The sequence below is a fragment of the Podarcis gaigeae genome (genome assembly GCF_964106915.1).
Source record: "Podarcis gaigeae genome assembly, chromosome: 1".
Taxonomy (NCBI): Eukaryota; Metazoa; Chordata; class Lepidosauria; order Squamata; family Lacertidae; genus Podarcis; species Podarcis gaigeae.
In genome coordinates, this window is record NC_139678.1 from 109618122 (window position 1) to 109762300 (window position 144179).

Below are 144179 nucleotides of genomic sequence, written 5' to 3' on the forward strand. Positions count from 1 at the left end.
TCATTGTTAGGAATGCTCTTAATTTCAAGTAATTGTTTCCAGTCTGCTGAAACAGCAGGTACTCTTTCAGCAATTAATGGCAATATGGTTTCACTTCTTTTCACACCTTGTAAGAGTTCCTCATCAGTCGCCTGATTTAGAACTTGTCTTTGATCATTATCAATAGGCTGCATATATTGCAGATTAAAATCTATGGCTTGTAAAGATGGAACTTCTGTACAGTGGTACCTCGGGTTAAGTACTTAATTCGTTCCGGAGGTCCGTTCTTAACCTGAAACTGTTCTTAACCTGAAGCACCACTTTAGCAAATGGGGCCTCCTGTAACCTGAAGTGTATGTAACCCAAGGTACCACTGTACTGTAAAGCTTAGAATAAAAAACTATCTTGTTAGGAGGGGGGGAGGGACTTCTCTATCCACCCTTCTCCATGCCATACATAATTTTAAAAAACTTCAACATTGCTTCCTCAAAATTAAAAAGCCCCAAATTCTGCAACCATTCTTCAATCCCTTTGATCATTTTGATTGCCCTTTTCTGCAGGTGGAGCAGAGGCTCAGTGGCGCAAAAAGGGGTTTCCTCACACTAGAATTGGACTTAAAGACACCTTAAAAAGAAGGAATTTAGGGGAGAACCTCAGCACAAAGGAGCGAGACCGCCCTCTGGTGCCTTCGCCAGTGTGGTGTAGTGGTTAAGAGCAGTGGACTCGTAATCTGGTGAAACGGGTTCGCGTCTCTGCTCCTCCACATGCAGCTGCTGGGTGACCTTGGGCCAGTCACACTTCTCTGAAGTCTCTCAGCCCCATTCACCTCACAGAGTGTTTGTTGTGGGGGAGGAAGGGAAAGGAGAATGTTAGCCGCTTTGAGACTCCTTCGGGTAGTGATAAAGCGGGATATCAAATCCAAACTCCTCTTCTTCTTCGCCTCCAAACCCCATGAGCTAGCGCTGGACTCTCCAGTAAGATATTGACACACTCAAGAAGCGTTCCACCCTCCAAATGTATATATACAGTGATAAGCCCCAACAATACATCGGAAACAAAAAAGGGGGGGGGAACTAACAAACAGACAAAATTAAGAAGTTGCAAATGGAATGCTAAAAGGGGGTCATCCCTCACAACAGAAATTAAGCTGCAGAACCAGCATTGCGGCAGAGGTTTTGAGGGGCTTCTCCGCGCTCCCTAAACAACACAAACAACCCAAGAAGTGTTACTGGAGTTTGGAGTGGGGGAGTAGTTTAGGCGGGCTAAACAGACGACAGAAATAAGGAGAGCTCTTTACCCAGAGGTTTGCAGGGATCTGGAGAGGTGACGAGAAGGCTGGCGAAGACAGAGTGGAGTGGAGCTGAGGGTGGAAAGGGTGGTGAGTCAGCAGACTGAATGGAGTGGGCGGCGGCCATTACTGAAAGACTATACAGGAAAAGACACCAAAAAGCCGCTTTAGCACCAGAGAAAGAAAGCTTCTTATCTGGTGAAAACAAGCCAGAAATCTTTGTTTTATGACGTCCAACGCTGCAAGTGGTTCGAAACATAGTGAATAGTGATCCTGGATATACCCACTGTTTTGTGAAATTCTTCTTCAGCACAGCAACAGGATACAGAAATGCTTCATAAACCCATCTATATGGTGAATAGAATTGTATAACACAATTGCTATGGAGCAGTGGTCATGAAGTTATGTAACCACTGCTCTTTGGGATGGAGACAGAACATCCAGAGTGGTTACAGTAAGGTTTTTTTGTTGAACTTCAGTGATTTGCTTCATGCTTAAGTTAATGGCTTCACTGGCCGTCTTAGACATGTCCGAGATGTGGTTCTGTGCTCCATCAATCTGAGAGCTCAGCAGCATGATGGTACGTTTCCATTCAGAAATGATATCTTGGCAAAGCTTGTCAAACCGTGCTACCATCTCTTTGTCCAAAGAATTTCAACAATTGCTTCATCTTTTTTTGGTTGCTGCTTTTGTTGTCACTGTGAGGCCCTCAGCATCCTTTGATAGCCTGGAGTTTGTAGTAGTATTTTTTGATTCAAAGTACAATTGATAGTTATTTTCTCAATGGCTTTGAGTTCTTTGCTGCATGCTTAATCCAATACTGATAATATATTGGATCAGAGATGTTTTTAAGATTTTGTGGTGGTGAACAGAGCCTCCATCTTTAGTTGAAAGCTTCCCAAGGAATTTGTGAATAATCGAGATGATGATCAATGTGTATTTTCATAGAAATACTTCACTGTGAGGTAGTTTATTTTTAATCAATAAAATATTTCAGACCTTTAAAATTGAGAGTCCTGTTTAATTACCCTCCCCACACCTTTTTCCCCCCCTGTTGCCTATCAATTACAGGCATTACTTGAGATACATATGTCGTGCTTCCTGACTTACTTTTGGATAGATATTGAGGCAGATTGGCAAAAGAAGTTAATGAATTCGAAATAAATGGTAGTCCAGATGTTAACATGGATAAGAGCTGTTTTGGCTGGCATAAAATGCAATAGCTTGTTTTTGTTAAAAAGATTTAGGAAACCGCTTGTGTAGGAAGACCTAGCAGAAACAACAATCTGCTGTCACTCTGTGGACATATGTGGCATTGCAGATTTTTAAAAAAATTAAAAACCCCATACGTACGTAATTTTATTTGTATGCCACCTTTACATAGTTCAGTCCATGCACAAGGCAGCTTACAACATTAAACAATACATAACCACAATATAACAAAAGTAGCCATAAACAATAAACAAAACGCTAAAAAAGAAAGCCTCAACCAACCAAATTGAGCAATTTTCACATAAAACACGACGAGATCCAAAATAGATTCAAAAAACTTAACAGCAACAACCCCACCCAAAAGTCCCTAAGCAACACCCCAGCCCTCAAAGAATCCCGCTTCTTTTATTCTTAGGCCATTTATCCCCGCTCTGCAGTTTTCCTCTTTCTACAGTGGTTCCACCCAGCTGTCACCGTTTGCACATGCACAGTCCTCCCACAATTTCAAAAAGTGGAGAAGGGCTGAAACACACCCACCCACCCCTCTTCTTTTCTCCTGCTTACACATGCCTGCTGCCCGGCTCTTGCACCTTTCCTTCCTCTGAGGAAGGGCTGCGTCAGAAGGTCACGGGGCACCTTCTGTCCTTAGGTTGGGACCCAGGTAGTTGTCACGTGGGCAGTGGTCTACTTGGGCAAATGGAGCACTGCCTCACCAACTTCCATCCTCCATGTTGCCCTCCTCCTTGCAAGCAGCCCAGGAGATGGCACTGTCTTGCCCTTGGGCAACTCAATAGGGAGGAGAAGGAGGATGGAGATGAAACATTAGTTGATTCTGGCATTGACTATTGCTGCGCCTACGGTTGGTTTCCTTACCTTCTGCCTTACCAGTTCCAGTTGGCAGCAGTCACACCTGGGTGTGGATGATGTATAAACAAATACCCCGGCTTTTTTAAGGCTTAAAAGCCATCATGGGCCTGGCAGTGGGGGAGAGGATGAATAATTTCCTCCTTCCCATGTATAAATCGTCCCTTGAAACTCTTATTAACATGGAGTGGAGGGAGAAGTCAGCTACAGTAGAGATACCTGCACTGTGGCATTAGAGCCAGGACTGTGGGAGTCTTCTTGAGAGTGAGCTCTTTGAAGCTCTCCAGTAGAGTCTTCTAGAACAACATCAGAGTTTTCTTGCTTTTCAGCAGTCGGCCTTTTCCCAGAGATCCCAGTTAAGATAACACCTTTCCCACTCAGTTCACTTTAGAGCATAAAGTGTTCGTTGTCTCGTGGCACAAGAGAAGCCTAAACACACTAGCTACATAAACTACATAGCTACATGAACTTTTAAGAGGTTCTAGTACATCATGAACTAATCTACTATAATGCAGTTCTCCTGGTCTTTGACACAAAATAGAAATATAGAGAGATCCACTAGCACCTAGTACTTGGCTTTCCCTAGGATTGGGGAGAAAGGACCTGCCAAGACAGCACGAAGCAATTCCAGGAGAATTTGCTATCTTGGGCTTAGCTACTATCTGACTGGCAGCATCAGCACACAAGGAAGACTCTGTCACATGCAGTGAATCCATGTTGGTGTGTGTTAATGTGAGTGTACGCACAATCTTTTTTTTTTAAAAAATAATTTTTATTAAGATTTTCCAAATTAAAACAAATTAAATCCAATTTATACACTTCTTCCAATAACCAGGACTTCCCCCTCCCCCCCTCTTGTGTTCCAAATCTTCTAAATAAACAATTAAATTCAACAAGTTCTTATCCCCAAATTACACTCATCGTCAATAACCCAATTTTTTCAAATTCCCATCCCCTAAGATCTGTCTTCCCTTCCACGAGTTCCCCCCTTTCAGATATAGTGCAGATGAAAAGAAAATACAAAAAGAAAGAAAAAATAATTTTACAGCCTTTGGATTCCAAATTTCCCTCCCCTCTTTCCCTGTTGCGTTCCTTATATCCCTCCAATTCTAATATCTTCCTGGTGTTCCCACATTTCACTAAACCCATATCTCTCTGATTCTTTACCAGTCATTTTTAATCACAAGTGTCCAATCTTAGAAGGAGTCTATCTCAAAAAGGGGCTCATTTCTTCTATCCAGATTTTTGTATCCAGGAGTAAAAACTCCAATTTTATTTCCATAAGCTTGTCAAATCTGGATATCCCAAATGTCCCCACTTCCAGTTCTGTCCAGTTCTTGTTGTTTCCTTTTGTCGGTCACTCTCCTCCTTTTTGTTTCCCTGTTCTCCCGCAGAAAGGTTCTTTTTCCAAAAGCTTCTAATTCCTCTGCAGAGGCTTGTTATTCAGGAGCAAAACATTACGTCATGTCCCTTTCATTTTCCAACAGATAAATCCATTGTTTCTTGTAGTATGTAGACCTCTGTAGACAAAATAATGTTCCATTTCTGCAGTTTCCCAGGAGGTTGAAAGTTCTGTTCAACTGTTCAAGTTTCCTAGCAAAAACACATGCAATATCCCTCAGCTCCTCTAGATGGATTACAGTAACTGAGTTCCCTTCCAGATCACATCCACCAGTCCAAATAGCTTGTTAATCCTTATTTGAAACAATTTGTATCCAATTTATATCCAAATGTAACTGGCAAAGTCCTCAAAACACCGTCTCTATTTTGTTCTTCCATTTTGACAGCTCTTTGACAGCTGTCAAAACCTCCATTACTCTTCTCCAGGTATTCTCGCAGATCGCTCCAGGGATTCCGGGGGGGGGGGGTTGCTTTTTAATGCAAATTCTCCTTTTCTCCTCCAGCTCAAACTTATAATTTTCCCTCGCGAAGTTGTTAGTTCATCAAGATAGGGTTACACTCGATCTTAGCTGTCAAGTCCTTTGTTTTGTCTTTTCTACAATAAAGGGGGGGCTGACTTCCTTTTTCCACCTCCCCCGTTCGCATCAAATTTTAAAAATTTATCCCTCTTTTTAATCCATAGTCCAATTACTCACGGGTTTTTCTTTTGGATCCAAATTTTCAATAGAAGAAGCTAGCGCTCTCCACCGAATGGCATGCGGCTTCGCTCGGCAGGGGAAGCGGCGGACTCAAAGCACCACCCCCCCCCAGGCGCCCGTTCCTTAGCCTTTAAAAAGGCTCTTTCGCGGGCCGGGGAGGGGCGCAAAGGTGCCAGCCGAGTCACCATGTCCATGGGGCTCCGTGCCCATGGCTTTTGAGGGTCCCCGCGTCGCCGGCGCGGTAGAACCCAACCCCTGCCGAGCCGGCTCCCTCCGGAGCACGGAGGGAGCCCGCCATTCGGCGATGGCGCCAACCCGGAAGTGAGTGTACGCACAATCTATATCAATGCTGTCCTTTGTTCTTCTAACAATATTTGACCAAGTGTAGTGGGGTAGTAGAGGGACAGACTTAGGACCAGGGGGACCTGAATGCAAGTCTGTATTGGGTGACCTTAGGCCAGTTATTCCTCACAGGGTTTATTTCTTTATAAAAATGTATACTGCTGGGTCATTTTTTTAAAAAATTACCAACATGGTTTACAGTCATAAAACCATACAATAAAAAACATAAAAGTTAAAAACAGAAGTTAACCATTTAGGAAGGATGGCTTCTTAATTTGCCTGCACAGGCCTGGCGGAATAGAAGTTTCCTTTCCCCCCCCCTCCATATAAATTTTTATTGGTTTTCCATTGATTATACATATATACAGTCTAGATTACATAAGTTGCATATAACATAGCTGTTACAAAGAATCATATATATAGTACAGTCATTTTGGGCTCCGCCGAGCCTCGGACTTCCCTTCACTTCATTGGTAAGTATCAGATAATTTCTAAAGTTACGTGTTTTATCTCCTTTACATATTTGCCAAACACTGTTAGAGTTGTTCCAACCCTACCAGAGTCATCAAAGTTCTATACTTATCTCTTATATACGCCAGATATTTGTTCCAATTTTCATGAAACTTCTGGTCATCCTGGTCTCTTAGTCTTCCTGTTATTCTAGCTAGTTCAGCATAATATGCTGAACTAGCGGAATAGAAGTTTCCAGCAGGCATTCAACAGTTGGCAAAGATGGTGTATTTCTGTTGTCAGAGTATTGTGGACTGATTACACTGAAGGCTTAGTTTCTTCTTGTTGTCAAATGAGCCTCACCAACTTGGGGAACAACCAGTGACATTCCTGCATATGATCTCAGTGATCTTCCTGGTATATAAGGATTCACACCTGGACCTAAGTTGTGAACAATAAAAGACAGAGGAGCATCATGCATGTCCCCGCCCCAGTTTTTATTTTTATATTTTAGAAGAAAGGTAGAATATAAACATATTGATTAAGTAATGGTATAAGTTGAGTGCTTGGTCAGAAGGAGTTTGTGTGCAAAAGCTGTGCTACACATTTTCAATGTAATTCAGTACTGAGAAGAGGGATAGGAGAGAATTTCAGTTTGGTTTGCACTTAATGTGACCCCCCCACCTGATTTTGCACGTCCCTAACCCAATGTGCAAACCAGAATGTATCATTTGAAATTCTAACTTGAGGTGCTATTCTCCTGCCCAAAAATGGGGTGAGTGGGTGAAAATTCAATATATTAGGAAAGGTTGTCATTAACAATGCATTATATATGGGGGAATTGCTTGCAAACTAGTAGAGAAACCCATGAAAATGCATCTATGGGAAACTTCCACAAGAGGGTGCCCATGCATTTGGCAAGAAAGCTGCAAAACCAACCTATTCTAACCTGGTAACAACTCTTCTCTTAATGCCTCTAAAACCACAATTGTCATTCTACTGGGGTATAAACTGTACTATGGACAGTGTTTTTGGAAAACACTGTCATTTATAGATTCCCCCCCCCCCCCGGTTGAGATGCCATTTTACGTAAACATGTCAGCTGTGAAGATTAATAATATTTTCTTTGCAATAATGTTTATATCCTGCCTGTGCACAAGTGCAGATATGCTTGCTGGTTTAACCCAAATGCCCCTGTTGTCAGACCATCCCCTCGAAAAAAGTGATGGAAATAAAATATGCATATAAACATGCCATTTCTATGCTCTCTTCTTGACAAGGTCAGTCGTTTCAGTTCTGAGGCATGAGACGTGTATTGACAAGATCATTAGATACGATGTGTAGGACAATTACTGCTGATATATCTGTAACTGATGACAACATTAACAAGATCTGCAATGGTAGGATAAATTGTCAGATATTATAAATCTGCATCATTGTGAAGACGTTTATCCATTTAGTAAATGTTTCAGAGTGAATGAGTGCATCATTTAATATTGTCAGCCTAGCAATTGCTACACATTTTATATCATGAAGTAAGTAATGAATTATTCACTAGGCATTTTTTTAAATAAACTCCCCCCAACCCCGTCTTGTTCCCAAGTATTGTTAACACAATGAGCTTGTGTTGCAATTAATTGCGTTTCTCTTATCTTTGTCAAGAAAGTCTGTGAACTGCATGCTTCCAGTTTTCCTGTCCTGTTACTGCAATTGCAGTTTAGCTTCTAAATAAGGTGGCGTGTGTACACATGTGTGTTTCTTACACATACAGAAAGATAATAACCAGCTAGTTCTAAAAACCTATCAGGTGCACAGAAAAACAGATCTGGGCGCTACCTAAGGTTGCAATTTACACTGCAAATTTTACATTGCACCTCTTATCTGAAGCACACAGGAGAAATATAGTCAGAATCATATTCTGTATTGGAATTACTTGCATTTCTGATGAATCCACTGTTTTTGTATTTTTGCAGGAAATGGTGAGTGACAAGCGAAACACTTTTGTGTGGCTGGGAAGCAAATCACTGGAAGGGGTTGGTGGGGCCTTGGGTCTGATTGTTAGGTTCCCCTTTGCTTGCCAAATGCACGGCACCAAGTTCGAAAGTCACTTTTTGCAACCCATTGCATCAGCACAGTGCTAGCCCAAGGCATTTTGCTGCCTGAGGCCAAGGACAAGATGGCATCCCCTCCCAATAAGTTAACTAGGCTGACAGATGAACCTTATTTCCACACTGGCAACTGGACGGCATCCACTATTGCATTTGAGGGCTAGCTTAGGGAGTGTTGCGTAGTCTGTGTATGGTGCATAAAGCTCTGTCTTCCAGCATCTCATCAGTACCACCGACCAACTGCCTGACGCAGCCACTTCATTGCCAAATGGCCCCGCATTCATAATCGGATCATATTTACATTTTATTCCAGTTTATCTGCTCTCTTTCCCATCCTTTCAGTCAAACTTTTTGAGGGAGCTGCTTGTTGAAAACATTATTTTGTTTACCCAGTGATATTACAGAAGGGGATTTAAGGGGATGGTCAGCAAAATGCATAAGGAGAAATGGAAAGCCTCTACAAAACCAAGCAAGGTTATTCTCATTCTCAGTCTCTCTCTGGCAATACACTCATCGTCCCATCTTTAACTATATCATTGTCAAGATTTGTTTCTGTTAGGATTTTCGAGAAACTAAGCCGAGGAGGTGACAGAAGGAGAAATAAAGTATGAATGAATCTGTCCTCCTGAGTTCAGCTGTCATCTTTCAATACTTTTGGATACTTGTAATTGTCTTTAGTGGGACTACTTCAAAGGAGCTGGCACACGGATTGCAGGGTCAATGCAGTTTTATTGAAATTGTCATGCCTAAAGTGAACAAAATTGGATAGTGGTTCTTTATTAAAGTTGTTCTGATCTAAAATTATAATTGCTACCTAAGTCATGCAGGTGTTGCGAGAAAAAAAATCAATGCCTTTATAATGGCATGATTAAAAATCCTTTCCTTTCCTATTTGTCCAGCTTTCACTCTCTCCAAGCCATCTCGCCAGTTTGTCATCGCTAGTTCTCACTTAGGGAAACAAGATTGGAATATAGAATGCTGTAGAACTGGTAAGAGATTAAAACACACTACTTTTCTTTTTAAGAGACGGGTTGTATCTTGTCCAAAGCACTGGGTCACAAAATGATTAGTACAATAAAAAGCTGCAGGAAGGCACTTTTCAGATGAATCCCAATGCTTGATAAATGACTCTGGTGAATTCAGAATAAATGATTGTGGTTTTTACTTAATAAGATAAGGAGAGTGTCCACTTTAGTATCTAAAAGTGGCAAGGGGAATACAAATACTTGGCCGGAGGAGATAACATATTTCATTCTTTATCTATTATAAGAAAGGTGTTAGGCCCCTTTCTGACAATGAAATGCTTTCTGTAAGGTTGAGCTTTATTGCTATGTATTTGAACCGGTTTGAGATGTGCTGGATTTCTTCGGTCATAGCTGTGAGGTCGCAGACAAGAATCTGAGGACTGATAATTCAGAAATTTCAGAACAACGTTCAGTTTATCACCTGCTCTTGGCCAGCAGGTCCCAGAGTGGTTTAGAACCATTTAAAATTCAATATTGAAAACTGTTAAAACAAGTTAGTCATTAGAATAGAGTGCATTTTGAAAATAAGCACCTCAAAGGCCAGAGTATATAGGTGTGTCTTCAGTACGGTATATACATTGGAAACACTATAATGTATCTTTTGTCTCTCTTCCCTGTTTTCCTTTTGTGCTATCTTTGTTTAAACGGTAGATTTGAGGGCAGGGGTGGTTAACTTGTTGTGATCCATAAACTGCTCTGGGAGCCTTTTTGGGGTGGGGATAGGGGCAAAGAACAGAGTAAAAATGATTTGGATGGATGGATGCTTAGCTTACTGGAAATCTAATGGGAAACAAAGTCAGAGGCATCCTCCAGAAAGCTGGTCATGCTTTCTGACTGTCCATTATAAACATTTAGTAGAAAACTGCCCCAAAGAAATGCTTGCTGTATACTACCACTCCATCTCTTACCAACATGCATGCTCTGATCCACTTTTGAACAGTTCAATGAAACTGCTGATAAATATAAAGAGGCACTTGAATAAGCATAAATTAATATATTGGGCTTCCGTGGGTAAAGGTATTTGAAAAGGGCCAGTGCCTATGTACCTACTCCTGCTTTTTCTGTGCACAAATAGCCACAACCATTGGATTGTTGAGGGGATGGAGGGGCGGTCCCTGGTGTCCCCTGCCCCTTGCTTCTGTCAGTTTCTTGGGGCTTGTTAATGGTGAATGAAATTTCACAAAGTGTTTCATATATGAGCCCAGCCATACAAGAAGAGCCCTGCAAAAAGATTGAGCCCTGAAAGTGCTGGTTCACAGCTTAAGCTACAAATTTAAGTACACTTGGCATGGAGAAAGACCCTTTGTTTTGTTTTTTTCAAAAAAAAATTATTGATTTTCCAAAATTGTAAACAAACGAACATAAATCATAACTGATCTTAATCCAATCTTCGTAACGTTGTTAGGTGACTTCCTCAAATCCCCCTAGCTGAATTTCAGTGTATATCATTGTAACAGTTTTCCAAAACCAATTTTTCTCGTAATATTAACTTATTCACTTAACATCTTTCTTTCTTTTCATTTTAACTTTAAACTTATTATTCTCTAACATTGCATATTTAAATCCTAGGCCTATCTGGTATTTGCAAGTTTTTCCAATTATCTTTGCATATTTAACTAAATAGTCTTTAAATTTCATCCATTCCTCCTGGTACTCCTCCTCTTTCTGGTTGCAGACTCTTCCAGTTAGGTCAGCTAGCTCCGAAAAGTCCATCATCTTCATCTGCCATTCTTCCACTGTTGGGACTTATTGTGATTTCCAATTATTGGCTAACAAAATTCTAGCTGCTATTGTGGCATACAAAAACAATCTAACATCTTTCTTGGGCAATTCCAAACCTGTTATTCCAAGAAGAAAGGCTTCTGGTTTCTGAATAAATGTATATTTCAACATTTTTTTCCAATTCATTATAAATCTTCCCCAGAAATTTTTCACCTTGGGGCAAGTCCACCACATATGATAAAAGGTACCCTCTTTTTCTTTACATTTCCAACATAGATTATCACTGTTATGATAGATCTTTGCTAGTTTTACAGGAGTTAAATACCATCTTTACATCGTTTTGGAGAAAGGCTCTTTGAGCTGAGTAGAAGTTAACATCTGATTAAACATGGTTAGGATTCCATTAACCATGGGAGGAACTGGTTTTGCAGATTCTCGAGTTGTGGATAAATAGGTTATATTTATTAAATATAACATTTGGTTGTCTTGACTCTTCTTCCTTGTGTCCTGGCAAAGACCCATTGAGCTCAGTGGGCCTTAACATCTGATTAAACATGGCTAGGATTCCACTAATTATGGGAGGAAGTCCTGTTGAACTGAACGGGGCATACTTCTGAGTAAACAGGTATAGGATTGCACTGTTTAGTTGCTCAGCTGCTATACAACACTAGTTCTCAATGCAGCAGTTGATTCATCACTTTCACCATCATCATGAGTGGTTGAGCATGTTCTGAATACTAATGGGATACATTGCTTGACCTGGCAAAGCATGGGAATCTTATTTTGGCAAGCTACCCCTTCTGCCACTGATATTTTCTTAATGCTCATTGTTTTCATATATTTATTGTCGACTGCATCATTGTTGGGGCTTTTCAGGCTAAGCCGTCAAATGAACTTGGCCAACTTTTTAAACTTTTCCTTGTTGCCCTTCAACATTTATTTTTCAATGTGTGCACATCTAACCAATGCTATCCCAAAGTAACCATTAAAGCAAATTTTTGTCATATCATTTGTACTAAGTGTTTCAGGTTGGAGCCATTGTTAAAAAGCCGTCAGAACCCACTTCTGAAAGGCTGCAGAATTTTCTTATGAGCAGCCACAGTTCAAAGAAAAACACCCTTGATTTTGAAAGAAGTGATAAAATAACCATTTTCCCCAGGCCTGTGGACACAGACATAATTCACAAGAGATAAAGCTTTAAATGACTTATGTAAATGGAATGACAAGTGGATTCAACATTATATTGAAATCAGATGGAAGCTAAAGCTGGATGATTTGACCTTGGTTGGGGAAGGTTTTTTTTTTTTAAAGTTTTAAGGTATTGCAAATGATTTATTTGTTCTTCAGAGGATGCAGAGTCTATCTGATAGCATTTATATGTGCACACAAAGATGTTAGGTCCCAGGAGAAATATTTTTGATTCCAGAGAACACTTTAGTTATGGTTTATTAATTCCCCTAAGCTGCAATTTATTGCTAGGGAAATTATTGTTTGAAGAGTTCATCCATTCTGGCTCCCTGGCTCACTTTTCTTACCCCTTTGCAGAGTGCTAACAAGAGTTCCCTCTTGCTTTTGCCCATCTCACAGGATTTGCATTTTCTACCTCCACTTCTCAAATCTACGGCTTCAAATTTTGTTGTATGAAAAAGCCCCTCATTATGGCTTTGCTCATGTCCTAGACTACCTTTATATCTGTTTCCTGATTTAATATGAGTTCAAAAAAAAAAACCTTTAATGGTTTTCCTGCTTTCTGTAAGATCACCTTATCGTTAAGAATTCCTTCGTTCAATCTCCATCACTGCGGTGTTTTTCCTTCCCCTCTCAGGAGCAAGAGGACTGGGCTATGGTCACACAAGGTCTTTGGCCGAATCTCTGTTTTTTCTCCTCAGTGATAATTCTCTTGATACCAAAAATGTCTTATCTTCTCCCTAAAAAAGAGAGTCTCAGTCTATTCCAAATATCTGTCTTTCTTAATTTCTCTCCATGTGGTCTCATAGTTATCTTTATATAGATTTATATTTTTTGCTGTCAACCATATTCCAAGATATTTGACTTTCTTAGCCGCTGTGATTCCTGTCTCTTGTTGCAGTTCTTCTGTCTCTTTTTTGCTTATGTTTTTCACTAACATTTTAGTCTTATTTTTATGGAGTTTAAACCCCGCTACTTTGCCAAATTCTTCTATTTTTTGTAATGCCTCTTTTAAGCTTCTCTTTGGATCTTCCAAAGTTAATACTATATCGTCCGCAAACGCTTTTATTTTAAATTCTTTATGTCCAACCTTAATCCCTTTAATTTCTGGATTTTCTCTCATGGTCTTGTTAAGTACCTTTAGTACGGTTATAAACAACAGGGGGGGATAGAGGACACCCCTGTCTCGTCCCTTTTGAGATATCAAAGATCTCCGAAACATTATTATTTATAATAAGTTTGGCTGTTTGATTGTGATATATGGCTTCTACACCCTTTATAAATTCCTCTCCTATTCCCATCATCATCAGCTCCCTTCTTTTTGCGACCTGGGCTAGACATAGTCCCGAGAAGTTGCATTTATCATCTTTAGAAAGTCGTGAAACGCCTGCTTCGGTTGGACTTTCAGGGTCCTGAATCTGATTATATTGGCTGTATAGATTGTTATCATCAATTCCCATACGGGCGTTGAAATCCCCCCCGATTATAATCGGTGTGGAAGGGTGGGAAGATTCTATGGACTCTAGGAATGCCTCTAACTCTGCCCAGTTAGCTTTCACTATAGATTTTTTTTGGCAGGGGGGCAGATAGACATTGACCACTACCAGTGCATCTCTCTTAAATTTGAGTAGGACTGCCGTGGCTAGTGAATTGCAGTTTGGGAGGGCTTTTAAGGAATGTTCAAGCTCTGTGGAGATAAGGCTAGCTAAACCTCCACTAGGCCTACCTCCCCTCACAGATGGAGTACCAAATAGGGAGTGACAAGAATACCCATTGAACAAAATGGGGTCGCTGTGCCAGGTACCCTGCAGGAGGATGATATCAAATCGCTTAAGAAACATTGCAAGTTGTTGATTGTTTTTCTTAGCGCGCCATCCTGCAATGTTCCAGGACAGCAGCTTTTATTCTTTGTCCCTCCATGGTGTAGATTTGTTGGGTCCACGGTGTCCAGTGACCCCTTTACATCTAAAAAAACACTCCCATTAAGTTTGTCAATAGGCATCTGCTGCATAAGGGAATGATTATCCATAACTCTTGGGGACTTAAGGGGGTGGTTTGGACTTGGGGGAGTAGCTATTTCATTTGGGGAGAGTTTTAGATAGTTGAACCAGGTACTCAGGGATGTGACAGTCTGTTTTAGTTTTGCCTTACCATACACCAGCGGGGGCTGCGATTGGTCTTCAGAATCTACACATTTAAAGGCGCCTCCCACCGTCCTCTTGTCCACTAGGCACTTGGGGGATATAGGCCGTGTGTGTGGGCCTTCCGTAGTCTCAACATGGGCCTCCTTTTTGGTCAGTCTGCTTCTCAGGGTGTCCAGTCTAACCAAGATTTCCTTTTGGGCTGGCATCTGCAGTGACCAGAACCAATTTATTAGGGTATGTTCTTCTATGGAGAAAAAGTCCTCTCTGTCATTCAAATGAAGTTGAGTCTCAATAGGGGCTATGTTTTCCTGCTGGTGCACCAGGCTCTGGTTTTGTTGCATATGCACTCTATCGTTTTGTTCCTGGTCTCCCTTCCCCCTTGGCCGCCAGTAGGGAGGTTAGCGGAGCTCTGTTTTCAAAGATTCTTAATAAATCTATTCCTTTCTTTAAAAATTGATTTCTTGTTCTAAAGATGAAGTTGACCAGATTATGATCTGTGAAAGTGATCAGGGCACGGACTGAATGTCCATCTTGATATAGGTAGTCTATACTGTCTATGTCGGTTGCTTTAACTGCCCCAGGTAGAATGTTGTTTATAATAATCAGCAGGGGCCTCACGCGGTCTGTCCCTGTGCGAGGACCCAGTGGTTTTGGATTGTTCGTGAATACCATCTTTTCCGGGCTTAGGACCAGGATCCATTCTTTCTTTCTACTGGGGGCTTGGAGTTCCCGCGGGTTCCCGTCTATATTGGAGATCCCTGGCTTACTTCTGTTTGCAGTTGCTACAGGGATCCTAGGTGGGTTCAAGACAGGAGCATCCAGCTGTAGTTTGGTTGCTTTTATTTTTAGATTCTTTTTCATAAATCACCAGGAGACATTATCAAATGCTTTCTTGGCGTCGATAAAAATCAACGCTACTTGTTTATCAATTCTATTTTCTAAATATTCAATAATATCTACTACAATTTTTACATTATCTTTCATCTGTCTCCCCAGTAAAAGGCCAGCTTGATATTTATGGATTACTTTGTTTAGGAGCCTTTTCAGTCTTTCCGCCAAGACATCTGCAAATAATTTATAGACATTATGCAGTAATGAAATGAGTCTATAATGCCTAACCTCTAGGCCGTCAGTATCTTTTTTTGGAATTAGGGTTATATAGGCTTCTTTCCACATATTTGGGATTTTGCCTTTTTTCAAGATATTATTCATAATCTCACATAATACTGCTGTTATTTGATCACATAATGTTTTGTAGTATTTAGCTGATATTCCGTCTGTGCCTGGAGATTTCCCAATCTTCATCTTCTTTATTGCCTTTCTGACTTTTTGTTCTGTGATTAACTGGTTCAGTTGTTCTCTTTCTTCTTTTGTAATTTGTTGTATTTGATGTTTTTGTAGATAGCCCTTCTTATCTCTTTGGGATCTTGTATTATCTTTTCTCCCTCTCTTATTTTACATATTATATTTTGTTTTTGTCTTGCCTTTAATGGCCATGTCAGATATTTTCCTATTTTGTTAGCAGACTCGAAGTTCTTTTGTCTCATCATTTTAATTCTCCACTCTATTTCCTGATTCACCACCATGGAAAACTGAGCTTGCAACATCTTTATATTTTGTTTTATTTTTTCATCTTTTGGTTAATTGTTAGCAGTCTCTGATTCTCCACAAGGTGGGCTAAGATTTCCTCCTTTTTATTTTCTTTCCCCCTTCTTTGCTGACTGTTTTTTTGAATCAAAAAGCCTCTCATAATGGCTTTGCTTGCATCCCATACTATTTCTATGGGTGTTTCTTTATTTAGGTTGCAGTTAAAATATTCTGTAATTGTTTCTTTCGCTTTATCTATTATCTTCTGGTCATTAAACAGGCTTTCATTCATTTTCCATCCAAATAATGAAGGGTCTTTATTTTTGTCAGAGACAATAAAGTCTTTCCCCAGTCTTTTGTTACTTAAAATCATCTTATGTTTTCTTGCAACATGGGTTTCTTGCAGGCAGATTATGTCAAGATTACGTTTAATCGGCACATGTTCAATTTGTTTCTCCTATTTTTATTATTAAGTCCATTCACATTCCATGACAATATTTTTAAAGCCATTTTTATTTAATTACCAACCAAAAATTAAGTCTTGTTTTAACCTTGGTGTTCTTTGCTGTCTGTTTCTTCTCCCTCCCCTCCTCCTCCTCCTCCTCCTCCTCCTCCTCCTCCTCTCCCTCCCCTCTCTGTTTCTCCTGTTGTTCTTCCTCTTGTTTTTTTCTTTTCCACCTTCCAAAACTCCTTTTCATATCTTCTGGCAAATTTCTCGAGGTCCTGGGGGTTAGATAGCTTAAATCTCTTATCTTTATAGTAAAATGAGATCCCCTCCGGGAATTCCCACCTGTATTGAATTCCATTTTTTTTAAAAACTGACCCACTAGTTGTTTATAGATGTCTCTACGTCAAAGAAATCTGGCTGGAACCTCCTTGAATACAATAATTGCCTTCCCGTCAATGCATAAGTTTTCATTATAATTTAATCTCAATATTTTATTCCTCACGTCCATAGAATTAAACATAACCAGTACGTCCCCCAGCAATTTCTTCCCTCTCCCTCTAGCAGATTTTACCTTTATTCGAAATGCATTTGCTATTGTATAACCTCTTCCCTCATGTCCAGCCAGTTTGCTAATTCTTTAATTAATTTAGCTCTTATAGTTTCGTTTATCCCCTCAGGAATCCCTCTGAATTTCAAATTCAATTCTTTCTGCCTCATCTCTAACATTGACATATTATCCAATAGTTCTTCTTGTGTTTTACTTATCTCCTTTATTTCTCCTCCAATATTCTCTTCTGATATCTCTGATACTCCCCTAAAGCATAATATCAGCTCTCTCTGTTTCATCTCAAGAATTGCAATCGAGTCCCAGGTTGCCGCTTGTATCTCTCTTAATTCTGTACTTTCCTCCTCTAATCTTTCCTCTCTTCTCAGCTTCCAGATTTGAGAGGTTTTATTTGGGAGAAGAAGAAGAAAAAAGCTTTGCAAAGTAGTTGCAAGAGATCTTGGAGTTCTTACTAGACCCTGATGGCAAAGGTGGTTCTGTTAGACTATGGACCACCAGAAAGAGTCTCCTGGCAGGTTGCATTGGCACAATGGAATGGTCTCAGAGGTGTGGTGCACATGTTTATTCTTATTTATTTATGATTACTACATTTATTTATGATTACTACTTTGTCAAATTAAAATTAATGAATTAATTTAATGAATTATTATTATTAATAAAGAGTCTCCTGGTACTGTTTTCCTCAGATACAATGGAGGCGGCAAAGTATTGCTAGTATTTGTGCACTTCTTAAATACTGCAGCTCTGAAATGGAATCTGAAGCCCTCCCATTTTCTCTGAGTTCTCCCCTCCCCCAGCAGAGGGAAGAAAAAAAAGCCCTGTTCGTATTGGAGAGACCCTGGTGGAGTTTGGTCTCTCCGAAACAAGGCAGCCATGCATCTGGGACTCTCCTTGGAAATCCCTACTCAGAAAATGGAGGGTGAGAGCACAGCTGTGGGGGCAAGGCCTGACTGGGGAAGGAGGGAGGTGGTTGCAGGGTGTTTTATCTACAACGGCAAAATGTTATGGGTCAGCCCTTCTGGGAGGTGATTGACACTCTGCCTGTGGATGGAACCAGTCTAGTGGTCCTGCAAGAGCCTTGTCGTTTCTGCCAGACAGTGAATCTTCGATAGAACGATTCCACTGCGGGAAAGTCAGCAGGATTGATCATTGCTCTGGTACCCACCTGGTGACTGTATTCCAGAGGGACAGGACTTCCTTACACTCTTGCTGTGGGTGTTGAGAAACAACGTCTTCTTAGACTCCCCCATCCAGATTCAAATAGCAAGTCAAGGCAAAAGGGTTCTTACAAAAACTTTTTATTTCCCTTACAAAACTAAAACACCAAACAGCTACAGAGCAAGATTCCAGCAGGTGAAGAGATATGGCGTTCATTCCCAGTAGGTGGGACCAACTGGATCTTTACAGCAACTGCAGGAGCCTGGCAACCAGCCAGCCAAGTCATGAGTTTGCACTTAAAAGAGCCTAGTTGTGTTGTTTTTTAATTTATTTAATCATTTTTTTCAATACAAACAACCACAAAAACCACAACAAAAACCACAATAACACTAATAACACAATTTAACAATTCAGATTTGAGTACTGATTTACTTTGACTACACCTTTTTAAAAGTATTTTCCCACCTCTCCTCCGCCTACTTCCCACCCCGTCCACCTTATCGCTTAAATATTCCTTCCTGATTTCTTCATATTTATCCATTCTTAATTTGCATTGACATACAATTCGTTCGTATGTAGCTAGTCTGTCCATATTATGTGATCAATGGAATCTTTTTGCGACTCTTCCAATTCATCAAAACTAGTTTTTTTGCTTCTAATATGGCACGGTACATCCATTTTTTTTTTACCCCTTGTAATCTCCCACATTTCCAGTATATAATTTAGAATTAAATTCAATTTCCCTATATAACAATTCCTTTTTATTACTCTTGCTATATATATCCTCACCTTGCACAAAAATGATCTTATTATTGGGCAGTTAATCATCATATGTACTAAGTTCGCATTTTTACTCCCACATCTCCAGCAGTTGTCTGCATTTGTTATTTTCTTCTGGTAAAGTTTTGCTGGAGTCCAGTGTGTCCAGTGAATATTATTTTCTGCTGACTAAGTCTTAGTCTTAGATCCATAGAGGTTATTTCTGTTGATTTTATACTTGACTCCCATATATCATTTGTTATCTATGCCCCTAACTCTTCACTCTGGGGAAGGAGGGAGGTGGTGGCAAGGTGTTTTATCTACAGCAGCAAAATGTTATGGGTCAGCCCTTCTGGGAGGTGATTGACACTCTGCCTGTGGGTGGAACCAGTCTAGTGGTCCTGCAAGAGCCTTGTCGTTTCTGCCAGACAGTGAATCTTCGATAGAACGATTCCACTGCGGGAAAGTCAGCAGGATTGATCATTGCTCACCCACCTGGTGACTGTATTCCAGAGGGACAGGACTTCCTTACACTCTTGCTGTGGGTGTTGAGAAACAACGTCTTCTTAGACTCCCCCATCCAGATTCAAATAGCAAGTCAAGGCAAAAGGCTTCTTACAAAAACTTTTTATTTTCCTTACAAAACTAAAACATCAAACAGCTACAGAGCAAGATTCCAGCAGGTGAAGAGATACGGCGTTCACTCCCAGTAGGTGGGACCAACTGGATCTTTACAGTAACTGCAGGAGCCTGGCAACCAGCCAGCCAAGTCGTGAGTTTGCACTTAAAAGAGCCTAGTTAGTAGCACCCAGATCTGCTCATTTGGCAGTTTATGACAGTGGGTAGAATTCCTGTTTGTTCAGCACTTCCGCGTACATTTTCCTGTTAGTTGGTAGCAGCTTCAGCCTCTTCTTTACTGGGTATTTGCTTTTAAGTTTGCTGCAATTGGACAATTTGGCCAAATTGGGCCCCCTGCTCCTAAGGCACCCCTCCACACCAGGGCAATGTATTTTTAAAAATAATAATTTTTTAATTAGTTTTTACACATATTTTCCAGCATAACATCCTTTTAAACATCATTTCGGATTTTTTTTTTAATTATCCTTTATTATTTTATTCACATAATATACATTCTTTACAACAAACAACTCCAAAATAAACAGACAACTCCAAAATAAAATCATATGTAACTGTCAGCTTCGCCTTTGAGCCAGTGCCACCGAATGTGCTCAACCACTTCAGCCCCGACTGGGCCAGGCGAGCTGGGGTAGGACTTCCAGAGACCTTCTTCTGCAGAAACAGGTCTAAGTGCTGTGGACTCACAACTCAGAGCTGTGAGCACCGAACTCACTTCCAGAAGTCAGCAGTGCACAGCAGAGCATAAATCACTCGGACGACAGTGCTGAAGAATATCTTCCTTTATTCACTACAGCTACTGTACTATACAAACTATATACAAGGCTTTATGGAGACGCTGGACTGCACTGAGTGTTACAGCTGCTTTCTGCAGCGAAATAATAATAATAATAATAATAATAATAATAATAATAATAATAATAATAATAATAAATTTTATTTATATCCCACCCTCCCCAGCCGAAGCTGGGCCCAGGGCGGCTAACAAAAATCTAATAATCAAACATTCTAAAAACATTTCATTATAAAAATTAATTAAAATCAAATTGATGGCAACCGTTAAGCAAAATTCTGTGCAGATTGCCAGAGGAGGGAGTCAGGCTGTGGCCTGACCAAAGGCCTGGTGGAACAGTCTGTCTTGCAGGCCCTGCGGAAAGATGTCAGGGCCCTAGTCTCTTGTGACAGAGCGTTCCACCAGATTGGAGCCGCGGCCGAGAAAGCCCTGGCTCTAGTTGAGGCCAGCCTAACCTCTCTGTGGCCTGGGACCTTCAGGATGTTTTTATTTGCAGACCGTAAGTTCCTCTGTGGGACATACCAGGAGAGGCGGTCCGGTAGGTACGAGGGTCCTAGGCCGTATAGGGTTTTAAAGGTTAAAACCAGCACCTTAAACCTGATCCTGTACTCCACCGGGAGCCAGTGCAGCTGGTATAGTACCGGATGAATTTGGTCTCGCCGCGGCATTCTGCACCCGCTGGAGTTTCTGGGTCAGTCTCAAGGGCAGCCCCACGTAGAGCGAGTTACAATAATCCAGTCTGGAGGAGACCGTCACGTGGATCACAGTGGCTACTCAGCGTGAGAGAGATAAGGAGCCAACATCAGTAGATTCTGGAACATCAGCAGATTCTTGCAATGGGCTTTGAAGGTTAAAGCCAGCACCTTAAACCTGATCCTGTACTCCACCGGGAGCCAGTGAAGCTGGTATAGCACCGGATGAATGTGATCTCGCAGCGAAGACCCCATAAGGAGTCTCGCCGCGACATTCTGCACCCGCTGGAGTTTCTGGGTCAGTCTCAAGGGCAGCCCCACGTAGAGCGAGTTACAATAATCCAGTCTGGAGGAGACCGTCACGTGGATCACAGTGGCTAGTCAGCGTGAGAGAGATAAGGAGCCAACTGCTTAGCTTGGCGGAGATGAAAAAATGCCGCCTTTGTTATAGCTGTAATCTGCGCCTCCATAGAGAGCGAGGTATCGAAGATTATACCCAAACTCTTAACAGACGGTGCTGGCACTAATTGCACCCCCGCAAGTGATGGGAGCTGCCCCCTCAATCCCATATCATCCCGTCCCAGCCAGAGGACCTCTGTCTTCGAAGGATTTAACTTCAACCGGCCCCCACATAACCATCCAGCCACAGCTTCCAGACATCTGGTCAGTGTGTCTGGGGTCGAGTCAGGATGGCCATCCATCAACAGATAGAGTTGGGTGTCATCGGCATACTGATGGCAACCCAGCCCCAAACTCTGGCAAGCTGGGCGAGGGGGCGCATAAAGATGTTAAAAAGCATCAGGGAGAGTATCGCACCCTGGGGCACTCCACACACCAAGGAGTGGCGGGATGACAATTCCCCCCCCAAGCGCCACCCTCTGTCCCCGACCAGAGAGAAACGAGTGCAGCCATTGAAGGACTGTGCCCTGGATCCCCACGTCGGCAAGGCGGTGGTCCAGGAGTTCGTGATCGACCATGTCAAAGGCTGCTGACAGGTCTAGAAGAATCAGCAGCCCCGACCCGCCTCGATCCAGCTGCCTGCGGAGATCATCTGTTAGGGCGACCAGAGCTGTCTCGGTCCCATGACCAGCGCGGAAGCCAGACTGGAATGGATCCAGAGCCAATGTTTCATCCAGAAACCTACCAAGCTGTTCAGCAACCGCTCTCTCAATCACCTTACCCAGGAATGGAAGATTTGAAACCGGGCGGTAATTGGATAGATCTAAGGGATCTAATAATGTTTTCTTTAAAAGCGGGCGCACCACTGCCTTCTTCAGTTCCCCTGGGAATGTCCCGGTGTCAAGGGACAAATTGATGATCTCCCCTAGGGGGGCCCACACCTCGTCTGGGCACGCTCTAATCAGCCAGGACGGGCACGGGTTGAGAGGACAAGTGGTGGGCTTTCCAGCTCCCAGGAGTCTGTCCACATGAGCTGGGGATATCTGGTCAAAGTGGTCCAATACTGGACCCGAGGACAGTCGAGGGGCCTCCAGTTCCTTTATTGTATCCAAATTGGCAGGGAGGTCATGGCGGAGCAACAGGACCTTCTCCGCAAAAAAGCTTGCAAATGCCTCACAGCTGTGTGTCAAATTGTTATTTAAATTTGGCTGTCCTTCGAGGGACGTTAAAGACCGAATTATACTAAATAATTGCGCCGGGCGAGTGCTAGCGGATGCAATGGAGGCCGAGAAGTAGGACTTCTTAGCGGCCTTCACTGCCATCTCGTAGGTTTTCATAAAAACCCTATAAGATGTTCTTGAAGCTCCGTCACGGACACCCTGCCATACTCACTCTAGCCGTCTGAGGTCCCGCTTCATTTTCTGAAGCTCCTCGGTAAACCAGGGAGCCCGGTTTCTGCGGGGTTGTAGAGGGCGCTTAGGTGCGATCTCATTGATGGCTGCCAGGAGCCCTCAACAAGCTTAGTCAATGAGTCGCCAGGGGGAGCAAGGTCCCGCAAGGCCTGATGGAATCTATCAGGGTCCATCAGCCTCTGCTGGCGAGCCCAAATCAGCTCGCCACCTAAGCAGGGTGGGGGTGGAACGTCAATCCTGGCTTTCAGAGCGTAGTGATCAGACCATGGCACCTTCATCGAAGGAAACATCACATCTATACCGATGCCAAAGATCAAATCCAGCGTGTGGCCTGCTTGATGTGTGGGGCCCGAAACAAATTGGGAGACCCTAGTGTCACCATGGAAGACACCAGGTCCAGAGCCTGTGAGGAGGGAGTGGCATCAGCGTGGATGTTGAAGTCCCCCAATACCAATAGGTTAGGGAATTCCAAGGCCCAGCCGGCCACCGCCTCCAGCAGGCCTGACAGGGTGGCTGCTGGTGCGCTAGGTGGCTGGTACACCAGCCAGACAGCCAAGCTCACCTTGGAGCCCCACACTTGGCCAACACATTCAATGCCGGGGATCGATGGTGATGGTAGAGCCCTGAAAGAACAATCTTCCCGGATTAATGATGCCACCCCTCCCCCCCGGCCCACAGTCCGCGACTGGTGGAGGACGGAGAAACCCAGGGGAGCCATCTCTCGTAAGGTAACAGTATCCCCTTCGCGCACCCAGGTCTCTGTCACACAAGCCAGGTCGACCCCCTGCGAGATGAAGAAATCTCGCAGGGTGGCGGTTTTGTTGCCTATAGACCTGGCATTGCACAACACCAGTGACAGAGGTGAGTAATCCTTGCTCACCCTACCCTCGTCTCTCGGGATGGGGTGCAGATTGGAAGGGGTACGAGCATATCCATATCTCGATCCCCTTCGCCTATGACATCTGCCCCCACCGCCATACCTCCCTCACCCCTCCACAGTAGGAATCCCAAGCCTCATACTCGCCTCCATTTACAAAATATAAAAGCAAACAAACAAAAAACAATTATACCAAAACAAAACCAATCCCCACCCCCCTCAACAACCAGCCCACCCCAACCCAAAATAAAACAAAACAAAACAAAAATACATGGATAAAACCCACAGTTTATGGTGGTACAACAAAGTAAAAAGTAAAAACACTTTTAAAACACTTTAAAATATATAAAAACATTTTAAACATTTGCTTCAGCAGCACCAGTGTCCTTAAAGTTGTGGTGGTGGTGAGTGTGGGCCCCGCCCCCTGGGCCTGGTGGAGAATGGGCTTGCAGGGGGAAGAGCCCTCCCCACAAACTCACGGCAGAGTGGCAGCAGCAATGTCCCGAGGCCTCCTTGGAGCCTTATATGCTGAGGTGGAGTATGGGGCCCGCCCCCAGGCCCAAGGTGGAGAATGGGCTTGCAGGGGAGCGGTCCTCCCCAGAAACTCATGGCAGAGCGGCAGCAGTGGTAGGTGCTTCAACGTAGGGAAAATATATTCAAACTGCCGTAGAATGCAGCAATAAACAGCAAATAAAACGGGAACAGAACAGTGTTTCCGGGATAAGTCAACAGTTTCAAGGATGATTCTTCACCAGCAGATAAATTCCAAATAAACTGTCCACTCAGGTACATATAACAACTAAGGATCAGTGCTCACTTGCAAGTGTAGCCAACTAATGCACTCATGTTAGGTACTTCGTATGGAGATCCCTGTTCACACACTTTGAGCTTTCTCATTGCAAGCCAGGCAAATGTTGTGGCCATATTGGCCTCTGTAAGGGATTGCATGGGGACCAAATCTCTGGGGAAGCTTTTCATCTCCAATTTGTAGGAAAGGGGGTTTCATATCTAGAGTGATCTGCTGATGGTGGGGGAAGGGTGGCTTCTGAGCCCATAAATTCAACTCACGGTGGTGTATCTGGTGGGTTGGATCTGGAATACAAAGGGTCAAGTTTTGTTTTCACAATCCCTTCTGATCCTTCTTCAAACTTATTGGGCACGAACAGAAGAAGTCAAATCTAATATTTCATTCTGGGCTTCTTGTCGCAAAGCACAGAAGGAGTGCAATAAATTCTTTTCAGTATTCTCAAGGTTATTCCCCAGATTTCTTAAGTGCAAGGGCCCAGGGGTGTCTTGAGTTGCTTGGGGTCCAGATCAGCTGAATAGTCAGGATTGTCATCTGCAGAATCTATGTCAACTAAAGTATGATAGCCTGCCTTGTATTGAGGCCTTTTTGCAGGTGTTGCTGTATCCGGAAGCAGAGGAGCTGATGATGCCACATTTTTGAAAAATATTAAGACTGATACACCATCTCCTCCTTAGATATTTTCTGTGCTTGAACACCATCTTTGCAAGTATCTTTTTTCCAAAATAGAATATTTGATTACTTCTCCCCAGTCAAATTGCATACTTAGCGCCTGTATTTTACTGCAACTTATAAAGACTTATAAACATCAGTGATATAAACAACAATGTCCCCAAGTAATACAAAAGAAAAAGGTGAAATAATTAAAGAGTTGCAGCTGAGGTTACAACCGTGTATTGACTAGTAATTTATCGATTGCCATTACAAGTAAGAATAAGAGACTGCATGAAGCTTCATACCGGCTAAACGGAGGACCTGCTGAGAAAAGAAGTGGAAAATCAAGACAGCCAAATTATCTCATTTCAGGATAGCGGGTGTCAGAAGATGTCTAGGAAATAGAAGGGCAGCATAGTGTTTCATAGGTTAAGATTTGCTTCTTGCCATTCTTACATTTTTCTTTAACAGGGCCATGTCCCAAACCTGCCCTATCCTTTAAAAAGCCGCTCACATGATACAATCCTTTAATATATATATCATTTCCAACATTAAATTTATACATCTTACAATTACCTTTGATTGTCTCATGTCTCCAGACTCCCCAGTCCATCCCTCAATGGCATCCTACTTAATCCTAAATTTGCTGCATATCCATCCAGTTTCATTCTATACTGCTTCTAGTTTGTTTTTGTATTTTACTGCTGTTCACAATTCCAACCCTACTTGGAGGTTTATTTGACTATTATACCTATTTAGATACACTTCCAAATGTTCCCACTCCTCTCTCATTTGTGTCTCATCTTTGCTGTCATAGTAGTTAACTCTGTATATTCTATCATCTTATTTTGCTACTGTTCTATTGTTGTGTTTTTGTCACCCTTCCATTTTTGTGCTTATAATATTCTAGCCACTGTGGTTGCATAGAGGAAGAGTGAGAGTACCCTTGTTAAACCTAATAAAGAGGCATCTGGTTTTTTGGGGAATGTAAACCTGAACATCTTTTTTAATTCTACATAAATCATTACCCAATATTATTTAGCCTTCCTATATGACCACCACATATTAAGGTCCCCTTTGTCTCTTGGCATTTCCAACATAATTAAGGTCTGGAACTGCAAATCCGCATCTGTCTCCAATTTCCATTAATAATTTGGATTTTATTCTTGGTTTATTGCCTTGCCAAATAAATTTTGAAACATTTTACTCCGCTAATTATTGGTATTGTTTGGAATAGAAACAACATCTTTGGTAGCATGGTCATTTTAATTATGGACATCCTGCCCCAAAGTGACAAATTTAATCTTCTCCCTATTTCCAAATCTTTTTTTATTTATTTCCATATTTTTACATAGTTATCATTATAGAGATTTATAATTTTTGACGTGATACAGATACCTAGATATTTCACTTTATTGGTTATCTTTAACCCTGTTTTAATTTCTAATTCTCTTTTTTTTCTTCATTTATATTTTTCACTAATAATTTTGTTTTATATTTGTTTAATTTAAAGCCTGAGACTTTCCCGAATTCATTCATTTTTGTCAGTGTTTCTAATATGCATTCCGTTGGATTCTCAGTAGTTATAATGAAGTAATTCGCAAAGGCTTTGCGTTTATAATATCTGTTACCCAAATTGATACCTTTTCTTTTTGGTTCTTTCCTTATTGCTATTAGTAATGTTTCTAGAATAGTAATAAATAGAAGTGGCGACAGTGGACAGCCTTGTCTAGTACCTTTCTTGATGTTAAATGTTTCTGTTAATTCATTATTTATGATTAATTTGGCTTTCTGGTTATTGTATATTGCATTAATTCCATGATTTATTTTACTTCCTAATTTCATTGCCTCCATGGTTTTCAGCATGAAATCCCATTTTGGAAGGTGCTGTGCAGCTTGCACTAACTTAGCATACATGATTGTTTGATTATTTGATTATTGTTAGCCTCCCTGAGCCCGGCTTCGGCTGGGGAGGGTGGGATATAAATAAAATTTATTATTATTATTATTATTATTATTATTATTATTATTATTATTATGGAGCTCTCTTGGGGCAAAATAATAATAATAATAATAAGAGTTTGGATTTGATATCCCACCTTTCACTACTTTAAGGAGTCTCAAAGCGGCTAACATTCTCCTTTCCCTTCCTCCCCCACAGCAAACACTCTGTGAGGTGAGAGGGGCTGAGAGACTTCAAAGAAGTGTGACTGGCCCAAGGTCACCCAGCAGCTGCATGTGGAGGAGCAGAGACGCGAACCCGGTTCACCAGATTACGAGTCTATTGCTCTTAACCACTACACCACACTGGCTCTTTCCCTGAGATCACTTTCCCTGGCCAATGTGACCCCCTCAACATACCTCACTCAAGGAGAAGCACTTCCCCATTGCTAGTTGCAGGCCAGTCCCCCCCCCCCATGTATTTTTCATTTCTTCAGTGCATTTTTCATTTCTTCTGTGCATTTTGGCTCAGTATAGATGCTGAAAGCATTATATTCCCAGCATACAGAATATAAGAAACAGCAGTGAAGAGAATGCTCCACTAGCTACTCTTTATGAAGGTGATATTAATTTAATAGGCACTCCCCTCAATTTACTCAAGTTTAGAGGTGAAAGACGACAAGTGAAAGTGAGTCCGGTGTTTTCTAAAATGTATTTTTGAGTAATGCAGCTTGGATGATGCAGTCTCGTAAACCCGACTGTAATATTGATTCTTGTTAGGATGCTTCAATAGATGACACTTAATAATAGCAGTGACATATTAGTATTACCAAACCCATTTTCTGAAGCATTCACCATGGGAGCTTTGTCCATGGAAGATAACAAGATGAGGCTAAGAATATCCTGTTTACCAGAGGAAGAAAAACACGCAAGCTCTTTTTTGTTTCTCCGTCTCCCTCTGGCTTATGGCTATTAGCCTCCTAGGATTTTCTTTAAATAATTTTTGATAGAGAGAGAGAAAAAAGTTTTTCTAAAAAAACAGCAAATAGTTGGGTGTTCATTTGCATTACTTTTGTTGCAGGTATGCACAAACTGCATTCATGCTATGGGCTGTTTCACCCTGCAAATAAGTGATTGCCCACTGGCGGCAGCTTTGGAAACTGACCCTCCAGGAAGGCTGCACCAGGAAAGCAGCTCCAGAAGGGGTGGGGGGAAGGAGGGGTGCTACCAATGCCTATCCAGGAACCCATTTCCTGGGGGGCTGCCACCCCCCTTGCCTGCTCATCATTGCCAGATTGGGAGAGTGGTACAACTCATGCAACACGTTGGTGACTAATATACACACAATAATTACCAAAATAATTATACATTCTTCATCAATCTTCTGAGAAAAATACAAAGTCTTGCGCAAAGCCACAGAAACTTGCAAACTACTCAGTCTAAGATGAACTTATAATGTCTGTTTTTTCAAATTCTTCTTTTTGCACCTGTTTTGCTCTGGCAGTCGAAGTAAGCAAAAGGCCGCTGTTCACCCGTGATGGGGCCCTTTTACTGGGGCTTTCAGGTAGCACACTCCCAAAGTAGTTTTCCAGGCTTCTTCAGTGGTCTAAACTCAAAGCCTTGATATGTATATTGATATTCAGTTTCATAGAGAATACTATTTCTTGGCTCAAGCTTAGGATTTGCTTAGCCAAGATTGGAAGAGTGGGCAGATCAGTCAGCTCGGGAACCTCCTTTTACTGGGTGAGCAGAAATTAATTTTTTTGGTGTGGCACCAGCTTCCAGAAGTATGTCAAGGGCCTTACTGGACCTCGACGGAGAACTTGCAGCAGTGGCAACAAACCTTGCAGCAGTGGTGGGCCTTGTCAGGGCTCACAACTGCACCAGGATAGCTTGGTGGAGTGTGCAGTGGAGTTGAGGAGGGTAACATCTCTTAGGCTTCCACCGCTCGAGGTGGATGGGTTACCTTGCTTCATCAGTGGGCTGGGCCTGCTTAGAGAGCAAACTAGCCATTGAACAGATTATGCCAGGACAGCTTATCCCGCTGTTCTCCCTCTAGGAAACAATATACTGGTTGCTGGTGTTTTTTTTTAATGGTTATTTATTTATTTTGTTTTTCCATTTACTGTATTTTTCGCCCTATAGGACGCACTTTCCCCCCTCCAAAAATGAAGGGGAAATGTGTGTGCATCCTATGGGGCGAATGCAGGCTTTCGCTGAAGCCTGGAGAGCGAGAGGGGTTGGTGCGCCTGTCGCTCTCCAGGCTTCAGGAAGTTCTCAGCATGCCTTGGGAGCCCGCGGGAGTTCCCGTCGGGCTCTCTAGGCTTGCGGATAGCAGCCTGCATCTTGAAGCCCGGGGCGCGCTGCACAGCGCTCCCCGGGCTTCGGTTACCCGATCTAGTCTGAAGGCTGGTGGCGGGGAGAAGCGCGCTTCTCCCCGCCGCCAGCCCCACAAGCTCAGGAGACAGCGGGGAGGTGAAACGCCGCCATCCCGCTGTCCCCTGACCTGGTCTGAAGGCTGGTGGTGGGGAGAAGCGCGCTTCTCCCCGCCGCCAGCCCCACAAGCTCTGGGAACAGCAAGGAGGCGCAGCGCGCCTTCCCGCTGTGCCCCGACCTGGTTTGAAGGCTTCAGGCAGATTTCCGCAAGCTGTGGGAGCCCGGCGGGAAGTTGCGCCGGTCTCCCAAGGCTTGCGGAGAGCTGCCTGTTCTGGGGGCTGGGGTCGGGGGAAGCTCCGGCTTCCCCCGCCCTAGCCCTGTGCCTGGGGGTGAAATAATTTTTCCCCTTCATTTCCCCCTCCCCAAAAAAACCTAGGTGCATCCTATGGGCCGCTGCGTCCTATGGGGCGAAAAATACTGTACATATATGTTTCTGTCAAATATTCTTCCCATATAGATTTCCCAGCCTATCCTTCCATGACATTTGTAATATATGTGGTATTACTGCATATATTAATCCCCCCTACTTTTTCCTTTCTAATCCTTCTTTGTATTTAACTGTTGTTCGGAGAATTATCCCTACTTGTAATTTCATTTTAGTATTTTTTTTTAAGTACTTCCTCAAAGTTTCCCATTCACCCTTTGTTTTCCATCCGGATTCCTTAGTTTGGCTGTCATGTTCCTGAGTTCGGCATATTCTGTCAATCTATACAGCCGCTGTTCTTTCGTTGGCATTTCTTTTTCTTTCCAACTTTTAGAATACACTATTCTGGCCACTGCTGTAGCATAAAAAAATAAATTACATAGCCTTTGGGGGAGCTCATCACCAATTATCGCTAATAGAAAGGGTTCTGGTTTCTTTGGAAATATAAACATAATATTTTTAAAGCTCATTGTAAACCATCTCCCAATATTTTTGGGCATATTTACACTGCCACCACATATGTCTGAAAGATTCCTAAAACTTCACATTCCAACACAGTTTGGGCCCTCCCTTGTACACTTTAAGCAATTTACTGGGCGTCAGATACCACCTATAGAAGGACTCTGATATTAACATTTCTCTCCCCCCCCCCCATTTTTTATTGATTTTCCAAAATTTATGAACAAACAAACAAACATAAATCCTAACTGTAATTATTCTACTCTTAGTAACATTGTTAAGTGACTTTCTCGAATCCCCCTGGTTGAGTTTCAATGTATATCATTGTAACAGCTTTTCAAAACAAATTTCTCATAAAATCTACTTAATCAATTAACATCTTTCTTTCTTTTCATTTTAAATTTAAACATATTATTCTATAATGTCACATATTTAAATCCTAAGCCTGTCTGGTATTTGCAAGTTTTTCCAGTTAAGTTATCTTAGCATATTTAACTAAATAGTCTTTGAATTTCATCCATTCCTCCTGGTACTCCTCCTCCTTCTGGTCACGGACTCTTCTAGTCAGGTCGGCTCTCCAAAAAGTCCATCATCTTCATCTGCCATTCCTCCACTGTTGGCACTTACTGTGTTTTCCAATTCTTGGCTAACAAAATTCTAGCTGCTGTTGTGGCATACAAAAACAATCTAACATCTTTCTTGGGCAATTCCAAACCTGTCATTCCAAGAAGAAAGGCCTCTGGTTTCTTAATAAATGTATATTTCAACATTTTTTTCAATTCATTATAAATCTTTTCCCAGAAGTCTTTCCCCTTGGGGCAGGTCCACCACATATGATAAAAGGCACCTTCTTTTTCTTTACATTTCCAACAAAAATTATATGATTATTGTGATAGATCTTTGCTAATTTTACAGGAGTTAAGTACCATCTATACATCATTTTCACAATATTTTCCTTTAACACCGTACATGCAGTGAACCTGACCCCTTTCCTCCACAACCTTTCCCAGTCTTCAAACATTGTTATGTCCCACATCTCTTGACCAATCTGATATTAGCATTTCTAAGCTTGGTGTGTTTCGTGCATTTGTGTGATCATCACATGTGTACATGTTTTATTTTCTGCAAAGTTTTTAGTTCTCATAATTGCATGCAGAATCCTGAGATACAAGGATGGGCTATGTTTGTGGGCATTTGAGACACCGGAGGTCTGCCAGATGTCAAGCAATAGAATTACAGCACCCTGCATTTGTCTTTATTCACCTTATAATCGCTATATATCTTTATAACCCATGAAAGAGACATTCATGTCCAGATGTCACACACTCTAGATATCTCACTCCCAAAAGAGCAAGGACCATATTCAGGTAAATAGTTGCACTAGCAAAAGCCAGTGCAATGATTCCTGCTAGCAGAATGGGCTTCATCCCTTTTCCCCAGATCCCAGATCTGCTTGGGAAGGTTGGGAGAACTTTCAGAACAGCACACAGAACAGCAGGAGCCAAGAGGAGATCATTCTGTTGGGCAAGCAGAAATGATTGTGCTGGTTGAACAATCTCCTTAGGGCCATGTTGAATAAATGCTCAAGTTTTGAAACTCTGAAATAAAGTTAGCAGAACATAGAGTCCTAGTCAATGTGACATCTTTGGGGTACTAATGAAAATCTGGGTACCTGAGACAAATTATGCCTGGATGTATTAATCTTTATTTTCTGAAGTATGTGTCTAGATATAATGAATGCAAAGAAAATAATGGAAATATGATGGATGGCAGTGCTGGTGGACTAACATAAAAACATTTTCTCGGCTGGAAATTTATCACACCTGGAGATGGTTATAGCACATGAACACAGATCACAGTGCACTTCAAGCTATCATAAATTTGACAATATGTTTGAGGGCTCATTTTTTAATCTTTGATTGGGTGTGTGTGTTATAAACTGATGCCTAAGCTGGTTAATCATTGTTTGGAAAGCATCTGAAGATCTTTCTGTTTCCCACGGGCCTCCTATCCTTACTTCAAGGAGCTCAAAGCAGTGCCTACCAGTGTTGCCCGTTGCAAATTGGGACTGGGAGGAGGGAAGGAAGATAAGGTGAGAGGCAAAGGACAGGGAACATGTTTCAGTCCAGGAGTCACATTTCCTCATAGGCAGGGCCGGTGCCTCAGGTGGCAAACCAGGAGAAGCAGCACCATGTGTGGCAGATGGAGGAGGAGAAGTCCTTTACCAGCATGAGAACTTGCTGCTGTCCTCCCAACCCCTAAGGGTTGCACACACAAACTTCCTTTCTTAGGAGGAAGGAGCTGGTAAGGGAGGCAGGGAAGACCCCCCACACTATCTACCACATAACCCTTCTCCCAAAACTCCAGGATAGAGGAAGGGAAGGAGGTGAGGCAGCCTCCAATGCTACTCTCCTTTCCTTTCCAGGTGGCTGTAAGATGGTCCACGTAATTAACACTGTAACGGTACAACAGCCAGCAGTTTATTTAGGGAACACGTGGCGTGTTTAGTCCTTAAATGTAAATAGAGCCTTACACTGCAAATCTCTACATGTCTACTCAGAAGTAAGTTCCACTTGAGTTCAATAGGACTTACCTTCCAGTATGTGCCTAGGATTGCAGCCTGACCATTCTCACAGCTTCCCATTTTAGGAAGCTTAAACTGAAAAGAGCGGTCACTGAAGTTTCCAAAACCAAATAAGAAATAGAAACATTTAGGAATCCAGTTGTTAAGATGGTAAGTTCTGCAACCTATTTCATAACAGCTGGTGCTTGGTTTTAAACAGAAATCATGCAACATTTCTCTACATCGTCACCTCCATCACTAAACTGGCAGGAGGAGGGGCACCATCCTGTGGGTGCTGAAATGTCTTGGGCTAGCCCTGCTCATAGGCAACTTTCTCATGTCAGAGATGAGCAAGGCCCAGCCTACAGTGGACAGGACAACAGAGGTGACTCTTACATGTGGAAGGTAGGGTACGTTCTAGCCACACAAAACTAAGAGGTTTCTACATGCCCCCTTCCACCCTCCATCCAGGAAAGCAGGAGGCCACCTTCCTCTATGTAAAGGGCTTGCACATAGAAGATGGAACTAACTTGTTTTCTCCTGCTCTGGAGGTTAGGACCTGAACCAATGGACTCAAGCTACAAGAAAGATTTTGACTAAACAGCAGGAAAAACTTTCTGATGGCAAGAGCTGTTTGACTGTGGAATAGTCTCCCTTGGCAGGTGGTGGACTCTCCTTCCTTGGAGGTTTCTACACAGAGGTTGGGTGGTCATCTGTCCTGGATTGCAGGGAGTTGGACGTAGATGACCCTTGGGGTCCCTTCCATCTCTGTACTTCTGTGATTCTATTACTGCAGCCAGGAGAAGCATCTGAGAAGAGCACAGAGCAGGGCCAATGAGGGGAAGTAGTTCAGGGATAGGTGTGACCTGGCAAGAGTTGTGAGGTCTGCATACAGAGACCTGCCCCCCCCCCAGGTCTTCGAACAAGGGAGAGCCATGCAAGGAAGCAGCCTTCTGTACACATATCCATCTGCACCCAGGAGCTCTTAAAGTAGCTAGATGCATCCCCACCTGGGGCTCCCAAGCTAGGACAGGATGTGATTATTATTTCCAAAACTTGCTAAATAGAAGAGCATTCCTAACTGGGATATGTAACAAATGAAAATCTGAATATATATATATGCAAGATGCAAACTGGAAGCACCTGCCGGAAACATTCTCCACTCCCTCCAATTAATTGCACAAAAAGATTTGAAGTCCTTTGCTCTCCTGGCTAATGTTACTTGCTTGGCAGTAGCTTCTTCTTTTTTCAGAAAAGAAAGCGGGGCTCTTCAATCCCACTCAAAAAGGACAAATGAATTGCACGGCTTCCTGCTTCCAGCATTTGGTCTGGCTGTGCTTGCCTCGCTTATTCTCTTAGACACCCTCCCCCTCTTTGCTACTTCACTGAAGAAACCCTAAGTGCGCGTTGCCTCTGTGCACTCAGCGCTACTCTTTTGTTGACGGATGGAGCCAAAGACCTCCGTAGCCTGGAGTGATGTCCACTAGCCCCTCATTAATTAGCTGCTGGGGGAAGGCAGGCTCCTAGAGCAACGAGCAGCAACCTCTGCTGTTAAAAAGGCCACCGCTGCTTGAAACCAGTGCTTTATACAGGCACGGACAGATGGAAATGCCAGGGGGTATATAAAATCCTTTTATTCATCTGGTAGTTGGTAATGCATTGTAACTTGAGAAATGCAATATGGTGCTTATGGAGGATCTGGAATACTAAAATCCATAATGAAAATAGCATCCATTTATACCCCTTACAAGTACTGGCCTCATTATAAATTGTCAGAGGGATACATTTAACATGGTCCTGTTGCTTTCTCATCTCGCAGCCTCCGTGAAGATAATGAGTCCCCCGAAATGTTTAATGTATGGTATGGTGTGAGGAGTGTTCTGTACTACCGTGACCTTTACAATTCTCCACACTTGGACTGATTCCCCCCATTTAGAATCTCAAAGGCTGTTCAGGGAAATCTTTGTAAAAGAAGAGTTTTGGTGTATGGTTCCTAAGTTGTATTCCCCGCCCCCCCTTTTGTTGGGAGTGCTCCGAATAGCAAGATGTTGCAGCTTGTCTAGTAATGATTTTGGGTCTGGGCATGCAACTCCACAGAATGAGGACTGATGCAAACTCCTCAACAACAACTTTGAGATGCAGACTCAGTCAATGGTTGGTTTAGGAACCTCATGTCTTCCTCTTCTCTGGCAGCCTCGTTTGACCAGCTATGAAGTAGGTGGAAGTGAGTAGCACCATAAGAGGGAAGGTGGACACTGGTGTGCAAGTGGTGCACTAAGTCTTTTGAAAGGTGGCAGGCAACCTTACTACCCCTAAGAGCCATATTGTGGCTGGAGCACACGGTGAGTTGAGCCTTTCATGCACACTTACTCACAGACACCTCTCTCTCTCTCTCTCTCTCTCTCTGCGTTCGTGTGTGACTCAGGCACTTATCACAAAATTGTGATAGGGAGGAAGGCAGGTGGGGAGAATAATCTCTAAATTCTCCTCCAAACAGCAGGAGGAGACCCATGTGGCAAGTGTATGCTCACTGCGACCTCAAGGGTAGGGATGGCTGACCTGTGACCCTTCAGATGCTGGACTCCAACTCCCATCAGCCCCAGCTAGCATGGCTCAATGGTCAGGAATAATGGGAGTTGGAATCTAAGAGCATCTGGAGGGCCACAAATCTGATACCCTATGATAGTGAAAAGATGCCACTGTCAGAAGATGAATGAGGAAAATGGTGGGGCAGGCTGGGTTCACGTGGTACGAGCACCATCACAGAGTGGCTTTGTGGTCTCTGATGGCTTTTAATGTTGTTGGTTCATCCCACCACCACAATAGTTGAATTATTTGTACCCAACCCATCTGACTGGGTTGCCCCAGGCACTTTGGGGGGCTTTCCAACATACATAAAAACATGTTAAAACACTACACATGAAAAGGGTTCCCTATCCAGGACTCCCTTCACATTTCTAAAAGTTATATCTACTCATCTCTTTGACATCTGATGGGAGGGTGTTCCACAGGGAAGGTGCCAATGCCAAGAAGGCCCCTTGCCTGGTTCCATGTAGCGTCACTTCTCTTCTCCCAATCAGGGAGCCACCAGAAGGCCCTCAGAGCTGGATCTCCGTGTCCGGGCTGAACAATGGGGAGGGATTCGCTCTTTTAGCATGGCTCCATAGTCAGTTTAGGCCACAGCTATATTCTGTGTTCCTTAGAGTCCTGTTTCAAGGACCTAAGAAGCCTGAGAACATGAAGTTGTTTGTTTCCTTGACTCCTAGTGCCATTACTAGGACTGCCCACTTAGGAGCTGAGAGTGAGGGTCAGCAGTTCTGTTTTCAGGCCACGCCTCAAAACGGGGTTAGGTGAAATGCCAGGAAGGACCAGAGCTCTCCTCCAAAAGGCCTCTTTGTTGTGTATACGATTGTTAGCTTCTTTGGAATACCCTTCTGCCAACTGGACCTAATCTAATTTATTAACATGACCTAGAATTTCTGACCGTGTGTTAGTTTCAGTATCTCTTACACAGTGTGGTCCATCAGATGTTGGACTTCAACTTCCATAAGCAATTGTCAGGGATCGTGTTAATCATCCTAGTGAGTATATCAGACTGGGAGGCGTTGGCAGTGGCGTAGCGTGGGTTGTCAGCACCCGGGGCAAGGCAAGTAATTTGCGCCCCCTAACCCGTGGATTTGCGCCCCTAACCCTAACCCCCAGATGTTGCACCCTGTGCGGCCGGCCCCCCTGCACCCCCCACGCTACGCCACGGGGCATTGGTGTTAGGCATTTCCCTGTAAATCACTCCTTTGGCCACGGTTTGGTGGTGGTGCATTGACTGTCTGACATCCCAATTTCAGAAGCTCTGCTATGGTCTTATGTCCTATCATTAGGATGGAGAAGGATAATGAGATTGTCCATTTTCTAGACAGTCAAATGGATGACTTGGCAAACATCCTCTGAATAAAGTACGGCTGAAGCTGAAAATAGACTCATGTTCCAGGCTTCCTGCTAAGAACCAATTCCCTTTTACCATTTTTTTTCCACATTTAGGTATAATAAACAATTACAGAAACAAAGTCTGAAATTTCCGTCTTGCAGCTCAAGTCTTGCTAATTGGCATAAGTTGAATGAGAGGGTGCTTTTTTCTAGATATTGTGCAATATGGTGAAAGTAGAAACCCCTCCAGGAATCGTTACTTGCACAGAATGAATAGTGTATTCTGAACTCAGTGCTGTAAACTGGGCAGATGGCAGCAGATGGTCACACATTTGTGACATGTAAATAGAATTTCAGAACTATGATCCTTTGAACTAGCAGTGCGACCACCCACAAAAATTATGTATGACTATGGCAATGCATATTCACCCCTTGTTTGATGACCTACTTCAAACACACAGAGAGAAACAACTATTCTCTTCACTTGAACCTTTTAGGATCAAAAAGCAGGGCAGCACATCAAGACAGTAGCATACTTTTTGCAGTAGCGGCGCAACAGCAATAAAGCTGCTAGCACAGTTGCAAAGCTAAGTAGGGACCAGTACGGTTTCAAATTTGATGAGGGACCATGTGTTGATGTTTCCTGCAACGCAGGGGGTTGGACTAGATGACCCTCAGGTTCCCATCCAACTCTATGATTCTATGTTCTCAGAATGACCAGAAGGCATCTTCATCTGTCTCCATCTATCAAAAATTTTGTGGAGCAAGCTGCACACTTTGTGAGCCTCTAGACAGGACATATTGGTGTTATTTGAGGATTTTTGTGGGAGGGGGCGTTGTTGCTGCTGGTTGTTTGCATCTTTATTAAAAATCTTTATGATTTATGTGAAAATAGTTCAGTTTGGTTGTGCACTTTTAACGTTTTCTTTATTGTTTATGACTACTTTTGGTATGTTGTAGTTATGTGGGTTGTTTTCATGTTGTAAGTTGCCATGGTTGGAACTGTGGAAAGCTGGGATACTACTACTACTAATTTTATTATTTGTACCCCACCCATCTGACTGGGTTGCCCCAACCACTCTGGGCAGTTTCCAACATATACCGTATTTTTCGCTCTATAACATGCACTCAACCATAACACGCACGTAGTTTTTAGAGGAGGAAAATCCGTAGGCATGCCACCCGTAGGCATTCCCTCCATAACACGCACAGACATTTCCCCTTACTTTTTAGGAGGAAAAAAGTGAGTGTTATGGTGCAAAAAATACGGTATATAAGGACGCAATAAAACATTAGGGAAACTTTTAATATTTGATGAATTGTTGTACTTTAATAATTTGCTGAAAGCTGCCCAGAGTAGCTGGGGAAACCCAGGCAGATGGGTGGGGTATAAATAAATTATTGTTGTTGTTGTTGTTGTTGTTGTTGTTGTTGTTGTTGTTGTTGTTATTTATTATACAGCTTCCCTAAATAAAATTATGCATGTATATACACAAATAAAAAAAATCTATTAAAATCATGCAAATAGTTACAATACAAACAGCACAGCACCATCCCTTTCATTAAAAGCCGTCAGTTCCCCAAAGCCTGTTGGAATGAGGAGGACTTCACTTGCCAGCAGAAGGACAACAGGGAGGGAGCCAGTCTACCTTCTCTAGGGCCTTCTCAGCAGCCAGGGAGAAGGCCCTCAAATTCAAAAACATTCCACAGTATTGAAAACCATACATATCTGCAATCTTGCTAAAAAGGCGAAGTCCACTCCCCACAAAAATGTTAAGAGAAAACAAGACTATTGCTTAGGAAAAAACTAAGTTGGAAACGGAGTTATTGGACTCTAAAGTTTAAAATTTGTCTAAAATGTATGATCTATTGTTGGAATCGCATACAAAGGATGAGCAAGTTAAATCTGTGATGATAGATTGGGCAAGAGATGTGGGACATAACATAATGTTTGAAGATTGGGAGAGGTTGTGGAGGAAAGGGGTCAGGTTCACTGTTTGTACGGTGCTAAAGGAAAATATTATGAAAATGATGTATAGATGGTACTTAACCCCTGTAAAATTGGTAAAGATATATCATAATAGTGATAATTTATACTGGAAATGTAAAGAAAAAAAAGGTACCTTTTATCATAAGTGGTGGACCTGCCCCAAGATGAAAGACTTCTGGGAGAAGATTTATAATGAATTGAAAAAAAATATTGAAATATACATTTATTAAGAAACCAGAGGCTTTTCTCCTTGGAATGACAGGCTTGGAATTGCCCAAGAAAGATGTTAGACTCTTTTTGTATGCCACAACTGCAGCTAGAATTTTGTTAGCTAAGAAACACAAGAAGTCCCAACAGCGGAGGAATGGCAGATGAAGATGATGGACTTTTCAGAGCTAGCCGACCTGACTAGAAGAGTCCACGACCAGAAGGAGGAGGAGTACCAGGAGGAATGGATGAAATTCAAAGACTATTTACCATAGTTAAATATGCTAAGATAACTTAATTGGAAAAACCTGCAAATACCAGATAGGCTTAGGATTTAAATATCTAATGTTAGAGAATAATATGTATAAAGTTAAAATGAAAATAATGAAAGATGTTAAGTGATTAAGTTAATTTTATGAGAAAATTGGTTTTGGAAAACTGTTACAATGATATACAGTGAAACTCAGCCAGAGGAATTCGAGGAAGTCACTCAACAATGTTACTAAGATTGGATTAAGTACAGTTAAGATGTATGTTTGTTTGTGAATTATTTTTTTTTTTTTTGGGGGGGGAAATCAATTTAAAAATTGAAAACAAAAAAGAGAAAACAAGACTATTGAAGCAACGTGTTCCCAGGCAGGGGAACTGGGGCAAGGCAGATGGAAAATCTGGTCAATGATGGTTCCAGCATTGTCTCCCAGGCAGGGGTGCTGGAGGATAGGAAACACACCATCGATAGCAGTTGTCTCTCTTTTGTTGGTTATTTCTAAGCAGAAGGTGGATGGTCACCTGTTGGAGATGCTAGGGTAGTGGATCTCCTGAATCAGCAGGAAGTTGGAACAGAAGCGGAGAAAGCTGCTCCGGTACCTAGAGCAGTGCCCGTGGGGGCGGGGCTAGCCATCTGCAGGGGCGGGGCTAGCTGCCCATGGTGAGCGTCCTGGGGTTGCACTGGCTGCGGCGAGCGTCCAGGGGGCACCGGCCGTAGCGAGCGCCGGGGTGTGTGTGGTGCAGCAATGTCACCCATCAGGATGGCACCCAGGGCGTGCCGCCTTCACCACACCCACCTCCAGACGCCACTGAGTTGGACTAAGTGACCTTTGAGTTGCCTGCCAACTCCTGGAGCAGTGCCTTCCAGATGTTGCTGCTGCTTTAAATGTATAGTGCACATGGGGCCTGTGCGAATGCGTTCCCATGCCAGTTTCGTGGCACCCTTCCTCTCCTGACTGCCCTTTATCAAGCAGGAGAACCAGGCCTCTGCATGACCAGGTCTGTGCGTCGTACACTGGTCATATACTGCAGGCTATCTGCATGGTGAAGGAGAGAAGCTCACGCCACCCCTTTGTTACGCTACTTCAGGATTTGCCTTCAGCTGGTTATATGTGCCACAAAGGTATATTAATCAACAGGTAGTGTTCCAAAGAAAGTTGAGCAGCAAGTCTAGGAGGGAGCATTCTAAAAAGTGCAGCAACTGTGCCAGGCAGTTTTATGAACAGGATATTTATAGTTACTGGGGGAGGTGGGGAGGTTTGGCAACCCACCAGGCGAGTCACACCCTCCTGCTCTGGAGGTCCAGTTAACAACATCTGCCTCTACTGGACAATCAAATACTAAAAATAACCCCAAAACCCAACAACACCCAATCAGGGACACCTTCCTCTGCTAAAAATCCATTTCATGACAATATGGAATGGGGGGATGTGATGGCAGCCATCACGAGAAATGCACTTTGTGTGAGTACCACAAACGTTAATTCCTTTTAATGTTTCGCATATGTTTGTGTGTGTATTTCTGTAACATTAAAGGGGAATAAAATGATGTGGCGTATGATGTATATGTGCTGGATCATGGACCAGTGAGACATGGATTTAGTTAACTTACCATACAGGGGGAAGCGGGTGGCACTGTGGGTTAAACCACAGAGCCTAGGACTTGCCGATCAGAAGGTTGGTGGTTCGAATCCCCACGACAGGGTGAGCTCCTGTTCCTCGGTCCCTGCTCCTGCCCACCTAGCAGTTTAAAAGCATGTCAAAGTGCAAGTATATAAATAGGTACTGCTCTGGCAGGAAGGTAAACGACGTTTCCGTGCGCTGCTCTGGTTCACCAGAAACTGCTTAGTCATGCTGGCCACATGACCCGGAAGCTGTATGCTAGCTCCCTTGGCCAATAAAGCGAGATGAGCACCGCAACCCCAGAGTCAGCCACAACTGGACCTAATGGTCAGGGGTCCCTTTACCTTTACCTTACAATACAGGGCTATAACGAGGAAAGGGGGAGAGGATTTGTATACCATTTTGAGTTCCTTGGACTTTTCAGGTGAGATAAAATGTAAAAAATAAGGACGTCTACCTTTTGTTTTTTATATGCCTGTTGTCTGTGTCCATGGTGTTTTCTTGGCAGGGATACTGGAGTGGCTTGCCGGTTCCTGCTCCAGGTGGATCATGTTTAGTCAAAACTCTCCACCATGACCTGTCCATCTTGGGTGGCCCTGCACAGCATAGCTCATAGCTTCTCTGGTTGTTCAAGCCCCTTTGCCATGACAAGGCTGTGATCTGTGCAGTGGAAGACAGGAGTGCCTGGCGTGCTCTGGTCCATGGGGTCACAAAGAGTCAGGCACAACTAAACGACTAAACAACAACAAACACCTTTTGTTTTGTAGTGCAGCATCTTTGGAAAAGAATTGCAAAGCCTGAAATATATTGGGGAAAGGCTGGGCTTTTTTTATTTAAAAAATGCCCCTTTGAATGTTTACTCCTTGTTTCTGTTAGGGATATAGTCTAACCTTTCTAGACGGTTAAAGCATTTCCTTTGTCTAGCCTGATTTTGAATGGGGAGAGATTTAACATTACCCATGAGAGCACTAGTTTATTTAGGACTTACTGCACTCAGGCATCCCGTACATACATAATTTACTTCAATGGGCTCTGGAAAGACATTGTTACATCTATATTGGTGGCTGTGGATGTCTTGCATAATGAACTGCCTTTCTGTGAGACCTCCCACTGCTAAACCATATGGGAAAGCCATGCTGGTTATGATTCCTTGACATCTGTGCTGTCTCTGTGACTCACAAGTTTCATAACTCCTGGTGTATATATCAAGAAAGGAGAGGCTGGTATTGCGTGCAGTGAGGAAGGAAGTGAAGAGGACTTCCGCCAACCCATCCCCATCTGTAGGATACAAATTAAAGTGGATGGGAATTTTGTCACAGGGACATAAATATGGGGAGAATGGCCAGATGAAGTGGCTGGTGAAATGTAATTCTGATAAGCATATAAGCATGCATGTTGGGAAACATAAATTTGTTACAAACTGGTTTGCCGGTGGCTGTTCCTCAGAGAATTAAATCCATCAATTAGAGGCAACATCTGGGTCCAGAAGGAGAAGAAAACCCCAGAACCAAGCAAAACTCTTGAGGAAAGTTGTATGCCACTTACCATAGGATGTAGCCAAATACTTGAAGATTCAAGTGAGATCCAGACAAGTTTTGAAGTAAGTAAACCAACCTACTTTCTGATTTTGGCGAGATTTTTTACTCAGTTTGCTGTGCCCAGTTTTGGAGTGAGTTGCAGAAAGGGTGTGTTGCTCATAGGTATTTAAAGGTGAACCCACATATTTTGTTTGCACTTCCTGAAATATTTTGCAAACCAAAATGCAGGCACCTTTCAAAATTCACACTTATCTCGATTTTGCAATGGAGTTATTCAGCCAAGTGATGTGTACAAAGAATGCATGTGAATAGGGTAAAGTGTACATAGAAATGCATTTATTAGTGAAAACAACATACAGAAACGTAGTATAAATTAGGGGAAATTGCTTGCAAAAACATGCATTTTAGGCAAGATTGCATGCAAAGTTGTGTATGTTAGGAGAAATTCACATTAAAATGCTGGTGAATTTTCATGAGGACTTTTTTTTTTAATGCAGGCTGATGTAGAAATCTGGAGAATTGAACTTGAGGCTGGAATAATGAGAACTAGAATGAAACTGAATTTGACAGATTTTGCCATCTCTAGTTGCCCACCACTACTCACCTGTGCCTCTAAGTATGGCATATTTCTCTGTCAGCCCTGTAAACAGACATCCAACTCCCTTCCTGGTCCTAACTAAATGATCAGTAAAACAAGTATGTGGATACGCTCGGGACTAGATGCAAGGAAGAAAATAGCAGGTTTACTCTTAGGGCGATGGCTCGGTTCATTTGCCAAAGGTCCCATGTAAATGCCTCTGCAGACCGTGAGTCTGGCTGCCTTGCCCATGGCGTGACAACATTTGAGAAGGTGAGCTCCTCTGTCAGTATCAGGGATGAGGAACCTGTGGCCCTCCAGATGTTCTTGAACTATAGCCAGTGGAGGATGATCCATCAGGGCAACCAGGGTTCAGTCCTACCAAGTGAAATGGCTGGCAATTTGCTTAAAAGCCTCCCCCTACCAAATCTCAAAACCACACCCTTTCCTTTTCCACATCCTTCCACAATTCATTTTCATGTCCTCCAACATTTCTCTGATGAAAATGGGGATGTCCTATTCAACAATAATGATAATAATTCATACCCCACCCATCTGATTGTGTTGTCCCAGCTGCTCTGGGAGGCACCAAACATTAAAAACTTCCCTATGCAGAATTGCCGTCAGATGTCTTCTAAAGGTTGTATCATTACTTATCCCCTTGGCTCAGGGGTTGCATAACTCCATACCCTCCAACATTTCTCTGATAAAAAAGGACATCCTAACGAAAAGCAGGGGATTCTGGGATCAATTCAGAAACTGGGACAACTTCTGTAAATCCCTGGAAAATAAGGATACTTGGAGGGTCTGCATTTCAATGTAGTCCTGGATACTTTTCTGTCAGTCTTCCATCCCCTGACCAACCACCTGTCTTCACCACTCAGCCAATCACAATCCCAAACTATTAATGTGGTCCAGAGGTCTCACTCATATGTCTCCAGGCAGAACAGCCAATTTTAAACATAACAGGGCAAATAGTCATTTGCCTTGGTTGTGCAGTTTTGCCCCCCTTCCTCTTTTCATTACCTCAAGCCAGCCAATAAATGGGCTATCTTTTGGGAAAACCTAGGAACTTTCTGAGCATGCTCAGAGATGTTTCCTCCAAACAGCTTGAAGCACACTCTTTGTAGGCTGTCAGGGGAAGGGAGTAGTTGTTAGTTTGAGCAGGTCCCCCCCCCCCCCCCATTAATGTTTGCTAACACACACACACACAGAGGAAGAGCAATAGTGAATCTCTTTCTATAATAAACATGCATCTATGTTTTACTTCTTGAACTATTTGCATTTGTTATTGTGAATGGGCTGGGAGATGCAGATGCTATAGGAGGATTGGAATGAGAAATGATGGGCTGTGGATCAGTGGTGTAGCATGGGCTGCCAGTGTTCGGGACCACAAGGCAGAGTGGGTGGGAGGGAAACGGTTCTGCCCTCTACCCCAGAGACAATCTGGAGGGTTGTGTGTGAGGAGAGGGAGGAAAAGACCCCTTTCAGTAGCAGAAGTCCTTATGTAGGCTTTCGCTGGCAAGACCAGTAAGGTGAATCTGGCCCCAAGAATTAAATGTACTTGATACAATTCCTGGGACACAAACAGCTATCCTGGCAGCCAAATAACTTTTCAGACAATGAATGCATTCGGCTGCATTACTAATCCTTATTTATGCAGTTAGATTTCATTTCCTCAGACATAACTGCCATTTGAATTAATCTCATTTAAGTCCCTGTTTTAACTGCATATCTCACAGATGCCTGTTTAGTATTAAAGATAGCAAGCTAAAATGGAAACAATTTGAAACACAGCTCCAAAGAGGGAATTTTATTAGAAAATAGTCTGAAACATACTAACAGGGAAAGTAACCAAAAGCATAGTCTCTCAAGCTGTTGTTATAAGCTTTGGGTCTTAGCACAACTAGGCAGAGGGAAACCGCATCTCTCATGTTAAGCTAATTCTAATTTGTGTATGTATGAGTGTGTTTTGTGAAGACTAATCCCATACCTTCATCCAATATGAATAGACCCCAGTATGCTATTCACAGGCTGACTGTCAAACGGCAGTCGGATCCACCAAGTTATCCTTGCTGTTTAACCTTTGCGGAGGAGCAGGGCAAACTCAGTTATCTTCAATCCAATATCCTGAAAGTGCAGGCGGAGGAGAAGCCACCTTCTGCAACAAAGGATCATTGGTCCTTTGGCTTCATCTCCAGCAGTGGGGTACCTCTGGACTGCAGACCCAACTAGTGACTCATCTGTCACATCAGGTATGGGAAAAGGTAAAGGCGTGGTTGGGATCATCTGCACTAGGGAACTCCACATTGAAAACTCTGTAGTGTAGCCAGTGGGGTGTTGCTTTCAGTGCTGATCAGCTGATGGGGCTGAGAGCGACCCCCTTTGAAATCCAGTTGCTGCCACAGTTAGACTCCATCTGTCTGCCAACACACATTTTCCGCCTGCCAGCATGCAGAGGGAAAAATCATACCATCATAGAATCGTAGAGTTGGAAGGGATCCCAAGGATCATCAAGTCCAACCCTCTGCATTGCAGGAATCTCAGCTAAAGCAGCCATGACAGATCGCAAATGTGTTTTCAGGTGCAGTTTTAACTCCATACTGCACCTACAAATGGACTTCAAAGCAGTTCTGTCACAGTAATCATCAGCTGATGGATGCCAAGAATGAGCCCCTTTGAAATGGTCATCTGGTGTCCTAATGGTGATTGACAGGTGGGTGGCCTCACCCACAATATCACTGTTGATATTGGGCAATGGAAGGATCCAGATCCAGTTCTGCATCCCTGATTTACACAGACTGGCTCTCCAGGGTCCCAGGAAAAGGTCTTTCCCACTCCAACCTGAAGGTGTTTGTGTGTGATGGCCTGGGAATCTGATTCAGAGGCTGAACTGCAGGAATCCCAGCCTGCACAGGAGTCCCCACCTCCAGGGCCGGCTGAGCCGGGGCAGGGGCTTGAATCTGAAGGCCCTCACCTGTGCCGGATGCTCAGAAGCAGACACCAGATGAATCCACTCTAGCTCCGGAGGTGATTGAGGACCTATTGCCTGCAGGTGCTCCTCTCCCAGCTTTGTCAGGAGAAGGTGAGGCTGCCTCTGGGTCCAGTAACCCTCCAGCCTCTCCTGAGCTGCAGAGGCTCAGGGCAGAGAGGCAGAGGGAACTAGGTTCTCTCAGGAGGAGTGCTCGCCTTAAGGCCAGGAGAAGCGAGTCACCTGTGGGCCGGGACCGCCCTAGGCCCCAGAGGAGTCAGCCCAGTCCCAGGTTGCTGGAGCAACGACATTGGAAACCTGTTTTTGCCAGCACCCAGACCTGTTTTTCCCGGAGTCCCTGACCATGCCTGGCTTCTTGCTTTGGACCCCGCTTCGCCCTTGGTGGACAGTCTCCAGACCCTCGGCCCAGGACTGGACTCTGACCACGCCTCACAGTAACCCCCCCCCCCCCGGGACCAGCACATTGTGTCTGAACCCAGGATTTTTTGTATGCATTCTGCTTCTGAGCTATGATACAGCCCACCCCATATGGGCAGTCACCTTTGAAACAGAGGCAGGCTGGCTCTTTGCAGAGGGGAGGGGACATGATAGGGGCTACTTAAAGAGGATAAATTGCATTCAAGCATGGTTCATAGCTGAAATATTTCACTGTGGAGATGCTTCAGGAACGGTCCATCCTTGATTCTGACTCTTTAGTTCTCGGGAAGGGATTCACCGTGCCCATTTCTGCACACATCTCCACTTGTCTGTGTCAAATTAAAAAAATTCTCTTCGTGTTCTTTCCCTTGATGTGGGATTTAGGGACTGGATTACCCTCAAGTACTGATATTCGCATTGCACCAACGAGAGAAAAAGATGAGTCTGCTTTTCTTTCCAATCCCTTGGCCAAAGAGTATGTAAGAAGGTCAGAATCAGTGAGAATCGCAACAGCATTGCCTTCCAGGCACAGGAGCTATTTCAGATGTCATGTTTGTACTTAGAAACATATTTCTGAGCACCAAATGCATGTACACACTGTTGTTTATGCACTTGTGTGTAATTCGCGAGTTTTGCTTACAATATATACCTGCCAGAAAAATGCAACCTGTGCTGCTGATAGACTCATGCAACACATTGGCAACTAATATACACACAATAATTACCAAAATAATTATACATTCTTCATCAATCTTCTGAGAAAAATGTAAAGTCTTGCGCAAAGCCACAGAAACTTGCAAACTACCCAGTCTAAGATGAACTTATAATGTCTGATTTCAATGGATTTTTCAAATGCTTAACTCAGTCTTTTGTTTTCTTTATCTTTTTATGTAAGTTCATGAAGATACCAACAAGAGGTAAGTTCGTTGTTGTTCACAATACCGAGAGATGCTAGTGATGTTGTAGTTGGATCTTAATGAAGTTGCAGACAGGGTGCCGGCTTTTTGCACCTGTTTTGCCCTGGCAGTTGAAGTAAGCAAGTGGCCGCTGTTCACACCTGATGGGGCCCTTTTACTGGGGCTTTCAGGTAGCACACTCCCAAAGTAGTTTTCCAGGCTTCTTCAGTGGTCTAAACTCAAAGCCTTGATATGTATATTGATATTCAGTTTCATAGAGGATACTATTTCTTGGCTTAAGCTTAAGAGACTGATTTGTTTGTGTGTATATTAGTCACCAACGTATTGCATGAGTCGTACTACAATATATACCTAGGCAGGTGCACAGAAGGGACTTTTTTTAAAAAAAGCACAATAAATATTAGCAAAAGAGGTTCAGTGGAAGAGGTTGATCGGCATGCTTACTTTTTTCTCTATGTGTGGGATGTTGAACTCTGTGGGTGAGGGTGAATGCTGATGCCAGCTGTTTTGGAGCTGAGTAGATTATGAGGTTTTGCTGCATAATTTTAATAACTTAAATGCAAGCAATGCCTCTTGTTGCATTTCAAGGTGATGCAAGAGTGGACCAGTGGTTTTAAGAGTGAAACGTGACTGTCCAAATCAATAGGGCCATCTCAAGACATTTTGCTACCTGAGGCTGAATAGCAAATGAACCTTCTACTTCGGATCAAGGCGCATTGTACCCAAATCTGACTAATTTATTCTGGTGCCCAAGGCAGAAAATTCCACAAGTGCCTCTCTGGGGAGTAATAAATAAATAAAAACAAGTGAAATAACAAGCAAGTTGCTGCCCTTTCAAATCCAGCTGCTTGAGGCAGTTGCCTCATTCTGCCTAATGGCTCAGCCAGCCCTGCAAATCAATTTGATTGGCTCAGAATAAGCCGAGCAGTTTCCTCATTGGGGATGGGAAATAGCTTAGTCTGTTGTGAGCCTATTCAAATGAAGTTTGGAGATCATATTCGTTAGTACAGATCACCCTGATATTCAGTTTTTAAAATGAGTGCTAGCACTGAATGTGCATTTTATTACCTCAGTGGTGTCCCAGGAAACAGGACAGGTCTACAGTACCATATTTCTCTGTCTAGAAGACACCCCCATGTATGAGATGCCCCCTATTTTCGGGGACTCCGATTTAACAAATTAGGGGGATATCTATCCATGTATAAGACGCCCCCAAATTTTGGACATTATTTTTTAAGGGAAAAAATCTAGTCTTATACACGGAAAAATACGGTATTTTGGAGCATAAGGTAGAATCTCCAAATGCCCTCTCCAAACATGCTCATGTAGCAATTAAGTAACAATTTCTTGCCCCTTAATGATGTTCAGAAAAGGCTCCCAAAAAGGTTGCCAAAAAGAACAGAATCAAAGATGATACAACGACAATTCACAAAATGGTGTGGTTGTGGCCAGGGGCAGTTCTTACTAATGATGCCATAGGTATGGAGGGAGGAATATGACAATTTCAGTTTCTATCAGTTTCTCATTTTTTCATTCTTGCATTCCTGTCTCCATGTACCATTTTTTTTTGCAAGCAATTATCCCTAATATACATGTTTTTAATAGACATCATTTGGTTGGAGAAAAGTGCAAATTTTGAAAGAGAGTTGGGTTTCAGCTTGCATTTTTATAGAAGGTACATTTCCATCAATAATGCTCAAACTGAATTGAATTCACCACATCCCCTGGTTACAGGTAGTATTTGGATACCTGCGACAGTTGGCACCAGGAATACCAACTAGATTGGGTCCATTTCTCTGTATGTAGATTGAACCCCCTGCTTCCCCTACCGGCCTGCTGCTCACATACATATGTTTACTTTACCTAACCTACGTCACAGAGCTGTTGTATATTTACTCTGCCCCCTCCCATTTCATCTTCACAACAGCAAGCAACACATTTTGCCATCCTGGATAAATGAAAAGTATCCTTGTGTTAAAGCACCGTCTATAGGAATCTTACATTGACAAAGCATCTTACAAAGAATCTTACATTGTCTTTTCGCCAGTTCATTTTGTATTTTATATTGTTCTCTTACAGTTACAGTATAGTAATAAACAACAGCCCAGAGATGACAAGCCAACGAGTTGTGGCTGTGTAGGGGGTCATGGAAAATCAGAGGAGGGTGACTGCAGTAAGAAGGAAGCCTAGTTTATTTCAAGGGAGTTACTTCCAGGTCAAACATACCAGAGGCAGCCAATTCTGTTTTATGTTGTAAAGCAGTGGCGTAGCGTGGGGGGTGCAGGGGGGGCCGGCCGCACCGGGCGCAACATCTGGGGGGCGCGCGCTCGTACTCGCAGCTCTCTGCCCCTACTAAAATCCACGGGTTAGGGGCTGCAAATTACTTACCTTGCCCCGGGTGCTGACAACCCACGCCACACCACTGTTGTAAAGACTTTTACTCCCTTGGGGAGCGAATGAAATAATGTAGGTGGAATGTGCCTATACAAATATACCTGTCAGTGCACAGCTTGGACTATCCTCCATAATCCAGGGTCAGGCTAGGAGCAAGAATGAGTTTCCCCCTGTCCCCCCCACCCCCCGCTGCTATGGGAGCTCTCCCCCTGCACCCCAAATCCCAGCTTGCAGTTGTCCGCATTGCTTATTCTGATTGCTTAGCAGCAGTGATTAAGTGGGTTTTTTTTTTTTAATCAGCAGAGGTTTCTCTGTATCTGCAGCCTTCACATTGTTGCCCCAGTCTTTACTTCCCAATTTTCTTTAAAAATGGCCCAATTGGCCTACTTAAAAAGAAAGCAAGAAAGCCGAGAGTCTGGGGGCCTTTCTGGTTTGGGGTTAACCCCTGTATCCTGCTTGGCACTTTCCATACAATGGAGACACTAACTGGAGAAAGAACCACTTTTTGCTCTGAGACAAAATGTTTCTGAGTAAATGCCCGGCTAATGTGTTATCCACAACACAGAAGCTGTGCTTGAGGGACGACATCTGAAATCTCCATAATAACAGAGTGAAACCAGCCCATTTATTGCATGGCAAAGGGATTGTTTGTAAAAGCTATAGCTTTATCTAAACCTTCCTGACTCTTGAACCTCTTTAGCTACAAAACCATTTCTCCTTTTGACTTCTGCTGCTCTTTGTTATGCTAGGCTACCTTGGCTTTTTTGGTGACGAAAAGAGTTTTATAATAGTAGAGCGGAATAACCTGTTTCAGGCAGTATCATGAGACGGAAGCAGATGGAAGCAGGCTTTGGTGTCTGAATGGTGCTACAAGATTTTAAGTGATGGGGTGTGTGTGTGTGTGTGTGTGTGTGTGTGTGAAAGAGAGAGAGAGAGAAAGAGAGAGAGAGAGAGAGAGAGAGAGAGAGAGTTGGGGAGATAGTGATCATATCTGGGCTCCATTTGAAGTGACAAAATGTCTTGAGTTGGGCCTGTGGCTATTTCTAGATGGAAGAAAATATTTAAAATAGTCCATTCTGTTGTTGGGACAAAGCCCTCAGTTGTCAAACATCAGCATGGCTGCTTTAGTGACTTTTACTGCAAAGCTCATTCTGTTTGAACGGTAAGAAATTAGGTTTCATCACTTGTGATGGCTCGAAAGCTTTTATATCTCATTTAATTGAGGAGAGATTGAGTGATGAGGACTGCAGACGGATCTGAAAACAACCTAATTGCAAAATCCATTGTCCCTGACTTTCATCAGAGAGCTGCAATATTTGGCAGTATCTCACTTTAAATCTGCAAGAAATGGAGCTTGTGCTGGTGCCCCCTCCCCCCTCCAATATTCTACAGGAATGTTTTGTATTCTTCTTGACTATGTACTTGGAACACACAGTATTTCATGGAACTGGTCCAAAGTAATCAGAGAACTGACAATTTGAGACGTAAATTGAATTTTGCCTATCTTAATTTCTTATGTAATTTGGCGTCAGTAACAACTAGGATGGCAGAGAGGCACAAGGCTTGTGAAATTAAAATATATAATGTTTCTTCTGGAATGGAAGATGGAACATATTTTCGTTTTCTACCTCCACCCAAGACAACACTTAATTTATGCTTTCTCTCCGTCCTATTTCCATAGCAGGTAGCTGAATATCTCCTAGAGCGTATAATTTTCTGCTTCTCAGGAATGTATAATTCATGCTGTTTCTTCTCAACTGTTTTCTTATTTTATAAGAGTTTTGAAAACACACACAAAACCCCAGAAGGCTGGAAGGAAGCAATCCTGTGTAAGCAGTGGCGTAGCGTGGGTTGTCAGCACCCGGGGCAAGGCAAGTAATTTGTGCCCCCTAACCCGTGGAATTGCGCCCCCTAACCCTAACCCCCAGATGTTGCGCCCGGTGCGGCCGGCCCCCCCTGCACCCCCCACGCTACGCCACTGTGTGTAAGCTTGCTTTCCATGCCACTGAGCCTTTTTGTTCAGGGAGTGCGACGCAGGCCCAGCTCATTTAGCCCTTCCAGAGGCTGCATCACATAAATACTCCCCCCCGCAACGTATACTCAAGGTTGTTTTGCCCCAGCATTTTTGATGACCCTACAATAAATTTTGGGGGGCAAATCTTTCAGCTTGTGTGCTCAGTTATGAAATTGCTCACGTGACACACTGACCTCAGGAACAGCAGAGCAACAGAAACCAGATACCAACAAAATTGGAAATGAGAAATTCACCAGAAAACTGAAGCTTGCAGTAATTATCCTGTTTGCTATACACATCTCAGACAAAAAGACCCAACTATCATGGACTATATGCTGATAAGATTTTGTTTTAAAAAAAAAACCACAAGATTAGGAGCTGTGATATTTTTCTAAAAAAAGAGAGAGGTGCCAGAACTCACCATGAATGCCACACTTGTTCTCTTATGATGACAATGGCGCCCAGCTGAAAGGGGCCGGACAAAATATATTATTTACTTATTATGACAGTACATTTATGTATCCCCCAAGGAGTGCAAGGTAGCAAACAGGGCTACTCCCCCTCTCTGTTCCTAATGTCATAGCAACCCTCACGGTGAGGTGAAGTAATTTATTATTTTATTATTTTTTCAACTTATACACCGCCCTATACCCAGAGGTCTCAGGGCGGTTCACAACAAGACCACAACATATAAAATCAAACCAAAAGCAATAACCCAATTACCTGCCCCCCAAGCCACATTCTAAAAGGGTGTTGGGTGTCAATAAGATCAACCAAAGGCCTGGTTAGAAAGTATTTTGCCTGGCACCTAAAGGTATATAAGGAAGGTGCCAGGCAAACCTCCCTGGGGAGAGCATTCCATAGATGTTTAGACACTGCAGAGAAGGCCCGTTTAGATGAAGAAAGGGTATGACTAGCCCAGGGTCACCCAGTAGAGCTGGGGGTTTGAATCCTGGCCACCCAGCATCTCTCCCACCACTCGTAACAACCAAACAATACTGGTGTAATGAAAATAGGAGCAAAGAAAGGGTCTTAGATTCATAGAATTGAAAGGGACCATGAGGATCATTTAGCTCAACTCCCTGCAATGCAGGAATCGTTTGCCCAATATGGAACTCACAACCCTTAGGTTAAGAGTCTCACACTCTGCTGACTGGGCTCAATAAAAACGATACGATAATCTTTATTGTCGTTGTCCCATACAGAACAACAAAATTGAAAACATCTACATCAGACATTCAAAAACCAACAAGCCTGCTATCGCAGCTATCCCAGCCTGGTTAGCCCCCTAAAAACTCTGATACCCCATGATTAAGTACAATATACTCCCACAGAGTCTACCTTACACTGTGTTTAAAGCCAAAATCGTATTTGGATAGAAACTGTTTTCCAGATGGCTAGTCCTAGTCTTTATAACCCTGTACCTTCTTCCAGAAGGCAGAAGCTGAGAGATCATTTCCGGGGTGTGCACTATCCTGCACTATCTCTGCACTGCAGCTTTCTTATGGCACCTGGTAGCATAGATTTGACCCAAGGTGGGAAGTGTGCACCCAATTATTCTCTCCGCAGTCTTTACAACTCTGGACAGCATTTTTTTTCCCCAGACTGTGCAGCTCCCAAACCACACACAGAGACCATAAGTTAATACACTCTCAACAGTACTATGGTAAAATGCCATCAACAGGTCCTTTGAGGGATTATTTTTCCAGAGGCTTCTCAGAAAATATAACTTCTGCTGTGCTCTCTTCATCAGGTCTTTGCTGTTTTCTCCCCAGGTTAGGTTATCTCTCAACACCATTCCCAAAAATCGAAACACTGTTCCACGCACTTCCCCTCAATAATGTGACTGAATATTCAATTTACATTTCCTAAAGTCCACAATAATCTCTTTTGTTTTCTTTAAGTTAAGGAGTAAGTTGTTTTTCCGGCACCACTCCCCCAACATTGAGATGACCAGATTTCAAAACATTTTTAAGGCCATGATTTATATTTTACAATAGCCATTTTTTCTTGCTGTACAGTGGTACCTTGGGTTACAGATGTTTCAGGTTACAGATGCTTCAGGTTACAGACTCCGCTAACCCAGAAATAGTACCTCGGGTTAAGAACTTTGCTTCAGGATGAGAACAGAAATCACGCAGCGGCTGGAGGCCCCATTAGCTAAAGTTAAGGTTAAGCTAAAGTTTCAGGTTAAGAACGAATTAAGTTCTTAACCCAAGGTACCACTGTATTTGGTAAAAGGGTCCAGTTTGCTACAAAGTGATTTCTTTCCATGACCTCAGTTTAATCTAATCTGATTACTGTGTGCTCTTTCAACCAGGCTGGAAGGAAAGAGAAAGCAGGAGGTTTTTAGGTAAAGGCTGTAGAGCTAAGCTCACTTTCCATATCTGTTTGTTTCCATTCTGAATCAACTTTCTTCCCAAGGGAGCCCCTTATGATGCACACTAGAGAGTAAAACAAAGTGCATGCCATAAAGTAAACATAATAAATATTAACAAATAGAGCTATAAAATACCGGAACCCTTAGAAACAAACAAGAGGAAACACTTGCATGTGATATGAAAGCAACTGAACCTCAATGTGTAAAACATCTTCAGCTGACCTGATATCAAAATATAGAAAGCAGTGCAGATAGTCATAGCTCTAGGGCAGGGGGAGTATTCCAAAGTCAGGGTGCCACTGCAGAGAAGCCACTGTTGCATGTTTCCGCATCAATTACAGTCATACCTTGGGTTGAAGTAGCTTCGGGATGAATATTTTCGGGTTGTGCTCCGCAGCGACCCAGAAGTAATGGAGCGCGTTACTTCCAGGTTTCACCGCTCGCGCATACGCTCAAAATAACGTCACGCGCATGCGCGGAAGCGGTGAAACACAACCCGCACATGCACAGCCGCTCAGTTGTGTGTTATGTTTGCTTCAGGATGCGAACAGGGCTCTGGAACGGATCCCATTCACATCCAGAGGTACCACTGTATCCCCAAGGGAATTTTGCTTAATATACCCAGTTTTGCAAAGCAATTCTCCCTGATATGACACATTTTAGTATGTTGCTTTCAGAAATATATGCATGTCCATGCACACTTTACCCTAATATATGCATTTTGGTACATGTTAATTAGCTAAAGAATTGCAAAATTCAGAGGCGTGCAAATTTGGGCAGATGGCTGTGTTTGGGTTTGTGATTTGTTTCAGAAAGTGCAAACTGGGTAGGTTTGCCTTTAAATGTTCACCATTCCACTAGTGGGAGAGAAAGCAGGAAAATGATCACTAATAAGAGAATAGATGCCTACAACGAAGCAGCAATCACTACCCTGAGCATCAGCTCAAAAAACTCAAAAGCTACATTTTTCAGTGTATCAACGTTGAAAGATGAAAAAAAGTTTTAAGTCAGTCTTTGGATGGTATATATACATCTTCCTGAACCAAGCAGAGAAATATATTTTTAGAAAACAGCTCTTATAGTCTATACTGCAGAAAGATTGGAAGTCTTAGTGTAATATAAGTATATAGTATATAAGGATAAAATCCTTTGTTACTTTTTATTTGATATTACTTCCTGTCATTGTAAGTTTTTATTTTTTTTTATAATATTTTTTATTGATTTTAAGAAATACAGAAAAAAGAATAAAGGATAGATATAAGAGAATAGAATAGAAGAATAACAAATTTCCATGTTCTTTTTTCATCAAATCTAAAGGACTTCCCCACATCTTCCAAACCCTGCATTCTCTGTCATATAAAACATCAGCAGTTTGTTAACTTATTTCAAAACTTATTGTATCTTCCATTTTATCATGTTCCCTGATTTCAATTTTACTGTAACCCAATTCTTGTACGCTTTGTATTAAACACAATAAAGTTGTTTCATTATTTTACCTCTAAATTCTTGTGTCTTAATTTTCATTTCATTAACTTACATTTGCTGAAGCTAGAGTTTCCTAAAAGGTGCATTTTTTTTTTTAACATTCATACAGCTTATAGTGTTTTTTCAAATAGTCCTTAAACTTTTCCCAGTCCTCCTCAATTGTTTCTTCTCCCAAGTCTCGGATTCTGCCAGTCATTTCAGCCAATTCCATATAGTCCATCAACTGCGATTGCCATTCCTCCAGCGTGGGTAAATCTTGTGTCTTCCAATATTTTGCAGTCAGGATCCTTGCTGCTGTGGTAGCATACATGAAAAAAGTTCTGTCCTTCTTAAGCACTCTCTGGTCCACCATGCCCAGAAGGAAAGCCTCTGGTTTCTTAGGTAAGGTAAATCTCAGTACCTTTTTTAATTCATTATGGATCATTTCCCAGAAGGCCTTCACTTTCGGGCAGGTCCACCAGAGATGAAAGAATGTCCCTTCCGCCTCTCTACATTTCCAACATTTGTTGTCAGACAGATGGTATATCTTAGCTAGTTTGACTGGGGTCATGTACCACCGGTATACCATTTTCATAATATTTTCCTTCAAGGCAGTGCATGCCGTAAATTTCAAACCGGTGTTCCATAACCTTTCCCAGTCTACAAACATAATGTTGTGCCCCTGTCATTGTAAGTTTTTAAACTGTTTTCCTCAACTGATTATAACTTGCCCTGGGACCTTAGGATGAGGGGAAGATGATGATGATGATGATTACGATTACTACTACTATTACTACTATTATTGCAGTAACCATATCCCTAGCCAATGAGGAACCACATGTCAAAACACATTGGGTTCCAAATCACAATACAACTGCCAGGCCTTCAGAAGAGCATGGAACAGTTCCTTAACAATGGAAGAAAAATCTATACAAGTTATCATAATATGCAGTTTTAGTCTAGAGAAAATGACTACAGCGGTACCTCTAGTTACGAACTTGATTCGTTCCGTAGGTCTGTTCTTAACCTGAAATTGTTCTTAACCTGAGGTGTGCTTTCACTAATGGGGCCTGTTGCTGCCGCTGCGCTGCCAGCACACGATGTCCGTTCTCATCCTGGGGCAAAGTTCTCAACTTGAGGTAACTCTTCCAGGTTAGCAGAGTTTGTAACCTGAGGCATTTGTAACTCGAGATACACTGTAATTGATTGTACTGTTACCTTGCAGGGAGGGGATCGCCTGAAATGTATCAGAGCCACTTATGTACAAGCCTTAATTGATTTTTCAGCTAGAGTAATCTGCTTTAGTATTTATTTGTGATTGCATTTATATCCTGGTCTTCCTCTAAGACGCTCAGGGTAATATACTCAGCCCTTGATATCCCCCTTACAACAACCCTGTCTGGTGTGTTAGGCTGCAAGATGGTGTTTCCTGCTTGGCAGGGGGTTGGACTCGATGGCCCTTGTGGTCTCTTCCAACTCTATGATTCTATGATTCTAAGATAGTGACTGAACCAAGGTCACTCAGTGACAGGCTTCACAGTGGACTGGGGATCTGGACAGTAGTCTCCCCAATTCTAGTCTAACCAATTGCTGGAGGGGCAGCTGCTCATACAATATACACCAGTGGCATCAGAAATGCCAAAGACATATTTACCACAGTCATTGGCATGTCCCTGACAAATTTCCCGCACATAATTCCCCACACCTGTGCCACCTATTAAAATTTATCATGTCACTTTTGCCTTTCCAATACTTGTTACCTTATACCAACGGTGTTTGCTGCCAGGGGTGAGTTCTAGTTCTAGTTGGGGTTATGAGCACGCGTGGGAGTTGAGGTGGAATATACCAGAGAGATGTTGTAGATCGCCATGAGGAATATAGCTCAGAAAAGGCCAAATGTAATCCACTTCCACAACAAATTGACACATACACACACCCCAGATGGTAATGGCATTCCGTACGTTACAGGAGTGGGTTAAAAGCAGAAGGCATCAAACGCAAACAAGAAAACACAACTATCATGTGAAAGCGATTGGCCTGCGCAACTGTAAACAGACTCGCTTAAACCCTGACGGCATTCTAACAAGAGACATCTGAGGGCTCTCTGGAATCCTGTTATATGCCGTCTAATTTAAGAAGCATGGAGAGAAGGCTCAGGAAGCTCACATTTCCTTGACGCTCCAATTTCAGCGGGGGGTGGGTGGCACCCATAAAATGGGGAGTTCGGTTACGCTGCTGCTCTTTCAGCAGGAAGAAAAAACAAAATGGAAATGGAGCCACAACACCAACTGCTTGTGTGAAAGGGTCTTGAGGCTCTTTGCGTTGTATGTTTCAGAGCTGAATGCCTCCCTTTCCTGAAGGCACGTAATGCACAGCCATATAGCTTTTCCATGGATTAGGACCGCTATGTCTCATTGTCGTATTTATTATCTACACCCGCAATCCCGGCAGTATTAAGTCTAAGCTGTTTGTTTGGGCTATTATTTCCCCCCTCCCTCTGTGCTCAGCTACCTAGGAGAGGAAGTTAAGTGTGCCTTCTGGATTTTATAGATAGCTGCATTTGGGAAATCAATTTCTGACTCTTAAGCAACCGTCATCTTGACTCACTTACCCTCAATGCTATTAAGTTAGGTGGAAGGAGACTGAAGTTCCGACAACGAACCAGGCTCCAGGTACTTAACATTATTTATCATGATTCATAAATTGATTTTTTCTGGCCTTACGTATCTAAAAAAACACACCAGTTGGGGTTTTAAACTACCATCATTTTTTTTTTTAATATGGTGATGACTCGAAATGTGATTTGCAGCCTTAGAACACACACTCCTGCTAGAAGCCAACACTTTAAAGGACTTTACTTAGGGTTCCTCCCTCCCAAATGTACTTACTTTGTTTATAATCAACCCTTTTCCATACAGTGGTACCTTGGGTTAAGAACTTAATTCGTTCTGGAGGTCCATTCTTAACCTGAAACTGTTCTTAACCTGAAGCATAACTTTAGCTAATGGGGCCTCCCGCTGCCACCACGCCGCCAGAGCACGATTTCTGTTCTCATCCTGAAGCAAAGTTCTTAACCTGAGGTAATATTTCTGGGTTAGCGGAGTCTGTAACCTGAAATGTCTGTAACCTAAAGCTTCTGTAACCCAAGGTACCATTGTACTGTGTTTCTTAAATATCTTCCCTTCCCACTATTTATTTATTGGAGCACATGACTTAGTTCCTTTTACACCTTGGTGCAACAGCAGCACCATGAATTGTGTGGCTCTAATTTTTGGGACGCGGGTGGTGCTGTGGGTTAAACCACAGAGCCTAGGACTTGTCAATCAGAGGGTTGAGGGTTCGAATCCCCGCGACGGAGTGAGCTCCCGTTGTTTGGTCCCTGCCCCTGCCAATCTAGCAGTTCGAAAGCATGTAGGGAAGGTAAACGACATTTCCATGTGCTGCTCTGGTTTGCCAGAAGTGGCTTAGTCATGCTAGGCACAGGACCCGGAAGCTGTACACCGGCTCCCTCAGCCAAGAAAGCGAGATGAGCGCTGCAACCCCAGAGTCGGTTACAACTGGACCTAATGGTCAGGGGTCCCTTTAATTCTACAATTATACTTCCAGGGCAGATTCATAGAATTGCAGAATTTTTAGCTGGGAGGGGCCTTGAGGGTCATCTCGCCCAACCCCTTGCAATGCAGGAATCTCAACTAGGTCATACATGACAGATGGCTATCCAGCCTCTGCTTAAAAGCTTCCAAGGAAGGAGACTCTCACCACCTCTCATAGGAGTCCATTCCACTCTCACTGTCAAAAAGTTCTTCCTGATTTTCGTTGGAATCTCCTTTCTTGTAAATTGAAACCATTGATTCGGATTCTGGCCTCCAGAGCAGAAGAGAAGAAAAGCTTTATCCATCCTCCATGCAACGGCCCTTAAAATATTGGAAGATGGATATCATATCTCCTCTCAGTATCCTCTTTTCCAGGTTAAACATACCCACCTCCCTCAACTGTTCCCTATAAGGCTTGGTTTTCAGACCCTTGATCATCTTGGTTGATCTCCTCTGCATATGCTTGTCAATATCCTTCTTAAATTATGGCACCCAGAACTGGACACAGTATTCCAGGTGTGGTCTGACCAAACTGGACTATGACTTCCCTTGATTGGGACACAATACAGTTGATGCAGCCTAGAATAGCACTAGCTTCTTTTTGCCGCTGCATTACACTGTTGACTCATGTGAAGCTTGTGGTCGACTCTGACTCCTAGATCATTTTCACATGCACTGCTTGCAATCCTGATGTTCCCATCTTATATTTGGTTCTTCCTGCCTAAGTGTAAAACCTTTCATTTGTCCCTATTGACACTCATTGTGATAGTTTGGACCCTGTTCTCCCAATCTTTTAAGTCATCTTGAATCCTGATTCTGCCTTCTGCAGCTTTGGCTACCCCTCCCAGTTTGGCATCATTTTTTTGAATATACAGGATTTTTGGTTAAGGCTGAAATCTGATGCGGATGTACATAGAAGTAATTAAAAATTAGCGAGATTTGCTTCTGAGTAGGCATGCTTATTTTGTGTCATGTATTTAAATATGTATAAGCCACACTTTCATAAATATACAGCAAGGGGGTGTACATCATACAAAATTACAATAAGAGCAGTAAAACCATCAATAAATAATGGTTGCTGAAAAGAAATTCACTTTGCAAAGGCCTGTCTGAATAACATAGCTTTTAGGAGACAACTGAAAGAAGGCAAGAGGGAGGTTGTGGACTCTCCTTCCGTTGAGGTTTTTAAGCAGAGGATGGATGGCCATCTGTCATGGATGCTTTAGCTGAGATTCTTACATTGCAGGGGGTTGGACTAGATGACCCTTGGCTCCCTTCCAACTCTATGGTTCCTGCCAAACCTCTGCTGGCAGGGAGTTACACAGGGCAGGGACTAGAAAATAAGGCAGAAGCAGGAAAATAAAACTAAAGGCTATGGGGAAACAGCAGTTCTTCAGAAATCCAAGGATTCCCGTCACTTAGTGTCCAGACAATCACATTAGTTACAGCTCTGACTTTACTCATTGGCTAGAAACACTGACAGGTGAGAGGAGCCAAGCTGGCTCATTTCACAGAAATTGTTTAGATGGGTACCTGCACATTTTGCTTCGTAACTTTCTTTCTAGGTAGGCTAGAGACTAACTTTTTAAAAATGTAAATTAGAGTCTGTGGCTGCTGCCCATCTTCACAAGAGCTGCATTGGTGACCCTTGCTTACAATTTGCTTCAGAATTCCATTCATGTGAGTTCATCAGCAGGAAAATTTTGTGGGGAAGTAATTTTGTGGGTGAGGAACATTTGATTACGGTGTCAGTAATTTGTATACTCCCATACACACACCTCTTCCAAATGTTTGCTATATGGACAAACTGAGATCAGCACCAATTGTTGTGAGGAAGCATCCTCCATGTGACAAGATATTTGAAGATGGATGTATCTCCTCTCAAACTCCTCTTTTACAGGTTAAACATACCCACCTCCCTCAACTGTGAGGTGTTCATGGGAGGTGTTCATGGTGACATCTGAAACCTCTTTTTTTCTAGAAAAATAGCACTGATTTGGACTCCATACCCTCCAATGTTTCTCCAATGGAAATAGGGACGTCATATTCCATAACAATAATTTTACCATTTATTGCCCCACACATCTCACTGGGTTGCCCCAGCCACTCAAGGCAGCTTTCAACACACACACACACACACACACACACACACACACACACACACAATATTTTCCCTATACAGGATTGCCTTCAGACAGCTCGGGGGTCGGATAACTCCAGTGCTTTTTTCCGGGGGAGGGGGATGAGATGCAGAGGTACACATACATCTAAATATTTTATGAATCTAAGTTTGGCCTCCTTGAGGGGCAGTTTCTCAATATGAGTAGGAGAATGAGAGAACCCCTAAACATTTTTTAAAGAAAAAAAGCACTGGATAACTCCATACCCTCCAACATTTCTAAAATGAAAGTAGGGACATTATAAGGAAAAGTGGGACATTTCGGGATCAAATCAGAATCTGGGGCAGCTTCTCTAAATCATGGATTTCCCTGGAAAATAGGGATGCTTGGACGGTCTGGGACCCACTTTATTTCTATCAATGTAAACTGTTTCAAACTGTTCATAACATGTGTTTTCATTACCTGGAAGCAGGTAAAATAATAATAATAATAATAATAATAATAATAATAATAATAATAATAATAATACATATTTTGTGCACTGCCCAGTTTTATGGGATGTATTAAAATCTCATTTTAAGGAAATTTTATAGAATGCTGCTGTATTATTATTATTTATTATTATTATTATTTGTAAGTGGCTTAGAGATGTTGGTCATATTAAGTGGTATGCAACTAAGGGACTGACTCATGAATCGAAAGTCCCTGCCACAAGTCTTGCCTCTGCAGGACGACACCCAACTTCTTCGGAAAGTTGCTCATTGTCGGCCCCTCCTCTGCATTATGTGGATAATGAAGGCTGTCAGTAATACTCACCTGTCTTGAAAGGCATTTGTAAGGTTAACAGCAAGAGAAGGTATATTAAGGGTCTGAGAACGCTAAATAAATGTGCTAATATTATTATTAATACTACGGCTAATGCTGCAGAGTAAATGGGATTCTTTTCATGAACTTAGCTTTAAAAGGGGCCAGTCTGTGAAAAGTGCATGCTAGTGATTTGATTTTAAACAGAAGACACTTTATAGTAATGAACTCAACAGCGATAGACTGCATTGCCTGGTAACAGCACATAAAAGGGGAAAAGTGTAGGAAAGTCAAGCTTGCTCAAGTGGCAGTCGTTATAAAACCAATCAATTGGACTCTGCTAAAATTGCAATTTGAATGTTTAGTTGGACAGCCACCTGCTGTAACAGTGAATCCCCTGGGCCTATTACTCACATGATTACCTGCCTTTGTAGCTGATAAGTCTCCCGTTTCTACGCATAGACACACCAGTAGCTGCTGAGCACCGCTAGAGGGCTCCCTCTATAATGCTTTCCTAGAAGCACCTCAGCTTTAAGAAGAGTTTAGGTTTGCTTTTTAACATTAAACCTGCATAGCACAGACCTGTCCTGTCCTAAGTGACTCTTGGATCTCTGTTGCAGTCATTTAACTTACTCCAAATAGGTTTTTGTAAGCAATATTCTGGCTGCATTGTCTAGTTGAAAAACCATTCGCAAAGCCTGGATATAAATTTTTTGATTGTCACACCACTGTTTTCAAGCATCATTTTATACATACATACACACAAATAATAATATTATAAAACCATGAAGCAGTTTTATGGGATTTTTATGGGATTCTGGGGATTGGATTTCACTTCCTGAGATGGGGGAAACAAGTAGGTTGGTGTATGAATTTAGGAGTTAAAAACTCCCCAGGGCCTATAATGTATATACCAACTGATTCCACTGTTTTTCTTTCTATACATTTCCTGAAGTTATGGCTTTCTGTGATGTGTCCTATACCTTATTTTTAAACTCAGAAGAATTGCAGATGGGTTTACCTTGCTTGCATGCACTTCTAAAAATACTGCTTTCCGAGAATGCTGTGTGGCCATTCCTGTATTAGGAAGGTGGTCTCCAAGATCCATGAGGTTCTTCAGCTATCTTTATCCTTTGCCCACCAGTTGCCAACCAAATGTTGCTTACATGCTTAACTTGCTGTGCCCTGCCATAGGCCCAGGGGAGTTTTGAAAGTTGATCATCTCACAACCTGCCTTTTCATGGCCAACAACACCACCTGAGGAGTCCAGACATCAATAACTTTTTGAGAAAGTCAAGATCTGTTCAGAAGACAATTTGCTCTGCAATTCTCAATCATTCTCAATCATGCGTTCTTGCGGACAAATACAAGCTGAAAGACGAGATCACAGATTCAGCCGGCAGATGTTCCCATAAATATGGTGAAATTCATCTTAGCTAACTCAATCATGGCTAGAGACTCATACTATATATGTGATTGCCCAGAATATACGGTACATTATATATTGCCAAAACCACACATTATATATTGTGAATGCCCACTCAGGGACACTTAGGACTACTCACATACAGAAGGAAACAGCTGTGAGAGCCAATCTAATTATTTACAACTTATAAGAGATAAGCACCCATCTTCCCTTATCCTCTAGCAATTAGCACAGAGAGCTGATATGTCTTCGTACATTACTTTTCCTTTAAAAATAAAAAAAGACTTGAATATTATAACTGTAAATATTTTAATGTGAATGTGACGTTTGAAGACTTGCTCATAATGGCAGTCCCTTGACTGGAGAGGCAACAGGTTGTATTCAATGTTAGTCCTACTCAGAGTAGACTCGTTGAAATTAATAGACAGGATTAACTTGGGTTCATTAATTTCACCTTCTCTAATGAGAACTTAGTTGGATACAACCCTTTGTGAGGAATGTCCTCGTGGAGATGATCAATTGCTGCTAGCCATGATGGCTTTGTACAACTCCACTATCGAAGGCAGTGATGCTTCTCTGAATACCAGTTATTGGGAATCACAAGTGGGGGAAACACTGTGAGAACAGGATGCTGGACTAGATGGGCCATTGGCCTGATCCAGCAATGCTCTTATGTCCCCTGGGTTAAGTAGAGAACTCTGGAAGATCTTAGGGCTGCAGCTCCAGTTACGGTATTTCATCCCTGAAGCCAGACTTAAGATGCCTTGACTTGTGCCCGCAGAACGCCTTGTTTTTCTTTGGTTTCATTTCCATAGCAGTCACTCTTTATAGGCCCAAGATCTCATGTGCATTAGATACCTGTGGAGACCATGGAAACCAGGACATGACTGGGTGGTTAATTTTAGATCCGAGTCTACATCTGGAATAGCCTGTTTTCTGGGCACGCAAAAGTCTTCTGTTTTCTACCTCACACTCTTCTTGTCTCCTCGCTTTTTTCCCTCGCAAATGACTCCCACTCCTTGCACCATTTCACAGCATCTTGACACTTCCAGCCCTGATTCCACAACCTAAGCTGCAATGAATAGTAAATGTTGGCTCTGAAATATCATCCTTAGCCACTTGAGGGTTTAGACTCTAATCCATCAAAGTAGTTTTCCGAAAGGCTCAGTGCTAAAGGTCATTTGCAGAACCAGGCTGTGGATTAGCTTTTCTCTAAAACAGTGCCACCAATTTTTCATCTAATAGGGATAGTTAAAGAGATAAAGCAGTAACAGGACAGATGTTTCCAACTCCTTTCTCACTCTCCATAGACATATGGCAGTACTGATTTTATTCTGGGTTATTTTATGAACCCTCACAGGTTAGCTGACATTAACTTTCATAGGATTGGGGAGGGGACAGACTCTCATGAACATTATGGGGAAAGCGTGATAGGAATCTGCACTAACCACATTGAATGTACTGTACACACAAGTGAGTGAATGCTGAATCTTAAGGATAATTTCATTAAACACACCCAAACTGCTGGGTATGATGGCAAGCCTGCCACTTTCTCCATCAGGAAGCAGCAGTGCAGGAGGGGGGAGAATTTTCAGAAGAGAAGGAGCGGGAGAGCCAGTGTGGTGTAGTGGTTAAGAGTGGTGGACTTGTAATCTGGTGAACCGGGTTCGATTTCCCACTCCTCCACATGCAGCTGCTGGGTGACCTTGGGCCAGTCACACTTCTCTGAAGTCTCCCAGCCCCACTCACCTCACAGAGTGTTTGTTGTGGGGGAGGAAGGGAAAGGAGAATGTTAGCCGCTTTGAGACTCCTTCGGGTAGTGATAAAGCGGGATATCAAGTCCAAACTCTTCTTCTGCATGCTTGCTCCTTTCCCTGCCCATTTGGCAAATTTGCTGAATTGCTTGTACCCCAGATTTGAGTTTGCTGTGTTAAGTGGAGAAAAATGGAGTTTTAAATGGCAGCAGAGGTTTGAGTAGGCCAAGCAGAGAGTGGCAGTGAGAGGACAATGGGGCTTTAAAAGAATGAAAGAGATTTTGGTAGAACAAACAGGGATAAGAGAAACACTGACAGGAAAATGGTGGCAGTGAACAGCGGCAGAGGTTTGAGTAGAGCGAGTGGGTGGTGCGCAGAGACACTGAATGGAAAAAGTGGTAGTTTTGAAAGGCTCTGCAATGTTAGCTTCTGTGTTGAACCATCTCTGCTGTTTCTTCTTGTTAAAACTTGTTATAAAACCACCCTCCTTCCTTTCGGACATCTCCCACTACTTTTCACTTTCCGTGTCCTTCCCTTCTAGCTCCATTTCATAGCCGTGGCTGCTTTGCACTCGTCCCTGACGTTATGCAAATCCTGGGTTGTGATGAGGCACTACAAATCTTCCAGTGTGGGCTGTGCAATGACTGCCTTACTTTTAAAAAAAATAATCTAGAAAGTTATCTGAAGATATCAGGAAGCAATCGTTTCCCCAACCATTCCCCTGAAGACTCTTGGATTCATCTGAAAAAGCAAAACAAACCCAAAACAACACACCTAATATATTCACAGAGGGAAAGATTCAAAAGAATTGTTTTGAAAGAATTACTCCGAAACCACAAGGTGGCAGTGATGTGAACAGTTTGTAAGATGGAGCTTACCTGGTCAGGAAACATACATTATGGCTATTGTTATATGGAAAGGTGTTATTTAACCCGAGGATGAAATTCTCTGTTAATATTTACTCCAGTCAGATGGACTTTTGTGTGTGTTTACAAATTCAGGCAGCTACATTGCGTTGGCTGCATTTTATGTAGATTTTAAGGGGTGCTTCATTGGAAAGCAGAAATCTGTTTTTCCACTCAATCCACTTCAGAAGCAACATCATCAAAAGAGGGGCCATTGTCATGTGATGAACAGAGTACCAGCCTTACAAATAGGAAAATCTAAAGGGTCCCAGTCCCAGGGAGGTGTTGTTGGCACTTCTTTGTTTCCAGCTGAACACAGCCATTTGGGTGGCAACCAATGTTGCATAAGAGTTAGAGTGATTCTTCTCTGTGTCGAGTCTGGCCACCCAAACAGCAGTTCATAAATGGGAAAAGGATGGGAAAAGGTGCATTACTCTTGCCTTTTCCATCCCAGCTGGAAAACCTAATTCACGTTGCTGCCTGGCAACGAAAGCTGCTGTCACTAGCACTGCTGGTGGTGACTGATATTACCTCTCCCTCTCTCATTCTAAAGGGTAAAGGAGATAAGGTGGCTTATAATCACTAGGGGTCAAGTTTTCACAAGCAGCAGATGGAGTCGTCAATCTGCTCCTTGACTGTACCATTTCAGTTTGCAGGTGGTTACTCACCGGGAAGAGGTATGTCAGAATTCAGTAGGGAGCATAGGATTCTTGGTCCAGGGTTTCCACTCTGACAGGTTGCACAGAGTTTTCCTCCTCACTGCCCCACTCAGCTTCCAGGTATTTCAGTGAGCTCCAAGGGAGCCTTCCCTAGGCTGGCAGCCATTGGCCCTTAAGTGCTTCCTCCTTAGCTAAACCTGCTTCCTGTTTCCTTGCTAGCTGGCCACCCAGCTTCCTGATTCCTCCACAGTTTTCTCAAAATTGTGAACAACTCATTTGGCAACAGGGCCATTGTTACTCTGCTAACATCGCTGTTGTCATGGGAACAGGTTGAGCAGCTCTTGCTGTGTTTCTTCTCTTTGGCCTGCTCCTAGCCTTGACTCCAGGGCAGAGTTCACATGATTCGTTGCTCCTCTGTACACCCCCCCCCCCAATGCCTGCTCATAGAAAACCAGATGCCAGGGAGAAGGTTGAACTAGAATTCCTTCTCATTGATGTGCTATTTTTTTCCAGAGGATTTTGACTAGAACACAGCTGGAGATTCACAGTCTACAATAATCGAGAGGTCTGGTCCACCCATGAGGCAGGGCGAAGCAACTGCCTCAAGCAGCAGGAGCCACAAGAGTAGCAGATCTAGCCTTCAAGGAATGCATTGCCTGCTGCCACTGTGGTAGCAGCAATGGCTATAGCACACTCCTTAGGAGGCAGGATCTGCTGCCTTCTTGGCAGCCCCATGAATGCCACCTCTATAGAAACCTTTCAGTCTCCTAGGGAGGAAATAACAGGGACTACCCTCTGGGGCCTCCTGGGCTCTGCACCCACCCACGGAATGATTCAGAGTGGCCCCTCCCACAATGGCGTTTGATTCCCACTTCAACTGTCAATTTGATTCCTTACCCCCTCCATTCCCAATATAGCTCTTTGTCCCCCTCTTGTTCCTGATGTAGATCTTCCCTGGTGGGGAGGGCACCATTTTGTGGTTCACCCCAGGTGCCAAAATGTCTCAGGCTGGCCCTGAGAATCAAGTGCAACATTATTTCATTCTTATTTTGAGATGGCTAATCCAGTAATGATTTACTTTGTAAAGAAAATGCTTTTCTTCTTTGTGATTTAGGCCCCTGCTTTGCCGGTCTCTCATAAAGCCTGTTATTCTAAGCCAGTATTACAATATCTCATTTTTTTTCCTGCTACGCAGCACTCAGTGTAGCACCCAAAGATGAGTTAAATCAAAAGAGCAATTAATTAATTAATATAAATTAATTAATGTACTTCCCAGGGGCCCATCCTTCTAATTACGCTTGCAGCAACATTCTGACCTAGCTAGAAGTTGCTAGACACTTGTCAAAGGCAGCCCCATAAAAGAACACACAGCACAGCAGTCCAGTTTCAAGGTGACTAAAGCAAATACAACCCATGGCCAGATATACCATTGCAAGAGACAACAGTATAGGGATCTATACTGGGCAAAGGCACTCATTGCCAGGCCTGCCATATTGACTTGCTAAACTGGGTTAGGCAGCACTCCCCAAACTGAGAACCTGAATCTTCAAGGAGTGTGCAATCCCATCCAAAACAGGCTGAAATCTCTCTCTCCTTGATCTACATTACTTATCACGAGATGCATTTCTGCCTTGGTGTGGATTAAGATTCAGTTTGTTGGCCCATATCCAGTCCATCACTGATTTCAGACACTGATGCAGAACTGCCATAGCCTCCCTGGGACTAGATGGAAAGGAGAGAAAGAGCTAAGTGCCATCTGCATACTCCAGATGATCTCCTCCAGTGACTGCAGTAGCATAGAGCAGTGTTTCCCAACCTTGTGCCTCCAGATGTTTTTGGCCTACAACTCCCATCATCCCTGACCACTGGTCTTGCTAGCTAGGGATGATGGGAGTTGTAGGCCAAAAACATCTGGAGGCACAAGGTTGGGAAACACTGGCATAGAGGGCAAGACAGGGCCATGCAGCCATAAGCCGATACCAATACGGTAACATCTACTGCCTGATTTATTGGTACCCGGCATTTCTAGAAGCAATGTTAATTTTATTGCATCCCTATTGATAATTTTATTGGGTACTTATTTCCATCCCTGTTATGAGATTGCATTAGAATATGAATGTGTTTTATTTCATGTTTAATTATTGACAGTGCATTGAGTTTTGATGGGTGGTAAAAAATTTTTTAAATAAAGCTGCATCTTGAAAATCTTAATGATCTTTGAGTGCGGAAGAATATAATCAAATAACTACCTGTCAAATTTGAAATCCATTAAAAGCAGGGATTGGTGGTTGTCCCCCACCCCTGTAGCAGATTGTTTGATCTTTGCACATGGTCTTCTGCTGTGATATTTTGAGAGCGTCATATGCATCTTCAAAAGATTCTGTGTTTGCAACCTCGATTCATCCTTGGCCAACTTCTGATGTGTTCCTCTGAAAACTGCTCTGTACTTTTGATTCATTTATTCTGCTACAGGGAAAATTAGACTTCCACTGAGGAGACTGCTGCTAAGGTGTCTTGTGATGGAAACAGTGGTGAGGCCTCTGACTCATGACAAAAGTCATGAGTCTCAAGTACCCAGATGTCTCAAGTACCCAAAATGTCTCAAGTACCCAGAATTACAGTAAGACTGGTAACAGCAATTCTTCAATTGTTCAGAATCTGGGATTCCCATGCAACATGGTTTGTCTGTCTATCCATCTGTTCACTACAGGTTTGGCTACTTCTTGAGCTATTGTCACCAAATTTGGCACAACGATTCCAGTCTGTGTCTGCTTTTGGGTGCTAGGCACTGTTTTGGTGTGGCTGGTCCAACACACAAATTACAATATCCATTTAAACATCACCATATTTTCTGGTTTCTAAAAATTCCTGAACAGTGCTGGGCATTCCCTGCTAGTGAAAGAGTAACAACAGAACACACTAAAGTTTGGAAAGTCACTTGTGATTCTGCATGTAGCTGACAGTCAGAAGTGGCTTGCTACTACCATAGCTTCCCAGTACGCTGCTTGGCTCTGCCAGTGTGTTTGCACTGCACTGACCTCCCACTTTGCCTCCCTCCCTCCCATTAAGCAACAGCCACCCACCTGCCAGGAAGCCAGTGTAGTGCTGCCCCACCCATTGGGCCACTTATAGCAGAAAAGCAATGGTGGGGGATGTAAAAAGCCCACCCTCTTGAAGCACCCCCTTATTCTTAAATTTCCTATTTTTTTGTTTTGGGGGGCTTGCAGATTTATTTTTTCCCAAGAGGGGGAATTGATTTTCTACATTTCTACAATTAACTTTGTACTCATACTGCCTGAGCCACAGTGCTTATATAGTCATACTGAATTTCCTTCAGTGCTACTGCATGCATTTCTCTTTTAATGGCTTTAATTGATCTGCTTTGATCAGAATGCAACTCCTTTGGAATATTAATAGGAAGGCAGCTGATTTTGTTCATGCCACATATATATATATTGCAGTGTTACAGCTGCTTCTCTTTCAGATGGTGATCAAGAAGAAAAAGTCTCACAATAGTTCCTTGATAGGGAAGAGGGCATAAACATATGGTTTGACTCATAGAGTGCTGTTGTGCTCAGGTACTGGGTTTGTGGTTTCCCATAGACATCTGGTTTGCCTCTGTGAGAATAGAATGCTGGACTGCAGGGGTCGGCACCCTAAGGCCTATAGGCCACAAGTGGCCCACCGAGGTTGTTTAACTGGCCCACAAGCTGCCCCTCAACCGAGCCACCCGCTCGTTGAGTCCCCGCATGCTGTCCTAACCAGTGCAGCGTGGCACAGGGACTTGCTTCCACGGCACCGGAAATCACATCTGCGCATGCACAGATGTCGAAAATTGTTTCTACGCAGGCGCCAGAAATTGCGGGTGCGTGATCTGGCCCACAGAGGGATCTCTGCTGGAGTGAAACGGCCCAGGCAAGGTAAACCTTGCCAACCCCTGAGATTGGCCATTGGCTTTACAGAGTTCCCTGTGTAGAGAGATAGACTGCCAATCAGCTCTTAGAATTGTAGTTCGTTTCATTCTTTCAGCCTTTAATGGCATAATTTAGAAAATAAAATCATAAAAGGGGGAAAAACCCATCCATAAAACATTGGAAGTCCAGACATGTTAAACACATAAACATAAAAAAACTCATTAAGAAAATCAAATATGTTTACAATTTGTCTTTGAAAAGCTCGAGAAAATATTATGAAACAATTTCAGTAGTTTTGGGAATATCATGCCAGTGCCCTCCCACTACTGCCTTTTGAATCTGTGTAGTTCTGCAATAGAGATCTCCTAACAACTCTCAGCATCCATAACATGCCATAGCTGCCATAATTCTTCGGGACAAGCCATGACTGTTGACAGTGGTATCACAAGGCTTTAAATGTATGGTATGATTCTGGCCTCTGTGCAGTGGTGTAGTGTTGTTTGCTGTTGCCCAGGGCATGGGCATGTGCTCAGCAGGGCACAGAGGGTGAATGGTGTTGGAGATAAGCAGTGTCCAGTGCACAGCGGAATGATGAAAAGTACGTGCCAACATGCTCTATATTACTTTATTTACACTTCAAAGCTGGTAATTTACAGAAAAACATCTTCCCTCTGCCGGAGCAGAGAAAGGCATCCTCTCTCCTCTAAAGCACGGAGAGAATCACACTGAACTGCAAAGAACAGTGAAAAACAGGAAACCAGTGTACGTCACATCCAGTCTCCTTTCCCGTGAGAAAACCCAACAGCATTTGACTGTGGAATGTAAACATTGTCTTGTGACAAGCACTTCGCTGCTCAGTGAAGGAAGCAGAAACCAACATCCTCCCCCTTTCTGTGAACATCACTGGGCAGCGTGTTCGTACAATATCAGTACAAACCCAACTTCTGCACATAGGTACAGTGTTGATCCCTTGATACAATCTTGGACAATACATCAGCAGGAATTTCATTACCTGGCATATAGGACACCGTTACGAGTCCCTTTTGAATACGTTCCCTAGCATGTTGCAACTTTAATTGCAAGTGCTTCGTGCTTTGCTTACAACCTTCAGAATTCAGCAAAGCCAAACATGCTTTGTTGTCCTGGTAAACCTGGATTGGACATTTGACAGGAATTTTTATGTCTTTGCACAATTGTAACAACCATTCACAATCCTTAAGTGAATAAGACAGTGCATTCAGTTCAGCTTCACAAGTACTTAAGCTAACTGTTGTTTGCTTCTTGCATGACCAATCAAATAGACCCTGATTGTACTTATAGCAAACTCCAGACGTACTTTTCCTGTCTGTAGTGTCACTTCCAAAACTTGCATCTGCAAATATCTCAAGACCACCAGACTTCTGATTGTTAAATCTCAGTCTGTAATGCATAGTGCCTTTCAAATACCGCGCTATGCGTTTCAGAGCTTTCCAATCCTTAACAGTAGGATTGTTGACTTGTCTGCTTAGCAAATTACAGCTAACAGCAATGTCAGGTCTTGAACATCTGGCAATGAAGTTTAGCTTGCCTAGCACACTTCTGTACAGTGTAGTATCAGAAAATGCTTCTCCAGTGTCATCTACCTGATAACCTGTTGTTATCGGTGTGTCTACAGGGTTAGCATCCATCAGGTTTAGTTTGCTTAACACATCAGCAAATCTCTTTGGAGGTCTGCCTTTTGCGGCTCTCTGTGACCTGCGAATTAGCCTTAAGTCTTCAACACTCTCCTCTTCCTTCTTAGGAGAAAAGTGACCTATTGTGAACAATGGTTCCTCCAATTCTTGATCAGAGCTTTCAGAGGGTCGCATAGAGGCTTTCGCACTCTTGAAATCCTCTGAATCACCCGATTCAGTTTCAGACTCAGACTCAGAACCTTCATCAGTGGGTGTGGGTTGTTGCGGTTGCTTTTGACTATCCTCAGTTTCATCACTGTCATCAGGATAACATTGGAAAATTCCCACATTCTCCCCCCACTTGGCATTGTACTCAACACTTCTTGTGAGCTTAATTTCCTTAGAGTCAGTCATCATTATTCTGTAAGACCCTTTCTGATAACCTAGAAAGATACCATGCAATCCACGCTTGTCTATCTTGGAGTTTTGTGGTGAGTGAACCCACATGTCAGAACCAAAAATTTTCATGTGTTTGATGTATGGCTTCTTGCCAAACATCTTCTCATAGGGGGTACAACCAATCGCTGAAGATAACCTGCGATTATAACTGTAAGTGAAACATGAGAGAGCTTTGGCCCAATAACTCTCTGGAAGATTGGCATCATGCAGCAAGGTTTTTAACCCTTGAAGCAATGTATGATTTGCTCGTTCCGCAAGTCCATTCTGCCATGGCGAGCGAGGACTAGACAAATCGTGTTGAATTCCTTTCTCAGTCAGAAAAGCTTCAAACTGCTGAGAAGTGAATTCTCCCCCGCGATCACTGAAAAGAGTCTTTACCTTCTTACCATGCACATTTCCCAACCAAGCACAGAATTCCTTGAACCTTGGAAAAGCCTCTGATTTCTGCTTGAGATTGTACACATAAATATACCTGGAAAATGCATCAATGAGAACCATGAAGTACCTGTTTCCACCCAAAGAGGGCGCTAGTGGTCCAACCAAATCAGCATGAACAACCTGGTATGGTTCTGTAGCTTGCCTACTAGACACCTTACCTTTCGCAGCCATTTTCACCTTGTTTGCTGCGCATGCCTTGCACTTCATGTGGTACCTGCAGGGTTTAATAGTCATACCTTCAACCAAGGCAGGCATTTTAGATACTGCCTCAAAATGCAAATGACCAAATTTTCGATGAAAATCGTGAATACATTCTGCATGCAAACTTTTGTTAGAACCTGCAATGCAACAAGTGTCATCCTGCACAACATCATCAAAATACAAAACATACAAACGATCAACATATTCAGCATGCAATACATAATCATTTTTCTTTGTGATGATGCACCTTTTGTTCTTAAAGGAAACGTCAATTTTCCGCTCATTCAGCTGTCCAACGCTGAGCAGATTATGCTTGGCATCTGGCACATAAAGCACATCCTGTATCGATAAGTCCAAACTGTGAAGAACAACAGTTCCGTAGCCTTTACTGGGGATTGTGTGGTCATCCGCCTGGTGAATCGCACCTTCCTGCGGTGTAAAAGACACGAACAGTCGCTTATCATTGCACATGTGATGCGTTGCAGCTGAATCAACAACGAAGAAAGATCTAGATGTCTTCTGGACCTCTGCAACCTTTGGAGTGAAGCGTGAGACCATTGCCTTGTGCTGCGTTGTCCTGGACACCGGACCTTTGCCTTTGCCTCGGCCTTTTCCACGCGATGAGCTTTCGCTGCGCTGCTCTGTCTTGGCCCTGGGATATCTGCATTCCCTCTTCATATGGCCTAGACGTCCACACGTGTAGCATTTCACTGCCTTCAAAGCTTTGGCACCATCTGGTGGTTCCACTGCACTATGGGATGACGTCTGTGAAGTCTCCCCCTTGTTGATGCAGCTAGCACCCCGGCGATCCGCTTCATTCAATATCACGGCAGTAACATAGTCCACTGTTAGCTGAGCAGTTGGCTGTACAGCAATCTGAGTCGCAACAGACTCCCAACCTGAACCCAAAGATTGTAGTATCATAAAGGAATACACTTCCTCTGGAAAGTTGAGTCCTCTCTGTTGCAGCTCATGTCTCAGATTCTGCATCTCCATCAGATGTATACGCACATCTCCACCTTCAGCAAGAGCCATATTATGCAGCTTGTTAAAGTAAAACATTGTGGACCCAGCTTCTGTCCTCAAGTGAGCCTCTCTCAAAGCGTCCCAAATTTCTCTGGCTGAGGTCTTATCACGCAACAGACAGAGCTCTTCTGGGGATACTATCAACGTAAGAGTTCCCCTTGCCTTGGAATCCATAGCTTTCCATTCATCTGTAACTGGAGCTGGGGGGGTCTCTGTAATAACTTTAAACAGACCCTCTTTCCGCAGAATAGCCTCTGCATAGAGAACCCAGTCCGCATAGTTCTTCCTATTGAACTTAGGAATCCCACAAGCATCCTGAAGGGCCATCATGACTTTGGCATTAGCCTTTAGCGTCATCTTTGCTGCTTTAAATCAGGCTGCTTTATACATGCTGCGTCTGTGTACAGCTGCTTCAATCCAAAAGCAAATTCAAAACAGCCTCTGCCTGTGAACCTATGCCTTTCTGCTTAACTGCTTTGCTTATCTGCAGCTGCTTCAAACCGCATTCCAAAGGCAAGTTCAAAAGTGAAAGTTCTCTCTGCTGTCTTAAATTCATGCTGCGACACTGCTGCAGCTGCTTTACTTTCGATTTCCCCCAGCATAGGAAAAATTTATCCTTCTAGCCTTTTGCCTGTGCCACGGCAAAACCGGCTATAAAAGTTCAAAGTCCAGCCATAAAGCCATTAATTAGAAGCTGGCAGGCTGCCCGGAGCTGTAGCACATACCTCATCAAATCATCTTGACGTGCAGAGCAGATTCCGTTCCGATCTGTCCCTCTGCATTCCGATCCTTTGCCGGCACTCCAATTCTTTGCTCCTTTGTTCCTTTGCCAGGAGCCCGACTTCTGGAGTCCATTCTCAAAACACTGCGTTGTTCTGGGCCCGGAACCAAATGTTGGAGATAAGCAGTGTCCAGTGCACAGCGGAATGATGAAAAGTACGTGCCAACATGCTCTATATTACTTTATTTACACTTCAAAGCTGGTAATTTACAGAAAAACATCTTCCCTCTGCCGGAGCAGAGAAAGGCATCCTCTCTCCTCTAAAGCACGGAGAGAATCACACTGAACTGCAAAGAACAGTGAAAAACAGGAAACCAGTGTACGTCACATCCAGTCTCCTTTCCCGTGAGAAAACCCAACAGCATTTGACTGTGGAATGTAAACATTGTCTTGTGACAAGCACTTCGCTGCTCAGTGAAGGAAGCAGAAACCCGCCGTGCTTCCTTTGCCACTGATGCTGCCAAATGGGCACATGCAAGCTGGGCGGGGAGGGGGCATGGAGGGTGAATGGAGCCTGTCGTGCCAGCCCAGTCATTGCCACTGGAGCCAAGTGGAGCTGTGCTGCACCACCTGACTGACTGCCTATGCATGGGGGTCCCCCACTGGCCGATGCGGCCCCCAGCAGGTGAGTCCCCCTGATGCACCGGGCTGGGCCACGGTGGGGTCACCCCTTTCCCACCTCCCTTTGTGTGCACCCATTCACCATCTGAGCGAGGAGCGAGCGAGCGCTGGCCATTCAGCAAGAAGGACAGGGCAGTGAGGCCAGGCGGGCTCTGGGGCCCAGGCGGGCTCTGGGGCCCTGGTGGCAGGTAGGGTGGGAGAGGGATCCCTGGGTGAGGCTGCCTGATTTGTGCCCGATCAAAATTGTGCACCTGGGGCCACAGCCCCCCTGGCCCTCCCTACACTGTGTCCCTGCCTCACAGGGAAAAAGAACTGCAAACTAACATTTGGGATAAGAACATATTCTGTGGGGTGACAAGAAGATCTGCCATGGGGAGCAGACCTGTCATCACCATTAGAGGGTTCCCAGATGGAAGCTCTTTCCTGTTCTCCATAAAAGTGATGTTGTAAGGATTGCAAAGTGGTTAATTGTGGAGTTTGGCTTTTAAGAGATACATTCAGACCAAGATATCTCTTTTAGGCTATTAGGCAGGCCAGTTGATGCTGCCTGCAATCTAGCAGTCAACTCAGACATCCTGAATAAGATGCTGTCAGCCGTGATGATGGCTGTGGTGAAATTATAGTAATTTTATGCTAATTGAGGATTTGGGTTCAAAGCAGCTGTTTGTGATAAATCAGTGGCAACTTGCTGGACAGCGCAGCCTGGAAACAAGACACTGGCAATGGGCATCTGTCTGAGACTGAGTTTGCCAAACATTTACAGCGACAACAATCATTTCCGGGATTTGGCTGAACCTAAAACAAAAGCAGATGAAATATCAAAGTCATGCCTCTCCCACCACTGCCAAACTAATTATATGTGTATTTAGATGTCAGAAAGTAAGTCTCATTGAGATCTGCATGTTCAGGATCAGGGAGTCAGGTGCTTAACTACAATCACAGAATCACAATCTCATTTGAAGGTCAGCAACCCATCCGTTTAATGAGAACTGGATCGGCAGGAGTGAGATGGCAATTAAAGCTTCCCTAAATCTGCAATTTTGCAGTTTGCACCTTAAACTTCTTAGTTCTTTCAGCCAAAGATGAGGGTTACAGAAACCAGCATGCAGTATTTCACGGCTATTTCCTTCTCCTACTTCTCAGAAATTCTGCAGAAAATTCAATGGGAGACTCTGACTCCCATTAAACCCAGTCAGCCAAGCCAGGATGATGGAGACTGTAGTTGGGTATGTGAAGGAGAAACTCAATTCAGCTTGCGTTTAAAGGCAAATGTAACAAATTAGTGCTTTTGGAAAAGCGATGTGGAAATGTGGAGAACCAAAGCTAAGATTGGAAAAATGAGAAAGTGAGAGAACCCCAAACAGACATACTCACCTGTCATTAGCTGTGGTCCAGCAACATCAGAAGGGCCACAGGGCCCCTGTCTTTAACTGCTGCATGCTGGATAGCTCAGTAGGTTAGAGCATGGTGTTGATAACACCAAGGTTGCAGGTTTGATCCCCGTAAGGGACAGCTGCATATTGCAGGGGGTTGGACTAGATGTTCCTCAGGGTCCTTCCAGCTCTATGCTTCTATGTAAAGAGGAATTCCAGCAGATGCTTTGAACTTTAGTCCTCCTTTTCCTATGGAGGTCCAGCTCCAAGGCCCTTCTGGTGGTTCCCTCACCATGAGAAGTGAGGTTACAAGGAACCAGGCAGAGGGCCTTCTCGGTAGTGGCGCCTGCCCTGTGGAACACCCTCCCATCAGATGTCAAAGAAATAAACAACTGTCTGACTTTTAGAAGACATCTGAAGGCAGCCCTGTTCAGGGAAGTTTCTAATGACTGATGTTTTAATGTATTTTTAATCTTTTGTTGGGAGCCGCCCAGAGTGGCTGGGGAAACCCAGCCAGATGGGCGGGGTATAAATAATAAATGATGATGATGATGGAAAGGCGGGGGGGGGGATAGCCTGAATGACCACCAGTCAAAGTAAAGAAACAGGTTGTTCTTCCATTTCCTCCACCCCCTCCCTTTGCTAAAAATACAAATTATTTTCAAATAGAGGTGTAGAGAGAATGTGCCAAACATCCCTGAGGATTTTGCTAGTTTTATGAATGCTTTCTGATTCCCCTCCACATTCCTCAGGCACTGTGCCTGAAGAGACACTTTTAATTTTGCTTCCAATTCAACCGTAAGTGAAATCCTGTGGCAAACATCTCCTCAGGCATGTCCCTATTGGCCCTGCATAGCAATTCCACACCCCTTGAACATTTCTGACAATTGAACAATATGACAACAAAACAACAAGAACCAACCATCTCCTGAGTAATATTTGTTCTTTCCATACTATCAAACCACAAAGTGCATGAAAGGCTCTTCATTGAGGTTTGTGATGTGGTCTGATGAAATAAGGAAACAAGTGGCAGTTCTAGTTTTGGCTCAGCCTTCTCTGAAAACACATAGCTTCATTTTTTCCTTTAAAAATAGCATTTTATTTATTTTTATTTGCATTCAAAGTATGCTTTTTTACTTCACTACTTTAACTGCACTTACAGCTTTATTAACATTTCTTGAAAAATGTTTACCATAAACATCTTAGTGTGTCTAATTTGCCTTCCAGAGAGCCTAGAAAAAATTTGGAATGCGTTTGGGTACTGCAAAATATTTCTTTTCCTGTGCAATTATGGGAGGGCATTCTAATTAACCCTGAAGAAGTCAAGGTAATACTGAAAGATGTTTTGAATTGCTTGTTATAAAAGCATGCAATTGGAGATCCCTGCCTCCCTGCAACCTGCCTCTCTTTCAGCTCTCCTTTCTAAGAAGCTCTGTCTTTGCTTTGGAGCGTACCACTTTTGTCAGTGATCAGAGAGGTACAATTAATCTGATATGTTTGAAGTGATGCATTCTCCTTTCTCATGGCAAACAACTCATCTTCAACAGACTGCACAGCTGTTTGAAGAAAACTATACAGCCAGAGACTAGGGATGGAAGAGAATTCTAAAGCAAACAGACCTAAATAGTTTATTCTTACTGGACTTAACAATATGGATCAAAATGCAATTCCCCTTCAGATTTTGTACTTACCTGCATTTTGTGAGAGAGTTCTCAGCTCAAACAACATACCCAAAAGGTGTATTTTCGGATAAAACGTATTTAGAAATGTGTACGTTTGGAGTGGCTACCAAGCCCATATAACACAAGTCCTGAAAGACCTACATTGACTCCCAGTACATTTCCGAGCACAATTCAAAGTGTTGGTGCTGACCTTTAAAGCCCTAAACAGCCTCAGCCCAGTATACCTGAAGGATCATCTCCACTCCCATCGTTCAGCTCGGACACAGAGGTCCAGCTCCGAGGGCCTTCTGGCAGTTCCCTCCCTGTGAGAAGTAAGGTTAAAGGGAACCAAGTAGAGGGCTATCTTAGTGGTGGCGCCCGCCCTGTGGAATGCCCTCCCATCAGATATCAAGGAAATAAACAACTATCTGACTTTTAGAAGACATCTGAAGGCAGCCCTGCTTAGTGAAGTTTTTAATGTTTGATGTTTTATTGTGTTTTTAATAGTCTGTTGAGAGCTGCCCAGGGTGGCTGGGGAAACCCAGTCAGATGGGCAGAGTATAAATAATAACTTCAACAACTTCTTGTTCTTCTTCTTCTTCTTCTTCTTCTTCTTCTTCTTCTTCTTCTTCTTCTTCTTCTTCTTCTGAATTTTGTGATTCAGTATATATTTCAATCTGTAGTTTAATGTGAATTTATATACTAAAAAAAAAAGAAATTGTTTGTTAATGTGTGAACAGGATAGAATGGACTAAAAAAAAGAAATTGTTTGTTAATGTGTGAACAGGATAGAATGGACTAACAAATAAGCAGATGCAAAACTAATGGGCTAGAAATAGATGGATCTTGACATCCCTACTAGAGATATGACATGTTTTTGCTTTGATATTACTTATTTATCATATTTGCATTGACCCTTTCCACCAAAGAGTAATGCTCAGTCCAGCATACATGAGGTTGTATTACAGTAGCTCTCTATACCTCACAAGGACATGGGGGGGGGGGGGAATAGGCAATGTTGACTGATCATGGCTGAGTGAAGCACACTTCATCACTGAGTACAAATGTACTTCTTTTACCGACTTATTTCAATAGATCACTGTCCCGCTTTTTCTATGTCGCATACTCAAGCAAGCAACTAACATGCCCATCTACGAGGATTAACCGTATCAGTTTAGGGTTAGTAAAAGAAGCACATTAAAATGCTGTAACAAATACTATATATTGGGATCTGTACTCTCCGGAGTGTTAAATGTTGGCTTGTTTTTCGCTTCTCTGTATTACTCAGCATGTAGGCTCTTGCATGCAGCCAGTAAATATTATGTTCATGAGTTGGAGGCTGGATTAGCCCCTGAAGCTGTGGCCTTGGCTTAATAGCTTGGTGCTTGCAGTTCAGTAAATAAAAGTGCTTTGTCTTGAAAATAATAATAATAATAATAATAATAATAATAATAATAATATGCTGTAACAAAAAGCAGCCATGGTAAATCATCTACAATTAAAAAATACTGCAGCCACCAGAGGTCAAGGCTCTGCTGTAGGCGCTGAACTGCCCATCTGAAAGAAGCAAAGAATGAGAGTCTGGTGGATCTCCCCAAGAAGGGCATTTCACAAGGCTCAGCAACCATTCCTCTAATGCCAGCAGAGTTGCTTACTCCAGAGCAGCTGCTGCCCTTCTGGCAGGTTCAAATGAGCTGAGGTGGTTCTTTTGATGCCAGGCCATTCATACAAATAAATAAATAATATATAAAAAAATTATTAATACCCCGCCCTCCTCAGCCAGAACCAGGCTCAGGGCGGCTAACGCCAATAAAATTACAATAAAACGTAACAGAAAAAGAAAGAACAGTTAATTAAAATACGGGTTAAAATACAGGTTAAAATACAATTTAAGATGCAGTCTCATTTTAGTAGTAGCCCATAAATCAAAACCATAAGAGGAGGGAAACATAAGGGTCAGACTGAGTCCAAACCAAAGGCCAGGCGGAACAGCTCCATCTTGCAGGCCCTGCGGAAAGATGTCAAATCCCGCGGGGCCCTAGTCTCTTGTGACAGAGCGTTCCACCAAGTCAGGGCCAGTACTAAAAAGGCCTTGACCCTAGTTGAGACCAATCTAACCTCCTTGCAGCTCAGGACCTCCAAATTATTGTTATTTGTGGACCTTAAGGTCCTCTGCAGGGCATACCAGGAGAGGCAGTCCTGTAGGTACGAGGGTCCTAGGCTGCATTGGGCTTTAAAGGTCAAAACCAGCACCTTAAACCTGACCCTGTACTCTACCGGGAACCAGTGCAGTTGGTAAAGCACTGGATGAATGTGGTTCCACGACAAGGACCCCGTAAGGAGTCTCGCCGCAGCATTTTGCACTCGCTGGAGTTTCTGGGTCAGCCTCAAGGGCAGTCCCACATAGAGCGAGTTACAATAATCAAGCCTGAAGGTGACCTTCACATGGATCACTGTGGCCAGATCAGGGCAAGAAAGTTAAGGGACCAACAACTTAAAGATTAACAGCAGCACTTTGTATTGAGTTTGGAAAGCAAACAGGTAACCAACTGAGGGCTGAATAGGACATGACATGGGGAATCCATGATTTGATCCCTTGAAGTTATATTCTTTTACCAAAAGCAGCCCTTTGAGGACCCAATGTGGATTAGGTCTGCAATGCTGGGGATAGGTGGTTTATTTAAACAGGGGTTAGATGGCAATCTGTCAGGGATTCTTTAGTTGTGATTGCAGAGGGTTGGACTAATGACCCGTGGGTCCTTTCCAACCCTACAGTTATATGATTCTATTTCCTCCACCACCACACATGCCTATAGTCCTAATCTCCCAGTGCCTGTCTCTGCCAGCTGCACTACACTAGCCTAGGCTACTAATAAAGGTAAAGGGACCCCTGACCATTAGGTCCAGTCGTGGCCGACTCTGGGGTTGCGGCGCTCATCTTGCTTTATTGGCCGAGGGAACTGGCGTACAGCTTCCGGGTCATGTGGCCAGCATGACTAAGCCACTTCTGGTGAAACCAGAGCAGTGCACCTTCCCGCCGGAGTGGTTCCTATTTATCTACTTGCACTTTGACATGCTTTCAAACTGCTAGGTTGGCAGAAGCAGGGACCGAGCAACGGGAGCTCATCCCTTCGTGGGGATTCAAACCGCTGACCTTCTGATCGGCATGTCCTAGGCTCTGTGGTTTAACCCACAGTGCCACCCACGTCCCTTAGGCTACCAATAGTCTCTACCAAAGGCACCATGGACTTTGAAGAAGCACAAACTCAGGACGAAAGGGAGAAATGAGCTAAGAGGAAGCCACGTTTGGCAAATCCACACCGTGATCAATTCCTGCCCAGAAGCCTATTTCTCCACTGTGGAAGGACATGTGGATCCAGAATTGGCCTCCACAGGCACTTACAGACACATCGTTAAGACCATATTCATGGAAGACAATGGTACTCCGCTATGAGTGATCGCCAAAGAAGAAGAAGAAGAATACTAGCCTTCCTATGAGGCTGCTTACATTTGCAGTGCAAAAATAGAAATGTTGAAAATGAAGAGCAATGGAGAGGGTTATTGGCACTGAGACATACAGTTAAAACATTGCATGATTGCGAGCTTTGATGATCTTCCTTGGATCACAAGCTTTAGTCTTTGGATCTCATCCCCAATACATGACAGGTGGGAAGAAAAGCAAGCTTAAGACCAAGTATCCGTCTTTGAACATCAGCATCAAGTTGCACTGCTGCAAAGCAACATCAGGTTTCAGTTACTGCCCGATACCAAGCCTTTATTATTTAAGATGTAGTTAGGCGCCCACAGCTCTGTGGAAATATGGTAGCTTTGTTTATATCTACACCCCTAGGCAACGAGAATGTCCCATCATTTAACTATTGTCAATTCATGGCTTGGGAATCTCTGTCCTTTTTCTCAGCCTGCCAGGGGGCAAATGTTTTAGTGTTCTCTCAAGAGAACCTGACTGGATCAGGTGTGCTCAGGAGAGCCAAGGGCTGGCAGGTTATTGCCATTTTAAGATTAGAAAGGGATTGTGACTCTTAGTGCTGCCTAAATGAATACATTGCTTGATTTTATTTAATTTATTTCATCATTCACATTTCTAGGTCTGCAGCGGCCTTACATATAACTCAGGTGTTTTCCCAGTAAAAATTACCAAATCACAGCTATCAGCTAACTCTGGAGGGAATAGCTCAGTCAGTAGAGCATGAGACTGTTCATCTCAGGGTTGTGGGTTTGAGCTCCATGTTGAGCAACAGATTTCTGCATTGCAGGGCGTTGGACTAGATGACCCTACCAACTCTTCTATGATTCTAGTCAGCCATTTGCCGTCAGATAAGTCTTCCAGACATAATTCATGACCCCTTTTAAGTGGTTTCCCCCAGAGACAACATACTCTCCTTCAGACATGCCATATTATCCCCAACATTGCGGGGGTATGTCAAATGTGTATGACATCACACACATGCCATGCCCCTCCCCAATTTGGCCAGACTGACTCGATCCATCTACATGCATGCAAATACAAATTGCCTGGTGCAGAGGATGAGCTATAGAAAATAACTGTCTAGAAATGAGAGAGAGAGAGAGAGACTGTGGCCAGGCCAGTTTAATATTGTAGCTATAACAGAAGCAGCCATTTCATTGCCGTGCAAAATGGAAACAATCGAAATAGTACAGCGGTAGAATCAATCATGGCTTATTTCCTTCTGTTGTCGCCATTACATTGCTGGTGGAATAAAATGCAGAGGGCCTTGTTAATGCAGAGCTTTGTCCTATAGCGGCCAACAAAACATCCCTCTGACATTTATTCCTATGGCTGTTAATTGAGTGACTGGAAGCAAAGTGGGAAGAGGGATCTGGTATTGTTTGGAGTGGTATAGAAAAATAAATTTGGGCAGCTGCACTGCTTGCTATGCCGGGCTGAGGAAAAGGGCAACAGCTGCATCATGACTCTTACAGGTGCAGGCATTCTGCCTTCCTTTGCATGTCACCATGCTGGCCACCAAACCATTTTACTGATACCTTAGGTTTTGTCATGGCTCCAAATGTGGGGGTCACACCATACACCTGTCACTGGACACTGCACAAGAAACTCCTGAGGAACTTCGCCCAAAGAAGTCCCTGCAGAATGAAACCTCGATTCCCAGAAGAAACCAACAGCTGAAGTAAAAAAAAGCACTAGCCTTTTAATTGGTCACATGCAGTGCTTGGGGATGTGATCTAACTATCTAGCCCAAACTATAATGATTGGCAATTGCTTTAGGGCAGTGCTGAGGCAACTAGCTCTTGCTGGCTCAGTGCAGATTGGTAAACTGTGATCCTGAAACTTGCCTTGGTTTCCAGTCTGTTCCAGAGCGCTGGGCCTACTGCTCTCCATCTTGCCCGGGCCATCTTGTAGCTGGTGGAAATCACATTGGCTCGGGGCCAGCTTAAAGCAGGCTTGGGAAATGTCCAGCCTGCAGGCCAGATATGGTTCATGGGTCTCCCCTCGTCGCCCAGCCTTGGGTGAGCCATTGGGAAGTTGTCTTCAAGACTAAATTCCATGTGACATTTTTTTATGGGAGGGTGTTGCAGTTGCGAAGGAAAGTGTTAAGTTTTCCATGTACTGCAATTCTTCTACCAACTCTCTCTCGCTTTCTTCCTCACCAACCCCAATGCAGCAGTTAATGTTGAAAAGGTGCCCCATTAGCTGCAACTGTAAAATTAACATGCATTTGGTCAGCCCTGGTCAACAATCCCTCCCTCTGGCCTAATTCTGCCGGAGGTTGTAAAACAGTGTCTTGGCTGTAAAACTGCAGACTTCAGGGAGAGATTTGTAGGACTGCGTGTTCTTCCATAAAGGCTAAAATCCCCTCTGCACAGAAACCAGCATATTGAGGAGGAGGTTTCCACAACCCCTTCCCTTTGCCTTAACATGCTAGCTTGCTATATTTGGGGAATACTTTTTGTATGAAGAAGCAATTAAATCGTGTGAGCAGCCTAAAATGTTTTCCAAGATTCAGACCAGGAGAATGTTCCAGACCCTCCAAGTGTCCCTATTTTCCAGGAACGGTCCCAGAGCTACAGAAGCTGTCCCAGTTTCTGATTTGATCCTGGAATGTCCCACTTTTCCTTAGGATGTCCCTATTTTCATTGGAGAAATGTTGGAGGGTATGGTGTTCAGAGACCTTGAAATCCAAGATGATAAGACCATGGTAGTTCCTCCCGCCTGGCCCTGAAATCCACCCTCCTCCTCTCCTTGCTGTGTGGTGTACCTGGATCAATTTCAGCATCTTGGGGCAGATGTTGTGGGTGATGGGCCAGGGATGGAATGAACAGGTAAAGCTACAATTGCCTGTATTAGGGATGGAAAAACTGTGACCCTCCAAATGTTGCCGAACTACAACTCCCATCACGGCAGGGAACTGCCATCCAACAAAATCTGGAGGTGTCACAGGTTTCAAATCCCGGGCTTATCCCTTTCCACTTCAACATCATGAGAACTTTCTCCAGATCTGAAAGCTATGCAGCCCAGCCCTAGGTTTACAGTTTCAGCATTTGTCAGCACTTGCAAAAGGGAGGCACCTACATTTCCAATGTCGATGCCATAGAAGATGCAACAAAGAAGCCCCAAGTTCCTTTTTGCAGCCAAAGCACCCATTAATTATTATGACAGATACTGGGCTTCATGAAACATAACTCTGATGGCTCCTTCTATTGTTCCTTACACGCAGCTAATTAAATGGTAAAATTGCGAAAGTGTCACCTGGCATATCTCCTGCTAATGACATTTGTACAAAAGTATAATAAAGGCTATTTGTTTTCCCCTGCTCTGTTCAGAAGCCAGCTTGAGGATAGAGGCTATCTCCCGAACACATGTGATCATCTATTCTTACTGCTCTATTAACCCTGAAAAGGAGCTGGGCTGGATGAAGCTAACCAAGACACTTCACTTCCCTGTTTGACAGGCGACAGAAGCTTGTGGCAGAAAAGCTTTCATCTGCAATCCATCCCTAAAATGAGTCATAACTAAAAACATCACCCGGGAAGAAAACGTGCTTCAGCACACCCATTAAGCAGGCAGTTGTCTGTGCTACCCCATCAAATATTTTACTCTTCCACTATTATTTTAATTAGAACCTCTTCCACACCAATTTGCATTTTGGAGGTTGTACGTGGCACAACACATTTGGCTCACTGTACTGTTGACAGTGAAAGGAGGCTACGTTAATATCTGCCTGCTTTTGTGTGAGCATTTCCATGGATTTGTGCATTTCATACTTATTTTGGAGTTGTGCTTCCTTAATTAAAACGTCCCCCATGGACGGTTTGTGTCAGGGTAGAGAACGGAGCACAGATTCCAATGAAATTAAAGGCAAAATGTCATACAAGATGAAGCAACGGCTGAGGTGACCCCCAGAGCAGGATAATCTTCGTATGACAGGCACATCTCTATGGTGATCAGCAGTAATGTCTTTGAGAGTGGGCCTTGTGAGCGGCAGGCTTGCTATCCGGTGATAAAGATATCAAATCCCCCCAGCTTCTGAAGAGACAAGTGCTGTGCTGCATTTTTCTGCTGGCTGCACTCCAGACGGAAAATCTGGAATTTGCTCGTGTCCAATATTTCTTAAATGTTTCTTTCAGCAACATTTAAACCCCACTGAAAACCAGGGGAAAATATGATGGGGAAATCCACCCCCCCCCCGATAAAAACTGTCATTTATTTGGCCATCACAAAATTTTTAGGGTTCCCTGCAGGATAACAAATACCTCTGGGTAGCCCGTGTATGGGCTGCAAGCCCTGGTCTAAACCCTAGAGCAGCCTACCTCAAACTGGCAACAAGGCTGCAGACAGGAATTCAAGCCGTACCTGCAGACTGGCCCCCATGCCTGTGTTCTTGATGAGATTTTTTCTTAACCCCACTGTGAAAGCATTGTGAAAGTATCTCAGAGATGGCCGCTCAGGAGAGATGACCTTGAATTTTTTAAAAAATGGTGTAGGGTGAAATTCTTGGCTTCCAATGCCTCCCACAGGTAGAAATGCAGGGCAGTTAACTTACCAATCTGCAGCTGAGCACTGGGCTTAAGTGTCAAGCTCAATACCTAGGAAGGTGAGGGTTGTGGCCATCCCTTTGGATTTCTCAAGCACCAAAGGAAGTTATTTAATCTCGAGACAGTCTCAATTAGGTGTGAACATTGCTGGGTCCCTGCAGCCCTGACAAAAAGAAAACCACCCAAATGATGCACTGTTAATTGAGATGCCGTCCACTCTCAGGGCAACCATTCCAAAAAAGGAACTGAATGCCTCAAATGTCGAGCAAGAAATCAAACAGCCCATTGGCATAGTCCTATCCAGAAAGTATTGCCCTTGGGACAGGGACCAGCCTTTAGCCTGAAGGTCAGGGTTAAAGCTGTTTGTTATGAGAGTGTTTCAGGGATACATCTAACTCCTGTTCCCCAGTGCCTCAAGAGAGCAGTGAAGACTGAAATTTAAGAGCATGGCAGATAAGGAAATAATAAAAAGGTGTAACATAATAGCTTTTTGTGTATAGCACATCCGGTACAAGTTTTGTGACTCAGCCAGTGTGATTGCATTATTCCATTCATTTCCTGTGAACGCACCAAGTCATTGTCTCTCATAATTCACCTTTGGGGGGGGTGGTTTCTGCTAAAATGAATGGAAAACAATAACAATCGTCTGACTTCCAAGTTCATCAGTACCATACAGACAATCAAAATTTTCCAGCAAGCATTTTGGTTGGTTGTTTAAAAATTAGATCAGCAGAGTTCATTACTGTATCCATCACGAGAGCAATTTCTCCCAAACTCTCCAAGCAAAAGTGTGGCTTAACAGCAAAATCCATTGCTAAGAACATGCAGCAAAACTTATTTCAGCAGAGCAGATTGCTAGTTCTAATAACAGCACTGAAGTTATATTGGCACCCCTCCCCCACTTTTTAAATAAAATCACCTTGGAAAACTCAACATGTAGTCAATTCTAAAGGAAAACAAATCTGTGAACAGAGAGGATTACACTGTCAGCAGGGGCAAATGATGTGCTGTGTTACTGCATTATGGAGCACTATGAACAATTCTGCATAAAGCATATCATTGGAAAGAATTTGCAATTTGGAATCGAGGATTTTTGCGCTAGAGATGCATGTCGAATTAACCTCTGGAAAGCTTTAGAACAACGGAAGGCTTAGATGGAGGCTAAACTTAGACTCAGTGCGGAATGAGCACCACAAAAAAACACACATGCAAAGCTGACTATCTGTAGACGTAAAAATAAGTTCCAAACACTCTGTCATTGCCAATGGACCTGGAAGAAGACTCAATGCATTAATTTATGCTTAACAGATCATATTTCTTAAAATAAAACAGCTTAAGCATCTGCAAAATAGTCTTAATTGTTAAAAGAATGTGACCAAATTAAATAAGCCTGAGCAGGTGTATAAAAATGTGGGGGTTATCTACCCTCCCCATCATCTGTGCCAGTTTACAGCCCCACACTGTGTCCATGCAGCCTGGTTTCCTCAAATTCCTTCCTCCCAGCTGTGTGGTGCTTGGGTGTATGTTCCCAACAGGCACACCATGGTCCTGATGTCCAATGTTCACCTGGGCCAAAGGGGGCACCTCGCAGTACCGCTCAGACCATGCTCGTCCTCTGCAAAAAAAAAAAAATCCTAATTAGCTGACAAACCAGGCAACTAGCCAAAGGCCCCCAGTGCAAAGGGCAGGAGAGTAGGTGTCAAATGAAGACAAGAGGAGAGTGCGAGGCAAAGATTGGCAATTTAAATAGCCCATCTCTGCCTCTCGCTCATTGGGCAAGAAAGCCCACATGCCACAGGGTCCCTCAGCTGAAGGAAACCACCTCTCCTCTTCTTCCAGGGGAGGAGGGCTGTGGCAAATATGTCCCCCCCTGAATAGGGGGAATGGCATCAGCTAGAGTGAAAATAAGAGCCATGGATGAAGACTATGCAGAGAAGTGCAAGCTTGCTTCTTGGTTACTGTGATCATCACAGCAGGTTTCCCTCCCTGCCCACCACCATTCACCTATGGAGGAATGTCAGGTGCTGTACTTGTGATACGTAGTTATGATGAAGGAAAGCATGTTCTCCCTCATGGAGATCGTGTGTTGCGGTGGGGTCCACCAGGCCACCCCTATGTTGCCAGGCAGGATTACTAAGGAAGCCTGTGGCAACGATTGGATGGCTGGGTTGCTGGGGTAAATCCTATGTTGCAATTTGGTGGGATGGATCAGATGTTTTAAATCCTGTGAAGCAGCGTGGAGCTTTCTCTTTCGCTGCGTGCAACGGATCACCCGCCCACCTGTTGACCTTGCTATGCCTGTCATGGGGTCGTCTGCCACTGGGGCAGGGGCCTGGTAGGAATTTTGTCCATCTGGCTGATTGGCTGGGCCATTTGGTTTTTGCCTACTGCGTAGCAAATCTTCATAACATGTAAGGTTGTGGTTAGGCATTGGTTGGTTGGAGGAGGGATTAGGATTGGCTGGGCCTGCCCTTCCATGGTTGCTGCGGAAAGGGAATTCCATTAAAGGAATCCAGAGGCTTGCCATCTTTTCGTCCGAATCCCTGGAATGGGGCTAGGGCCGGCAAGCCCTGGGGAGCATGCGGGGAGAGGTGAGGGTCTGTGCCTCAGCTCCATTTCTCCCCAATATTGTTTTCCCTTACTGGCTTTCGGTGGTGCCTGGAAGTCAGTTCTGTCCCCAGGTGGGGGGAGAGATAGTCTTAACCAATGCCTAAACAACCACTCACATTTATGTATTTCAATAAAGTTGTGGCCAAAATTATGCCAAAAACCTTAAACAAAATTTATGTGTGTGTTGTGAGTTATTTGAGGGGTGGCTTGGGGACCTCGACACACAAAAGCCTGATCTTCAACTCCAGTGGTTGGGAGGCTTTTCCTAAGTTCTTGTATCTTTCAGACTGTGGTGAGATGTTTTGCATTTCAGTTTACCAGAGGTCTGAACTGACTGCTTTGCAGAGGGCTTCCTCTGCTCCTTCCATCACCCCATTTACTTCAGCTTCCCTCCTTTCCCCCGCACTTCCACCCTCCTTCTCTCCCCCTCCCCAGCTCCTGCCACTCATATGAAATGAGGCTGAGGGTCGCATGCATCCCTTAGGCTGCTGACTGTCTACTGCTGTTTCACGGACTGGCTCTGGGATGGGTTCTTGTGTTGCTGGATTTTAAGGGTGGCTCAAGGTCGTATGAAAGGAGCTCAGTGATAAAAAAGTCAACATTAAAAATGAAATGGGAATTGAATTATAAGAGTTTGTTGTGGACACACCTGTGTGTCATCACAGAAGCCAGAAGCATATTTTACAATGCCAGTGGCATGCCTAAGATTCGACCTGAACTGGATTTCAATCCCTGCTGAGCCTTGAAGTTCACTGAGTGGCCTTGGGCAAATTGCTGCATCACAAGAAAATTCATCTTGTAATCCCAGAGCCGTTGTGAGATAAAATGAGCCTTGAACATGTTGGAAGAAGTGAGGTATACAAAGATGAAAAATAAATATGGCAGGGCTAGCTAAACTTTTTTTGAGTCAAGGGCTGCATCCATGCTTGGCCAACCTTCTGGGGTCCACATGCCACACAGAGAGAAAGGACACACTTGAAAAACACACAGGCACATCATCTCCTCTCTCAGCAGATCCATTCTGGGGCAGGTGATGGCTATTGCTTTTTCTGCACTCATCAAGTGATCAATCAGATGAGAGGGGAGGGGGCAGTTGACATCCCTAGCATCCCAGTGGGGATGATAAGGACAAGGCCCATAGTTCTGGTGGATTATAATAAAGACATGAGAAGAGAAGACTCCCTGGAAAAGACCCTGATGTTGGGAAAGAATGAGGGCACAAGGAGAAGGGGATGACAGAGGACGAGATGGTTGGACAGTGTTCTCGAAGCTACCAACATCAGTCTGACCAAACTGCGGGAGGCAGTGGAAGACAGGAGTGCCTGGCGTGCTCTGGTCCATGGGGCCATGAAGAGCTGGAGACGACTAAAAGAGTAAACAACAACATAATAATGACAACAAATTACCTAAAATCCCCAGCAAAACTGTCTGGCCAAAGTAAACCCCAATGACCAGTAAAAGTTCATGGATGAAATAAGAACTATAAAGAGATCCTATAATATATTTATTTTTTAATTATCTCACACACATGCTGTGTAAGTACATGCAGCAGCAGCAGCAGCAAAATTCTTTACAGGAACATGTCCAATAAATTTCCCAAACATGGCAGAAGTGTTGCCATAACATTTTTATAGCACTTCTGCAAAATACAGTATAATATACTTATCACAGGTCAATGGATTTGATTAAGAGGTGAGATACTTTAGTTTCAAAGCAGGAGTGTTCAGTGCAAAAGGCTTGTGTCTTTAAGAGATTGTACACGCTGGTCTTGGCTGCCGGTGCAGCCAGTGGCGTAGCGTGGGGGGTGCAGGGGGGGCCGGCCACACTGGGCGCAACATCTGGGGGTTAGGGTTAGGGGGCGCAAATCCACGGGTTAGGGGACGCAAATCCACGGGTTAGGGGGCGCAAATTACTTGCCTTGCCCCGGGTGCTGACAACCCACGCTACGCCACTGGGTGCAGGCACTATTTGCTTGCGTGATCCCATTCCTTTCAGTGGAAAAGAAGGGCACAGCTTTGCAACATGCAATGGGTTGCATATATGGACCTGAATGGGGTTGCCCACAAAAAGTTCCATGGGTAAATGAAATAGAAGGAGAGATGGGGCCTGTAAAGGAGAAGAGAGAGGGGGAGGAGAGGGAGAGGAGAGGGAGAGGAAAGGTGTTTGCAAAATGAAGGTCAGCTAGAGTAAAGGAAAAACATCATTTTATAGATATATGTGCAGTTACATGATGTTCTGAAAGGCAGTTTCCCCGCTCAGTCCATTTTAAAAGCTGTCATTGGTGGGAAGTGTTTACAACTTCACAGTTAAAATATGATTTAGGAGGAAGCTGCGCCCATAAGCGCCCACTGATATTTTCCTCCCCTACCAAATTTGGTTTAAATTGGATCTTCTATATTTTAATGAAACCATTTTACAGGTTTCAAATGTGGTTTTCTAACACCCCCGGGGAAAGTGGAACAAATTATATTTACGTTCACCGAACTCCTTTTGCTGACACTTTTCAGAAGGGTGTGTTGTTCAGTTTAAGGCTGACATATTGTTTCCAATTTTTATGGTTCCGTTTTTTAAGAAAGCCTGCCCGTCTGTATGCTTAGTAATTACTTCAGTTATGGTTAGTACCTCTTATTACCATATGCTCAATTTTCATAGATGAGAAAATTACTTTGAACAGTGATCTATTACAGAGGCCCTTCTGTCTGATCTAAAAGGTAATTTATATATATTACCAGTAATTTTCTTGCGGAACTGAGGGCTGATTCACATGATTGGCTTCGGCACAGTTTCCAGCATTGGGTAGGAGTGGTGTGTGTCTCTGTGGCCAGGGAGTCCAATAATAAAAGCTGTTGATTGATAAACGCTTGGTCATATGCTGGGGTTGCAGTGCTTTCTCAGCCTGCCAAGACCTAACTGGACATAGAAACTGCATCTAATTAACCTTTTAGGTGGAGCTATATCACAGGCTAGACATTTCTTCTCCCCCAGGATTTTCACTATAGAATTCTTAGTCACCCTCAAGAAAATACAGCCACATCTGCACTATGCATTCATGGCTTTCCCCAAAGAATCCTGGAAATAGTAGTTCGTTAAGGGTTTTGAAAGATGTTTGGAGGCTCCTAGTCCCCTCCCAGAGCAGAAATGCCCAGAGTGATTTAACAATCAATCCTTCTTCCCAGATAACTTTTCAAATTTCTAGCTCTGTGAGCAGAATGAGGGTCTCCTAATTACTCACCCTTCACAAACTGTATTTCCCAGGACTCTTTGAGGGAAGCTATGACTGTTTAAAGTGGTATGAAAGTGTTTCGAATATATAGTGTCGATGCAGCCTGCACGCCTCAAGATTCTTAACGACTACCTTTTCTTACATTAACCTGCATGGTTATTATGATCTCTCTCTTCCAGGTCCTCCCGCTGTCTGAGAACTTCCACTTATGGGACTGCTCACAACAGCTTCCGTGACTTTGGTAAATAATGGAAGGGTTGTGATAGTGGCTTGAAATGGTAGATGCTCTTCACAAAGCATAGTGAAGCTAACTTCAAGGAGACAATGAGAAGATGGTTCCTGCCAGTATCAGTCTCTGACTTCCATGAATGGAGGCAAATGCACTTAGACACCACAAGTGGAGGAATCAGATGACATGTTCTTCTTTGATTTCTGCACAGTCCAAGAACAGACCCCCTCACTTCTATTATTTTCTTAGCCAACTTCAGGTAGTTTATTGTTCCAATAAAAGCTAGCCTTGCCTCTTGTGTTACCACCAGGCTGTAATTACAGTGGTTAAGTCTTGGCATTGGTGTAGTTTGTTCGAAGCAAAGGAAGGTCTGCAGGCATCTGGAAGAATGGAATTGTTTTGAGGGCGGGGATGGGGTGGGGAGAAGAAGCAAGAACAATGTCCAAGCAGGAAATGGTGTTCTAAAAATTGTGAAAGAGAAAGAAGCAACGCAATATTACCTGGAGAAGAGAAGCTGTGGAGGAACGTTAATAACAAGGAGGCGAAACGGATGTCAACAGTCAGAGGCAAGAAGAGTACATCAGTGAGTGCTGACATATCAAGCAGTCAAGCGCACTGACCAGATTTGTGTGCTGTAATCCATTAGCAGAACAGACATGAATGAGACAGCTACATTTCTTTGCACTCATGGGATATTGGTAATTCACTCTTTGAGAGCCCTCATGGAAACGACTCAGGAGAGAACTATGGCATATGTGCAAAAAACAGCTGCACAAGCAGAACCGAGAGAGTTTTGTGATACATTCTGGCAGAGGTATATTGGCTCAGTCAGATTTTCTGAAAAACAAAATAATGGCTATTTGACTCTGACAACTGGCACAAAGAGGTGAAAACAAGACCCAGCCAACCAGAATGTATTATCAAGGGCAATTTAGAGGGGAATTTTCCTTCTGCAGATGTATTGCTCTTCATTTGACTTGAGGCCATCCATAAAACCTGAATCAAAGTTAAGAGTGAGGATACCTAAGAATCAAAACAAGGTTCTTATTGTTCCTTTTAGGAAACAAACAAACTTTGGAGACCAAATAGTGATTGTGTTAAATTGTTTGTGGATACTTTTCAACAAGAGAGAAGGGGTGGGGGTGGGGGGCGGAAAGAAGCAGTAGACTTTGCTTGACTGGTGAATGGATTTGAGGTTTTATGACAGGAAAGCCGACGCTGAATCTCTATATAAATAGCTTCACATTCAAGAAATATTGAAGCAAATTATGGGAATATCAGTAAATAAGTATATTTGAAGAAACCTATGAATAAAACATCACATTCCTGGCTTTTGTAGCCCTAAGGCATGAGGCCATTAATCTTTTTTTAAAAAAATGGCTCAAATCTCTATACTTTTTTTTTAATGATGCTGCTATTCAAGAGACAGGATGGTTCTCAAATAGTTCATTAGCAATATAAATTATGCAAAACTGAAATCTTATAGATTTTCTTAATTCCCAAATACGAACGATGGCAGAATTATATGAATGGCTAATATCTTTTGCATATTGTATTTGTTTCTATACGTGGGTCCTGACCTAGCTCTATAGATATGGGCAGCTACTTGCACGCAATAGTTGGGGAGTGCCTAAGGAAGATGCACAAAAGCAATCTGCATCCAGTCAGTTAGATGGAACCCAATGAACAACCAGAGTTGCAGATCAGCAGGACATACACAGCTTTGCTTTCCAGGGCATACTGTGATTCACATGACCAAGTAACATCATTGCTGAAGCTAGGCAGCCCTAGGTGTGCTCAGTGTGGGAATGTTCAGGGCTGCAGGAGAGGATATATTGTCTGATTGTATCATTATCCAACTTGTGTTAACAAGTTCCCCGATTTCAGCAGAGTAACACATTCCCCTTTATTTTAAGTTTGCAACGGTAGCGTTTGCTCAGGCTCGCTAAAGCCTCTATAATAACTATTCTGGTAATTTCCCCTTATTCCCTCATAAAATAGAAGAGACAACACAGTCCTTTACAAAAGTATAAAAAGAGTTTACTCACATTCTGTTCACAATCAGATCCCATAAGGCAGACTTAGCTTAATGAAATAACATACACTTGGAATCTATCTCTTAAGAAGACAGTCCCTTTGTCCTCTCTTGGCTAGAAGCCAAGAGGGCATCTTTCGCTCAGTAGATGTTGCTTCTTCGATGCATGTGGTGAAAGAGAGAGAGATGGCTGCCCTGCCCTGTGCTTTTGTCATTACCTGCACAGGTGAGGCCACACCCACCTCTTGTCACATGCAGAGGAAGTCTGTCCCAGCCCAGAAGGAAACAGGAAGTTTACCTGCTGGCTGGACAAACATCCCTCCCCATGTGTAAACATGTTCACTCTAGGAATGTTGTACTTGACTGCTCTTGTGTTTCACATCCCACACTCAGGACTTGCAATGGGGGACTGCTGAGGAACCCTATGCATGCCACCTGGAATTCCATAATGGGGGGAATTCAATAGATAGATAGATAGATAGATAGATAGATAGATAGATAGATAAAGGGGGGGATCTTCCTTTCTGGATCTGAGTGACCAAATGGGTTTCAATTGCTACTCATTGCCTCGTTTGTACATAATGCTGACATAATTAATGTTAACTAAAGTTTATAAGCCCACAACAAACCATGGCATATAGGTATAGTTTGTTCTTGCGTAATAAACTATAGTTAAGACACTCAGCTGGCTTCCAATGATCAGCTTAAAGCATGATTTATAAACCTGGCTTAGTATTTTGTGCAAACCAGGTCTCTCTGTGTTAACAGTTTGCAGATTTCTGATACAGAACAATTACTGTATACATATACTTAAGGGTAGCTACTGACTTATGCTACTGATTTCTCTTGCCTCACATCCTCCACTGTAAGGACTGGTGCAATGAGCAACTATCACAACCATTTGTAGTAACGCCCCTCTGCAAACCAATGGGACATGGCTCCATAACTGTGCTGCTTTTTTTTTACTGCTGCTATAAACTGGCATTTTTATTATAATGTAATGGAGAAAATATAAACCCAAAGTGTGTCTGGCAAAATGCCATTTCACACATAGAGAAATTCATCCATTTAAATATAATTTCTGTGTTCAGGACTTGGGTCCTCAGAAGTGCATACCACCCCTTTTTCTCCAGAAGAGTAGATGGGGATTGTGGGAGATTCATGGTATGAACTAGTAGTAGCTCTGTGCACTAGTGCATGCACTCAAAGTAATTGAGTCACATGATCACAGTGGCACACCCTGTCCTGTTATTGACACCCTGTGCTGGGCAAGGAAGATGAACACAGCAATGCAGGGCTTAGCAACAACATGCTTGTGCTCTTGGGTAACTCAGTCACTAGGTCCATGATTATAGGAGTCTTAACATTTCTGACTGCATGCCTCTTTCTTTCTTTTTAACACGAAGGTACAGACCTTGTTACTGGCCGATCAGAAGGTCGGCGGTTCAAATCCCCGCAACGGGGTGAGCTCCCATTGCTCGGTCCCTGCCCCTGCCAACTTAGCAGTTTGAAAGCACATCAAACTGCAAGTAGATAAATAGGTACCACTCCAGCGGGAAGGTAAATGGCATTTCCGTGAGCTGCTCTGGTTCACCAGAAGTGGCTTAGTCATGCTGGCCACATGACCCGGAAGCTGTATGCCGGCTCCCTCGGCCAGTAAAGCGAGATGAGCGCCGCAACCCCAGAGTCGTTCATGACTGGACCTAATGGTCAGGGGTCCCTTTACCTTTACTTTACAGACCTTGTTAATATTTCCCATCTAAAAGCTTCACTCCGGACAAAAACTTATTAATGATTCCTTTTATTGTCCTATGTATTGTTTATGCATCAGGATAAATTCTGGTCCAAGTTACGTCATGCACTGTGTGCTACATTGATTATGCTTTATAAACTTTTCACTATGCAAGATCTTGCGCATCGATAATGTGCCTGATTTCAATACCGTTTTATGATGCATGGGTGCTATAGGATAAATCATGGCTCTAATAGCGCCTGTAAATGTAAACAATATTTCATTATGTATGATGTATCCATTTCAGTTGCTTATATTATTCATCTTGTGCTAATGCACACATCTTGCGCCTTCCCGATCTTTTTACAGGAAACTGGTTATTTGTTTAGGGATGTAGACCTATTAGGCTGTTGCCCCATTCCTTTTTATGCTATGCTTAGTTTTCCCCAGGATTAATTTTGCATTTGTGATTCATTGCCACTGCGGTCAGGTTGACTGTTAACAGGCATATTTTACTTCTAAAGCATTTCCCTCGAAGTGTGGAGGCTAAAGTTCATACATTCAGTAGAATAGAAAGGTCAAGATTTTCTAGAAATCTTAGTTTGGGGAGGAGTTGCATTTTTACACACGCTTGACAATGAGAAATATATCTACCTTCTAGAAATCTAGCACGTCAAGGAGAAAGCTTGGCATGACTGTACGACATGCCACGTTTGTGTGTTTTTGGTGGTGGGGAGAAGGGAGAGCATTCTTTTTAAAGGTGATTCCCCTGACTAGAATGGAGTGATCACTGCATCTCTAGTCTGTGTCACTTTTGCATATGGTATATAATTCATAAGTTTATTCTAGCCCACTTTCACCTAAACCTGCATTTTTTTAATTAAAAAAAAACCCATATGAAAATTCAGATCTAAAAATGTACATAAATATTTTAACGGATATATGTGTGTGTGTATATATGTATATATATGTATATATATGTATATGTGTATGTATAGATATATATGTGTGTGTGTATATATAACGTATAAATGTATATATGTATTCAAATAATATTTTGTCTCAAAAGTATGCATTTTCCAGGGCCGCAATCGTGTGCAGGAGTGCAATCCTGGAAGATGACGTCCCGTTTTTTTGTCACAATATGTTGCAGAATATGTTATTTGTACTCTTGTTGGGGGCGGGGGTGTTGGTGGTCATGAATTGAAGCAGCATAAGATATGACCTAGGTGTGCTTCTTCTCTGTGCTGCCTGCAACCATTCCTATTTCAACCACTCCACTGTGGTTGAACAGCTCTGCCAGCAGAGCATTTTGCCAGCATATCCAGTGTCCCACCAGCACAGCAGGGCTTCCTGAGCCTCTTGGACTCGTCGATCATAAGGTCAACAGTTCAAATCTGCACAACGGGGTGAGCTCCCATTGCTTTGTCCCAGCTTCTGCCAAGCTAGCATTTCAAAAACATACTAGCGTGAGTAGATAAATAGGTGGTGCTGTGGCAGGAAGGTAAATGGCATTTCCATGCGCTCTGGCTTCCATTGTGGTGTCCCGCTGCACCAGAAGCAGTTTAGTCATGCTGGTCGCATAACACGGAAAGCTGTCTGTGGACAAATGCCGGCTCCCTCAGCCTGTAAGCGGTGATGAGCGCTGCAAACCATAGTCAAATTTGACTGGATTTACTGTCCAGGGGTCCTTTACCCATCATCAGATGGATCTTCTATATAGGATCGAAGCCTTAATATATAATATCGCTGTCACACAAACACGTATGTTTTAACAGTTTTTCTTTAGTTTAAGGAATAATTTCAGTGCTAGGGCTTTTTTTCACTGCACATTAGGCAATTATCTCCCCAAGGGGGGCTTCTTTCAAAACTGTTGGAGGGGTGATCCTACTGACCAAACCAAGGATGAGTCTTTTACCGAGTCTGCAGACTCCTGCTCAATACTAAATGCTAAATGGTCCCCTGAAGGTTTGCTTTAAACACCCTGTTGGTTTACCCCTCCGGTAACTTTGTAGAGATCTTGCTAGAGATGAAAGGATGGAGAACAAAATGTGTCCAGAGTAGCTTTTCATAGGCAACCTGAACCGATCAACCGACTAGCCTGTCTGTGAAGCAGCTCACGTGGTGCTCAAGGATGTTGTTAATTAACTGTACTTGGCTCTGCTGCTGCTCATGGCTGATGCAAGCTTGTGTTATCAAGTCCACCAAATCCCTGTGCTACTTTTAAAGAAGGATATGGTCTAGGTATTCATTGACTAGGACCACCACTCTTACATGCTGTCAGTTAAAGGACCAGTGGCTTCTTCTGCAGTTGTCGACATCTTCTAGATCATGTGGTTTCGAGCTGTGGGGATATCTCCTTAGGGTTCTCTCAAACATCTGAGAAGCTTATGGACCAATGGCCAGAGTGCCAGATGTGTCTCCTCCACCTGCTATCCTAAACACACTTACCTGGGAGCAAGTCCCAATGTACACATTGATGCTACTTTCCAAGCATAACATGTGTATATGTTTGCACTGTCTGGGGTGGAATTTAAGAGGCATATCATTTAAAGGTAAAAAGAAAAGGTACATGCCACAAGTAAACCAGCAGAACAAATTTTACTGCCTCTCTTATAACTGGAAATATGCATGTATGTATGTATGTATGTATGTATGTATGTAGAAATATACTGCATCAAAGAAGATATATTAATGCATTATTCCTCATCCCCTCCATTGTTTCAACATGTTCAGAAAAGCATATTCCTGTCAGGAATATGTAAACTGATGCATTTATCCCTTTGACTCAATGAGACTTAATTATGAGTAGGTATGTCTGGAACCGCACTCCTGCAGAACATATCTTTCAACATTTCATGGGCTAGAAGTGTCACTCATTGGCTGGAAACACAGAATCACATGCTCTCCAATGTATCCCAGCACAAAACTGGGACAATACACTTGGGAGCACGCCATCCAAAGTGGACAGATCGTTGATATGTGCCATGAACTCCCTGCGTGAGTTACAATTGAAGACCACCAGTTGGAAACCACTGCCTTAAGGGGACTGCCAAGTTCTTGTTGAAGGCAGTCCCAGCAGTGAAGCACTCTTCTGGCAGCTGTGGGCTTCCTCGGGAGTAAAATCCCCCCACTTAAAGGAGGGTGGGACTGCTGAGGAATCACTGCAGTCATTCACATGTTGCGGTAGAGGTCTGCTGGCTGTGGGGGATCCTCGGCCAGCAATCCCATGGCTGGCTGCTCAGGGGCGACAAGGGCAGGAGAAGGAAGAACGGGGAGGCATCCCAGGGAGGCAGATGGGCTTGCGCAGGCTGGGCCTCCCCTTCAAGTTATGCCACATGGCACATGGTGCTGCGAAGCCAATGGGCAATGGAGATAGGTGGAGCTGAGCCAAGCCGGCTGAGCCAAAATAAATAGCAAGATTTGCAAACAGTTTCATTTGCATTGAAAGGTACCCTGGACTTTTAGTTTGTGTGTTTTTTCTTCCAGGGATCACTTGGAAAGAGAGTGAAGCTTTCACTCTTCGAGTGAGGTCCACTCAGAGACCATTGGTTTCCCTCCTAACCATCTTTTCCCCAGTAGCATTGTCACACATCCTAATTTGATAGGCTACATAGTGCTACGTTTTCCCCCTCAGGAATATATATATATTAAAAACCCAACAACACTTGAGGGGATTTTTCTTGAGGAAATCACAAAACAACCAAGCAGTTTTCGAAATGAGCCAAATGGAGTTTGTTCATCATTTGCTGAAAGTAGATCTATGTTTATATATACATAAAATCCTGTAAATGGATGCACATTTTTCACAGTGTATCCTAGCACAATATTGACAATATCCTGAGTCTCTGACTAGAATTCTCCCTTCCTTGAAATTCATCATCGTAAAATGCTTCACCCTTTGAGCAAAATCTGAGCTCCTGAAAGCTCTACTTACAATTATTGCTGCGTTGCACTTTCAATCAGATGCAGATTCCAAAAATATCTATATGTTAAATGGTGATAAATGAATCCGACTTTCTACTATTTATGAGCCTCAGAATCAGGACTTCAAAGTACGTGTCTGATACATGAGAAAAATGATGACGTTCTGCTCATCTTCCATTAATATATTTTAAAATAATGAAAAGGTAGTATTTTACAACGTGATCCACAATGTGTGGGCCTCATTATAAGCTGCAGAGCTGTTAACTATTTTAAGGATCAGGAGCTGATTTTGCAGAGATCATAATCTCAACCAAGAATTGTTAAGTGGGATAAGATAAAAATGGATTAGTCTACAGTTTTAGAAAATAGTACTAAACTTCTCTTTTCAAAGAGCCAGTTCTCTTGAGGAAAAAGTGAACCTATTTTCAAAACGGAAACCAGCTATAGGAAGCTAATACTGAAATGCAAGGTTGCCATGAAAAGGAGACATGGAACGTTCATAGAGAATGAAAGACCTTACCATGGATTATCTTCAAGATATGCATATTCACTTGGAGGTTAAGTGCCACGTAGCTGTGCCAAGCAACCCTAGCCCAGGGTTTGGGAGCACCAGGAGTTGTGGTTCTATCACCGCATTCTAACCCCCTCCAGCTCTTGCAGGCCAGGATAAATGTGGAGAGACAGATTTGTGTCTTTTTCCTGCTGTGCGAAGACGGGGATGGGCCTCTCGGGAGACTAATGTACCTTTGGAGATCCAATGCAGCCAAAACCACTGGTCCCATTGCCCTAAAATGCCCCATTTCAGGGCTTAGTGTGCTGAATCCTGGGGGAGAAACACTGGTGGCAGCTTACCACATACCTTGGTGTAGCTGAGATCCTCTCACCCCCAGGGGCAGTCTGGAAATCTGTGCACCCATTCTACGCCACACAATTGAAATGGACAGGGTGGGTGTGTTAGAACTCTGTTCTTAATTGCAAAAAAGGGAAAAAGAATGCCCTTTAAAAGCATTTGTTGTGATTACTTTTTTATCCCTCAAAGTAACCAGAGACAGAAGTGATTCTGTGTACTCACGCAAGGAAGAAAAAGAGATGAGAAAAGCACTGCTCCCCCACCCTTAAAGCCTACTCAAATGGCACACCATCTTTTCCCATTACCTTGCTAGAGTTCACACATAAAGCCCCGTTCAGTTTTATTAGCGGCTCTGGAACATATTTAGAATGTGTTTCACATTTCCTGCGCTCTACAATTCAATCAGCTCCTCTTTTTGCAGTTCTTTTTAAGCGACACAAACTGTTTTATTTAGACATGCTTTTATCTGCATGCTATTATTACAATATATAAAACTCCATTTACACGACTCTCCAAAACCTCAAACAAACCATTCCCAGACCTATAAAAAAAGCTTCATTGTTTATGGGCACAATGAGATATCGGAGGAGAAAGTTGAGGTTTTCGTGACCAGCCTTACACATTGGCTTTGAAAACCAGGAAAAATAACTTGCCCAAGGAGGAAGACACAACCGAGAATATAAAATCAGGTGTGCTTTTTGTATAGATGTCAATGAGCATTTCAAAACTTTTGGCTGATTCAAATTCCCGTCAAGGTTTCAGGCTTAGTTGACCACTGCAATGACTCAACAGTCTGGGTATTTTAAAGGTAATATTGACATGTTTTGATCCTGATTCCAGGTTCAGCAAAAACACATCTAGAAATAAATTTGGAACTCAATACACATGTTCCAGTTTTATTTGTAATAACCCCATGAGCTTAGTCCTTCTCAACTGATGTTTACAAGCAAACCTATTTATAATAGTTTCACAGTAGTAGCTGGTGCCACACAGGCTAGGGGAGATGGCTCCATCCCAGCACCAGGAAGTTCAACTTGGCCATGAGCTGATCGTTTGCTCTTAAGAAGCACTAAGACCTCTATTGCCAGATGGCTCAACTGTGTTCAAGGTATTTGCCCCTGCCCGCAATCATTCTCATCTGTGGTATCTTATAAGACAGGACTAGAAATGCCCATGCATAATATAATGTATGTTTTCATAAGGAGACAGCCACTCCGTAACTGCAGGACAAGTATTTGCTGCAAATTCCCACAGGCCTCTTTCCTCCACTGGGTGGATATGCAGAGCTGAAACCCACTGGCTTGCTGTTTGGCTTTGGTCACATGCATACCATATACAGTGGTACCTCGGGTTAAGTACTTAATTCATTCCAGAGGTCCGTACTTAACCTGAAACTGTTCTTAACCTGAAGCACCACTTTAGCTAATGGGGCCTCCTGCTGATGCTGCGCCACCGGAGCACAATTTCTGTTCTCATCCTGAAGCAAAGTTATTAACCTGAAGCACTATTTCTGGGTTAGCAGAGTCTGTAACCTGAAGCGTATGTAACCTGAAGTGTATGTAACTCGAGGTACCACTGTATCTAAATCACCCATTTACTATTTTAACAGTCATGGCTTCCCCCCCAAAATCCTGAGAACCAGGGCTTTTTTTAAGCCAGAACTTGCCAGAACTCAGTTCCGGCCCCTCTCAGGTGGGCACCATTGCTATTATGAGAGAACAAGGGAGGCATTCATGGTGAGTTCTGGCACCTCTTTTTCTAGAAAAATAGTACTGCTGAGAACTGTACTTTGCTCATAGTGTTGGGGATCATAGCTCTGTCATGGGTTTCCTAAAAACTCTCAGCATCCTTAACAAACCACCACATCAAGGATCCGTGGGACGGGGTGAGTCATGACTGCTAACGTGGCACAAGAGTGCTTTAAATGTATTGTGTGGTTGTACCCTTAGTCTTGCTAAGCAGCCTCACACAAATAAGTATTATGTGGCCCTATCACCTCCTATTCATTCCTGAAGCAAAGAGGACAAAGGGGGAGAAAAGGAACAGAAAAAGACAACACCAGACAGGGTGGTTTCTTTTGTTTTGGATTGGGGTGAAGAACATGTGGGCCTCCAGTTTTTGTTTGACTACAAAGGAAAGCTTCTGCCTGGCACCTAAAACCAGACAAAGATGGTGCCAGGTGAACTTCCCTGAGGACAACATTCCATAAATGGGGAGCCACCATTGAAAAGTCACATGGAAAGCTGAGGTCCAACAACATCTAAAGGGCCACCGGCTTTTTATGTCGTGTCAATATTACCTCCTGACATGAGAAATATTGTAACTATTACCCTTGGCTATGGAAGTTTCAGGGCCCTGCTGTGGTGTGATGGGTATATTTGTGGACATGAAATGGGTATATTTTTGGAAAGGCTTGGGTTCAAATAACTTTGGGGTGCTTCATGACAAGTGATTCAGAAATGACATAAATAATAACAATAAATGTATCCTCTTCTATGATGCTCATGTGGTGGCCCTGAACAAGCAGCTCATTCTACCCTATCTTGTGGGATTGTTGGCTGTGAAATGGTTATTTCCCATGATGGCCCATCCTTGAGTTTAAATGATGGGGTGTAAATGCGATAAGCAGATAAATTTAACATCACTCTGGAGAAAAAATCCAAGAGTGTGCTTCTGTTGCCTAGACTGACACTTGTCTAATTATTGCGCACATTTTTGCAATTTCGAAACATCATCATGCAAGTCTGTACGTATAAATTTTAAACATGTCTTGACAGTCCCCGTGGCTCGTTCATAAATCCATGTCTCAGTAGCTCATGTAGGCAAATTTGAAAGAACAACAGGAGGAATAAACTGTAATGTCTTATTAAAGGGCACATTCATTTTAATAAGGAAGCTACATTGCAAGCAAATGCTAACCATATATTTCATTCTCATTCATTGTAGGATTTTAGTATTCAACTGAGTTTCACACTATACCAGAAGGAAAAGAGGGAAAGGATTGCAACTGAAGGCTGGCAACTGTTGCCCAGATTGCTAAACACAGAAATTGGCCACTAGGCAAAGCAAGCTATGGGTAAATATGATACGGTGTGATTCTGTGCATTCAGAAGTAAGGTCCACTGTTGTTCATTGTGGCTTACTGCCAGGCGACTGTGCATAGAATTACACTGCTCAGTTGTGAGCCTTGTGCATGCTTACTTGGCCACTGAAGTCAGTGGGACTGCCAGGGAGGGAAGGCAGGCCTGAGGTATCAATATCGCAGAACAACTTTGCAAAATAATCTTCAGAATTAGGGTATACATAAATAGAAGTTGCTGCACACATTTTAGGATCTGGCTGCAGGATCAGTTTAACCAATGTAAGCTACTTCCCCACTCTCCCAAGGGAGACTGTTAAGAATGCAATGTGTGTGACATACAGTGCAATTCTATGCACGTCTACTCATAAGTATGTTCCACTGAATTCACTGGAACTTACTTCCAGGTAAATGAGCCTAGGACTGTAGGGTTAGGCTACAATACTGTGCACACTTGTTTGGAAGGTAGACCCACGGAACTCACTGGGACTTACTTTTGAATAGACATATACCGTATTTTACTGTTGGTGCTCAGTTTTTGCAGAAAATATATGTGATAGATTTTATATAATTCTGCTTCAGTATTGTTAAAATATAGTGGATTGTACTCGCCTAAGGTTTACACAGAGCAGACCCACCCAAATTAATGTGTTGGCTCCATCAATTTCAATGGGTCTACTCCTGAGTAAAACTTAGGTGAAAGAGGGGCAGGCAACGACATTTGCACTTGCTCAGTTTGCTGTCCAGGTGTCATTGAGGGGCAACTTCAAGGCCCCTTCACTGCTCTTTAAGTCAGATTTGGACCAGGCAGCTTTTTGTGTTCAGAATCCCTTGAAATCTGTAGAAATCAGCCCCCTTTTCAAGTAGGACCTATGCCTCCCCCCATCCTTGGGCCACTTTATTTGCTTCTGATGTAATTCTTAGCTCTAACATGGGGCTGCTGCATGATAGGAAATGAACTTGTGCACACCAAGGAGAGTAACTATACTTGATGGAATCACGTCGGGGTGAAATAATGGCAGCCTGCTGTGCTCAAAACAAAGGTAATTGTCAATGCGCCAACCTGTAATTGAAACAAAGTGTAATTTTAAAAGGAGGAGGAAATTTTTCAACTCATTACTGAGGTTTAGGGAACTTCAGCACAGCGTCCTGGAATAAAAGAAAGGCATAGTCATAAAAGGAATAAATGCAATTTTAAGAAAAACCTTAAACCCCAGAAACAACTGAAAGCAGGGTTGCCATAAATGTAAATAAAGGCTTTTCTAACTGATGAACTGTGGCACCCAGTAAATAATAAATTGTTCGGAAATCAGTCATAAACGAAAGCTTTGTGCATTGCCTTTGCTTTGGATTCAATAAGTTTAGCAATTCTTGGGCAACCGAAAGTGGCTGATAGCTATCTCACTCCCTATTATGATTATTTATAGTGCCTTTGGAAAGTGCTCAAAGTGCTTCATAGCTTCTATCTTGTTCACCCTCACAATTTCCCTCTGATCTTTATTATTTCTAATGTACAGCTGTGGAGCAGCTCAAGGTCACCAAGAAAAATCATGAGTGAGCTGGGATTTAAACCCATTTGTCCCCCCCCCCTCCCTTGGTGCAAGTGTAACATCCTACAATCATAGGACTCACATTTGCAGCTGCAAAGTGTTGAAATGGTGCCTTAGAGAACAGTGTCATCCTGCACCAAATGAACTTTTTAATACTCTGCAACTCTTACGTAATTTAAATCAGCTACTACTCTGGGTGTATTCTTCATGCTGAGTGTCCTCTAAGGACCTTGCTAAGGTTTAGACAATTTGGCACCTGGAGTGAAAAATAAAAATGACACCACATCTCCCATCCAGGGCCTTCAGGTCCTCCAAAATATATATTATTAACAACTTATTTCAAAATATTACAACAGGCTTACTCCCAAATACTGTATTTTTTGCTCTACATGACTCACTTTTTTCCTCTTAAAAAGTAAGGGGGAATGTGTGTGCGTCTTATAGAGCGAATGCAGGCTGCGCAGCTATCCCAGAAACCAGAACAACAAGAGGGATTGCTGCTTTCGCTGCGCAGCGATCCCTCTTGTTGTCCTGGCTTCTGAGATTCAGAATATATTTTTTTTCTTGTTTTCCTCCTCCAAAAACTAGGTGCATCTTATGGTCTGGTGCATCTTACAGAGCGAAAAATACAGTACATTTGCATATGGTTGTAGCTCAAATTGATGCAACTAAGGCCATATCATACATAACTTGTATTGGCTGTGGAGCAACTTTACAGATATGTTAAGTGTGTTTTAGGCATTCTGGAATAGGGTTTCACACACACACACACACACACACCCCGATATCTGTGTCCTATATTTCCTCCAAATAACTCCAGGTGGCATACATGTTTGTCCTACTTCTCCTTTTACCCTGGAACACTGTCACTGTGTAAATTGTGGGCTTACAGTAGCTTTCTATTATTCCATGATGTCTTGGCTCCAGCCTCTGTGTTGTGCTGTTTTGGTAGCCCTTCCTTCCCCCTTGATTGCATGCAATTAGTGGGGAAGAGTCATACCTCAATGGCAGATCATCTGCTTTGCATACAGAAAGCCGCAGATTCAGTCCCCACCACTGAGGTAGGGCTCAGAAAGACCTCTGTCTGAAAACTGCCAATTGGTGTTGACAGTACTGAGCTAGATGGACCAATGGTCTGATATGGTATAAAGCAGTTTCCTAGGTCAGGAGGTCCAGCTATGTTTCTGTCTGTCTGAGGTAAAGGTAAAAGGTAAAAGGTAAAGGACCCCTGGAAGGTTAAGTCCCGCCAAAGGCGAATATGGGGTTGTGGCGCTTATCTCATTTTCAGGCCGAGACAGCCAGTGTTTGTCCACAGACAGCTCATGTGGCCAGCGTGACCGCTTGTGGCACAACGGAACACCATGACGGAAACCAGAGCACATGGAAATGCTGTTTACCTTCCCACCACAGCGGTACCTATTTATCTACTTGCACTGGTGTGCTATATATATATTCTCATAACAAATACCCAGTGTCATTACTTAATATTCATTTTTCACTTTCCCCCTCCCTGTAACTTCCCCCAACTTCCATTTCTGGTTTAATACATCAAATGTTACATTCTGCTGTTTGTACATAATGCTATCTTATCACCTGTTATATTTCTTATTCTCTGTAAATAAAATTGGAAATGTTTATTTAAATCCTGCCAACGAGTCCATGTTTTTGTTTTTGTTTCTGCAAATAAGTTGTAAAAGGTTCCCATTATTTTCCAAAGTCACTATTGTCCTTTTCGTGCAGTTTTTCTGTTGTGTGTTCACAGTGGCGTAGCGTGGGTTGTCAGCACCCGGGGCAAGGCAAGTAATTTGCACCCCCTAACCCATAGATTTGCGCCCCCTAACCCATGGATTTGCGCCCCCTAACCCTAACCCCCAGATGTTGCGCCCGGTGCGGCCGGCCCCCCCTGTACCCCCCACGCTACGCCACTGTGTGTTCAGACCCAGAGACCTCTCCCCTAAATAAATTCACACATGACTCAAATTTTAGTTTTGGTTTTTAGCAGAATTCAGGCCACAACTTTATTGATTACAGAAGGTGAGTGGTTGCATAGGCTCTGGTTCGACTAGTTCCCTGCACCCTTGCAGGCAGCGCTGACCCAGGGCACCAGCATAGGTCAGCCAAGGGTGAACACCTGGGAAGGTGAAAAGCCAGAAACAGACTATGTTCACCACCCAGATGCCCCCCTGGACTCAAGTACGGGCACAACCCCCTCTCAGGGGTTGACCAAACCAGTGAGTCCCTGGATTCCTTTAATGGAATACCCTTCACATAGGGATGGTGAGATCGCTCCCCCATCCCTATCACCTGAACCAAAGCCTATCCTCAACCTTACAAGTTGTGACGATTTGCTATGCGGCAGGCAAAACCCAAATGGCAACAGCCAGTCAGCCAAGTGGGGAAATTCCTGCCGTTCCCCTGTCCCAATGACAGACGACACACGACGGCATAGCAAGGTCAAACGCACAAAGCCCTAAAATTAGGGAGAGGTGGGCGGGTGTTCTGAATGCACTAGCCAAAAGAGGAAGCTCTGGGTCATGTGCATGGGCATAAATAGGTCCCTCAATCCATTTGGACTGCACCCCATTGGTCAGATTCAACCCAACATCGAGGGACCTACCAATCAGGTGTTGTGGCAAACCAATCCAACCCACCCACAACACAGGAGGTCAGTATCCAGGTCACACCGCAACACTCTTTTAGGGAGGACACGATTTAACTTTGCTAATTCTGCATAATTCATCAACTTTTCTTGTCATTGTTCTTTTGATGGTATTTCTCCAGTCTTCCATTTCTGTGCTATTAAAATTCTTGCTGCTGTTGTAGCATACATAAATAATGTCCAGTTTTTCCCCTGGCAGTTCTTGTCCTAAAATACCCAAAAGAAAGGCTTCTGGCTTCTTAACAAAAGTTGTTTTAAACATTTTTCTTCAGTTCGTTGTATATCATTTCCCAATTTTTTTAAATGATCTTGTAATCCCACCATACTGGTGTGCTTTGAACTGCTAGGTTGCCAGGAGCTGGGACAAAGCAACGGGAACTCACCCCATTGCAGGGATTCGAACCACCGACCTTCTGATTGGCAAGCCCAGGAGGCTCAGTGGTTTAAGCATTCTGGAATAGGGTTTTCATGAATACCTTCCTTAGCATTATGTTTTGTAAGTTAACAGAATTGAAATGAAGGATCTCACTCTGTGTGAGTGTGTCTACATGAGTGTCTAAGCCTTTATGAGAGCTGTCAGGGCCTCTACTTTCAAAAGCTTTTCATCGAGAACACAAGCACAGGAAATGTAATGTTTTAAAAATAGAATCAATTATTCTCAGGTGCCTATAATTTGTGCCAGGTGTCATATTTTGTGCTCCGCAGGTGTGGAAAGCACACATGAGTGCAGAAAAAGCACCCTTAAGATTTGCTACAATATAAATTTCTATACACAGTGGCATTGTAATTGTCCTTAGAGCTTTCCTGTGTGGGAAGAAATAGTTCTATCTTTTAGATTACAAGGAGCCTGCACTCAAAGATAAGTAGCTGACATAGTGTTTTTCAGATCGCAGGCCCAGTTTCTTCTTTAAAAAATAAATAAATGTCTGACTGAAGTTCAGGCACACATGAAGAAGAAAGATCGTGATTTGGGGCAAAAAACTATTTCCAAATCCTGCCAATATGTCATTTATGGCTTCCCTTAGACCGGGGGTGCCAGCTCCTGGGGGCCAAGCCCATTTGGGTGTTGTGAATTCTTCACGGCGTTTTAGCAGAAATGCTCAGAGTTCCAGGTTCTTTAGTGCAGTATATTTATTGTGAGCTATATATATACAAATATCTACAGGCTATAATACACGAGCAGTTCATACAGTCAAACAGAGTATCTGGCTGCACCTTAAGGCAAATAGGAAGACCTCTAACTGTCTCTCTCTGACCACACTCCTCTACACCACCACTTGCTGCTGGACAGGTTTCCCTTTTAAACCGAGGACAGCCAATCAACTGTCAGCGCATTACTGCTGAGTCTTTCTGACTCAGCACTTCCAGAGAACCTATCGCAGGCTGATTGCATCAGCCAATTGCATCAACTTGCAAACTCAAGCCTGCAGACTTACTATCTCACACAGCATTCTGTGAATCCCGACATTGCCCCCCCCATTTTTTTTTGGGGGGGTGGAGGCCAGGCTCCCCCATGTTTAAAAAGTGTGGAGGCAAAGTGTGGAGGCATGGCTGCAGTGGCCAGCTCTTCCTCCTGCTGCCATGGAGGGGAAGGAGGGAGGAAGAAGTGCCGCTGGCCACTGAAGCCACAAGGCCGCCATGTTCAGTTCCACCCCCGGCTCCTCCTGACATCACATGAGTGGCTCCCCAAATCGTCCTTCCAAGCTGGCACTTCTGCCCAGAACTCTGCACCAGTTCCAATGCATGTAATGCATTCCTGCATGGGAAGAAGGCCCATTTTACATGCATTCTTATGTATTCCGTGTTTGTGGTTGGGAGATCAATATATGGTTCTTTTAGTACAAGGGTGAGGAATCCATATATTATTGGACGCCAGCCCCCCACCAGCCCCAGGCAACATAGCCAATGGTCAGGGTTGATGCGGGTTATAGTCTCGCAATAGTTAAAGGCTACAGGTAGTTCACCTCTGTTTCAGTAACTGATTGCTTCATTTTCTTCTATTTAAAAGTCCTTAGCAGTGAAATCACATGTATGCTTACTTGGGAGTGACTAATGGAGCTACTATCTAGGTAGTGGGAAGGGTTCTTCTTGTCATTTTATTCTGGGCGACACTGTTTAGAAGGGTATCAACAAACAGGAGCATGCTCAAAATAGGGGACTCAGCTACATTAGTAAAAAAAAAACCAGAACGTTTTGAATGCATTATAACACGCAACGCCAGATGGTGCCAGAGAGAAGGGAAATTCTATGTGATTTTTACATAGAGGGTTTTCCCCCCTTTTGTTATAACAATTTAATTTCTGACTTATTTATAGTGGGGGGTTTTCTGTGTGTAGATCCACCCTGGGTAAGGAGGATAGTGAGGGGCCTAGAGACAAAGCGTAAAATTATACATGGTATACAGAAAGTGACAGAGAAAAGTTTTTTCCTCCCTCTCTCTTAGCATGGACATCCAGTGAAGACTCAGAAAACTACTTACTCACACAGCAAATAGTTAAACTATGGCATTCGCCCCCACAAGAGGCAGTGAGGGCCACCAACTCGGGTGGCTTTGAAAGATTAGGCAAATTCATGAAGGATAAGACTATCAGGGACTACCTCAGGGTCCTAGTGCAGGTGCCAGCTCAGCAGGAATCAGGTGACTAAAGGGGCCAATAGGGTTAATTTCTGCTCCCATTAAAATTTCTTGAGTGGCTCTTGAGTTTGCAGACGAGATCTAGCAATATAATTAATTCCAGGTTTTCAAAAGAAACACTTTCATGAATTTGGTTTGTTTTCCTTGGTGTATGTGTTACAACATTTCAGGAAGCAGAAGGTGAATCTATTCTTAATTAGCTGGGTATAGTTTCTTTTCCCCCTCTCTCTCCAAAAGCCCGTTTTCATCAACACGAACAACAGCTGGATATGAATTTATAATATATTTTTAGGCCCTGTATGTAAGTGAATATGATTGTACTGTCCTCGGCATAAAAGGGAGAACATATGTTTGTAAATTTCCCTCAAATTGACTTTAATTCCTGCTGTATATTTCATAATATTACTCCTACTTTGCTTCTTGAATTTAGAAAGGCTATGATAATTTTGATAATAGCTTAATGGCTGCAAAGACAGGAAAGGGTTTTTGAGATTGCAGCCTAATTTAAGGGAACTCATTGCTATAATACAAGGACATGGCCACTTTCTTCAAAGGTCTTAGAAGATCATCTACCAACTTCATGGAAGTTAAATGGATCATCCAGGTTGAAAGATAGATTCATGGTTTGGTCTCCAACCAAAAATGTCTACAAGATGCATCTGTTAGAGGATATCTTGCTATAAAAATGCACGTTAGTAGAAAATATCCTAGAAAAATGCATTAGAATGTATTAGGGAAATTTGTTTGTAAAAATACCTGTGGCAGGCAAAATTTCCAGACATTAAATTAGGAGAAATGTGCTATAAAATGCTGATGAGCTTTCATGAGAATTTATTTTTTAAAAATGCAAAGTGATATAGAAATGAGGGCCAAACTGAACTTAAGGTTTGAAAAATGGTAAACTGGGTGAAATTGAAATTACAGATTCACCCACCTGCACTCTAAAGAAGTTATGAAGCTCCCTACACAATTTCAACCAATGTAGGCTTGAATGTTTCCAGCTTCAGATCCCTCTGATGAGCTAAGGAGTAAGCTATTTACTATGCTTATGTTTTTCCTCTTTGTAATGCATTTTATAATAAAAAACAACCCTACATTTTTAAAAATATGCCTCCTATCTTGAGTCTTCACACAAGCAGGATGCACATTTAAATAAAGCGTCAGAATGCAGGACAAATGGCAGGTTTTTACTAGTGTATGGCCTTAGAGGAGCTTGCTTGGGTCGTTTGTCTTCTGCACAGTTTGTTTTACCTGCATACATTTAAATTATTAACTTAAGCAGGTGTGCAGTGGTCTGTTTTTCCTTCCGTGAGAAGTAGCCATCCTGAGGATAAATGATTAAGGTGGAAACAAAATCGCTTGTGCTGCCTTGATGGCAGGAGAGGCAAAATGCGTTCCTTCTTTTTCCCTTCAGCTAGGAGGGAAGGATGTAATGTACCCATTGGCACACAAGTAAAATAAATAGATGAAAGTATAGAATCAGATCACTTACCTTCACTCATCTTTGCTTCCCAATGGTACCTACAAAGCAAAGGAAAATATATATTCCTCGCTTGGCTTTGATTTGTGAAAGTTACAAATGAATGATATGTTATTAAATGAATGATATGTTATGTGACTATTGTTCAAATAATCCACAGTAGTGGATATTTTAATAAACCAGCAGACCTCAGAAGTTTACCTGAAAGGAAAAAATTATGACTTACAACTTGACATTCGTGGTGGCTTACATTTTTGGACTTGAACTATGGTACTTATATAAATAATCATTTCTCTCCCCCCCCCCCCCAACTCAGTGTTGCTTACCACCTTACTGTAGTCCTCGCCTCCCCTTTAAATCTACTGTTTTTGTACTGCACAGCATCCCCCATTGTGGCACCTTTTGCTCTCTATCACCATCATAAAGCCATTACTATTATACCAAGCTCTTTTGGAATTAAGCAGCAAAATAGAAGGGCATCAAAGACCAATCATATCTTTATGTTTTGTAAGTGGTTTTCTGAAAGCGAATCCATAATGCTCTTGACAGTGCTGCTTGCTGGAGCACTTTGGAAGAAGTCAGCAAAAGTTCCTTTGCCTTGGGATAAAGGTGCAGTTTTTGCTTTGATTCAAAAGGCCGTTTCATATGCAATGGGGTTGCCACTAATAAGAGCTTCTGCATGATTCCCATACAGCTTTCTGAGTATCTGGGCAACCTTCTGGCATAGGCTGGACTGACTGCTAACTAGCTATGTATGCGTAGCAATCTGTCACGGCCTGTCAGGCAAGGGATGTCCAGAGTGAGGAGTTCACTCTTGATTGTCAAAAGGACACTTACAAGTTAGGAAAAGGCATGTCTGTCAGTACCATGTCTCTCAGCTACTTCTAGATGTGCATCTGATGAGGCAGTAGCTGCAACAGGGAGGCCCAACCCTTGACCTCGGCTTATGTATCGCCTGTATCCAAGCTGTGTGCAAGCGGCCAAAGACTCTGCCTGTGTGTAACTTGTTTCTGCTCCTTCCGCTTCAATCTTCTCCTGGTCCTGGGAGACAGTAGAGCAGGAGGGGAGGGAGCTGGAGGAAGAGGTGTGGAAGTGTTTGACCCTGCACCAGGCTCACCTATCTCTCCCTTCTCCTACACCTGTTCTTCATTCTCCAGTCCTGCAGCTTCTCCTGCCTCTGCCTCTCATCTCCCGGCTGTTACAGGTTCCCCCAGATCACTGATCCCTTCATCCAAATCAGTCTCCAACCCCCCTTTTCCTGGTGCCTACTCATCAGGATCCAACCACCACTCAACAGTGTCCAGCCAGTCCCTCACAGAACCATGGCTCCAGAGCAGCCTTCACTATAACCTGGTGTTCTCGCAAGATGCTTTGAACCGCATGGCTGGGTCTGGTGGGAGCTGTGGTCCAAAGTGTCTGGAGGGCACCAGGTTGACAAAGGCTGAGCTAACAAATGTGGGAAATCCATCCAGATTTTTCTGGAACCATGGGGGGGGGGGGGACGACAATCACATGGAACCAATTTTCTGTGGCAAACAGGATAATACTGTAAAGGTATTTATGGAACGGCAATTGTCTGACCCAAAGCCCTTCATATTCTTATTCAGAGTGATAATGATTGCAAAAACCAAGACACCCATTCAGGTCGTTCAAGAATCTTTTTGTTCCATTCATTCTCATTATTAATATTTTTCATGATTAAACACTAGTTTGTCTAATTATTCATTCATCAATATCACATTCATTTTATTGTTTCATTTGTTGTTGTCATTCCCTTTCTTCATCACTTCCCACTGTGTTCAGTGGGAGATGCAGCTGGTCTGCAGCTGTCTGTAACACCTGTGTTTTCCATCCAATTGGCATGAACTTTTCAGACATTATAACTACCCTTGCCAAGCAAAACCTGAGCTGCCAAAACCTTTGCAGGTAAGAAAAGGGCTCTCTATTTTATAAGCAGTTGCAAAAGGGATGTGAACACACTGCCTCATTGCTACCCAGGGCAGCCCCAGAGTTTGTCTTTTTAACCCACCCTGATGGCACAATCTAGAATGAATTTAGACTGAAAGCAACATGTTGAGGATGAGCATGAACAATTCCAGATAGAGAAAATCCATTTTTTTTGTGCTACAGGTGGTTTAGTGTGTATGTAGCCTCTGTTCGCTTTTAAGCGTCATCCCAACATCCTTTGTTTTTTAAAACTTTTTATTAAACCTTTATTTATTAAACAAATTTATTTTTAATGCTTTGGGATGCGATCCTTTACACACTTTACTGGGAGTAAACACCGTTGAGCACAAAGGGGCTGGCTTCTGAATAGACAAACATAGAATTGCACACTTGGCCACCTTTATTGGGGGACAAGCACGGAACATTACTTAATGGCCTCAGCTTGCAAAGTCCTCCAAACCATTAGGTTTGTAAAATAACTTCTTTTTTCATATTGGGGTTAATAAAGCATGCCTCGGTAGTTGGGCTATTTTGTAAAATTATGGTTAATCACAGAACATGTGCTTGAAAGAGGAGGTGGGGATGTAATTACCTTTCTTCATTAATTTCAGACTTGCTGAGCCTCAATAGTAATCAAGCCTAGCGAGTACTTGTGTTAGATATTTTCCCTCGCTATACGGAGATCTTTGTAGCTTTTACTACTTTCCTCTTCTTAACTTCCTTCTGCACAGTAGTCTCCACTTCTGCTGAGACAATTCCCAATGAGGTATGATGCAAACGCAGAGCCATCTTTAGCATATGTGCCGCCGGGGTGCAAAGATCCGCCCAGCGCCCCCAAATTTAGTTTAGCTGCCCCCAGATTTTTAGGGGAGGGCAAACTCAAAGTTTTTGAGCTTTTTTGGGGAGGGGGGAGCCAAAGTTGTTGACTTTTTGGGGGGGAGGAAAATCGCTCACCTGTAACAATGACACAGGGAAAGAACTGCTTTTGTTTTCTGACTCGTCGGGAATATTTGACGCTACGGAGTAATAGAGCGACAGGGAGCGGGGACTTTCGCTCCATTGATTTTCACTGCTGTCGATTGAGAGGGGCTAGTCTACATGTGATGGCCTGGGATTCAGACTCTGAGGCTGAACCTGAGGAATCCCAGCCTGCACAGGAGTCCCCGCCTCCAGAACCAGCTGAGCCGGGGCTGGGGCCTGAGCCTGAAGGGTCCTCACCTGCGCTGGATCCTCAGGTGCAGGCACCAGCTGAGTCTGCTTTGGCCCCTGAGGTGGTGGAGGACCCATTGCCTGCAGGTGCTCCACTCTCAGCCCCATCAGGGGAAGAGGAGGTTGCCTCTGGGTGCAATAACCCTCCAGGCTCTCCTGAGCTGCAGAGGCTCAGGGCAGAGAGGCGGAGGGAACTAAGTTCCTGCAGGAGGAGTGCTCGCCTCCAGGCCAGGAGAGGTGAGTCACCTGTGGACCAGGGCCACACTATGCCTTGGGGCAGATAAAAGCCAATCAGCCCCAATCCCAGGTTGCGGGAGCAATGTTGTTGCTAGCTTGTTCCTGCCTGCACCCTGTCCTGCTCTTCTGCCAGAGTTTCTGACTCCTCTCGACTCCCCGCCTTGGACCCATCTACAGCTTTGATGGACTGCCTCCACATCGCACCATCGACCTCAGACTGGACTCGGACCTCGCCTCTCGGTTAGCCCCCAAGATCAGCACAATACAGTAGGTATACATTTGGCACCCCCCCCCAGAATACATTTGGTGCCCCCCAGAATTAGGCGTCCAGGTGCACCGCACCCCTTGCACCCCGGGTAAAGACGGCCCTGTGCAAACACTTGGAAACGCTTTGATACATATATTTGGAGTGGAAGAGTTAAAAGGGGAGCCCGTTAGATTAGGTAGTGGAATAAAGAGTAAATGGTAGGTAAATTGCATGAGTAGATTAGGGTTAGCCAGCATTGTGTCCTCCACTTGCGGTTGGACTCCAGCTCCCATCAGTCCCAACAAGCATGGCCAATAGTCAGAGGATTATGGGAGTTGGAGTCCAGCATGATATTGAAGGCTTCAACTGACTACCCCGGGAGCAGATAGATGAACTGGAAAATACATGCGGCAAAAATAATGTAAAGTTATGATCCAGACAAAACACTTCAATGTCTCATTGATTTTAGTGGAAGAGAGTTAAGTGCTATTCCTGGTAGCCTTGAAATTATTGGCTTTGTGCTTTATTTGTGTTTGCATGTTTTTAGATGTTTTTAATTGTTCATACATATTTAAATATGTTTTTGTTTTATTTTTATTTTTAATGTTTTACCACTTTGGTGTCTGCTGCCTTGGACTTCTTTGAAAGGAAGGGCAGGACAGATATTCTGAGGAGGAGAAGGAGGATCTTTCATGCTCCAGTGGAAATCAATGGGACTTTGAGGTGTTGATCATGGCTGCATCATGCCCTTAATCTTACAGATTATTCCAGAAATGATTCAGAGGAAACAACGATGCTTGTGCTCATAAGAACATCAGAGTTGCCTTGCTGGATCACCTCAGTGGTTCATCTAGTCTAGCTTAATACTTTCCCTTAGCTTATTTCTTCACGAAAACTGCTAACTTTTCATGCTATACATATGCAAGTAAGCAACTCACTAAATCCTCTCCCTCTGTGTGTGCAAACGCGCGCAAGATTGGTCTTTTCTTTCTTTTTGGGCAAAAAAAATGGTCCAGAAACTGCTGCATAGCCTCTACAGTATGTCTTACCATAGCACACTCCATGTACAACCTGGAAAAGAGCAAGGGAAGGAGACAATTCAATATGACATCCAAAGCAGTGTGGAACCCCTTTGAGAGCTATGGGAGAAGCAGCTTCTCGACAAAAATAAAGTGTCTGTTTTCCGTTGTCAGCGTAGGAAGTAGGAGCCTTTGGAGAGAATAAAAGCAATCTGAAAATCCTATGAGATCCTATTCTGTTTTTTCAAAAGATGGGAGTTAGGTACCCAAGCAAACTTGCCTCAGTATGCGTGTGACGGTGTATACGTGCATAACACTGAACTCAGAAGTGACCTAGAAACATAATAAAGATGTCACTGAAACATCACTAAAAGGGTAAACAAGGGTGGAGTAGGGGACAGTATGGGGTGTTTGCAGGCTTTTTCAATGGGTTTCAATTATACGCAATTTCACTGACATGTTAGGAAATGTCGCATGCTGTGTTCCTGCATGGACTTACCCTACCAGATAGATCTAAGTGGCTTAGAGTTTGTCAGCTGCTATAACAGCACAATATCCCAAACCATGATGATAAATACATAATTCGTGGAATCAAGGTCGTTTTGTTGTCCCCTTCAGCATGTGTCTGGAAGAGTTGCCTCACGTTCAGCGAGCTGAAACCCTTATTATATTTGTCATTAATTGACATGTTATAATGATTGATGGTTTCTTTTATGTTGATTTGAAAATGTAATAATGTTCATGCACTCAAACTGACTTTGCTGTATTGCCACGTTACGTTTTGGAATGATTCGTTATTGGGTTGTTATTGTAATGATGTATTGATCTGCATTTTTGTTTGTTATGAGCTGCATATTTATATCCGGCCTATTTATATAGGAAAGTGGGATACAAATATTGAACATATATGTATGGGAAAGCGGCATACAAATTTAAACAAATAATAATAACTACCCTGCCCTCATTTTGAGGCGCCATTCCAAATGGCATTCTGGAAACAATGGAAGTGATTGAAACTGCAAAGAGCTCTGGTGAGTCATCTGCCTTGAAAACTATGCAGCTTTCTGAAAATGTGAAATAGAGGAGGGGGTTTCATGCACCCTTCCTTCTTCCAGACACCCTGTCCCTAATGTGAGCCTTCATTTTGTAAACTATCAGAAGTTCAGCCCAGCCCTAGTTCAGTCACTATCCCCTTTAGATTGGGCTGAGAAATGTGGGGTTGGGGAGAAGAAAGGAGACAATTATTCATGTTAAAGATTTTCCCATTAGTCATCTTGTTTTCAAGAGCTGGCCAAACATGAACTAGAAATGCATCACTGAGAGGGCACCTCTGCGAACTGCTGAGGGGAGTAGCTAAGGGCACTGCTTGCTATGGTCAAATGTTTTGCTGAGTTTATTGTTTTGTAGAAAACTGGAGCTTGGCTGAAGACTGCAAAACCATGCAGAAAGTGGGGTGGGATTAGCTCTGGCAAGATTTGCATTCATTTGGCATTTTCCTCGGCATACAATAGTCTTGTGAGTACCTCCGCTGAAAAAGTACTCTAGATAAAAACAGGCATAGAGCAGATTAGAAAGGACAATCAAAGGGTGATTATTATTAGTTTATAACTTTATTAAAAATGCATTTGATTTGTATTCTCTTGCAGAGACGCAGCGCTATTTAATTTCTTTCACTGTAGGCTTCCTACTGGCAAGCGGACAGATTAATGACCGGCTGCAGGACTCCCTGCAGTACTGAATTGCATGGTTAGACTAATTATACCAGGCTTCCTCTTGGCTCACAGAAGAGCGACTATTTACTATTATTTTTACTATTAAAGGGAATAAAATTACAAAATTGTGATGCTAGTTTAGTTTCCCAGAAATACTGGACATTCCTGGGAAAGGGGGACAGACCACACAGTTCACTCCCAACCACTTAACATTCTAAATTGTTGGGCTGTTGTTGTTTTTTAATACCTGCCAATAAAATTAATTAAAAGCAGATTAGAGCATTGCAGTTACAGAAACTTGTTATGAAAAATTATGGCAGCCACATTTAAATCCACCATCACATGTCATCCATCAAGGCCTCTTTATATGAAGAAGTATATGGATTCTTATTATTCTAATAGCTGCATTCTTAATTCTTTTGCCTCACATCTTCTCCTGTAATCTCACTGAACCCTTTGAGCAGAGACAGGTGAGTTTCCACAGTTACGCAGAAGTCTTCAGGCAACATCTAATGATATCCATGTGCTTGTGGAACAGGAATCCACTTCTGCATCAGGACTTCTGTTTCTCTTCTCTTGCTCCAGGCCCCCATAAGCTCCCAAGATCTCTCTGTAGGGCCCTCTAACCCTATGGAATAGATGTTGGGGGCATGCAAGGAGCTGCAGTGAGCAGGAAGGAAAGGAAGGAGAAATCTGTTCCATTTCCCAGTGGGGAGGTGTTGTGGTGGACCACATAGCCATCCACTCCACTCTAGGGGCAGGGGAAGAAGTCATTTCCAGCCAGCCAATCCGCTGGCTGGGGGGGGGGCTAGGCCCCATTTAAATGAAGGCGCAAGCCAGAGAGCTTCCTCTTGGCTCGCCTCCTCAATCTCCCTCCCTCCCTGTTTTCAAGTTTTAACACTGGCCTTGCTATGGACCTCGGTTGGTCACTGTTGAGGGGCCTGGTAGGAATTTTTCCATGGCAAATTGGCATGGGCCATTGGGTTTTCACCTACCTCGTAGCAATCGTCACAACTTTGTAAGGTTTGGCGGTTAGGCTTTGGTTGATCTTATGATGGGGGAGAGGAGGTGTGGCCATCACCTGCCCCTCCAAGCTTAAGGGTATTCCGTTAAAGGAATCCGGGGGTGTGGATCTTGTCCAAAGTCTGGGGCGGGGCTAGGGCCATGCCATAACCCCGCCGGGAACCCAGGTGGAACTTGAGTTGGTTTGTATCGATGGGGCTCCCCTTACCAGTGGTTGAGCCTTACAGGACTCCCTGCATGATGGACAGGATTCAGATATAGTCAGGTCAATTCCAATGCCTAAACCAATACCGCTCATATTCTGTAACCAATAAAGTTGTGGCCTAAATTTGCCCCATAACTATTAACCTAATATCCGTGTGCTTGTGTCTTATTCATCAATGAGGGGGTGGCTTCGGGGTCTCGACACGCAATCCTTGTTGGACTGCAGTGCTACTGTTTGTATTGCACAATTCTCTTTTTGCCCTCTTACTGCCATCGCCAAGCTACTGTGGTGTTTCTTAAGCTCCAAACCTCCCAGTTCAATTGTCCTACTTGGTGATACTCATGAAATGCTATCCTCGCCAACAACCCTTAACTTGATTTTTCAGACAGTAGGCATTTAAAAATTGATCTTTGCAGGAGGAATCTGCAAAGAAGAACCACACATAGAGCTCACTTTTTTCAAAGAAACTTGTTCCTTGCCCTTGAATTTGTTGTTTCCCTGGGAGCAACACCACCATCTAAATATATTTTCACATTATTTGGTCTCTTTGTGATGGTTTTCCATTCCCCCTGCTCTTTTTGTCCCCAGTGCCACCAAAGCTTATGTGTGCTCAATGCTAAACTAAAGTGAAATAGAATAAAAAGTCTACCTTCTGATAACCCAGTTTCTGAGACACAGAAAGCTGGATTTTTCCACCTGTATAAATTATGCAAATGCAGTAGTTGGTGTTGCATAATTTATTCTGTAATTTTTTTGTAGGTAGTAGCTTTTAAACATTTCTGGAGAATTACATGAATGTTAAGAATGGAGCAGGGAAAAGGAGCACACATTCTCTGTAGCTCCATTAGGATCAAACATGGATTTGCAGGTTCTGTGTGGTGAGGAGGATTAGGATGAAGCAAATAGGGGCAAATAGTGGAAACTGAGGATAAAGGAAGTAGATTCTCCAGCTTCTGCCCCTCCTGTGGAGAGGAGAGCCTAACTGAGGGCTGAAGGGAGCATGGATGGCTGGGGATGGCGGAGCTGGAAGTGACATGGTGTTAACAGGAGTCAGAAGGGGAGGGTGCAGCCTTATCACCAGGGATGAAGCACCAAGTCCATAGAGATGAATGGGCTTGCCCACCCATTCTCACAAGTCAGGAGAGTCATGCAAGTAAGCTCTCCATACCTCATCTTTAAAAACTTGGCAGAAGAGCATAGACACTTCTTGGGACATTTTTGTTGCTTCTGCTCAGTTCTGAACTTGTTGCTCAGCTCCTGAACTCTTGATTTCTAGTGCTTTGTCTGCTGTTGAGCCTGTCCCATTACTTGCCTGAATAAAGATCTTTGTCTCAACATGCAAAAGCCTCTGTCATCATGTTTTGGGCAGGAGTGAGGTACGCACACGAAGACTTTTGTTATCATTTAACTTTCACTTAACTTCCGTTGTTCAGAGGTTATCTACTGCCTCTTCCCACGTGAACCAACCCAGACATTGTGATTGTCATCTGAGGCTCTTCTGTGTGTGCCTCCTTCATGAGCAGTCTGCAGGGTGGCAACATGAGAACAGACCTTTTCTGTGGTGGCTCCCCGCTTGTGGAATGATCTCCCCAGGGAGGCTCATCAGGTGCCTTCATTTAGGCACCAGGAAAAAAACATTCATTTTCTCCCAGGCCTTGGCCTAATTAAACAATTTATGGTTGGGGTGGAGGATGTTACTGTTTGAGTTTGTTCCTATGTTATGCCTTTTGTGTTTTTATATTGTTAACCACCCTGTGAACCTCAGATGAAGGGCAATATAAATTTAATGAATAGTACAATAATACTAATGATGATAATACTTTTAATAGTACAGTGGTACCTTGGTTCTCAAACTCCTTGGTACTCAAACAACTTGGAACCCAAACACCACAAACCCAGAAGTAAGTGTTCCGGTTTGCAAACCTTTTTTGGAAGCTGAACATGCTCCGTTTTGAGTGCCACACTTCCGTTTTGAGTGTTACGCTGCGGTCTGTCAGTGTTTGCTATTTATTTTGCATTTTTGTTTTTGCGGCTCTTTTTGTTTTGCGCCTTGGTTTTGGGATGCTTTGGTTTTGGCATGGACTTCCAGAATTGATTAAGTTTGAGAACCAAGGTACCACTGTATGCATTGTTTTGGATGAAAGTTCCTTTATGATTATGGAGACAGTGCCAAATTAGCAATCAGCTATTTCTGTCTTGTATAAAAATCAAAGTCTTATTCATTTTTTAAATCACACTCAACGGGCAGCATCCTTGATTCCAAAAGGAAATAAAATACTGAAGCTTTTCTTGTTTTGCCTCTAACTGTTAAATTAACTTTTGAATGCCATGCCCATGTGGATTGCTGGCAGGAAACTTGAACGTGCCCATGAAGCACACACAAGGAAACTTTACTAATGAACACAACAACTTTCTAACTGAGAGGAAAGAGTGTAAACATCAAGCTAGCAAGACAGCAGTTTCATTCACAGACTAGCAGAAGGAATGCTCAGGTCACCTTGGAAACCACCAGCTAGCCTGAAACCTATGCAAAACATGTATACAAGCTCAGACACACTACTCAGTACTGTTGTTACTTCCAACATGTTGGGAGTAATCTAGATGCTACATTCATTTTTGTTTGTAAACGCCAGTGCTGGTGTCTCATCTGAGGTTGAGAATGTGCCTCTTTTAGTTTCTTTCTTTTCTTTATTTCTTGAAGCTTAGTTTGTTCTTTTAATTGTATGGTGAAAACTTCAATTAAAAGAAATCAAAAGGAGAGAGAATGTACATCTGCAATCATTTCTGTTGAAGGATGATACTGAAGATTAATAGCCCCCGTTATTGCATGTCTTTGAGTAGATGATGCTTCACTTTGTAATATTTTGTCTGAAGATTAACCTTTTGGCCAGTTTTATGCATCCTTGATTATCTTCAAAAATTGTTGCCGGTTCTAGAACATTTTGTACTAGTTTTTACAACATCTGATGAATCCATGTAATTTCTTCACTTGCTTGAATAGCTACTACAAATTCTGCTTTAGTAGATGAAAGTGATATAGATGTTTGCTTTCTGCTGGGCGAACATGCATCTCCTCTTCCATCCTAAAATAGGTAGTCACCTGTTGATTTGTGATCAGATGCATCTTTGGCTGAGTCAGTGTCCATGGAACCAACCAACTTTGGATTTGGGAATATTGGAAGGTGCAACTTGCTGTGAATTGTTATGCATCAGCCCTTTTACTGCCTTCCGGTCGCTCTGTAGCTGTTCAAACAACTTTTGAACGTCATCTGTATGGTGAATGCTTTTTAAATTGTGTTTCTTAATACCTTAAGGGGATTCTGTTAAAACTTTTCAGACTGCAAAATGTAGCACTGCCGACGGTGTAGGGTTCAAGCTCGCTTCCCCCTTGGAGCCCATAAATGTATGAATCCCATTCTCCTCACCAAGCATGTCTTTTCCAGCTGGATATAATAGAGTTCAATATTTATGCTCTTGTTGTAGGATTAAAATGCAGATGGACATAAAAGTTGTCATGCAGCCCAGGAAAAAAAAGAGAGAGAAGGCCCCAGGTGGCTTTTCTCCACCATGGCAGTCAAATACAATTGAAATCTCTGCTTCGGAGCGTTTAGTTCTTCTGAAAACAGCGTCAGCAAAATGTGTGGAGTTCTTCCTCAAGCAAGTATTTTAAACATTTTAATCAAGTTGAAATGATAATGACCTGCAGCACTGAACATTTTTTTCCTCCCCCCCCCCTTGCAGCTGCTGCAGTTGCACAAGAAGGTATATATCTCAGCCTAAATGCGCTGAGTGAAAAAAAGAAAGAAAGCCAGTGGGGTTGCCTCAGGATTGCGGTTCCTGTAGTGGCACTGCCAACTAAGGCAACACTATTAATAAGGTGAAGGAAGACTTGGTGCATTTGAGATCCCCATAGGACTGACATTTCGAGACCTCTTGCACAGAAAGAACCCCATCACCCTTATAGAGATCATAGACATCATAAGCATTCTGCTGCCTTTGCAAAAAAATGAGATGCTCTGTGGGAAAGCTCTACAATAATATTGCCTGCAGGGAGGTTTCTCGCTTTTCAGACTTATGTGCTCTTTGAACGAACGTAGAAACATGCTAAAAGTGGTATCTTTTTGCTGAGGAGGAAGCAAAAACGACAATCCTTACTTTTGTAACATCCAGCCTGAATGGCAGAAATTGCTTCACATTTCAATTTAGTTGGACATAAACTTGTGCTCCTTGGGGATGACTCTGCTGTAGTTAAGACAAGGCCGGCTCTACCATTGGGTAGAGCGAGGCTGCCACCTCTGGTGGCAGGTGCTTGGAGGCAGGGGGGAAATGGATTGGCCCAGTACCAATTTCTTAACAGTACAAAACATGCAATGAGTTTGCATGGTAACAAGCTTTTAATAAAGTTACGCTAAGGCCGCAACCCCATATGGACTTATTGGGAGCTCATTGGGGCTTAATTCTAAGCAGACATGTATAAGACTGCACTGTACATGTGAATGCCTTTTGGGAACCCTCTTGAATGTGTAAACTGTTGTTATTTGCTTAACCGTGAAGCCCATGTGTTCTGTTTCAAGAGATGAATAGCATGAGCATCTCAGTCTAGGGACTTTCTCCAAAGTGCAGATGGAAGTTATCACCCTGCAGACTGGGGATAAGACAATCCATTACTTGATTGTTCAGTATTTCATATAAGCACATGCAAGTTTTTAATGTTTGATGGTTTGTTGTGCTTTTAATTCTGTTGGGAGTCACCCAGAGTGGCTGGGGAAACCCAGCCAGATGGGCGGGGTATAAATAATATATTATTGTTATTATTATTATTACAAAAGTACTCTTGATACAACTAAGATGAGTAAAACTCTACAAGCAGTGTGCACATGTACCCTGGTGAAGCAGAAGGGGAGGGGAGATGCATGAACTTAAGGAACTGAACATTGCAGGAAACTGAAAATGCAGAGCATATTATACAAAATTCACGTGTTCTCTCTCTCTCTCTCTCTCTCTCTCTCTCTCTCTCTCTCTCTCTCACACACACACACACACACACACCCCTTCCCTCCAAAGGAGCTGAGGCAGCAAGCACAAATACAATGAGACAATACAATGAAAAAAATATTAAAAAGCATGCTTAAGGGTTGGGGGGGGGGGAATCTAAGACATTAAAAACATGTAAAAACAATCCACACACTCTCACAACTAATAACATTACATTTCCAAGAACAGTATCTTTTAGACCTCAAATGCTTGGGTTTAAAAAATGTAATAATAATAATAGTAATAATAATAATAATAAAAATAATGGAAAATTCCTAGTAAGTTGCTTGTAGTTTGGGGAAAAACACCCTGTGTTTCTATCAGGGTATGATGGCGCTTGCCTCTCTGACTGTGTGAACCAGCCCTTATACCTTGTGAGTATTGATTAGAATGAGATGAGAAACAGGAGAACAACTACCTCCTGTGCAATATCAGCCCTCAATCATTCTTGTTCAAATCTCTCTATATTACACTGGATCTCCAAAACATCATTTATTACACTCAATTCCGCATACAAATTCCTTGCAGCTAAAGATACTGATATTTTCCTGCCATCTCAGGACTATTTCAGCCAAAATAACACGCTTGCGACACCTTAAAGACATCACACCTATTTATTTACACACAATTCTTTTAGTTAGAAGAAAAGAATCTTTACATTAAGCTGAATAAACCATTAACATGAAAAGCTATAAACAGAAGATACTACCAATTAAATTAACATTTTCCACATTGTTATTTCAAACAGGATCTATTTGCTTACATGGTTGTACAATGCATAGTTTTGTACTTTCAAATTCAAAATACAAAATGAACATGGTTTGCTTTTCAAAAAATGTATAATGCCCTATAAAAGTTCTTCTTAAGAGTAGGACTTAACATTGCAAATGGGTCATTCACATATCACAAATGGGACACTGACAACACTTTTATTTCATTATTTCCCCACTTGAAATTGTCAGTCTGGATGTTGTTTGGATGTTGCATAAAACTGGCATGTGTGGGGAGCATCCAAACCACAATAAATATTAAAATTAAATGCCTGAAGAAAAATTAAATGCCTGGAAAAGCACCTAAGGTCATCTGTGGTACAGACATACCATGTTTATTTTGGCATATAAGCTTTCATTGGCCAAGGTACCACAAGACTCTTCACTGCAGTAAGCATGGCTCATGTATTTTGATGACAATGGAGAAAAATTAAAGTTTCTACCCCAAAAGCCTGGTTTTCTGCAGGATGATTTCAGTTGTTGATTCCCCAGTTCAGCACAAAAGGGCTTCCTTCAAATTTCCCTTGCATATTAAGAAATATTAATGAATAAAGAGTGGGGAAGGGAGAATATACAGGTCTTTCCCCTTCTTCTGTTTTAGGTGGTTCCTCTCTGTTTTCATAAGCTTGCCAAAGATATCTGGCTTCCATTCTCTATGAAGACACAGAAATTACTATAATATTTTAAAAAATGAAATTTGAAACTGAAAACATTAGGGATTTCCTTCTGCTTTCATTGACCAGTGAGAAGAAAGGGAAATCTGTATGCTAAGCTAGCTGCTGAAATTCAAAATCCTCTAAGAAATTTCAAAATGTTCATGATCTTCAAAGAACAATATATAAATTCTGTAACTTCATATCCCAATAGACAACCCTTCGTGCTATTGACTTCCTGGAAAATTATGGTTTGAAATGAGAAGATAGGTTTGGCCCAAAGCCATATCCTTCACACTAACAAAACTCTTCCGATACTACTATCTCCCAGTTTGCTAGCAGCTCCAGAAATCTGTTTTCACACCTCGTATAGTGTCAATCCTTTTTAAAATTTACTTGGCAAAAATGCAACACTCCTCCAGCTCCAATAAACTGTTTATTTTGAGCTCATAAACAAGAAAATCTGTTTTCTTGCCACATTGCTTTGATTAGATGTAGAAAAGACAGGAGCCTTCTTCAGGCATTTAATTTGAATAGGTGAAGTGTTAATGGGAATGAACAAGGTGAGCCCTACTGAACAGTGATGCACAAGCTAGGCATGCCCCCAATATAGCCACCAGCTCCATTTGGGGCACACAGAGTGGGAAGGAATGAAGAGGGAAGCTTAGAACCTTCTTCACAATCAGTGTTACCAAATGCATGGAAGAATCTGGGTATATTCTACCGAATGCTTGAGTGTGGCCCCTTCCTTCTCCAGATACTTGAACATGTGAAGAAATAACTTGGAAAGAGGACCTGCATTTGTTAACCCAAGCTACAGTCCGATAACAGTTTGTTCCAGAGATGCATGAACACCCCTTCATTTGGCTGTGATATGATCAGGTTTTCGGTGTGTGTGCGAGAGACAGCATTTGCTTTAAGTACTCACAAAAGCTTGATGTCTTTTGCATCAGATATTAGCATATTGTTTGCCTAGATCTTGCTTCTTTTGTTGGCCTATGCATGCCAAACTCAGCGGTTGGGTGGGTGCCATAATGTTTGAAGCAAACTGACAGGTGGCTGTTGCGGTTGCTCGAGAGTAACCAGGCAGGACTCCAACCTGTGTTTTACAGGCTTTATTTTGATGCAAACTATTTACAGTGAGGAGCCCCAAACCTCATGTTTGGCTCAATCGCTAGCAGAATCCGGGAGTGGTCTTTTTTTGGACCTCCCCCAACGTAAGAGTTTCGTTACCCCCAACCTTCTCCTTCCCTCTTTGCGCCTTAGGCTACTGCACAGGATGGGTGATGGCAAGGGAGTGTCTCCTTCCTGTCTGGCTTGCCCAGAAGTGGTGTTAAGGCTTCCACCAGCATCCTCTGGTCCTTGCACCTCTTCCCCACTGGAGGTGGGGCTTTCCTGCTCCCCGGAAGAGGAACTGCTTTGCAAGATTTTCGGAGGCTCCCTGTAACACAACTGCCCTTCTATTTCTCGCCTCTGAGCCGATGGCAGTTCCCTGACACAGGCATATCGGGCAGAATCGGAATTCAAGCAACCAGGACACACTCAGGCTCTGCAGGAATTCTCCAGGTGGGAGGAGCCAAAGCAAAACAGAGCATGAATAATGACTACTCACTGAGCGAGTACAAACATGTAGAAGAAATTACTTTCTACAAAGAGGGCAGATGTGCTCCATTGTATCATAATGAAGAAGAGAACACAATAGCTATTAAAGTCCTTGGGGGAAATTTCACAGGAATGAAGCTCTTCCTTTGTTACTAGTAAATGTTTCTTACCAGGCACTTTGTGCCGTGCTATCTAATTGAATGCCCTAGACGTTGTTAGTTCTAAGAAAATTAACGAGGATAATTTAACAGGCATCCTTCAGTGAGGTTTAAGGTACCTGCTGAGTGGAATCCAGTAACAAGATAGGATATATACGGATAATAGATTGGTACAGCTGAAAAGGCATCATCCTGTGTGAGATAGAGGCAGACCAAATGTTATGTCCTAGCACATGTTGCCACGAGAACATGCCCCCCTCCTCTCCATTTCTTTTGCAAGCATACATTAGCTTTCTCCATTAGCTTTGGAGAAGGAAAACTCTGGTCTTAAACCTCTGCTGCCTTAAAGCTATGCTCATTTGTGATAAAGTCTTCGAGAGTAAACCCCAAGGAAAAATCTGCACCCACTGCCTTGTGAGACATCTTCGGGAGAAGATAAGGCTAAGGAGTAAACTCTACACAAATCCAGAGTGGAATCCCTAAGGCAGTTGGATGGCATTTTGTATGCCACCTTCTGGCAACTTCTGAAGCTAAGCTGGTGTTAAACATATTGCTCTGATTTCTTTAGCCCCCATCAGCAAGGTCAAGAGGCGGGTCTTGTAGCCTTTCAAATGTTTGTAGAAGAGACAAACATTTAAGATGTTACATTCTTACCTATGTATCACCAAAATAATGTAGCATCCTAAATGTCCCTACAGTGGCATGTGACTGATTAAATGTGATCTTCATCGCTTTACGGACTTAAGAGAAGTGGTTATTTCCATCATCAGCTATACAGTGGTACCTCAGGGTTACAAACACTTTGGGTCACAGACTCTGCTAACCCAGAGGTAGTACCTCGGGTTAAGAACTTTACCTCAGGATGAAAACAGAAATCGCGCGGTGGCAGTGGGAGGCCCCATTAGCTAAAGTGGTACCTCAGGTTAAGAATGGTTTCAGGTTAAGAACGGACCCCCCAGAAGGAATTAAGTTCGTAACCACTGTACAGAGGTACCACTGTATTTTAATAGACATCCACTGTCCCATGAAATCAAATATGTCCTTTGAAATAAAATGTGTGTTGTTTTAAGTGAGAATAAAGTACTATCATCGTAAAACTATTGTCTCCATTGTTGTAACACGTTCATACCAATAAGTATCCCACTACATGGTTGGTTGTTTTTTTTTATTTGCAAAATAATTGGAAGGGACATTGGAACAAGGGATTTCAATCAGCTTGAATCATGCCCTAATTCAGAAGGTGTTTTCCAAGTATTTATGGTATGATATTGATGGTCCCCTACTGTGCACACACTTCTGATAATATTTTCCACTGTTCCAATTAATATGTCCATGGTCTGATGAACTCTGAATAGCTGATGGAGTTCACAGGTAGTGCAAATGGTGGCAATATGAGGAAATTCCATTTTCAGTTTCATTTGCACCTAAAATTATTCAAAGCAAAGAAATCCAACCCAACCTAATTTCGTATTCATAACAAGCAGGCTTTATCTGCACAGCATTCACCTTCTCCTATTCTTCCTTTTCAGGAAATAATTTGTAATTTAGGGAAATATGTTGCCTACCTAGTTCACCGAATGCTAGGAGGGAAGAACTTGCAACTAAAAAACAGCAACACTATGCTAGATACCCGGCTTTAATATGGACATAAAATACCAGATTTAAAAGTAGGAGAGAAACACTCTGGGTGGCTGGCAATGTTAAACTCCCATGATCCATAAGGAAGGTAGATTTTAAGTCATAGAAGAACCAGACTTCAGCCTTTTGAGGGAAGATTCTTTTGGCTCCTTGTTCTCCAGGAGCGATGCTTTGCGTGAGGGACCTTTTCACCTTTCCCTTTGGAATGGGTTTCATTAAGAATCATTATTCATTTGAATCAATTAGGTGTGTCTGAATAAAACACCTACAAATGCCTGCTTCTTCCTGAAACATAATCCCAAAGACCGTTGTTTCAGAACCACTTCTACTGTATGTATCCAACAGATGGTCCTCTAATGTGAACAGGTGATGATGATTCTGGATTGTCTCCTTCCAAAATAACCCACAGCATGGAGTGTTTTTTTACTAACGTGAAAAATGTCACCTTAATTACTTGTTTCTGATTCCTTTTCCACAGAAATCCAGAGAAACATGTGGCAGACTGTGAAAAAGGTCTCTTGTCATGGTGAGCTCTCTCTCTGCCTCCCATTAAGAAAAGACTGAAGTGTCAGGGATGTTGCCATTATGTCTTACCACTATCCTGTCAAGACCAAATGAGAGGAGGAGGAGGAGGAGCAGCAGCAGGAGGAGGAGGGCTCCATTGCTGCCCTAGTACCTATGAGGTCCAAGAAAAATCATTGGACTCCAACAACACACACAAACACACAGACCTTGCCAACAAGATACTGTAAATAAATAAAAATCCAGGATGCAAACACTTCACTTTTGTCCAGACCTAAAAACTCTTCCTTTTCCTCAGAAATGTATGTGTTTGGGAAGCAGAAGTGGATTTCCAAAGCATGGTTTAACATTCAATCTATTTTCCAAGGGAACTCTGGGAATTGTGGCCAGTGCCTTTTTATAGGAAGAAATGGGGGTGCCAGTACTCATCATGCAGTTGTTACAGTCAACGCCACACTTTTGACGGGGGTGGTTAGGTGCCGATACTGCACCTTGGGACACGGGTAGCACTGTGGTCTAAACCACCGAGCCTCTTGCCGATTGTAAAGTTGGCGGTTCAAATCTGTGTGGCGGGCGAGCTTTGTCCCTGCTCCTGCCAACCTAGCAATTTGAAAGCATACCAGCAGGAGTAGATAAAGAGGCACTGTTGTGGTGGGAAGGTAAACAGCATTTCCGTGTACTCTGGCACTCATCGTGGTGTCCCGTTGCACCAGAAGCGGTTTAGTCATGCTGGCCGCATGACCCGGAAAGCTGTCTGTGAACAAACGCCGGCTCCCTCGGCCCGAAAGCAGAGATGAGCAATGCTCCCCATAGTTGAACCTAACTGGATTTAACCATTCAGAGGTCCTTTACCTTTTTACCTTTACTGTGAACCCTCAAATACCCTCCTGAAAAAAATCCTCTGTGAAGGGAAAAGGAGTCTCCTAAGAACTCTCAGCACCGTTAGCACACTGCATTTCCCAGAATTATTTGTGGGACATCACAACTAAAGTGGCATCATAGCACTTTAAATGTATGGTGTGAACATGACTGCAGTCAGAAACATGGCAATTGAATCTACCTTGTAATAATGGACAGAGCACCCAAAATGTGGAACAGAATGTTGAGTTGTGGGTTTCTGTTGCCTCTGAGAAGCCTCACCAGCTTCCAGTATAAATAACTGTAAGGCAGTGGCAATTTGGCAGCTGCGGTTTCTTCCATCACAATGCTTGGACTATGGGGGGGTGGTTACCCAAGTTGTGAAGCAGCTATGAATGGACATGCTTGGTATGGATGCAGCAACTCAAGGAACAGTTGCGTGTTCAGACACAGATACCTCCCCCCTAAATAAATTCACACATGACTCAAATTTTAGTTTTTGTCAGAATTTAGGTCACAACTTTATTGATTACAGAGAGTGAGTGGTTGCATAGGCTCTGGTTCGACTAGCTCCTTGCAGGCAGCACTGACCCAGGGCACCAGCATAGGTCAGCCAAGGGTGAACACCTGGGAAGGTGAAAAGCCAGAAACAGACCAGGTGAAACCCAAATGGCAACAGCCAATCAGCCAAGTGGGGAAATTCCTGCCGTGCCCCTATCCCAACGGCACATGACACACGACGGCATAGCAAGGTCAAGTGCAACAAGCCCTAAAAGTAGGGAGAGGTGGGCATGTGTTCCGAATGCATGAGCCGAAAGAGGAAGCTCTGGGTCACGTGAAAGGTGTATATAGGCCCCTCGATCCATTTAGACGGCACCCCATTGGCCAGATTGAACCCAACATCGAGGCACCAAACCAATCCAGCCCACCCACAACACAGGGTGTCAGTCTCCAGGTCTCACCGCAACACATGCCCTCTTTTAGGGAGGACACGATGTGTCAGCAATCAAAGACATTGGCAACCCTAATGCAAATGTCGCAGATTTAAGCCTATTGCAGGAAACATAAAAGCAAGATCCTGTTTAAGTGAGGCTTGTTTCATACAAGCACTTTGAAGTGAATTTGGGGCTGCCTGTTAACTGTCACGAGTGGCACCACAGACTCCCCCCCCCCCCCAACATCCAGCCTCTCAGAAAAAAAACCCATTACACTTTGCCTCAGTGGACCTTCTCCTAATTTGGCAACTCAAGGAATATAAATGAATCGGAAAGAGTGTTTTCCTTTTGTACAAGGGTTTAAATCTGTCCTCAGAGAGCTGTGGGCTCATTCAACACAGCAAATCACTTAATTTCAGCTGTGCGGTCTACGGAATTCATTTTTCCTCACATGAAATGAGATCATCCTCTGCTTCTCTCTTGGGCTACTGAATCTTAAGACTATTTAGCCATATTTGTTTAGCATCGGCATTTTAGTCAAAGGATGTAAAATGACATGTGTAAAACTAAATCACAAACCTCATAAGCAAAACTGATCATTCCAGTTTTTCCTCCTCCCTCCCCAGCTGCTGTTCCTTTTATACCTTGTCATTGTTCACCTTTACCTGGGAAGGGGAAGGGCCGTAGCTCAGTGGTACAGCATCTGGTCTCACCTGCTTTGGATGCAGAAGGTCCCTGGTTTGATCCCCAGGATCTCCAGGTAGGACTGAAAGAGAACTTTGCCTGAAACCCTGGAGAACTGCCAGCAGTCAGTGTAGATAATACTGACCAGTATAGACAGTGCTGACCTTCATGGACCAATGGACTGACTCAATATAAGGCAGCTTCCTATGTTCCTAATGGAATTGAATTTCTCTACCATTACTAATGGTGGGTGGAACCAGCCCTTTCTCCCTCTCTCAATCTCTGCCCAGCAGGCCACCAAGGGAGAGGAATGTATCTCTTGCCAGATATCTGAACTGACTGCCCTCTTCTCCACTCAGAAGTACAATTCTGATAGTGGCATTAACACTTGATCCTTCACAGAGAACTCTGGAAATTATAGCTCTGTGAGAGGAAGAGGGATATCCTAACAACTCGCAGCAGTCCATAGGATTCTTTGGGGGAAACCATGACTGTTTAAGGGACGCGGGTGGCGCTGTGGGTAAAACCTCAGTGCCTAGGGCTTGCCGATCGCATGGTTGGCGGTTCGAATCCCCGCAGCAGGGTGAGCTCCCGTTGTTCAGTTGCTGCTCCTGCCAACCTAGCAATTCGAAAGCACCCTTAAGTGCAAGTAGATAAATAGGTACCGTTTTATAGTGGGAAGGTAAACGGCATTTCCGTGTGCTGTGGTGGTGCTGGCTTGCCAGAGCAGCTTCGTCACGCTGGCCACGTGACCCGGAGGTGTCTCCGGACAGCGCTGGCCCCCGGCCTCTTAAGTGAGATGGGCGCGCAACCCTAGAGTCGGACACGACTGGCCCGTACGGGCAGGGGTACCTTTACCTTTACCTTTACGACTGTTTAAGTTGGCATGACATGACTGTTTTATATGTATGGTACAGATGGGGCTTTGATCAACAGCTGGCTTTAGGATAGGAGGCCAGCAGGGCTAGGTGATATCAGCCTCTGTAGTCTGCTTTTTTGTTTCAGATTATTCATTTGGTCATATGTGGGAGCTAATTGTCTTGGGTGCTGCATTTTTCTTATGAAGCCCTGTGTAGCAAAGCACAAAATATTATTCCATATATTATTCAGCTGTGAGAATTATAAAAAAGGGACTGAAATTTGAAATACTGTGCTATTAGATTTTTTCCCCCTACAAAAAAACAAACCATTATCCATCTTCGAAATCACAACTCTTTGTCTTTAACAAATTATTTCTCCCCACTTCTGGTTATTTTTAATTCTACTGGGATAAGCACACACATGCAACTTTAAGGACTCTGAACACTTGTTCTCTGCCCTAAAACAAGCGTCTTGGAGTGCAGCAAAGTAGGCATTCAAGTCATTTCTGCCATGCCTTAGAATAACGATCTGCCTCCACTAGTCTCATGTAATACTATCTCCTAGGCTGTGCACTGTCTAAGCCAATTGGTTTCCTTAAAAGAGAATGACCTTTTAGAGTGAGCAGAATTTACGTTCTATTATCTGGTAGCTCATTACTGCACTGTAAGAACCATGTGGAAACAACCTTAGGGTACTTTTAGCAAGTTGATTGACAGGAGATACATGTAGATTAACTTAACAGGGGAGAAAACATTTGAAATTTAGAATCCAGTTGCATTTGTGTTGTCTACAGTCTGGACTTCGTAGCTATTGGCATAGAGTGGGACCCACAACGTACCACTGAATTCAATGAGACAAATTTCCAGGTAGGTGTATGTAGGAGAGTTTGTCTATGTTTTGGGACCAGAGTCACATGTAGCATTTTGAGAAAGGTGGGGTGCACCAGCCACAAAATGTGCTGTGTGGCAGAACACAAAATGGCTGCCTTGGGGCCATGGTATGACTCAAAATGGCTGTCACATCTAAACAAGCAGAAAAGAGTCAGGATCACAAAATGGTGAAGGAATGGTTACCTCATCAGTCCCACACCATCAATGGGAAAAGGCACCTATGTTTGTCACTACCATGCTCACTCACAGAAATAAATAAAAGTGGTTGTGCATTTTAGAGGCAGTTGATGCCACAGAGAGACTAGGAAACTTAAAGATTCCCTACTATGACTTGAAACACTTTGTTAATGGTGTGACTCAACACGGAAATGTGAGAATCTTTCCAAATCACCATAATTCATCTCATAATTCAAGGTGCACACAGAGCAGGCTATGGTTTCTCATTTTCTGAAGAAGAAGAAGAAGAAGAAGAAGAAGAAGAAGAAGAAGAAGAAGATCAGAGGTGGGGAACCTGTGGCCTGTGAGTTGCTGCTGGACTACAACTCCCATCATCGCTGACTATTGAACACACTGCCTGAAGCTGTTGGGAGTTGGAGTACAACAACATCTGAAATGGCACAGACTCCTCATGTTTGCTGTAGCCCCAAGCTGTTCTTTATTCCTGGAAAGGGAGCAGCAAACTGAGGAAATGATGCAGATAATTTATTTTATGAGTAGGGAGACCTTCACAGACCTTTAGCTGTAGATTCCCACCGGCCTCAAGGGAAGAGGCTCAAGCCTATTATCTGACCGAATCCTGCCATATTAATAAAACAAAGCTGTGTCTGGCTCTAATGAGGATGTAGGTCACAGAATTAAGGACCACAAACCTAGTCCTACATAACAGTTAATAAGCCTGCGTGGACAGTAATAACAGCAACACAAGTTTTGCCATTATTAAAACCGGTGTAGTTTTAATGTGCAGCTAAATTCCAGAAACACAGTTTTTAAAAGACTGAAAATGAACCACTGAGTAGGCCTCCTTGCTATTTTACAGCCAGGAATTTGGTGACTAGCTGTCTGGAGCATGGAAAAAGGATCTGATAGCATCATACATGCCTCTCATCTCACTATGGAAGCAAGACGGCACAGCTTTCTTTTCCATTGCTCAGTTCCTGTTCAGTTCAGGCAATGTCTGTCAGACCAAGTCGGAATGATCAAGAACATGGCTGCCCATGCACAGCTTGTCATCTCAGTGTGACAGACAACTGAGCTCCAAACCCCCCAAACCCTTACATAACAATGTACAACTCAGACTTAGGCCAGTGTTTCAGAGAGACCAACAGCAATGGTGAGTTGGTGTGTTATGATGCCTGCTCATGAATTTCTCAAGACAAAGGAGGCTAGCCTGCCCTGGATTTATGCTGTTGTGGGGGGAAGGTCCTTTCTGTGGTGAATGTGATCTTGAACACACAGGCAATGCCTTATAGCAGTATTCTTCAACCAGGTCTAGACCCAGGACCCACCTGCAACACGGGGACCCTCGTTCATTTTTGATTGATATTTAATAGTGCTAATAATGCACATTATTATCCTAAAAGTATTAAATTACAAGGAAGATGAGTATTATTACGTTGGCACTACTTGGGCCATGGAGGTATTGGTGACAGCAGCTTGTAGTGGCACTCCTTCCTGAATGGACTTGGGGCTCAGAGGCCTCCCCACAGGAAGGGACTTGCAGGCATGGCTGTGATAAGCCAGAGGGGGTGTGGGAGCCCCATAGCCTTTGCACAATGATCTGGAAACCTGTCCAACTGATGTTATGGGCCACTGTGATAACAAGGTCACACCCTTCAAGGGAAATGAAAGGTGGGGCTACTCAGTGGCTCCCCACTCCTGTGCTGAGTAACATGGGAGCATTAAGTCCTGCATAGTCTTCTGAGAGCCAGTGTGGTGTAGTGGTTAAGAGTGATAGACTCATAATCTGGTGAACCGAGTTTGCATCTCCGCTCCTCCACATGCAGCTGCTGGGTGACCTTGGGCTAGTCACACTTCTTTGAAGTCTCTCAGCCCCACTCACCTCACAGAGTGTTTGTTGTGGGGGAGGAAGGGAAAGGAGAATGTTAGCTGCTTTGAGACTCCTTCAGGTAGTGATAAAGTAGGATATCAAATCCAAACTCTTCTTCTCCTCTCCCAAATATAAAATAATTAAAGAAAGAGGAGGGGCCACATGATGTGCTCACCCCTGTTTTTCTGCTCTGAGACTGCTGCTCCCTACTGAGTATGTCCCATTGTACCTTACTGCAAAATTTTAAATCTCAAGTAAGAATAACAAAGAGCTGTAGATAGATATATGGATAGATACATGTTTATTTTTGAAAAGGGTTTGGGGGGGTCATGTTCAGTTTATTTTTACTTCAGTGAACATGACGGCTTTTTAAGCATCAGTGTTTGGGTTTTGTTTTTGCTCTAACACTCTGTGTTCCTCCAAAACACCTTTAAATATATTGGCAGTCGAAGAAACAACTGGGTTATCATCAAGATTGGCAAAGTCTTCTTTCAAAGTCGTTAGACTTAAATCTCACAGGTGAGCAACCAGCTGTATACATGTAAAAGAGAAGAAGAAAGAGGCACCCTTTGAAGCTTAAGAGAGAATTTTTAAAGTCACTATTCCTCAGACATACTTCTGCTGAGGAGAAATTCTCCTGAGGTTAATGACAGAGGCCTTGCTGGCTGTGCTGCGTGCAAGATCTGCTCCATTTATGATGGGACATAAAAAACACATGAAAATGTTTTTAAGTAAAACAAATAGGAATCAGAGCCCTGTGGGATGTTAGCAATGGCCCATCCTGGTTCTTCCATTGGCCAACCATAGTCCTCTGGAAAGCACCACAAGAAAAAGAGGTCAACAATGACTCCTACTACTGTTCCTAAGCAACTTTTACTGGAAGCTAATTTTAGCCTTTGTGAATAGCAGTGCCTATTGAGGGCTATGAATTTGTCTAATCCTCTTTTAAAGCTGCCTGATCTCATGGGCAGCAACACATCTTAGAATCATAGAATCATAGAGTTGGAAGAGACCACAAGGGCCATCGAGTCCAACCCCCTGCCAAGCAGGAGAAGAGAGTTTCATTAAATATGTGGTGAAGGAAAGAGAACTTCTCCCTGTCTGCCATAACAATATAAGGACAGCCCTTCTGGAATGCACACCAAAATCATTTCTGGTTCAATATCCCACTTCCCACAGTGGTCAACCAGAAGCCTATTTAATGCCTGCAAACAGACATGAGCAAAATAGCATTCTCTCACTCATGACCACCCTCTGATTTGTGGAGGGAACATATAGGCATCGCGACTGTTGTAACCTTTCCTCAAAGGAATTGTTTCAGCTCCCTAATCATTTGGGTTGCCCTTCTCTGCATGTTTCCCAGTTCTATAAGAACCTTTTCAATAATAATAATAACGATAATGATAACAACAACAACAACAATTTATTTATTTATTTATTTATACCTCACCCATCTGGCTGGGTTTCCCCAGCCACTCTGGGCGGCTCCCAACAGAATATTAAAAACATGATACAACATCAAACATTAAAAACTTCCCTAAACAGGGCTGCCTTCAGATGTCTTCTAAAAGTCAGATAGTTGTTTATTTCTTTGACATCTGATGGGAGGGCATTCCACAGGGCAGGCGCCACTACCGAGAAGGCCCTTTGCCTGGCTTCCTGTAACCTCATTTCTCACAGTGAGGGAACCGCCAGAAGGCCCTCGGAGCTGGACCTCAGTGTCTGGGCTGAACGATGGGGGTGAAGACACTCCTTCAGGTATACTGAAGATGTGGGGACCAAAATGTTACAGCATGCAGAGTATTCCAAGTGTGGTTGCACCATTGATTTGTATAAATTTGATCTGTAGAAAAGTATTATGATGTTGGGAAGTTTTAGTTTTTGATCCCTAACCCATAACTCACCTTTTAAATAGCTGCCACACACTGGATTGAGGTTTTAGCTGAGCTATCTACCATGACCGCAAGATCTCTTTCCTAGACCCTTAGACTGCTTTGTTTTTTTAAAAAAGTTGGCTTCTTTCATTGGCTTCTTTCCAGTCTTCTGATACAGAGGCCAGGCTTTGAGACACATTACATATTTTTATTAGAAACTCAGCAATCTCACATCTGAATTCTTCAGGAACTATTGGATGGCTGCCATCTGGACCCAGGGATTTATTAATTTGCAGTTTGTCAATAAGGCCTAGAAATCCATATCTTGCCTCCCCTACTTGCCTCAGTCATTCAGATTCCCTTCCTTGCCTTGAATCCCCAGCCAGTTGTTTTTACTGGAATACTGTGAGTTCCAGTGTAGACCAGACAACAGGAAAGACTTTATACAAGCATTTCAAAGAAACTGCATTGGTCGATGCCTCCCCCTCCCTCTGTTTTGTTAAACAATTTCTATGAACTGCTTCTGTAATTTATTTGTATCAGCTGTCAGGGAAAAATTCCTTATCAGTTACACATGGTCTGCTTTCTTCATTCTCTGTGGTATATCTGCTCACAATACATCTATAAAAATTTAAATGGTTTTGCTATTTTCCTCCACTTAATCATTTTTATTTTTGTCCCTAAATTGCTCATTCTAAGTCCTGGTGGTTTTTCATACTCTCTAATGGTTTCAGAATTTTGACAGCAATAAAAATAGCAAAATTAAAGGGCTCAGTGGAAACCATTTGTAACATCATACAGAGGCACACATCAAAATTAAGGAGTGATTTATGTTGATCTATGAACTTTTGTATTTAGAGGCATTCTACTGGGTTTGGTGTATTTTTCAGTATTCCATGTTACAGCAAATAAAAATAAAGTTTTATCTAGATCCATCTCAGTTTAGCTTCAGGCCCCAATACAGCATCAAAGTAGCTTTGGTGGTCTTCCTGATTGATTACCATTATCAGAGGAGTGACAGGAAGAGTTCAACCTTTGCTGATTCTGCTCAACTTCTCAGTAGCTTTTGATAATCTGGGCCATGGTGTCCTCTTGGAGACATTCAGAGTTGGAGCGCTGAATTGCAGTGGTTCCATTCCAAGCTCCGTAGTTGCTTCTGAAGAGTAGCAGCTAGGAATTTCTGCTTAATCCCATGGGAGTTATTGTGTTGGGTTCTTCAAGAACCAGTCTTATCCCCCATACTCTTCAACATCTATATGAAGCAATTGGGAGATGCCATCAGGAGATTTGTAGCAAGGTGTTATCAGTATGTAAATGAAACTCAACTGTTTCTCTGCTTCTTCTGAATTAGATGTCTGGAGGCAGTAATGGGCTGGCCATGGACCAATAAGGTGAAACTAAATCCAGACAAGCTGAGGTACTGTGAATTGTGGGCTCTCAGGTCTGGGAACTGGGTAGATGGCCCACCCTACATAGGGCTGCATTGTCTTTGAAAGAGCAAGTCTGTAGCTTGGGGGTGTTCCTTGATCCCCCTTCATCATTTGAAGCCCCGGTGGCTAGGACTGGCCCACTTTCAGCTCTCTCCTTTCATTTAATAATGAACAGTGATGTTGCCACAATTCATAATTCAGTTTATGAACTTGTTCAAGTCCTAATGCAGGAATCCTGTTTTTCTCATTTGGCTGTTTTCTATTTTTGATCCTCTCTTGTTTGATTTGTTGTGACCTGGCCCCCAGTTGACAAAGCAAACTTCTGTTTGATTAATGTCTTTTTCTATTAGGCTCAGTTCTCTTGCATTTTGCAGAATTTCAAGAAGCTGCTGCCCTCTCCCGCCAGATCTAAAATCGATAGCCAGTGTGGTGTACCAATTACTAGACTGGGAGGACCCAGGCTTTAATCCCGTAGAGCTCACCAGGGGACCCTGGGCACTCATGGGTACAGTAGTTATATGATGCGGTGAGAAAAATACTGGGGAGGGGGAGAAAACCACGTGCACCTACAACTTGTGGCCTTCCAGAAGTTGTGGACTACAACTCTCACCATTCTTGATGATTGGCCATGCTGATTAGGGCTGATGGGGGCTATAGTCCAATGACAACTGGAAGGCCACAGGCTCTGTATCTTCAATGCACATCATTCTGAAGCTCTTGCAGAAAGGGGGGCGGTTTTAAAAATATAGGACCCTTTCTTGTTCCCAAGTGTGTGAATTTGAAGAGGGGGAGGGGTCTAGCTTCTAAAAAGCTTTTCAACCTGACTGGTGCTGTGCAGTGGGTCCAAGCCAGGTGATTACAGGGCCTGGGAGTTAATATGATTGCACACACAGCACCATCAGCCACGAGATGGGAGAGAACTCTGGGGAAATGAATGATAAGGCTCATGAGTACCAAGCCAGCTCCTAATCAGACCAATGGGAGCTCACCCAACCCCAACAATGATATCATTTTTATAAATTGGGGTTCCTGTGGTTATGCCTTGAGCACATGCACACATGAAAGCATCTCCCATTTCACCCCTGCTTCCTCGCTTCCATTTTCCAGTCTGATGTTTGTTCGTCAAAGCATGTCTGGAACAGGGTAGGAAAGCCTCTGAGTACTTCTCAAATTGTCAGTAATTGTCCACCCCTTTACAAAGCGGGACCAAATTTATGGAAATCACATTCTTGTAAGTAGATTGACTAGCCCCTCTGAGCTTTCTAAGTGCTTCTCCTTGCAGCGCTACACCTTTTGCACTTCATAAATTGCATTTAACATTCTAAGAAGGGAAACAGTGAATGACCTTGCATTCATTTGTCACAGGCAACAAGCAACATCATATGGAATGATACATCATTAACACAATGGCACTTGGAGACTCATTTTGCTGGCAAAAAAAAATGGGTCAAGGAGATCAAATACTCATCAAGAGGCTACTCTAAAACCTTTTGGCTGACGTTTATGACAAAGAGAATGCTGATAAACAGGTTCATATTCCTGGGCACTGCAGAGGAGATAACAACATGCAAAAGAGAAAAATTATTTGCAACAATTTACATTCTTTAGGCTATAATTCAAAGTCATGCTTCAGAAGTTGGTTCTGATTTAGAGTCGATGGAATAAGTAGATCATGCTGTTCGTTAGAAAGTCTAATTTTAATTGCAGGAAAATGTTTGGCATCAAGCTCCCTGTGAGTTCTTCCTCATCTTAAACATTTATTATACTTTGGGTTCCTTCTTGTCTGATTTTTCCTTTACAGAGGAAATATTTTACTATATTGTGAACAATCAGAGCTGCACACATAAGGGTGTTACTCAAGACATGTAAGGGTTGCCCCTTGTCTGCTAACTTCATGGGTTCAAGCCCTTACCCTGGTTGCTCAGAACTTGCAGTTCCTGAACTAATATACAAAGTGAAATGCAGGAATCCTTCACTATTCATACTTCCCTGATTTAGGAAAATGCATTATATGGGGAGAAATTGCTTGCAAAAATGGAAAGCCCTATTGAAGTGATTTAGTCTCATGTAAGTGTGTATATACAATTGCAGCCTTTATCTCCAGTTTTGCTAAGATGAGGATCACCATTTTTCTTCTTCCCTCTAACTTACGGGACTGGTGTATATTGATTAGTGCTGGAGAGAGAGTCATCTCTTAATTTTTATATTTTTAAAGGGGATGCAGCATTGCTTCTTGGTTTCAATATATTTGAGTGCAGGCAGCCTTTGCATCAGGCACAAACTAACTTAATCAGCCTGTAAAGATCTAATTGCCATCTTATGCCCTCTAACAGCTGCATCAAATACGTTATAAGGTTTTTCTACCATGTGGTTGCTTAGTTACCTGCACCAGTCATGCATTCTCCATTGTGGTGACTCTGTTCAGTGATAAAGCTTTTGCACATGGTGGAATTACCATCATCTGTATTACCAAACCATAGTTAGTGTTGTCAAGCGATAATGGGGTTCCCACAAACCATGGAACCTTGTAGCTATGTCCAATTAAGAGCTCATAAGTTCTGGTTGTTAGCTAGCCCACACATAAATTAAAAATACTATACTCTTTGCCATTGGCATTAAGCTAATGTATAAAACACTTCAAATAAATAAATTGTACTGCTGCTAAGAAAAGAAGAAGGATTCCATAATACAGCATATCTCTTATCTGGTATCTGATATATGTTTGTGCCTCTCTGTGTGTTCCAGCCCTCAGCCTCCACAAAAATTGTGGGCTTTGTTCCTTTCCCAGCAGACTTTTGAAACAAAAGCTGTTGCCTCCAGCTTTTACCACCATTAAGTGTAAGGTGAGCACATCAATACAGCCCAGAGGTATGGCAACCAGTGCGCAGCTTTCCTCCAGGCCTTATTAAATAATAGATTTGCAAGACGAAGCTATAGGAGATTTGGTGTCTTGTAGCTGCTATCAAATGTATGTCTCTCCTGCTGGCTGTTGCTTAGTTAAATGAATCGGAGAGTCAAAAACTTTTAATTTCCCCTCAGTTTTCCTTCAACAGGTTATGACTGCTGTGGCAGAGGCACAGAAGGGGACGGTGGGCGAAAAGACCTTACAGTGGTAAGATAAGCCTATTATAAATGTGCAGCTTAATGGATTTCTGGAAATAGGTTATCCGGTGTGGTGCCTGACACTGTTCTCCTAATAAATGAGAATGAGGAGATAAAAAGGAAGTAAAATAAACAAGTGCACAGGCTGTAGTTTACTCTTCATGAATATGAATAATGCATGCATTCTTGTCCTTTCCTATTACATGAAGCAATGCGTCAATTTGCACACAAGGTGTACCGAATGCTAATTGCGAATTAGTGCCTTGGTGTGTGACACATACCTCAGAATTACAGCGCCGGCTTGGTATGGTGAGAGTTAACGGGAGTCCCTTCTTTCCCACATTTTAATTCTGCTTCTTAAGA